Source organism: Ursus maritimus, unplaced genomic scaffold, assembly GCF_017311325.1.
Source record: "Ursus maritimus isolate PB19 unplaced genomic scaffold, ASM1731132v1 scaffold_21, whole genome shotgun sequence".
Classification (NCBI taxonomy): domain Eukaryota; kingdom Metazoa; phylum Chordata; class Mammalia; order Carnivora; family Ursidae; genus Ursus; species Ursus maritimus.
Window position 1 is genome coordinate 49,686,044 of NW_024424564.1, and position 120,837 is coordinate 49,806,880.

Below are 120,837 nucleotides of genomic sequence, written 5' to 3' on the forward strand. Positions count from 1 at the left end.
GGGGGGGGGGCAGGGAAAAATCTGGCGAGTCTCTACGATACGAAGAACTGAGGGGGGCGGAGAGGGGAGGAAATGCACCCCACCCAGGAGGGGGCCACACTCAGAACACGGAGCGGAGAGGAGCACCGGGGAAAGGGGGGGGTGGTTCTATAGGGTAGGTGGAAGGGGAAAGGAAGATGTTGGCCAGTCCTCGGGGTGGGGGCACGACAGCAACGTGCAGCGTCCAGCAAAGCGAAGAGCAGGAGTGGGACGGGGGTGGGAGAAGGCTTCTTAGGGGTCCCCGCCGCCCGCACGCCCCCCGCTCACTCACTCGGGTCTCTGCGGTGGCGGGGCGGTCTGCCGGCCGCAGGGCGGCTTCTCCCTCCAGGGTGGTCGTGGGCGCGGGGCGGAGGTTGCTCTTCCTTCCTTTCTGAGCGCCGCCGGGGCCGGAGGCTGATGGGTCCTTTTCTTCGTTGAGGGTTGGGGGGCAAGTGAGGGAGTTTTGGGCTAGGACTCTCAATAATAATTCTTTGAGCTTTTTGGAGGTCAGTCTCGGCGGAGAGGGGACGGAAGGCGGGCGGGCCAGCCGGCGGCGACGCCGCGGGGATGTCGGACCGGAGGGCGGCTCGTGTAGCGGGGCGGAGGACGGTCCGGGCTCTGGCCAGCGGGCGGTCCTGCCCTTTTGGCCCCGCGTCGCCCGAGCCAGTCGCTTCTCTCCGGCGGCGACCCGCACCTTCCCGCGCCCCGGCCCGAAGTGAGCAAAGTCAATGAAAAGTTTCACCCTTAGCAACCCTGCGCACGGATCCGGCTTCCCCACCCCTGCGTGATGCGTCCCTCCGCCCTGCAGGGGCGGGGCCGGGTGCCGGGCCGGGACTACTTCCCAGCCCGCCCGGCGGCTTAACCCCTCGTGCCGCGCGGTCCCCGGCTTCGCGTGCCCCCCGGGGGTTCCCCGGTACCCCCTTCCGCCAGCCCTCCCGTGGACGGCCTCTTCTCACTCAGATCCCGGCGTAACGCCAGCAAGGCCGCCTTTAGCCGGTTTAAAGATGCCCGCCTCCCCTCTGCATCACAGCGCCGTGCCATTTATTTTTTTCACGCCCCAAACCACTCTGGAAGCGTGCTCATCGGGTACCATGTTTCCCCAGGTAGACAGCGAGCTCTGGGAGGGCAGGGTCCTGGGGTCCTGGGCCGGAACCGGGTGCTTCACTTTAGATGTGTGGGATGAATGGATGTCGCGGGGAGGGGAGCTCCCTCCCCCAGCTCCCGTGGCTTGGGCCCTGCACCTGCCCCACCGCAGGACTGTTCTTACGACCCGTTCCCCAGGCCACCTCCGCGAGTCCCTCCGGGTCGGGGCGTATGACTCGCCGACCACCTCCACGGCTCTCGCTCCGCCCCAGTTCCCGTCTTTTGGCGGGAGGGGGAGCTAAGGGGATGGCGCGAGCTTGGGAGACGTTTCGCTCCTTTATTAACTCGGGTTGGCTCGAGTCTTCCGAGCGCCCCGTGCCTTGGCGGGGGATGCTAACGTCGACAGAAGGGCGAAGGGGAAACCGGGGTCTGGACACGCTGTGCGGGAGGAAGGGGAGGCGAGGAGAGGCCGGCCGTCAAAAGGTGCCTAGCGCCACATAAACCTTCCACTCGCCGCCTCCGGCCCCCCAATTACCTCGAGGCCGGAGAAGGCCAGCGCCCGCTCCGCGCAGGCGCGAAAGCGCGCCCCCGGCCCGCCCGGGGCGGGGCTCAGGCCTGCTGCAGATCCTCCAGTTTGCTCTCCCAGCTGGCGATCCCCGTACGGGGGCCTAGAGAGCGCAACATTTTTTCTATACAAGAGCCCGTGCCAGCGGCCCCGGGCTCAGCACCCGACGGTCCATGGGGTTGCAGACCAAGGCTCACTGGCCCTGGACCGGCGCGCCATGTCCGCGCGCTCGGCCACTTTGCGACTGCGGGGCGCAGAGTTGAGGGTAGGGAGGCCTGTACCCAGGTGAGGTCACAGGCGGACCGGACTGCCAGATAGCGAGGAGCGGAGCCCCCGGGAGCTTACGCGTTAAGGCTTCTGCCCAGTCGCCCCTTCCCCAATTCTCTCCCCAATCCCCGACCTTTATTCTCATTCCAGACGGTTCCAGCCCATCGGCAGTCGCCGAACCCACGTGGGGTGGCAAAATCCGAAAGTTTCCAGCTACGAACAGTTTGCATTTGTTTTTTCCTTGATCACTTTTTTTGGCAAGGGCAGAGAGCAACGGTAGTGTGAGGGTTTAAAAGCGCCTTGACTGCAGCAGAAAAACGCCGGACTGGAGGGCAAACTCCAAGGGGATAGGGAGGCGGGAGGGAGCCTGAGCCCGAAATTCCCCCATCCCCCACACACTGAGCGCTTCAGCCCCTGGGACACCTCCAGGGACTACTTGCCTTCTGCGTCAGCGAGTGGCAAAGCGTCACATATACGCCCCCCTCCGCTTTGCCCCACTCCACTCCTCCCCTTCTTTTCCTCCCTCCCCTCCCCATCTCTCCCCACTCCTCCCTTGCACTCCCCCAGCGCGTTCCACGCGAGCAGTGAGACCCGGCCGACCCACAGGGTGCCAGAGCGCAGAAGAGCTAAAAATATAACCGGTGTGTTAGCAACAGCCTTCCCATTGGTCGAGGAGCAGGGAGAGGCGGCTTCTGATTGGGCTTCCCATCCAACCGCTAGGATTAAGAATGGGGGCCAGAAACCCAGGCGCCGGGCTTTTGTGAAGAGTGTGCGTTTGCGCAATGGGGCATTGCAAAGGATGCTGGTATTTGAAGTTATATATTAGAGGCAGCAATGGGTTTGAATCCCAATTGCGTCCACCATCTGTGTTGTCTTGATTTAAGGGTAACAAATCTCTTTACATCGTCAAACCTGCTTTCTTGTTCTTAAAATGGAGATCGTGTGAGGGTTAAATATGATACAGTATGTAAAGCCTCGCTCATAGTTGGTATCCTTAATTTAAAGGTAACCATTCAGGCCAGATTGCATCCTACATAGCCTGTGCACGGTTCGGTGTGAATTCCCCAACAAGAAACCTTACTATACAGAATGATGAGAAAGAAAGGTTAGGGTGAGCTGCAACAAATTCTCCTAGGGCATCTCAAGAAGGAGTGGATAAAGGGTAGACACCTACTATTTAGTGCAGGCGGAGGGAGGGCGCGCACAGGATCCCTGGACAGAAGGCATAGGATTTTTGCGTGTTCGTGCTTTTGTTCTAATCTTCCCTGCAGTGCTGGAAACACACCAGGCCTGAGCAACTTAACTAAAACAAAGCTGAGAAATCCAGCCTCCTTGGCAGTTGGGAGCTCTGGGTAAAGGGCTGGCAGAGAAATAGGAAGGGATAACAGAGGGGCAAGAGGTAATCGCCATTCTTAACTGCTGATGTCTCCATTTGTCATGTGGCGAGGAGGAGAGGACGTTTTCTCTCCTTGGTGTGTCACTTCATCTTGCCAGGGCTTAATTGTGAGCTTAATTCCACTTGAACATTCCACAGTCCCCTCCCGTTTTAAATAACCATACGTTGAAAGGTACACACCATGTTTTCAAAACGGTAAGCTTCACTCAGAAGAAACTCCCCCGTCTGAGTGTAAGCAAGTTATGCCAGACGTTTTGTTGCCTTGACAAGTCAGGCTGGTAATAATTAACCCCAATTAACTCTCCGGGATGAGTCACTCTCTCATACACACATGCTAGGGGAAAACATTTTGTAGTTACTTTTATGTTATCTAAGAAAATAGCTCCTCGTATTTGATTTTTCAGATCCACTGCTCCAGCTGGGCAGGAGCAAAGACAACCCGAACAAAACTGGCTTCAGGGAAGTAATTGGATGCAGGGCAAATGATTTGCTATTTATTCACCAACAATGTAAGAGAACAGACCTCACTAAAGGTTTGCTAAGACACTGAAACTGCGGTGTTCAAAGACAGTAACATTTTAGCCTTGGTGTAGCAGGCCACTTGGGGATGGAGTTGATAAGCAACCAAGTAACTGGGAAAAGATGGGAATTGGAGTCTTTTTTTTTTTAAGGCAAGAAAATGTCAATCAAGGCGAATAATCTTTCACCTTTATGCCTAGCTTCAAACTAGTACTGAAGAGCTGCAGGTCAGGATAGAGTGACCTCCTTTTTCTGAAATGTAGTCAGTTGAGCTTGATTTCCCTATGGAGTTAATTTTCTTTTTTTCTTTTCTTTTTACTTCCAGTATAGTTAACATACTGGTTAATCTTCTTAATTTAAAGATTTTATTTATTTATTTATTTATTTATTTATTTATTTATTTATTTATTTGAGAGAGTGAGAGGGTGGGGGTGGGGGAGAGGGGCCGGAGGGAGAGGGGGAGAGAGAATCCCAAGCACACTCTGCTTCGCACAGAACCTGATGGGGGGCTCGATCTCACAACCCTGAGATCATGACCCTAGCTGAAATCAAGAGTGGGCTGCTCAACCACCGGCACACCCAGGCACCCCTAATCTTAATTTAGAAGCTGCTAATTGGCAGGCCAAGGTCCACACCTGGTGGATGTATTGACACATTAAAAATTTTAAAATCAGGGATGCCTGGGTGGCCTCAGTTGGTTAAGCAACTGCCTTCTGCTCAGGTCATGATCGGGGGAGGGCTCTGATCAGCGGGGAGCCTGCTTCTCCCTCTGTCTGCCACTTCCCCTGCTTGTGCTCGCTCCTGCTCTCTCTCTGACAGATAAATAATTTTTTAAAATCTTTAAAATCAGTTGACATTTAAAAATTGGGAGATTGCACAAAGATAGCTTAATTTGTCACTTCTCCTAATTTCAAAGGATCTGGGCATCCAAGCTGGCGATTGTCTGGAGTTGAATGGCAGCTGCCTCCTTTAGGCCAAGCCTGTACTCTGGGGTACCCCAAGTCCTCACCACTCTCTATTGTGTCCCAGACACGGAGGCCAAGGGTCACATACCATTTATCATCAGGTTTGGGCTATTCTTCTTACACCTCTCTTTTTTCAATCAATTATATTGCTCACTCAGACTCTTGAATTTGTGACCCATTTTTCAGTTTAATGTAATAAATAATTGAGTGATTGCCCTGCAGCAGAGTGGGGGGGGGGGAGGAGTTCAAGGATCTTACCTAGTTCATTGTTGTTAAACTCTGGGTTGTGATTCAAGATCTGTCAGTGGGGTCATTTGGCTTAGTGGATTGCAGACAAATTTTAGAATAGGATGGAATAAAGTGAAAATATTGGAATGTGTTTACGTAGTAAACATTGTTTCATGAAACTTATTTCTGTTCAATAGGTACTAGGCCTGAATAGTCCACGTGTGAGATTGTTGTGGAGTATGGTGCCTCTGGAAGCATTCATGAGATGTCAGGAGCTTACAAGGAAGAGGTACCCAGCTGGCTGGCTCACGTGAACGTGGGAGGCTGTTTCGAACAAAGCAAATAGAGAGCCAAGAAGACAGGGTATGCTCAAGGAATGTCCCTTTAAGTGCCTGATGAAGAGCACAGAGAGAAGTGCATAAAGGAAAATCCTGGGGGTAGGGAAGAGCAAACCATTTTGAGGACCTTCCATGCCAGGACTTCAATGTTTATCTGTGAAAAAGTAGGAACACACTATAAAAGAGCTACCATTTGTGTAAACACTTCCCTGTAAGGGTAAGGAACTTAACAACTTCAAATTTAATCCTTACAACCTGAAGAGGTAAGTCTTGTTATCTTTATTTTTTTTTTTAAGAGTGTATTTATTTGAGAGAGAGAGAGAAAAAAACGAGCATAGAGGGAGAGGGAGAAGCAGACTCCCGGCCAAGCAGAGAGCTGGACTCGGGGCTCAATCCCAGGACCCTGAGATCATGACGGGAGCCGAAGGCAGACACTTGACTGAGCCATCCAGGCTCCCCTATCCTTATGTAATAGATAAGAAAAAAGAAGCAGAGAGGCTAAATGACTCAATAAAGGTCAACAGCAGGCAGAATTCAAATAAAGGTCTGATTATAGAGCCCATACATTTAAAAAAAAAAGATTTTATTTGTTTGACAGAGAGTGAGAGAGCATAAGCAGGGAGAGTGGCAGAGGGAGAGGGAGAAGGAGGCTCCTTGCTGAGCAGGGAGCCTGATGTGGGGCTCGATCCCAGGACCCTGGCATCATGACCTGAGCTGAAGGCAGGCACTTAACCGACTGAGCCACCCAGGCACCCCAAGCCCACACATTTCCTTTTTTTTTTAAGATTTCATTTATTTATTTGACAAAGAGAGAGACAGCCAGTGAGAGAGGGGAAACAAGCAGGGGAGTGGGAGAGGAAGAAGCAGGCTCCCAGGAGGAGCCCGACGAGGGGCTCGATCCCAGAACACCGGGATCACGCCCTGAGCCAAAGGCAGACGCTTAATGACTGAGCCACCCAGGCGCCCCCATTTCCTTCCTTCTTTCCCTTTCTTTTTTTCCTTTCTTTTTCTTTCTTTCTTCCTTTTTTTTTTTTTTTAAGATTTTATTCATTTGACAGAGAGAGAGAGCACAAGCAAGGGGAGCAGCAGGCAGAGGGAGAGGGAGAAGCCGGCTGCCTGCTGAGTAGAGAGCCTGATGTGGGGCTCGATCCCAGGACACTGGGGTCATGACCTGAGCTGAAGGCACATGTTAACTGACTGAGTCACCCAGGCGCCCCAGCCCACACATTTCTACTGTTTTGTTTTGTTTTTTTTTAAAGCAAGAACCCATGGACTAAGTGCAATGTTTAAAGGAAATTAAATTACTATGTGTGTATATTTCTCAAGTATACTATACTTGAGAAACTAGAAGACACCCACCCTTTTTAAAACCTAGAAATGAGTATCAAATACTGAGTACTTAATAAACAATAATAATGCTATAAATCCAGGAAAGGGCACCACTTTCTCAGGCTGACCAGGATGAATACAGTGATTTCAACCGGACCTATGTAGGTAGTGCCTGTTTGTTTGCTTTCAGATAGTGGGTTTTTGTTTGTTTGTTTGGTTTTTTTTAGAGGCGGGGAGGAGCAGAGGGAGAGAATTTTAAGCAGGCTCCATGCCCAGCGTGGAGCCTAACATGGGGCTTGATCCCACACCCCTGAGATCATGACCTGAGCTGAAATCAAGTCTGATGCTTAACCACGTGCGCCACCCAGGCACCCCGGGTAGTGCTTATTTAACAATGGAGAAAAACACTTAATAATTTTTTTTTTTTTTTTAAAGATTTATTTATTTATTTATTTGACAGAGACAGAGACAGCCAGCGAGAGAGGGAACACAAGCAGGGGGAGTGGGAGAGAAAGAAGCAGGCTCATAGCAGAGGAGCCTGATGTGGGGCTCGACCCCGGAACGCCGGGATCACGCCCTGAGCCGAAGGCAGACGCTTAACCGCTGTGCCACCCAGGCGCCCCCAACACTTAATAATTTTTAAGACCATTCTGATTTTTTCTAGAAGACCACTCTGATTTTGTCTAGACATACACAGTTGGCTGAAATCATTTTCTAATTCTCCCCACAGAACAGTATATTGTAAGAGGTTAAAATTCAGTTGTAAGTTATGTTTTCTCAACAACAGAGAATTTGGTACTATCATCATCCTAATTTTTAAAATTGAAGATGACTGAACTTGAAATTCCAAAATCGACAATAATTAAGGATTTGAACTTCAAGGCCATTCACTTGATCTCAGGTGTTCCTAACTCATTAACTGCATTGTTCTCTTGGCCTTGGAAAGGACAAACCAAGAATGGGATTATGAAAGTAGGTGACAGAGGAGCAGAGTGTAGCAGGATTCACTGGGTTGAGGTTCAACTTGCTCCATTCAGCAATGGAACATGAAGGGGGCATGCTCTTCAAGTCGCCTGGGCATTCATCTTGAATTCGCTTGCAATACCTTTCAGAGGTATGCTCGCTGAGGCTGATGGAGCAGAGTTTTGCTGAAACTAAGGAGCAGCTTTTGATGTATTTGTAAATGCAAGATGTTACGTGGACCAGGGTGGTTAATAAGCAAATTTTAAAAGTTGATTTGTCTTCATCTGGACAAAACATTCTGACTTACAGTACACATTAAAACTAAAACTACTACAGGGTCAGTGAGAAATTCTAATTACAATCCGAAAATTATCTGGTCTCTACAATTTTGACACACCATAATCCTCCTGAGCCATGCTTTAGAATTGCTCAGAGAGCTCCCTGAACACATTGCCCGTTCAGATTGCTTCCCCCACACAAATGTCCTTATCTGCCCACCCCACCCCCTTTGCCTGTAGATTCCAATATATCCTTCAAAGCCCAGTTTATTATCCAGTTTGACTTGAATTATTCCTTTAATACTGAGGAGCTGCTGCCTGCTGGGCCCAAGAGACTTGGCTCCTGCCACCACGGAGCCAGCCTAATGGAGGACTGTCAGTAACCACCAAACCCTACGAACAAAGTGCTGTAGTCCATGTGGGATCACAACACGAGGAATGAACTTAGACTGGGGGTCAGGAAATATTAAGGTCTGAAGGATGTGTAAAAAGCACCGAGCAGGAAGGAAACCAGCAGCTGAGGAACTGAAATGAGCCCCAGTGGCTAGAGTGTGAGGAGTGGTAGGAGATGAGATGGGACAGCTTTGAGGAGGATCGTGACCCTGTGACTATGACCTTCCACTGGCCTTCCCGAGGTGCCCCCAACCTAGGCCACCAACCTTCCTTTGTGCATCCTCCCTGGGTTATTCAACCTGTTTCTGGCAGCCTTCATTATTAAATTTCTTGAAGGCAGAGATTATTTTATATTTTAATTCAATTTTTGACCCTCGATATATCCTAATTAATCAAGCATTCTGTTGATCAGAAGACTATCATTTTTTTCCTTGGCTTTGCTGCTAAATTTCAGTGTTAAGTTGGGCCAAGCCCCTGTATTCCTGAGGACTCAAAACCTGTTTCAAATCCATGGCGTCAAAGACATCTTGACTTCGGGGGCGCCCGGGTGGCGCAGTCGTTAAGCATCTGCCTTCGGCTCAGGGCCTGATCCCGGCGTTCTGGGATCGAGCCCCACATCAGGCTTCTCCGCTAGGAGCCTGCTTCTTCCTCTCCCACTCCCCCTGCTAAAAAAAAAAAAAGACATCTTGACTTCGGTCTCAAATTATGGTCTGCCTCTTTAGGATAACCTGCTGATCACCTCTAGCAGGCAAAAAGTAGATAGCCGTGTTAGGGTGAAGTCTGAATTTACTCTTACTCTGTGTATCTACTTAAAAAAAAGGGGGGGGAAACATATACTTAATGTAAATATTTATGTCCACTTTGTGAAACAAATCAAGTTCCGTTCTCTGAACTCATCAGTTTGAACACATTTTGTCTCATTCCTGTGACCATTATTGGAAGTCCTTTCTTCAGTTCAAATTAAAGTTGAACAGGAAGAAAAGAACAGTAAGTTTCTAAAAACCACCTTGATTTATCTATAATGAAAGGCATCAATGGTTTAGAATTCCTTCCAGCAATAAGAAGAGAAAAAGCTGCTTGATGAATCCCAATACGTCTATCCTGAATCACAAATTCCTGGGTGACTAAAATAAATTCCTAGAGTCAAACTTAAATTGAGACTGTGACCGAGAACCAGAAAAGAAACACCTGCTTTATTAATACGACAGCAACAGAAAGGGTTTCCAAGTTCTTAGAAGAAAAATAACATGAACAGGCACCACCTGCTAAGTGATACAAGATTCAGTGCCCACACTGATGGTTCCGAGCGCCCCACCACACTGCAGATGTCTCATCCAGGACAGCTGCCGTCGGAGCTGCTGCCAGGAACAGGTTTCTCACTGTGGCAGCTTCACAGTCAATTCCTCTAACAGAAGACTGAGATGATGTTATTCCTGTGTCAGAAGCTCTCGGTGTACAGAGAACACAGCAATTTGGAAAACAGGCTTGTTTCTTGAATTCGAGAAAAATCATGAACCAATCTATCAATTTTTCTGCTATGGTTGGCCAGAGCGTTCTGTGAAGGTTCCTTTTCCATTGCTATCATGTGTCCGGGTAAGAGCAGAGGTGGAGAGGGGCCCGTGTACCAACAGGCACTCAGGCGGTGCTCGGCGCTCGACTCCCTCTGTGCTGACGGTGTAGGCATCTTTTCTGGCAGCTGCCGCAGCTTGGTGGGAGGAAGAGGCCACCCACCAATCACCTCTTCTTGAAGCCGTATTTTTTGCGTTCATAGAAGAGATCTGTCTTAGAGCTCCCCAAATTGACAATCTTTGGGCAACCATCTCTCTGGAAAACAGGATAGAGAAGTTGTTACAAGTCTCTGAGCCTGAATTGAGAGGGATTGAAGATAAAAATAACCTTTGGATCAGTGGGTTTAGCCATTTACCTTATCCATTCAGTTATCCCATTCAGTCGTTCACCAAGAATTTACTGAGCACCTAGAATGTGCCCAGGGCCTGTACACTCTTTAGCCAGGGTGGCCTGAGCTTAGAATGTTGGATTCTCAGCCCACTTCTGTTGCTGATATGACACAGCTGAGGCAGAATTTAATTCGTAAGATATCCAAACGGTTTTCTCCAAGTGAGAGGTAAACCCATAACGATCACCTACAGATCAAGCCCTCTAGCTCTCCTCCACTGTCTCAGGAAAAGGAAGAGTCCCACCAAGGCAAAAACCTACAGGCTTCAGGAAATAGTACTTTACATGCTAAATACCACCAGAGAAACTGGGCTTGATGTGTGCTTATCAACTCACTTAATCTGACCCATGGTCTTGGGGGAAGGGTGCTCCTGTGCTGGTCACGGACGCTGAAGGTCTGTACTCTGATTTGTACTGACATGTTCCCCTGGCCACTGTGCGAGCTTGAGTGGTTTCACTGAAGCCCCTGGGAAGCTGTGTTCTGCAGAAATGATGACTCCATCAGTTGATCTGGGATGATGGAGGAAAACTGGGGAAGATGCTACCAGAGAAAACCTTCACAGGTCTGATTTTACTAGATGCCGGAATCAACGGAGGCTGCTCCCTGAGACACTGGGCTTTAGAATGAACGAACTGATCAAGTCCTTAGACATCTCATTTCTAATTTAAGCTGATTTCTCTTTTGGGGGATCAATATCAACACTGCACAAAAGTCTCTAAAAACACACAAAGCCAACACTAACATCTCATTACTTTCTAAAAAACACGTAGTATATGTTACCTCGAGAACCGTCATCTGAGGGCTCAGTGTGTTGAGGGAGTCAGGGAGTGGGCCCAGCCCCACCAGCAGCTCCCGATGTGAACTCAGGCTGTGTAATCTGTATCGAAAGTCCTGGGACAAATGAGGGAGCTCCTGCCTCTTACGGTGAAGGTGCCTGATGCTAAACACGACTGTGCTCTAAGCTCTTTATCTTCAGAGATGCTATGAAGTTTTGGGCTATGAGAGCCTGTTTAGGCTTACTGTGCCTTACTGACTTACAAGACTGTGGGCAAATCACTTCTCTTTGGACTCCTAGTCCCTAACTGTAAAGTAAGTGGACCAGATCAGGTCCATGTGTACAAACTGTAGAGAGCCCTGGAGAGTCCTGCGAGGTGCCAGGTGATACAAGCACCCATCCTCCAAACTGGGCAGCTCCGTTCTCGCTCACAGCTTCGGTTAAGATGGTAGGCTGTGGAGTCAGGCCACCCGACTTTGGGTGTTATTAAACTCTTTGTGTCTCTTTTTAGTCACATATAAAATTACGATGGTAGAACCTATCTACATAATTACAAATCCATATTTAAATATTTAAATAAATATTTAAATAAATGGATTTCCCTATTTAAGAAAATGTAAGAACCAATACTTACTTAAAACAGTGCATGGTATATAATCAGCCTTAATAAATTAGTTCACACACACACACACACACACACACACAGGGCTTCTGTGTAAGAAACCTGAAAATTAAAAAAAAAATTTTTTAGGTAATTTCTACACCCAACGTGGAGCTCAAATTTACAAGTAACCCCGAGATTGAGAGCTGCATGCCCTACACACGGAGCCAGCCAGGTGCCCCTGTGTAAGACACTTTTTTTTTTTTTTTAAAGATTTTATTTACTTGACAGAAAGAGAGAGAGAGCACAAGCAGGGAGGAGGGGCAGAGGAGAGGGAGAAAAGCAAGCTCCCCACTGAGCAAGGAGCCCAACGTGGGATTCGATCCCAGGACTCTGGGATCATGACCTGAGGCCAAGGCAGACGCTTAACCAACTGAGCCACTCAGGCGCCCTGTGAGATACTTCCTGAAGATAGGACTCTACATATTTAAAAACAGTTGGAAAACCAATGTATTGGATTATGAGACTTTTGGTTTTTATGCCATTTTCTCTCACAGACTCGCAGGTTTCCTATTTTCTTGCCTAAACACTCCTGCTTTTTATTTTTTACACATTTCCCAAGGGTCTAATTGTTGTTCCCAAATTCTGCCAATGCTGTATGAGGTGAGAATGTGCTCTCTGGAACTGGCTGGCTTTTGCTGAATATGCCTACGAATGGACAGCACGAAAAAGAAGATGCAAGGACTGTTAAGAAACCCTGGAGAATGGGGCACCTGGGTGGGTCAGTCCGTTAAGCGTCTGCCTTTGGCTCAGGTCATGATCCCGGGGTCCTGGATTAAAGCCTGGTATTGGCATCGGGTTTAGCATCAGGCTCCCTGCTCAGTGGGGAGTCCGCTTCTCCCTCTGACCCTCCCCCCTCTTGTGCTCTCACTCTCAAATAAATAAAATCTTAAAAAAAAAAGAAAAAAAAGAAAAGAATCCTTGGAGGACGGGGGTGCCTGGCTGGCTCAGTCGATAGAGCATGAGATTTTTGATCTCAGGGTTTTAAGTTCGAGCCCCACGTAGGGTACAAAGATTACTTACAAATAAAAAATCTTAAAAAAAAAAAAAAGGGATGGCTGGGTGACTCAGTTGGTTGAGTGTCTGCCTTTGGCTCAGGTCATGATCCCAGGGTCCTGGGATCCAGCCCCATGTGGGGCTCCCTGCTCAGCGGGGAGCTTGCTTCTCCTACCTTTCCCGCTCTCCCTGCTTACGCTCTCTCTCAAATAAATACTAAAATATTAAGAAAAAAAAAAAAGAAACCTTGGAGTATGTTACGAGTATTTGTGAGCTGAACTAGAGGGTATTTTAAAAACTACCTGCAAAAGTCCACCTCATGATAGTAGCTCTTTTAGCAACTGTACGTCTGAACACCAGACATTTCATCCTTTCTCAGTCCTCCCAGAGGATGGGTAGGTCTCTCCATTTCTAGCACAGGGGCTTTTGTTTTATTTTAGGCAGCTGTAGTCTGAATTAAAGGCGCCCAGTAAACACATCTTACAGCCACTTACTTTCTAAAACTTCACTTTAGTAGACACCAGGGGCACCTGGCTGGCTGTCAGCAGAGCGCGGACTCTTGATTTCAGGGTCGTGAGCTTGAGCCTCACGGTGAGTATAGGGCTTACTTAAAAAAGGACAGCAGAATGCCAAGTGCTTGTTTCAATTATACTGAACAAGTGCACTAAAACAACCCCGGAGAGCCCTGGGCTGGGCCCCTGCAGCCCTTCCTCAGGAGGACTGTATTTCCAGTCTATTTCTCTGGCAGGAAAGCAAGCTACAAAAACCACCCTGAGCCAGTGACAAAAACCCAGGACTTTCAAGTAATACCTTATTTATTATTATTTAAAATATTTTATTTTTAAGTAATCTCTACACCCAGCATGGGGCTTGAACTCACAAGCCCGATATTAAGGGTTACACGCTTCACCGAAGGAGCCAGCCAGGTGCCCCTCAAGTAATATTTTATTTTATTTTTTAAAGATTTATTTATTTACATGAGAGAGAGAGAGTGTGTGTGCGTGCGCGTGCGTGAGGGGGGAGAGGAAGAGGAGAGTCTCAAGCAGACTCCCGGCTGAGCACAGAGCCTGACGGGGGCCTTGGTCTCACTTCAGATCATGACCTGAGCCAAAAGCAAGAGCTGGACACTTAAGGACTTGTCACCCGGCTGCCCCCTCACAAGTAATATTTTGTTTTTTTTTAAAGATTTATTTATTTAAGAGAGAGAGCATGCTCGCGTGCGTGCTCTAGAGCAAGCAGGGGGAGGGGCAGGGGCAGAGGGAGAGGAGCAGACTCCCCAGTGAGCAGGGAGCCCGATGCGGGGCTCAATACCAAGACTCAGATCATGACCTGAGCCAAAATCTAGAGCTGAAGCTTAACCGACTGAGCCACCCAGGCACCCAAAGTAATATTTTAAATCCAACACTAATCATTACCAAACATAACATACCAAATGGAAAGCCATACAAAACTGAAATGCAGGAGAAGGCAATTAAAACATTTTTGAGATCAGAAAAACAATTACTGGGGTGCCTGGGTGGCTCAGTCGGTTAGGTTCTGCCTTTAGCCCAGGTCATGATCCTGGGGTCCTCAGATAGAGCCCCATGTTGGCTTCCTGTTCAGTAGGGAGTCTGCTTCTCCCCCTCCCTCAAATAAATAAATAAAATCTTAAAAAAAAAAAAAAAGACAAGAAAAACATAATTACTGAAAATGGACCCACATTTCTTTTTTTCCCTTAATATTTATATATTTATTTATTTGAGAGAGAGAGAGAGAGAGAGCGAGCAAAAGAGAGAGCACAAGCAGGGGGAGCAGTAGGCAGAGGGAGAAGCTGGCTCCCTGCAGAGCAAGGAGCCTGATGCGGGGCTTGATCACAGGACCCTGGGATCATGACCTGAGCTGAAGGCAGACGCTTAACCTACTGAGCCACCCAGGTGCCCCCACATCTTTATTTCTTACAAATGATAGTAAAGAATTATGAAATGGGTACTAGTGGAAGACCTGCTTTATTAACAGAAATTAATTATTAGTATTTTTTAAGATTTTATTGTTTTAAGTAATCTCTATGCCCAAGTTGGGGCTCAAACTTACAACCCAGAGATCAAGTCACATGCTCTACTGACTGAGCCCAGCCAGGTGCTCGTTTTTTTGTTTTTTTTTTTTTTAAATTAAAGAAAAATTATCTTTATTTTGGGGGGGGGAAGTGAGCAGGAGTGGGGTGGAGGGGGAGAGGGAGCGAGAATCCTCAGACTCCTCACTGAGGGTGGAGTCTGCTGACGTGGGGCTCAGTCCCAGGACCCTGAGATCATGACCTGAGCTGAAATCAAGAGTCAGCCACTTAAACTGACTGAGCCACCCAGGTGCCCATGTTTTGTTTTTTTAAAGTGAACTCTACTGCCCAATATGGAGCTCAAATTTAAGACCCCGAGATCAAGAGTCATATACTTTACTGAGACAGCCAGGCACCCCAAATATTGTTCATTCTTTTGACAAATGTTTAGTGAATAACAGTAATGTGAAAACAGGAGTGTACACTGGTTTGGGACCTTAACAATAGTATCCTGTTTTCCACCTGAAAGGCCTTCAAGCTCTCGATAAATGTATCCACGAAATAACAGGGGTTATTACTTCCTTTCTGGAGAGAACGCCCTAAAGCTACCCACATGTTCACAGCAAAGCAAAGACTTGAACATGGGCTTTCTGCCTCCTAGTCTGGTGTTTTTACTACTTGGGCTTCCCAGAGGTAAAAACCAAAATTTTCCCCTGGTTTAAGAAGTTGTAAAGGAGGGGCGCCTGGGTGGCTCAGATGGTTGAGCATCTGCCTTCAGCTAAGGTCATGATCTCCAGGTCCTGGGATCGAGTCCCAAGTCAGGCTCCCCACTTGGTGGGGAGTCTGCTTCTCCCTCTCCGTCTGTCTTCCCCCTACTTCTGCTCTGTCTCTCTCTCTCTCAAATGAATAAAATCTTAAAAAAAGTTGTAACGGAGGTAAATTTAAGGAATTAATTTTGAAAAGTACCAAATATATTTCTTTTCAGTCTAATGGCTCCGCTGTTCACTAAACAGGGAGAAGAGAATGGTAGAAATAGCGGAGGGAGCCCTTAACCACCCTGAGAAGAGCATGTGAAGTGGTTTGAGGAAGTGCCTGACTTTGACCACCCATTCTTAAAGGTGATGAAACCATCTTCAATATTACCATGGTTTGTGTTTATCCTCACTCAATAAAATCTTATTCCTTAGTACTTAATTTCTCTCATTAGAAAATATAATTTAATTTTCTCTTTAGGGGGGCAATAATGAAATGAAAAACATGCGAAACAGAGAGTCAGACAACTTGGGTTCTAGTCCTGGATCTGCTCCTGATTAGCCACGTGACCTCGGGCCAAGTCGCTTAACATCTGGAAGCCTTAGTTTTCTCATTTGTATCACAAAGAACTTTCGGAAAAGAATGTTCAGCAGTTTGGGGCACACAGCAAGAGCTCTATAAATGTTAGTGGCTATTCTTGTCTTCTGGTTGGGAGAGCTGAAGAAAATGTAAGTAAAAGGAATAAATCGAGGGGTAAGGGGACATCAGATCAGTATGATGCGCGCTGTAGGAAGCTACAAATGAGACCTCCAGCAGCAGCACCCACAGATAGGACGCCTGAGCATTCTTGATGGTGAAAAACGAAGTGAGAACACCTGTTTAGTTCACTGGTCTAATTCCCTTATAAATTATGAAAATGGCAGGAAGAAGAGTATGAGAACTGGGCTTGCTTTGTTTGCAGGAGGATTTCTGCCTAGGAAAAAGTCTGAGGGACTTAATCTGCATGACGATCTGTAAGGGTGAGAGGCTGGATCATGTCACTGGACTGCTTTTTGTCCCCTGGAAACTATTGCTGAGTAAATGTAAGCTAGATGCCAGCTCAAGGATCCTCAGAACATTCCTGTACAGTGTGAACTAGGCGGAGTGATGTCTGGAATAGTTCTCGGGAATGGAACGAAGCACAAAGATCCAAAGGTATCAGTTCACGCATCACATGCAGACAAGCCCGACGGTAATTAACATTTACTAAGCACTCTGGTTACAAGCTTATTCCAGACAAGAACTCTAGCTACAACCACACAGAAGTTCAAAAAAATGTTGTCTTTATGGACTCTGTAGCTAGTTTAAGACCTGTTCATATTTTCTCATCATTGGTGTTGCCTTCCCATAGTTTCAATGCTTATAGATCATAATTAATTACCAAATACTTACCAAATACTAGACACTTTATATGAGGCACTACTATGGACGGCTTACAGGGGAAGTACCAATATATGGACCATGCTTATAATACATACCAGGCACTATACCAAGAGTTCAGGAAAAAGAGAGAGAAATAGCGAACCAAGGGTCTTTCTCCAAAGGGATGCAACCTAGCTGGGGCATCGGATAGATAAGGATATGCTCTGACACACAAAGATAAATGCAAATCAGAGTTCAGGACAGGATAATGTTCAAATCACCAACTGAAATTACGTTTCTGGCATTTTATCTATGACCTTTCTCACCTCCCTAAAAAATTAGAAGACATAATGGTGTAAGAAACAGTCTCATCTGGCCAGATATGTCCCACTTCCTGGGGCTAGACAGGCTCCAAATACAGAGACTGAGGAGGCTGGGTATTTCTACTCACCATGGGCACATCCTACCAGAAGGACTTACGAAAGAATGACAAGGTGTAATGGGGACATCACTAGCTTTAGTCAGACCTTCTGCGCTTGCCACCTATTAGCTGGGTGACAAGACTATAAAACGGGGATAACATGGGACGCCTGGGTGGCTCAGTCGGTTAAGCGTCTGCTTTTGGCTCAGGTCATGATCCCACAGTTCTGGGATGGAGTCCTACATTGGGCTCCTTGCTCAGCAGGGACCCTGCTTCTCCCTCTGCCTGCCGCTCCCCCTGCTTGTGCTTGCTCTCTCTGACAAATGAATAAAATCTTAAAACAGGGGCGCCTGGGTAGCTCAGTCGTTGGGCATCTGCCTTCAGCTCAGGGCGTGATCCCAGAGTCCTGGGATCGAGCCCCACATCAGGCTCCTCCACTGGAAGCCTGCTTCTTCCTCTCCCACGCCCCCTGCCTGCATTCCCTCTCTCGCTGGCTGTCTGTCTCTCTGTCAATTAAATAAATAAAATCTTAAAAAAAAAAAATCTTAAAATAAAATAAAATAAAATGGGGATAACAATAATCCCTATTTAACAAAAGTTATTCTGGAGAATGAGGGATTACCTCTATAAATCACCTACTCTGCATACGGGAACATTAAGAATCATGTATCTTTTTTTCTTTTAAGATTTATTTGAGAGGTACCTGGGTGGCTCAGTCAGCTGAGCGTCCGCCTTCAGCTCAGGTCATGATCCTGGGATCCTGGGATCCTGGGATCCAGCCCCGCATCAGGCTCCTTCTCATCTGGGAGCCTGCTTCTCCCTCTCCCTCTGCAGCTCCCCGTGCTGGTGCTGCTGTGCATGCGTGCACATGCTGTCTCTGTGTCAAAGACAAAATCTTAAAACGAAAAGATCTAAAAACAAAAGATTTATTTACTTGACAGAGAGCATGCACCTGTGAGAGGGGGGAGGAGCAGGGGGAGAGAATCCTCAAGTCGACTCCCTGCTGAGCTCAGAGCCTAACCCTGGGCTTGATCCCAGACCCTGAGATCATGACCAGAGCTGAAACCAAGAGTTGGCTGCTCAACCTACTGAGCCACCCAGGCGTCCCTCATGTATCTTTCGTCTTACTCTAGATTAGGTAACCATGTACCTTCTATTAGCTTAGTAGTACTATTATGACACTTCTTTTGAAATTTTTAAAAATATTTTATTTATTTGTCAGAGAGAGAGAGCACAAGCAGGGGGAGTGGCACAGCAGGCAGAGAGAGAAGCAGGCTCCTTGCTGAGCAAGGAGCCCAATGCGGGACCTGAGCCAAAAGCAGTCACTTAACCGACTGAGCCACCCAGGCATCCTGACACTTCTTTTTACTGTGTCATACATAAGGAGAAGAAAACAAGCAGATTCACAGTCCCCACCCCCTAAGAAGGCTCCTGCTTCCAACCTAAACAAAAACAGTAAAACCTGCTTTTGCTAGAGATCTACAAGCCCTCCATCCTGGCATTTGACTACAGGAACTGAATAACTAGCCACTGCCACCACACGATGTCAGGGGCAAAAATGTCACGAGACAGAATCGCAATCCTGCAATATCAGACCAAAGGCATTCTTTAGCCAGTTAAAGTGGGAATCAACTTGAGTTGTCCCAGATTCAACTGTCACCACATCCACTCAAACAATCTTTAATGATAGTAGAGAAATGACTGAGTAGCTATTACATACTACGCACTGAGCCAGGACTCACAAAGTGCAGGATGTTGTTTCTGAGTAAGAATAATCAGAGAGAAACATCAAAGGAGTAGAGAGAGGGCTCTCCAAATTGCTGACGTTGACAAAGATTTGCTTCTTTTGCATTTTAGTCCTTGATGCAAAATAACTGCCTTTTATTGGACTACACCCAGCTCACCTCACAGAACTTGAGGAAATTATAACCTATGTGACTAGCTGAACATAGTAATCTCCACAGGCCACTCTTTGCCGTGGTTGGCGAAGAGTTACTCAATAAAAGCAGCAAAGATCAGATGGAAAGCTTAGTACACACTCACATCCTTCTCCTGGATGGTGCACTCCTTACAATAATAGGCATCAGAGACTCCAGGGCCTCCACAGATCACACAGCGCCCCTGGTAAGAGCCATAATTACACTCATCACATATGCGCACCAGAGTGCAGGGACGCACGTAGGAGTCACAGATCACACATTTGCCATCACCTGTGAAGAGAGACTGGCATTATTCCCACGTGCAAGTACCTCCTTAAGTCTACTGCCCTCTTTCTGCTATGGGGAAATACAGTGGTCTCCACCTGATAGTGACTTTAGGACCCTCTATTTTGGTATCACAAAACTCAGCTAACCCAGTGTCCATCTCAATCCCCTCAACACGCAAGTTAACCAACGAATATATAAAGAGCTTAGAACATTGCCTTATAGACGAGAAGTCTATATCATTACTGGTAAAGAACTGTGTATGTGTGTTTTGGGGACAGGGGCAGGCTATCTCCTGTCCAAAGCTAGAGATTTTCTCGAAACCTAAACATAATGTTTAAAATGTGCAAGTTGGAGCGGGGAGATGCAGAGGGCTTTGGTTGCAGCCTGGTACTCAACTCACATACTTCCAGGCACACCTATTCAAAGCCCTCTTTGTGGCACTGCTGGATGCCCGATTGCTGGCTTTACACAAAAAGTGAAGGGAAGGTGTGGGGTGTTTGGAGGGCATGTTCCACTCACATTTTTCACACAGTCTTCCGATGGCTGCAAGATCAAAGATAGTAAAGAGTACAATTAGAATTGGTTCTGACGATGAGCAGTTTGGGGTGGCGACACAGCAGGGACTGCAGTGAGCTCTAAAGGTTCTTATCCATTTTACCCTCAACATAAGCTTCCATCCAAAGCAAACCCACACCCTTCTGAGGCCACTCCCAGGTCCTGGGCAATCTGAGTTTCTCCGGACATCACTTTGGCCGCCCGTCTCTGGCTCCCAGGACGCGCGCCCCCGCCCTCTTTGCATCAGAGCCCACAAACCCGCGCGCTCCCGTGCTACCAACCGTAAGGCGGGAAACGTGGCGCCTCCCAGGCAAAACCCTAAGAATGAGATGGGAACCTCTGACCACCCCCCAGCTCCTAATACCATCCCCACCCAGACAGCTGGGAGCAGGAAGCTGCCTCACCAACACCAGCCTGCTTGCGGCAAAAGATTAAATCCGGATGATGTTTAGCCATAGTTCCAACGCAGACCGGCCACCGGAAGCTTAAAGAACTTCCGTCCGACCTTTAACCTCCATTTCCCAGCCTCCCGGTCGTCGTGATTGGTCCTCCAGGCTTCAACAAGACCCGCTCGCTCTCGCTCGCTCTCGCGTGAAAAAATAGGAGTTTCCGTCGTGGCTTGGGAGCCAGGTCCTGGCAGATGCATGGAAGTCATTAAAAAGAAATGCCTTTGCCAGATTTGGATGGAAGAGACAACTGAAATTTGCCCTTCGATAACACACCTGTGTGTCCCGTATTTACTTCCGCAAGTGTTTTTATGGAGCTCTTTTCCTTTCAGGTTTCCGTTTCTAACACGGGAGCTCCGCCCACTGCGCTCGCCGGGCTCCGGCCCCTCTACCAAGGCCCCGCCTTCACCGTTATGCGTTTCTCTTCAGGCCACGCCTCTGCCCCAAAGCTTTAATTGCGCAGTGGTTCACGTCATTTTCACGCGACCTCATCTTTGTCAGTGCACAAAATGGCGCCTTACAGCCTACTGGTGACCCGGCTGCAGGTGAGCGAGCTCAGGGCCCTCTGGGTTCACGAGGGCGGGGTGCCTCCTGCTGTGCCTGCGGCTGTGGGCGAGGCAAGGCGAGGCGGGCCCGACCTCCCGCCGACTTTTCGTGTACCTGTCCCGGCCGCGGGCCCAGCGCCGGTGCCCGCTCCTCCCGCGCCCGAGGTCAAGGCGTCCCCGGCTCGGCTCTCCTAGTCCTGTCCCCTCCCCGTGGGAGGCGTAGGTCCAAGCAGCGGTTGTCAGGTGAAGCGTGAAGGCACCCCGTTCTGAGGACTGCCCTCCCCTTTCTTGTAGGGTGTCTTTCCGTTCCTCAAGGTGAGGACAAGGTGACTGGGGGGCGCGGTCGTTGTGGAGCCCGCTAGGCCCAGAATCTGAAGGCCTCACTTCTCATCTCTCGGCAGCAGAGTCCTGCTAGCCAGGTGCATCTACGATTGACAGGCCTGGAGACTGTAGAAGAGATTAGTACCCTGTTCCATTTTAAAAGTATCCTGCGGAACATAGAGCCAAGAAAGCAAGGAGACTTTCCTGGCCCAGACATAGTAAATAGTAATCATAACAGTAGTCTCTCATCTTTGCAAGATTGCAAGACTCCTAATTTCTCATCATGTCATTTGATTCATGTAATCATTTGGTGAGATGATAATTCTCATTCTATAGGTGACAAAACTGCTAGAAAGTAGATGAAAGTTTGTGCTCTCTTGAGTGTCACCGAGGTCCTGTGGCCAGAGCATCTGCCCTACTTACCCTTTTGTTCTTGTTCATGTCATCCTGTCTTCTGCGAGCCAGCGTGTGATCCTTGAGCTGACATTTGTATTTGTGAGGGTACCAGTATAGAGTATTTTGAGCTCAGTTAGTTGCTTTTCAATTACTAGGTGGGAGGTTAAAGAGACTCAACAGTTTGACCTTGACTCTCCTGTTATGAACCATCTAGAAAATTGACTGTGACTGCCAGATGGTTTTCTTCACTTTTAACTTGACAACACTAGGAAGGTGTTATATGGAAGGTTTCAATGTCAAGCATGTATTTTGTTAATAAAAATAAAGCAAGCAATAAAGTAGACATCTCTGACAACCTTTTATATTTCACTTTGTGAATCTGCTTTGAATCAAGTGGCACAGCTTTGATTATAAAATTAAAGAAGTTATGTGCTATACTCTCAGGAAGCATTGTGTTACTAGGGTTTTGTTTTTTTTTTTAATCACGTTGCTTAAATTTAGACCATATGGTTTAAAATGAAATCATCATTTGTCTTAAATACTTCTGATCCTTCAATTCTGTGCAAAGATAAGGGGTTTGCCCTAATTATCTCTTTAAAATTTTGATTTTCTAGGTTAATGTAGAAAGAAAGGTAGTTGTTTTTTCCTAATTCTGCTGTCCCATGATCTAGTGAAGTCAGGCAATATTATTTGATGGTTAAATGATTACAGATTTAGTGATCTTGGAAGAGAGGACTAATATCACAGTATTTTTGAACTGAAAAAGGATTTTGGAAAGCAGTAGTGTTAGACTAGTATAGAAAGAGATCTGGGCCATAGTTCATGATCTTCCCTGACCCTGTGACCTTGAGCAAATTATTTTGAATTCTAGTTTCCTCATCTGTCAGTTAGGTATACCAATAAATGCTTACTGAGTACTTGGTAGTAGGCTTCCATTCAGATTGTTATGAAGTGATAAGAAAATGGAATATATTTGTTTCGATCATCGTGTGGTCCAACCTCCTCTTTTACAGATGGATAGTCTAAGACCTTGGGAGCCTGGGTGACTTCCAGTAGCAGAGTCATGGTTAAAATCCAGGTGTCCTCGTTTGTTCATGCAGCTAAGATGAATGAATAGCAGTATACCACACTGCCTCCACAACAGCCAGGCTGTCTTAAGTAATGGCCAGCTAATACTGTCCTCTGAGAACCTTGTAAATTTACCTCTTTTGTGTTTAGCTACATTTGAGAAGTGATGGTACTGCCTTAGTTGTCATCTCTGCAGAACCCTGTCCATGCGTTCAGTTTATTCCTACCTCATTCACTGCATGTTTATTGAGTAACCACCACTTGCTTCGAATTCAATGGTAAGCAAAGCAGACAGTTCCCATCCTCGTGGAACTTCTACTATATTCTAATGTGTTTTACTGCAGAGCCTTGGAGTCTTTCTCAGCCAAAATATTTTTCTTCTACCCTTGGCTGGACCAAAGGTGAAGGTAAGTAATAAAATGATGACAATTACTACTGCCATCAAGAGTAGCTGACATTTACCTTACTGTGTGCCAATAATCCCACATGATCCTGTGAGATAAGGCAGACCTATTGGCTCTGTCTAATAGATAAACAGGATTAGAGAAGAAACACAGTATGATGGTTAAGAACCTGGATTCTGGCATCACACTATCTGGACTTGAAAGCTGACTCTAATATTCCCGAGCTGTGACTGGGCAGATTACTTGACCTCTCTGTACCTGTTCCCTCATCTGTAAGATACAGATAATGACAGTACATCTGGCTTATCTAATTATTGTATTACAGCTGCAAACTATTTAGAGCCCTGCCTATACCTAATAAGTGCTGTATAATTAAGTATAATTAAGTTAAGTAACGTGAAATAAACTTGCCTAGGGCCTTATCACTAGTCATAAGCGGGTGTGATTTGAATCTGTACCTTTTTGATTCCAGAGTCTGAGATCCTAGCACCTGCACTATACTGCTTCCCTTTGGCATCAAGACTCAGCCTATCAACCAGGGCACCATTAATGCTTCATAACCTGAGAACAGATCTCCTTAAGTTGAAAGTGTTCCACTGTTTAACAGTGCCTGCCACCAGCTAGTAAGATTAGAAACAGTGAAAAAAAATGGAGATGAACATTTTGAAAAGCCCCATTTACTCTCTGGTGTTTATTTTTTATTTGTGTGCACATGACTCTGGATGGTAGATAAAAGGGGTTGGGCACTTGCGGATATGTTTCTTAGGTCTTTGGTTTTGCCTTGAGGTACTGGGTTGCTGAGTTCTCATGTGACCTTGGGGAAGTCCTGTAACCTCACATGTAAATCTGAGATGGCCTTAACTACAAAGGAGTCTGACAAATTTGGCAGAAGTTAAGTTCTCTATAAAGTGCCATGTTAAAACAACAGCAACCACCTTGGGAATTAGGAAACGGGTCATTCTGGTTGCATGTCACTGTAGTACCATCTCCGGGATCCTGTAGTCAGCTGTTGAATGGAATTGAGTAAATGAATGGATGATTGAATGGATGAGTAAACAAACTTCAATCTAAAATTTGGCAGAGGGAGTAGAGTCACCATCTTGAGAACTAGGGGAGTACATTGTTGCCTTTTGAACTAGCTGTTTCCAGAATGTTCATTGAATGCTTTACTATATGCCTAACACTGTTCTAGACCCTACCAGTGCAACAGTGAACAAAAGTAGTGGATCTTATATTGTAGTTCTGGGCAAACAGAAAATAAACAAGTAGACAACATTGTAGCTTCTAAGTGCTAGGAGAAGGGTAAAATAGGATCCTGTGGTAGAGAGAGGAAGGGTGTGTGTGTGACATCTGGGGTGGTAGGGGAAGGCCCTTCAGAAAAGGTGACATTTGAGCTGATACTTAAATGATAAGAAGGGAGCCCTTCAATATATTTTTTTAAAGATTTGATTTATTTCAAAGAGAGAGCATGAGCTGGTGGGGGAGGGGCAGAGGGAGAGGGGGAAGCCAACTCCCTCCTGAGCAGAGAGACCTGATGTGGGACTCCATCCCAGGACCCTGAGAACATGACCTGAGCCATAGGCAGACGCTCAACCGACTGAGCCACCCAGGCGCCCCAGCCCTTCAGTGTTTGGGAGGAGAGATTTCAAGTAGGAGCAGCATGTGCAAAGCACCGGATGTAGGTAGGTATGAGCTCAGTGTGTCGAAGATAAGAAATAAGGCCCACATTGGGGCACCTGGCTGGCTCAGTTGATGGAATGTGTGACTCTTGATCTCAGGGTTGTGGGTTCAAGCTTCATGTTGGGTGGAGAGAGAGATTACTTTAAAATCTTTTTTTTTTTTTTTTTTTAAAGATGTTATTGACAGAGGATAAGCAGGGGAAGTGGCAGGCAGAGGGAGAGGGAGAAGCAAGGGCTCAGTCCCAGGACCCTGGGAACATGACCTGATGAGCCAAAGGCAGTTGCTTAACCTACTGAGCCACCCAGGCACCCCTTAAAAGTAAAATCTTTAAAAAAAGAAAAAATAAGGCTAGTGTGGCTGAGGTATTGAGAGGAAGTTCTGAGCAAGAGGTGGGGGCCAAGGTCGTGTAGGCTTGGGTTTTACCCCTAGTGGAATGAAAATCCCTTGGAAGGTTTTGTCCCTCTAGCCCCCAAAGGGAAGGTTTTAAGCCAGGGAGTGACAGGATCTAATTTATGGTTGAAGAAAATCATTCTGGTTGCCGCATGGATGATGAACCACAGTGGGACAAATGAGGAGGTAGGGAGGCCAGTGGGGGCTGTTGGAATCATCCAGGGAGTGGTGGTGATGTCCGGAACTAGGGTTCTGGTAGTGGAGATAGTTTGGAGGCAGATCAGTTGGACATGGAGTGTGAGGGTTAGGGAATAATTAAGGATGAAACCTAAGCAACTGAGGGATGGGTGAACTTGAATTTGGTAGTTACATGTTTGGATAGTACTTGTAACATGGCCAAAGTTTGTTCATAAATTTTTTTTTTTTTAAGATTTTATTTATTTATTTGACAGAGAGAGAGAGACAGCCAGCGAGAGAGGGAACACAAGCAGGGGGAGTGGGAGAGGAAGAAGCAGGCTCATAGCAGAGGAGCCTGATGTGGGGCTCGATCCCGTAACGCCGGGATCATGCCCTGAGCCGAAGGCAGGTGCTTAACCGCTGTGCCACCCAGGCGCCCCTGTTCATAAATTCTTGATCCTTCCAACAACTCTCAACAACTACCTGTATTTCACAGGTGAGGAAGCTGGATGGGGTCAGGTGTGTTGCCCAGGGATCCCTCAACTGAGTATGAACGTCGTTTCCGAATTGAGCCCTTTTCTGTTTGTGGCCTTTTTCTGTTACTTGGTAACTCCCAGAGGGCCATCTGGTTAGTACTTCAAGTGAGTGTTGATGCTTGAGCCGTCTGTCTTCATTGGCTCCAGCTTTCTTTGACACACTTGTTTTTTCCTATACCTGGTTTGAAAGGCAGTGGTAGGCCCTGGGCCTCTTAGTACGCAAGATGGGAGGAACTACAGGGAGACTGCTTGCATCCTTTAAAAAGCAGAAAGAATATCAGGACCCTGAGAGAGACTTCCTCTGCTACGGACTTAGCTATCCTTATCCTAGTTTATGGCTTCAGGCAAGGTTTCAGCCCTCTGTGGCCCTCAGGTTACACATTTGAAAAACAGGACTATTGCTACCCTCCCATTAAGGGTTCTGAAGGCCTAATAATATTTGAAAAGTTCTTTAAGCTCTAAAATTTGTAATTAGTTTTTGATGTTATTGTAGGAATAGGCCCTTTAAAAGAATTATTTATTTATTTATTTATTTATTTTAAGGAATAGGCCCTTTCTGACATTGAGAATAGGGGCAAATTTTTTTTTTTTTTTTAAGATTTTATTTATTTATTTGACAGAGAGAGAGACAGCCAGCGAGAGAGGGAACACAAGCAGGGGGAATGGGAGAGGAAGAAGTAGGCTCCCAGCAGAGCAGGGAGCCCGATGTGGGGCTCGATCCCAGGACCCTGGGATCACGCCCTGAGCCAAAGGCAGAGCTTAACGACTGAGCCACCCAGGCGCCCCAGGGGCAAATTTTTTTCCTCAGATTGTTTCTGAATGGACCTGTAGACACTGTTCTTTATTTTGGGGGGTCCCAAAAGGCATCGATAATGGTTTTCTTGGGTTCATTCTGCAAAACTTGGATCAAAGGAAAGGGCACCAGTTTTGGAGCCAGGTCTGGAATTCCACCTTAGCTGTGAGGCCATGGACAACATAGTTAACATTCTAGAGCCTCAGTGTCCTCATCTGTAAGATGAGCTTAGTATCTTTTGCCTCCCAGGATAGTTGTATTAAGTAGGACTGTGTATGTAAAATGCCCAGGGCAAATCTGGTGCGCGCGCGGTACAAGGGTACAGGCGCTTGGTGAATATTAGTCTCGGTCTCCCTTCTTGGAGATGGCTTCCAGCCTCCATTGCCTTGGCATTTATCCTGAGCTCTTTTTTTTTTTTTTAAAGATTTTATTTATTTATTCGACAGAGAGAGAGACAGCCAGCGAGAGAGGGAACACAAGCAGAGGAAGTGGGAGAGGAAGAAGCAGGCTCATAGCAGAGGAGCCTGATGTGGGGCTCGATCCCGGAACCCCGGGATCACGCCCTGAGCCGAAGGGAGACGCTTAACCGCTGTGCCACCCAGGCGCCCCTATCCTGAGCTCTTATGTTTAAAAAAGACTGGCTTATAAAGCATCTGCTCAGGTCGTGATCCTAGGGTACTGGGATCAAGTCCCTTATGGGGCTCCTTGCTCAGCGGGAAGCCTGCTTCTCCCCCTGCCTACTTTTCCTTCTGCCTGCTTCTCCTGCCTGCTGTTCCCTCTGTCTGCTGCTCCCCCTGCTTGTGCTTGCTCTCTCTCTGTCTCTGACAAGTAAATAAATAAAATCTTTATTTAAAAAAAAAAAAGAAAAAGGCTCTAGGGAAACTGCTTGTTCCTCCCCTAATCTCCATGGACTTCGGGTGTGTAGTAGTTCAGGAAAACCTTTCGTGTGCTGCTGTAAGAGTTGGGAGAAGAGGCAGAAATGAATCTGTTGGCATCCTGATTTTATTCTGTAAGTTGAAGGGCAACATTGGGAAAATGAGCTTTAGAATTACATTTGTAGTATTTTTTTTTTTTTAAGATTTATTTGAGAGCAAGAGCAAGCATGGGAGCACGAGGGGGCAAAGGCAGGGCAGAGGGAGAGCGACAAGCAGACTCCCCATTGAGCAGGGAGCCCCATGCGGAGCTTGATCCCAGGACCCCACAGATCATGACCCGAGCTGAAGTCAGATGCTTAAATGACTGAGCCACCCAGGCGCCCCACATTTGTATTTTCATCATCAAAGTCTGGGTCCTGGGGGGAGGGTGGGCCCAGTGGGAGTATTTCTGCTTCCATCCTGCAGAGACTGGGAGCTTGAATTCTGAGGCCAGTTGCAGGAGGAACCAAAGAGGTCTCAGAAGCCCCTCTTATTCCCAACACTTCGCTGCTGCATAGCTGGGTTCCTTCACCTCTGCTGGACATTTATGTTGTTGTTCTTATTGTTCATTGAGAGAGCTGTAGAGCTGGTTTAAGACGGGCCCTGCCTGTGGATGAGCTTATAGCATAACTACACAATACGCTCGGCTGAGCAAGGAGGGAAGGGGCGTGCTGGGGACGTGTTTGGTCTGTGCCACACCATCGCTGGTGTTAGAGATACCAGTCACTGAACTAGGTCTTATTTTACAAAGACTGCCTCATTTGCCCTTCACAACACCCCTAAGATATCATTAGCCTGAGAACCAGAGAGGCCACATGGCTTGTCTGAGGTCACAGCTAGCACGCAGCAGGGCCAGATTTTGAATGCAGATTTGTTTGATTGCAGAACCCAGGGTTTTTACCACTCAGCTGAGCTGTTTCTCCAGAGTACTTCCCCGGGGGGTAGAGAGGAGAAAGTAGACCTCTGTGGAGTAGGCTGGATATAGGGGACACAGTTCAGTTGCCTCCCTGCCCTGTTTGGTTGTATGTTTATTTGGGACCTTGATTGCCTCCTGCCCCAAATACCAGCCAGATTTGAGAGGGAGAGGCTAGAGGGCTGAGTCCCACAGAGGCAGCTTTATCCCTTGTCCGAGCTGTGGGTCAGCCTCACAGCTTGCAGAAGCGGTCTTTCCTGAGTGTGTTAGTGCCGAGCTCTGCCCCCGGGGGCGGGAGTAGGGCTCAGGACTTCTGTGCGGTTCACAGCACGCCTGGGGTCTCTGCGCTGACATCAGCAGCAGAGGACGAGTAGGCAGATGAGTGAATCTGTTAACCAATTCCTTAAAGAACCGCTCCCCCTCCCTCCCCACTGCCTTGGAGCCCATTTAGAGGCTGACTTGGAGAGACACAGCTCCCTCCCCCTTTCCCAATTCTCTGAAAAGGACTGCATCACCTTTTGTGCCTTCCAGTTGCGTAGCAACGAGCTAGCTGATTGCCTCCTGGTGGGAGAGAATTGTTTAGTTTTGGATTCTCGGGAGAGGTGCCAGGCATTGCCTCCCAGGGGTGGGAGAGAATTGTTCCAAGCAGCCGAGGTGTGGGAAGATACTGCTTCTTAGGAGGGTGCTGACTGACAGGCATTCCTTGTGGCCCACCTAGCCAGAGCCTGCCTGAGGCTTCCCTGCCGGGAATAGCTGGGCAGCTGCAAGCTAACAGCTGTGAGCCTGAAGGCTGCTGAGGGTCATGGTCAGAGGAACCAGGGGTCTTACCCTGCTGAGACCTTGAAGTCATCCTGCTGGTGAAATGGGCTGCCTCGGAAGGTAGCGTGTCCCCCATCCCGGGGGCACAGGTTGGATGGCTTCGTTATTAGGCATGCTCGGGTAGCGTGAGAGGGTAGATGGGACCTTTTCAGTCCCATTTCAGTTCTGCAGTGTGCTGCCCTGGTGCTTCGGACCTGCTGCTCTGGGGCCCCTGGTCTTTGTGACCTAGGAAGGGGGTAGAAGACATGGTGGGAAACAGCACCCCTTAGTCCTTCCTGTTACACACAGGCAGGCAGGGTGTTAGTAGCAACATATCCTCCCAGGAGAACTGAGTAATAGCTTACATTTATTGAATGCCTCTCAGGAATCCAGACTGAACTCTGCTTTTCTTATATTTTTTTCCCTAAAGAATGTAGTGTATTCATGAAAACTCTCTTTCTCTCCATTCCAGTCCCCAAAGGCAAACACTGATAGGAATTTTGTGTTTTTTCATTCTAGGTGCTTTTTTTCTCTACATTTACAAGCAATAAATTCTTTGTAATCCTCACAAAAATCTCTACTCTTTTACCCTCATTTTACAGAACAGGAAACTGAGGCTCAGAGAGGTGAAAAATCTTGTTTGAGGTCCTGTGGCTAGGGGAGCTGAGATTGTAAGCCAGATCCATCCAGCTCTAGAGCGGATGTCCTTTCTTTGACTTGGCACGGGTTGGAGTGGCACTGGACAGGTTTCCACAGTGGCACTGGACAGGTCCAAATGGGCTGGTGGCTTCTTTGTCTCTTGCTGAAGCAGCTGCCTCAAGAGACCAGGCCTTTTCCAGGAGCCCCGCCTGTTGGGACAGCTCAGCCACTTCTGCTGCTTGGCACGCTCCAAGTTCTGGTGCTCTGCGACACGTGGTTCCCTAAGGCAGTGCTGGCATGTGCCATGCCTCACAGGGTGGACAGAAGGTCAGGCTGGCCTCCTGCCCGCGAGTATGTCAGTCTCTTTGGTTTGGGCTGTTCTCTCGATACAAGTGGTCCCAAGGGAAGACTTGTGTCCTTTTGGGAAGACAGAGTGGCATGTCTGACCTTGGCCAGTTGGGGAGGCCAGAGTTTCGAGTGGGTGCGCACCCATGCTACACGGTGGTTCCCCTTTCCATGTGCTTTGCCTCTGTGAAGGGGTGCGGCTAGCTCTGCACCCCCGCTAGAGGCTCTCACAATGTGACTTTGAAAGCACGATGAAGAGGCATGTGTTCACATTTCAGCTCTGCCTTCATCTCTTTCATCACCAAATATTTCTTGCACTTGTGTGTGTCAGACATTGTTCTAGGCTCTGAGTATGCCTGGTAACTGACTGGACGGGTTTTCGGCCTTCAGGGAGCTTATACCGTGGTGGAATTTACTTTCTCATCTGCCTGAGTCTCGATTGGCTCTCTGTACAAGGGACAAGCTGACCTGTAACAATACCACTTGGCACACTTGTTGGGAACGTGACATAATCTTTGTGATCTTGCCTGGCACAGTTTTGTTTCTTTTCATTTCTCGCCAGGCTCCCCAGTGGGGTCCACTTTGGGTATGTTTCCTCCTTCAGAATTTGTTCTGTGTCAGTAAACACAGGGTCAGCAGAGCCTCCCTTACTCCCTTGGAGCCCTGGAGATTTGGATCTCATCCAGTCAGGGAGGGGGCACTACCAGGACCCGGGAGCCAGACTCCAACAAAGACACTTTGGCATTGAGGGCTGAGCCCGCCTGGCTGTTGGGCCAGAGCCGAGGCTGGGAGACACCTTCTGTAGCACAGTGAGAAGACCGTGGGCTCTGTGGGTTCCCAGCTGTGTGACCTTGGGCAGGCGACTTCCTGTCTCTGGGCCTGCGCATCTTCAGGCCGGTTAGGGAGGCTGAGCTTTGTACAGCAAGGTTTAGCAGAGTAGCTGGCACGGAGCAGGGTGACAGCTAACAGCTGTTTACTCCAAAACAGATCTGTGGGCGTCTGGCTACTATGGGAGACTCCCACCCAAGTGTAAAATTAGGGAGCTGTTTTGTGGCAGAGGAAATGCCGTGTGGATGCTTAGACTGTTGAAGACAAGATTCGGGTTTTCAAGGATTTGAAAGGCTGAAGTGTGGAAGAGTGACTAGGCTCGTTTGATCTGGTTCCCAAAGGACAGGGCTAGCAAGTGAGGCCTGTCGTGTGTCAGGCACTGGACTGGGTACTTCCCATAGGTGCTCTCTTTGAGCCCTTCCTACGGCCTGGGAAGGTTATCCCCCTTAGAGAAGAGAAGGCGATGTGTAGGCTAAATGCGGCCGCACAAGGTTCCATGGCTTGTTGGGGGCAGAGTCTCCGGTGCTGCGGGAATTCGTGTTCTGGTGTGATGGGCGCATGTTTCAGTTCAGTATAAGAAGCGTTTGTTGCGGTTGGAAAGTATCAGAACTGTCCAGGAGCGGAATAGGCTTTCTGGAAGAAACTGAGCTTCCTGGCCCCATCCTGTTGAATCAAGGGCTTAGGGAGGTTGCCCAAGAGAGGTTTCTGCTCAGCCCTGCTCTAGGCTCCTTTGTTCCAGAGGAAGTGGAGGGTGAGGGCTTAGTGAAAGTACCCCTTCTAGATAAGGTCCTGGTATGGACCCATGAGAATTTCACAAGACCTGAGACTTGGGCTCCAGGTATGGGAAAATATTGTCCTATTTCCTAGTTGTTGCGACATCTGGGTTGGTAGGCTTTACGAGTGATCTCAGGAATGTTTCTGGGTCCCAGGGCCAGGTAGAACTGAGCACTGAGTATGTTTTACTTTCGGATTTAAGAGATAAAAACAAAATCTTAGAAGGTTATTTTTTTTTAGTATGCCCACAAATCATCATCCTTCTTTAAATAACACTGATCCAGACTGAACCCCCAACCACAGTGGTCGGCATATTATACGACTCAGTAATACCTGTTTTTAAGGTAAAATTAATTTCTTAACTTTTTTCTTGTTTATGAAGGTAATTATCCATTGTAGGAAACTTGGAAAATACAGAGGTATAGAGAATATCATAAAAGTTACCTATAATTATATATAATACTCCACCTTTACCCAGAGATAACTACCATTAACATTTTGGTGTATCTGCTTCCAATATTTTTAAATTTTTACGATCCAGATTAAAAACATGTATAATAATAAGTGTATTTATAATCATAAAAGCAACAATGAGGACATTCTTTTTTTCCCTAGAGATTTTATTTATTTGAGAGAGAGAGCATGAGTGCAGGAGCTGGGGGGGGGGGAGGGAAAAGGACAAGCAGACTCCCCGCTGAGTAGGGACCCTGATGTAGGGCTCTATCCCAGGACCCTGAGATCATGACCTGAGCCACCCAGGCGCCCCAATAATGAGGACATTCTTATAAGCATTTGAACGCTTTTTTTTTTTTCAAGTAATCTCTACAGCCAGCGTGGGACTCAGTCTCAGAACGCAGAGATCAAGAGTTGCGTGCTCCACCGAGGGAGCCAGCCAGGCATCCCTGAACACTCTTGATAAAGCTAAAATCTTTCTTTTCTACCAGCCCTTTCCTAAACTTATCTCCTTTCCTGGGAGTAACAGCAAATCAGGGTATGTGGTCTAAGGTGTGTATCTGTGAACATCCAGTACATACAGAAAGAGTGTTAAAGCAGTATGTTGTGTGTTTTATCTGTAATTTACCAGCGAAGCTTAGAGATTTTTCGTAAAGCGTTACAGTATTCCACAAAATGGATAAAATGTAACTTTAAAAAAAGAACATTTAAACTGTTTCTAATTTTTAAAAGATTTTATTTTGAAGTAATCTCTTCACCCTGTGTGGGGCTCGAACTCACAACCGGGAGATCCAGAGTCTCATGCTGCACCACCTGAGCCAGCCAGGCGCCCTTAGGTTGTTTCTAATTTTTTTTTTTTTAAAGATTTTATTTATTTATTTATTTGACAGAGATAGAGACAGCCAGCGAGAGAGGGAACACAAGCAGGGGGAGTGGGAGAGGAAGAAGCAGGCTCATAGAGGGAGAGCCTGATGTGGGGCTCGATCCCATAACACCAGGATCACGCCCTGAGCCGAAGGCAGATGCTTAACCGCTGTGCCACCCAGGCGCCCCTGTTTCTAATTTTTTAAATATTTTGCTTCATGGTGCAGTGGCCGTTCATGTAGCTGCCTTCGCACGTGTGCGTGTGTGGTACAGGGGTGTCTGGGGAAGCGGACTTGCTCAGTCACAAGCGAACTGAGTCTTAGTAGCTATTGCCAGTTCCCATTGAGAAGACTTCACTGGTGTTCTCTAGTAGCAAAATTCAAGGTTATTCTTTCCCCCAAACCCCTTGCCAACACTTTATGTTGTAAGCCTTTGAGAGTTTTGCCAATTACTTTTGTATAATGGGGGTGGAGGGAAGCGGTCATGTTCTTTAAAATCATTTGCCTCCTTCTGCTTTTTAACAATCCAAAGTAGACTGCCAGTTGTAGGAAACAGCATGGTGCTTATACACAAATGATTTGTTTCTTTAAAAATATTTTTCTGATCCTAAAACTAAAGTCCATACAGTATTAAAGGTTCAGACTTACATAAATTAAAAAACTTAAAATGTCTCCATAATTTCGCCCTCCAGGGAGAGCTGCGGGTAACAGTTTGGCCTGTATTCCATTTTGTTTGGTGTCTTTAATTCATTTGTGTCCAGCTCTGTACTTAGAATCGCCAGGAGGCCCTGGAGGGTGGAGGGTTCAGTGCTTGGGCTTCAGAGCCAGGCTGTGTTTGAATGCTGGTGATATCATTTGTTATCCGTGAGAACTTGGGCGAGTTGTCACCCTTCTCCAGCTCTCAGTTTCCTCATCTGTTATGTGGGGCTGGTGTTACTGCAAGAGGGCTCTTTATCCACGTAAAGCACTTGCAACTTGGTACAGATATTACTAATAATGGTCTCTGCTTAGAAACCTCAGCCATGACACCTGTTCAGTGTGGGTATAGTGGGTACTGTGGTATCAGGGACTGTGAGGAGGAGTAGATTTGGCATGGAATGGGTGTTTGCTGCCTCTCTTGGAGTCACTGTGTATTAAATACCACTGGGTACCTGCTGTCAGGCCAGGGAGTCTGGGGGGAGCAGTGGTGGTAGTGGTGGATATCCCTGGGTGAGCTTCAGGGAGTCTGTAAAATTGTGTTTTATGTGTTTCGTAAATTTTCTCTCTGAAATGTGTTCTGCTCTTTAAAATTGCTGGAAAAACCCTAGTAAATGCTATTTTTTACAAAACCTGTTTGTAGCATTTCACATAATAATTGCTATTTGAGAGGAGCCCATTCATGTCCCTTCTTAGCTCACATAATACTGCAGCTACATTCCCTTTTTCCAAATGAGGAAACTGGGTTCAAAGGTGAAGCCTGCTTGAGGTCACGCAGCTAGTAAATGGTGGAGCTGGGCTTTGGAGCGAGATCTAAGTTCTTTTCACTGTGCTGTTTGTAAACCACAGGTTATGATTCCAGGTTTAGGGTAGTGAGCTACACCCAGCCTGACCATCCCATTTCCTGCTTTGTCTGTTACGTCCCACCATCCTGAGAGCTCAGTAGCTCTTGCACACTTGACTTGATGATTCTGTATCTTTACATACTCTGTGGCCTCTTCGAGTGCCTTGCAACCTCCTGTTCATCCTCCACAGCCCTGCTCAGTGAAACCCTGCCCTGGCCTCCCAAACCGAGGTCCCTGTTCCCTCTGCAGCTCTCCCGCCTCTGGCCTGTGCTTCCTTTTTGCACAGGCGACAGTTGGTTGCATTTACGTGCTGATCTTGGTCAGACTAAGGTACATTAGCTTAGGGACTGTCTTCCTCTTCTTGGTGTCTGTGTGCTATTGCTTGGCACCTAGTAGGTGCTCACGTGTTACAGTGCACACAGACCGCTTTCCTAAAGGAAAGGGGTTACACCTAAGCCACCATCAGCCTGTTGTCCCTTGGCCGCTCTGGAGTGCATTATCTACTTAGCAGCCACAGTGATTGTTTTTTTAAATGCAAATCTGATCCAGTCACATCCTGCTTAAATTTTCTGTGGCTTCCCACTGCTTTTAGGATCAAGTTAAACATTTAATATGTCCTGCTGTAAAGCTCACACACACTTAGAAGACAAGGTCAAGGCCTGAATGATTGGATCGGTAAAGGTACAGTGAGGCGCTTTCATATGTAGACCGTTCATTACTGACACAGACAACGAGAAGAACAAGCCAAAGGTGCCAGCTCCCCGGTCCTAGTCCCACACACCAAATGGACTACTCCAGAGCTAAAGAAGCTGATGACTGCATACACGTTGTGGGTACCCTGTTGCCGCTCAGTGGGTTTGCATTCTGCAGCTCTAGTCTGAAGGGTCGGGGGCAGAAAGCTTCACACCACATCAGATTCTGGGAGACAGGAGAAACTGTCTCATGGCAGCCTCCCAGGGGAAATGAGGAGGCAACCCTCACAGCAGCTCCTTTAGAGGCCTCCCATCTAGTGTTCCAGGGGGATCGCAAGGTGTTCCAGCAAGACTCAGATGAGCTGTGGTTCAAGGCTGCTAGGGTACTTTTCTCCTACCCCTACAAGGTCCCTCATGATACCTGGCTCCCTCTTACCTCTTAGCCTTATTTTCTGCCATTTCTGTTGCACTTTGCTCACTTTGCTCCAGCCAAGCTGGCTTCTTCTCTGTCTTCATTCATGCTGCTCTGTGCCTGCAAGTTTCCTTAGACTCCCTCCCCTAAACCCCATTTTATTTGCCTGGCTAACCCTATAATGTTTCAGTTCTCATATTAAATACCACTTTCTTGGAGAAGCCCTTCTCCCAGTCTAGCTTAGGTTCTCCTGCTTTCCACTGTTGTAACTGATTTAACTTTTCTTTCATAGCCCTTTCTTCATAGTCCTTCTGATGTAGCTGCATATATGGTCCCTCGATTGATTACTTTTTATCGGTCTTCTCTACCCAACTGTAAACTCCACATGGGCAGGGAGGTGCCTATCTTTCTTATCTCATTAATTCAAGCAGCACAAATTCCGGGGCTTGATAAATATTCATTGAATGAATCAGTATCACAGTTTAAATTAGGGAAGTAGTATGGTGGAAAAAGCACTGACTTGAGAACTTGAGTTCTGCTCCTAACTGCTCTTAACTAGGTATGTGACTTCGAGCTTTCATTTCTTCCTCCACCAAATGAAGTAAAATACTTGGTGATCTGGGCTTACCTGGGCTTCTGATAATCTGTGATTCTAGATGAATTATTTAATTAGGGTTCTAGAGGGGTGGGGCCTAAGATAAGAATCCCAGTGCCTAGTTGACATCTCCACCCAAGTGTCCCCTCTGTAAGCAAACTCCTGATCTCACCCTCAAGCCTGCTCTTCTTTTAAATCTTTTTTTTTTTAAGGTTTTATTTATTTAACAGAGTGAGAGAGCACAAGCAAGGGGAGCAGTAGAGGGAGAGGGAGAAGCAGACTCCCTGATGTGGGGCTCGATCCCAGGACCCTGGGATCATGACCCTAGTCGAAGGCAGATGCTTGACCATTTGAGCCCTCCAGGCACCCCTCAAACCTGCTCTTCTGTTGCCTTCCCCATTTCAGTGTGTAGCAACTCCATTCTTCCAGTTACCCAGGCCCAAACCCAGTGACCTTCTTGACTTTCCTCTGACACCCCTTGGCCAATCTGTCTACAAGTCTTAACTGTTACTACCTTCTGAATATGTGCAGACTCCAGCCCCTTCTCACTAACTCCACCACACTGACTCCGGTCCACATTACCGCCATCTTTCACGGGCTGTTGCGCTAACCTACGCCCTGGTCTCCCTGCTGCCTTCTGTTCTACGTGGAGCAGCCAGAGGATCCTTGTGAAGAAGTCGGAGCATTGATTCCTGTTTTTTCCTGTGTTTGTACCTGGCACCTATAGTCACTCAATAACTATTTGATGGACAGACGGATGAATGAATAGATGAGTGGGTAAGGTGATAGGAGGGAAAAGGGACAGAAATCAATCCTGTTTTTATTTAGAGTAAAGTCAGAATCTGTACTAAATTCTGCAAGGTCCTGTACAGTTTGAATCCTTGCTACCTCTTGATCTTATCTCTTACCACACTCCCCTTTGTTTATTCTGCTTTGACCACACTGGCTTCTTTGCTCTTTGTTTTTTTAATTTTAAAATTATCATTTTAACCATTTTCAGTACATAGTTCAGTGGCATCAAGTACATTCACATGGTCGTGCAACCATCACATCCATGTCCAGAGCATTTTCCTCATCCCATACTGCAGCTGTCGTCAGTGAGACACTAACTCCCTGTTTCCCTCTCCCCCCAGCCCCTGGCAGCTACCATCTACTTTCCTTTTTTTTTTTTTTTTTTTTAGATTTTATTTATTTATTGGATAGAGACACAGCGAGAGAGGGAACACCAGCAGGGGGAGTGAGAGAGGGAGAAGCAGGCTTCCCTCCAAGCAGGGAGCCTGATGTGGGGCTCGATCCCAGGACCCTGGGATCATGACCTGAGCTGAAGGCAGACGCTTAACGACTGCGCCACCCAGGCGCCCCCACCATCTACTTTCCACTCTGTCAACTTGATTATTCCCGGTACCACATATCACTGGAATTCATACGGTATGTGGCATTTTGTGACTGATTTATCCCACGTAGCATCATGCCTTCAAGGTTCATCTATGTTGTAGCAGGTGTCAGAATTTTTCAGGCTTTTAAAATTCTTTTTCAGGGACGCCTGGCTGGCTCAGTCGGTGGAGCGTGCGACTCTCAATCTCAGGGTTGTGAGTTCGAGCACCACGTTGAGTGGAGCGATTACTTAAAAAATAAAATCTTTTATTTATTCCACTGAGCTAGCCAGGCACCCCAAAATTCCTTTTCAAGGAATAGTCCGTTGTATGTACATCACACTTTGCTTACCCGTTCAGCCGTCAGTAGACACTTGGATTGCTCGCACGTCTGGCTGTTGTGAACAGTGCTGTTATCAGTGTGGGTGTACAGATCTCTCTCTCTGCTGTTCTTTGAACACAGCAGTTACCACCTCACTTTAGAGGCCCCTTAGATTTTCTGTAGGGGATGCTTTTTCTTCATTTTGTAGGTTGGCCTGTACCTTTTGTCAGGTCATTGTTCAATGTCTCATTCTCATAGAAGCCTTTCCCAGCTATCCTATATATTTTTTTAAGATTTTATTTATGTATTTGAGAGAGAATGAGAGAGAAACCGTGAGAGAGAGGGAGGGTCAGAGGGAGAAGTAGGCTCCCCGCTGAGCAGGGAACCCCATGCGGGGACTTGATCCCGGGACTCCAGGACCCTGACCTGAGCCGAAGGCAGACACTTAACCGACTGAGCCACCCAGACGCCCCCCCCCCCAACTATCCTATTTTAAATGGCACCTCCTCCCACTGCCCAGGCTCTTTTCCCCATTGCTCCTCCTTCGTTATCTCACATGACACTTACCAACATCTGGCTGAGGTTTTACTCTTTTCTCTGTCTCTGTTTGTCTGTCTCTCTGTCCAACTTCCTCTCAGGCCCGGGAATGTCAGTCCCAAGAGGATCATTTTGTTATTGCTCTATCCCCATTGCCTAGAACAGTGCCTGGGACGTATAGTCACTCGATAACTATTTGATGGACAGACGGATGAATGAATAGATGAGTGAGTAAGGTGGTAGGAGGGAAAAGGGACAGAAAACGGCAGTGGAGACAGATGCTTTTCCCCAGTCAGCTGTGCTCATCACTTCTCATATTTCTGGCTGCTACTGAGATTCTAAAGGTAAAACTAAAATCTTAGCTTTTTCTTCCACGTATCTTCTCCAGTGACTGTACCTTCCCGCGCACAGATAGTTGTGTTCTCGAGGAGTCGCATGGTAGAGAGCACCAGGATGTGCACACAGAGTTGACGGATCGCCGTGGGGTTGCAGGTGTTAAATCTCTCCAAGTAAGGGTACCGGAGCAACACCTCCCCAACCCGCTTGTCCCACAAACCATTATCCACTATCAGCATCATTGCTTAAAAGAAAGGAGGGCCTTTTTAACATGAAAGGTATAGGAAGGCAAGATTCAGAACAAAGGACATGTTTTAAATTTAATAAATTTGACTTTTTTAAAGAACTTGCTATGTTGTCTTTATTTTTCCAGTTTTCTTGGTGGACAGCTGTGTGCAGAGAGGCACCAAAGCTTGGCTGAGGTTTGGGTGCCTCTGGCGCCTTGGACTGAACTGAACCTGCAGAGACCTGATACTGCTCAGCAAAGGCCCAGGGCGATTGTGAGCGGGAATCATTCCTTACGGCTGTTTGGCTCTGACATTTGTAACTCTTTTTTTAAATTGTAAATTCTGTAAGGTGTTGTTCAGATGGCCTGTCCTAACCCATCATCGGATCATGAAATTAACGGGGTGCAACGTGCCTTCAAGAAAGATAATCTAGAATGTTAAAGGAAAAAAGCCAGACATAAAGAGCCACCTATTGTATGACTTTTATGAGCTAGCTAAAATAGGCAGATCTGTAGAAACAGCAGATTAAGGATGCCGGGGTGGCTCAGTTGGTTAAGCATCTGCCTTCGGCTCGGGTCATGCCCGCCTTGGGCTTCTTGCTTAGTGGGGAGTCTGCTTCTCCCTCTGCCTGCCACTCCCCCTGCTTGTGCTCGCTCGCTTGCGCGCGCTCTCCCTGACAAATAAATAAAATCTTAAAAAAAAAAAAAGAGAGAAAGATAGCAGGTTAGTGGTTGCCAGAAGCTGGGACAAGGAGAGTGAAGGGAATAAGGAGCAACTGCTGGGTGCGTATGGGCTTTGCTTTGGGGTGATGAGACATTCTGGGGCTAGAGATAGTGGTGATTCCACTGTGATGTGTCCAGCTGGCCACTTTGATAGTTATGGTGGTAAATTTTACGTGTATCTTACCACAGTGTAGACAATAATAGAATACAAAGTATTAGGGCGCCTGGCTGGCTCAATCAGTAGAGCATGTGACTTTTGATCACAGGGTTGTGAGTTTGAACCCCACGTTGAGCATGGAGCCTGCTTAAAAAAAAAAAAAAGCGTGCATTGCACATGGCGAGTGTTGTTTAGTGAAGCTTGTTTTAGTTACACTACCCTGGCAGTATCTTTGGGCTGGATCACAACATAAAACGTGTTGCGTGTGTGTTGGGGTGGGGGTGCGTGCACTCAGTCAAAATGTGAAAGCCCCCTCTAAGGCTCCTGTTAGCTCAGACCATCCTACGGCCAGTATTTGGAAGTTGCTAGGACTGTCCCTCTGAGGGGCTACACCAGGGTACAGTGGGCTTTGAATGACTTCCTCCTTCCATGATGATTCCACAAATGCCACGCAATTTTAAGGGAGTTGTTCTATTTGGCTTTTGCATCTATAGCCAATGTTTTTGAACTTGAACTCAAACATGATCTTGAAGGTCTTGGCTTCTTTTTCACTTGACCACTCCTATTTCCATGCCTTCGCTGAACCTTGGACCTAATGTCTACAGGAGCAGCTTTGACACTACCACACTTTTTGTTTCCATGTCTGCCTTATCCCACCAGACTGTGATCCTGCCTGTAGGGACAGCGCGGTGGTGTTCTGGAGTTCAGTGGGTACAGCTAAGCTGTCCTCCGGCGCGCTGTAGCAGATGGGACACGGGTGTGCCGAGATCCTGACCGGCAGCAGCCAGGTCTCTCTGCCTAGCTGTGATGTCCAAAATGAGTTCTTTTGTTCAGGGGCCTTAACTTGAAAAGGTTTGGGAACCATGCGGTAACGTGTTTGGCACCTAGGAAGGTGTTCGTTTGTTAAATGAGGCACTCTTTGTTCTTAATAATAAATGAGGTTATTCTCCTTTATTTTATTAATATATTGGAATAGAGTAAGCAGTTGGGCCGCTCAGGGGGCCTATAATAAGCTGCTAGTGTTCTGAGTCTGTTGCGCTTTCTGCGTCTCCACACGGGGCTGCGTTTAACGTGCGCGTGCCTACGGGGCGTTGCGTCCTCAGCCGTGCGTAAACGAAGGCGAAGGCTATGGCCAGCTCAGAAAAGCCTCAGCTCTGGGGGTTTTCTTCCTTGGTACAGATAAGTCTGTTCTGACATTGCTACATTTTCCTCTGGCCTTTGGGGAGTACACGGGTTTATCTGAGAGCCTGCTTGCTGGGGAGGAGTATTTATAGAATCTCCGAGAAAGAATTTTGGAGAACATCTAGTCCAGCGGTTCCTAGGCATGGCCGTATCATCAGAGTGACACGGTAGTCTTTACCGACGCTTAGGCTCCCCCCGGGGTGGTTCTGGTGGAGGGTCCGGGAGGGGGAGGGCCTAGAAGCCGGAACCTCTCAGGTGACTTCGATGCAGCTGGAATGATCCACTTGTCCCATTTCATGAAAGTGGAGAGGGAGGCACAGAAAGGTGAGATTACTGTAAGGGTACCTAGTGACCGAGCTAGCAGGTCAGATCTCTGGACTCCCATGCCCGCAGTGTTCCCTTTTGTCACATGGGGGCATTCACTGTTCGATCTGCACAAGGGAAGTGGCCCATAGGGCAGGCTCACCCTGGCTCTTTAGCCATCTGAGCGTGGTGCCCTCACCGGAATGTTGGATTGCAAAATTGGAGTTCAAGGACAAAAATACAGCGACACTAGGGGACTTCAGCTCTCTCTACACCCTCTGAAAACAGCTTGCTATCCGTCTCTTTTCAGCCATACACCACCTTAATACAGATTTGGGGGATTACAGGGGAAAATAATTTTCCGTCTTAACCCATTTTTTTATGTTGTTAGTCCATTTCCTTTTGGTCTTTTTCCCCCTGTGAACATGAGTTTTATAGCATTGTAGTCAGTGTGTAGGTAACTTCTAACCTGCTTTTTCATATATTATTGTATCATAGACCGTTTCCTGCGTTGCTACATAGTACTTAAAACTGTGATTCCTACGGAGTGGAAATTATACATGTTGCTTTTAGTTTTGGGGGCTCTAAGTAGTAATGCAGTGAATTGTTCAGTACATACAGTATCATTTTCATGTTTAGAATTATTTCTTAAGGATAGATGTGGGTTTCGTATTGATAAGCTGCTTTACAAAAAGATCAGCTTGCTTTTACTCCACAGCAAGCAGTCTGCAAGAGTGTTTATCTTTAGTTTTGAGCATTTAATTTTCAATCAAAAATTAATGTTGGTTATATTTTTTCTAATTAGAAGAAGTATTGGGGTGCCTGGCTCAGTAGGTAGAGCATGACTCTTGATCTCGGGGTCGTGAGTTCGAGCCCCAAGTTGGGGGGTAGAGATTACTTATAAAAAAAAATTTAAACCATAATTGGTGTCTTTCTCAAAATATTTTTTTTTGTTATAAATTTTTACACCTAAGGAAAAGTTGGGGGTGCCTAAACACCTGCCTTTGTCTCAGGTCATGATCCTGGGGTCTTGGGATCGAGCCCTGTGTCAGGCTTACTGCTCAGTGGGGGGTCTGCTTCTCTCTCTCCGTCTGTCCCTCCCCTGCTTGTGTGCTCTCTCGCTCACTCTCGCTCTATCTCAAATAAATAAATCTTAAAAAAAATAAAAAGTTGAAAATAGTAGCAAGAACATCCATAAATATACCTACCATCTAGACTGAATGTTTTGTCTTACTTGCTTTACTATGTATTATTTATTTTTGTCTTGCTTTATTATGTATTATTTTTTTGTATTTATTGTTATTTTTTTCTGGACTATTTGAAAAGAAATTGAAGGCATTGTGACACCTCATTCCTAAAAACTTGGTTTCTTAAGAATAAGTCAGTTAGCTGTGTAACTGCAGTGTCATTACCTGTTTTCCCAAAAGTGTCTTTGGTAGTGGTCTTTTTCCAAATCAGGGTGTAATAAAAAATTTACACATTGCATTGATTTTACTTTTTTAGTCTTTCTTACTCTGGAACACTCTCCATTCCCCACCCCCCATACGCCTTGTTTTCCCCTCATGTTGACTTTTCAAAGAGACCAGGCCAGTTTTCTTGTAGAATATCCACATCCTAGATTGATTGATTGTTCTTTTATTCCATGATTTTCCCTTAAGCTGGGGCTAAGGTCCCAAAGCTGGCTTAGACGCTGGTTAAACATTTTTTGACAAGAATTCTTTTTTTTTTTTTCCTTCTTAATTTTTAAAGTAAATTCTACCCAATGTGGGACTTGAACTCACGACCCCAGGTTCAAGTTCACATGCTTCACTGACTGAGCCCACCAGGGGCCCCAACAAGAATTCTTCCTAGGTGATGCTGTCCCATCAGGGGCACGAGTGTCAGGTAGTCTTGCTCTTGGTGATGCTAGTTTGATCTCTGGGTTAAGATAATGGTGGTCCTTCTAGTATAAAGTTATTTTTTTAAGAAAGATTTTATTATTTGAGAGAGAGAGAGAGCATGGGGAGGAGGGGAAGAGGGAGGGGGAGAAGCAGACTCCCCGCTGAGCATTGAACCTGATGTGGGGCTCAATCCCAGGACCCTGGGATCATGACCTGAGCGGAAGGCAGATGCTTAACCAACTGAGCCACCCAGGTGGCCCTCCCTCTTCCTTGTTAATGACAGATTCCTGTAAATTGCTGAAACAAAGAGTTTGCACATTTAAAATCAGAACATTGTTGATCGTCAAATTGCCAGTAAATAATTGTGCTACACCACTGCACAGTCAGCATGCTTTCTGCACCTGTTTGCCTTGCGCATTCTTTTTTCCTGGTTACAAAAGGAACGCCTGTATATCATGTCACATTTAAAAGTAACAAATACTTGGCCTAGAAAGTAAAAGTGCCCATAATTCTAATCCCAAGAGATAATTGCTATGCACAGTTCAGACATATTTCATTTTTTAACATATCTACATGTGTGAATTATTATTTATTATTATATAGAAATGAGCTCTTATAGGGGCGCCTGGGTGGCACAGCGGTTAAGCGTCTGCCTTCGGCTCAGGGCGTGATCCCGGCGTTCTGGGATCGAGCCCCACATCAGGCTCCACTGCTGGAAGCCTGCTTCTTCCTCTCCCACTCCCCCTGCTTGTGTTCCCTCTCTCGCTGGCTGTCTCTATCTCTGTCAAATAAATAAATAAAATCTTAAAAAAAAAAAAAAAAAGAAAGAAAGAAATGAGCTCTTATACTACTGTCTTGCTACTTACTTTTTTCCCTGAATGTGTATGGAAGTTTTTCTCTGCCATTAAAGGTAAGATCTACCTTCTTTTTTTTTTTTTTAATTATGGTAAAATACATATAACATAAATGTTGACATTTTAACCATGTTTTTCAGTTCAGTGGCATTAATTACATTCACAATGTTATGGGACCACCACCTCTAATTTTTTTTTTTTTTTGAGTTTTTAATTATCTAAGTAAGCTCTACACCCAGGATGGAGCTTGAACTCACAACCTGGAGATCAAGAGTTGCAAGCCCGCCAGGCGCCCTTTGAGTTAATTCTTTTTAAACAGCTATACGATGGCATTCCTTGGTAGATGAACCAGAATTTATCCAGTCAGTGCCCTATTTTTGGACAGCTGGGTTGTTCTCTTAAGAATGGTGCTGCGGAGAGTGTCCTTGCGTGTCTCGGTGCTCATTTGTGTGGGCCTTTTTGTGAGCTAGCTTTCTGGAATTGAGGAAAGCTGGTTAAAGGGCACAAATATCTTACATTTCAATAGGTATTACCTAATTGTCTTTCAAAAATGTTGAACCTGGGGGCACCTGGGTGGCTCCCTTGGTTAAGCAGCTAAGCACCTGACTCTTGATCTTGGCTCAGGTCTTGATCTCAGGGTCCTGAGTTTAAGCCCTGTGTTGGGCTCCACGCTGGGCATAGAGCCTACTTAAGACAAAGAAATGTTGAACCTGTTTATACTCTAACCAAGAGCGTCCAAGACTGGTAAATTATTGATTTGTCTTGTTAACTGTTTGCTCTCACAAGATTAACCAAACCTGCTCTGTATTTAACCCTGTTCAGTATGGAAGAGCTAGTTGGTCAAGCAGAAGCAGGAGTCATTAGTTCAGTTGGTACTTACGTAGCACCTCCACGTCCCTCCCGGGTGGAACTTAGAGACTAGTGGAGACTGATGCCATCTGACAAATCAATGTCAAGAAGTAGTAAGTAGGCATAGATAATAGGCTTTGGTTGGGCTGGGAGGATTTGAAGGATCAATAGGAGTGACGTAGACAAAGAGCAGATTGGGAATGAAGGTAGGCAGAGAACATTCTGAGCAGCACAAACAGCATGTACAAAGGCCCTGTGACAGATCACTTTAGAATTTTTACTGGCCAATGATGTTCAGCATGTTTGGCGCCTTTGAGAAAGGCAAATTCTGAATGACTGAGAGACCAAATAGATGAGATCCCACCACCAGGACCCCAATGTAAGGGTTAAGCAGGAAGGAGTTCAGAGGGATGAGGGGCTTTCTGAGGCAAATTCTGAAAAATTGAAAGTCATCTGCAGGAGAGAAGGAAGAGATGCACCGAAAGACATCAGCTTAGATTTTTAGAATAAGTTGGCGAAGGCTGGAGGGCGAGTAACCAGGAGAAATTATACAGCCACTGAAATACATTAGAAGAGGGTCAAGAATGCCAAAGGCCCAGATAAGCTAAGTCTCCAGCTGTGTTTGCAATAAGCAAAAGATGAGAACTGCTGCTTCTGCCAGCATCCAGAGAAGGACCATGGCTTCACATCTCATTCTGCATCTGTCTCCTCTGTGAAGGAAGATAACAGAAAACAACATGTAATGAACCGGCTCTGTGCCAAAACCCAGCGTAGGTTATTTTATTGAATAGTAACTGTGATGTTTATCTCCATTTTCTCTCTGGAGAAACTAAGGCTCGGGGAGGCTAAATAACTTGTCCAGGGCCATAGCAGCTTAGTGGTGTTGCAGGGTGGGGCACTCTGAGTACAGATCTTCAGTCCGGACCAACCATCACGCCGTGCCACCTTCAGTGAGAAAGGGTGGGCTGTGAGAGGGAGAGAGCAGCAGAAGCCAGGGGAACTGACCCATCTCAGAAGGAGACGGACCTGAACTTGCATCCTGGATTCCCTGCTCACCACTTACCAGTATGTGACTTCTGACTTAACCTCCCTGCTCTGCAGTTCCCGCATCTGTGAGACCGGAACAGTGACCTGGCCCTGTTGTCATCAGAATTCAAAATTAGGCACAGAAAGTGCTTGGCACAGAGCAGGTGTTTAATAAGTAACCGCTGTTTTATTCTTATTGGGGGGGTGTGTATGGAGATCACCCATAATGTCTTCATTTTACATGTGAGATTTGTGGGGTCGTGAATGAGTGATACATGATGTCCTTGCCTTTGAAGTCTATCTCTGGGGTAAGCATATTATAATGTGGTGGAACTCTCCAGAGTTTACACAGGACATTTCATGCATGTCAGCCTCTCACAGCACTGAAGGGGGAGGAAGGCTGAGATTTCACCTGTTCTAGGTGTGAAAAACTAAAGCCTTGAGGGATGAAGTGAATTGCCTGAGGTCTCACGGCAAAACTAACATCTTCTACCTTTTTTTTTTTTAAGATTTTATCTATTTGTCAGAGAAAGAGAGAGGGCACAAGTAGAGGAAGTGGCAAGCAGAGGGAGAAGCAGTTTCCACGCTGAGCAGGCTGCCAGATGTGGGACTCGATCCCAGGACCCTGGGATCACAACCTGAGCCAAAGGCAGATGCTTAACCCACTGAGCCACCCAGGTGCCCCACATCTTTTACTTTTTGTTGGGATTAGTAGTTAGATTAGTGAGAGTGAGTACTGATTTCTGCAGGGCATTCGACCGGTCAGTCAGGCTGTCCCTAACAACAAGACAGACAAGCCCTTAATGACGATGCACTGAGATGGCTGTTGGGGTGCCTCGCTGGCTCAGTCCATAGAACATGGACTTGATCTCAAGTCGTGAATTCAAGCCCGACATTGGGCATGGAGCCTAATTGAAAGAAAATACAGTTAGGTGGCTGTTGCAGTAGATGAAAGACCTGGGCCTCAGGAGTGTTGCTGAATAGACCACTGCTGACCTGACCAAACGTCAGCCCTGGGGAGCCCGGCCTGGAATGGGTCACATCGGTGTTGAGGTGTGAACAACCTGGGAATTGTGCTGTGTTTGTGGCTGACACACGCTGGGAGGGCCAGCCTGTCAGGACGGGGGGTGACTGACCAGGGCTCCTGTAGACTCCAGGGGCAGGAGGCAGACAGAAACCAATGATGAGATTAAATCAAGATTAATGTAGAGCTTAGCACAGAAAACCAAGCCTACAAGTACAGTGTGGCTCCAGAACAGTCGATGAGGAAGATGGCTGGGCAGGTGTTAGGGTATCTGGAAGTGACGTGTATGTCCGCGGTGAGGTGGGCTGTCATAGGCTGATAACAGCCTTAAACAAAGGAGGTGATGATCCCTTTGCCCTCAGCCCAGGGCATCGTCGGCCTGTTGTGGAATTGGGGAGCCTGCCATGTAAAGGGATGGTTGAAAATAACTCTGAGACGCCCTTGGCCGAGAGGGGATTTGAGAGAAGGTGACAGAGCATGGCTGACTTGAAGTAGGTGAGGGACCCCACCCTGGAGACAGAGTCACTGACGTGGGTAGCGTGTAGGATTATGTATTTTTAACAGACTCAGGGGATGGTGATGTATCTGAGGTCTGGGAGCCGTTGTCCTGAGGAAGAGAGCTGTGTCCCCGAGGGGGGACCCCAGCTGGAAAGCAGACTGTGCAGGGAAGCAGAGCGTGGCTGAGCGTGCAGGAGAAGATCTGAAATCGTGCCCAAGTGGGTTGGGTGGTGGTGCGGGATGACGAGCTCCTGGCGTGGGGAGGTGTGTGGGTGGTGCTCCGAACTTGAAAGCACAAAGGCACCTTTATAGAAAAAGGGCTCCCATGAACATGCGAGTTGTTCGGGCTTCCGAAAAACACTTGTCCTCCTTATTAGTATATAAACCTGAGCCGTCTCCTGTGGCAGCTTCATTTTTTGGTCATTAAAATTGAACAACATTGAACACTCCTTAGCCGCACTCAGCACACTCCAGGGTGCCCTGCTGCTACACGTGGCTGGCGGCCAGGGTGGTGGTTGTGCAGCTCTAGAACGCGTCCGTCGTGGCTGGAGGTCCTCCTGGCCAGTGCTGGCTGTTGTGCACAGATGTTTGGAAAGCAGAGCGGGTGGTGATCAAGGGTTGAGCACGCAGTGATTTCATCTGTTACTAACAACGGAGTTTGTTTCCGTTTCGGAGGGAAAGCTTAGGGAGTTACGTAACATGCCCAGAGCAATGGCAGGTAAGTGGGTCAGTCAGGCTGGATTCCAGTGCTGCGTGCTACGCTGGCCTTAGTCACTCACTGCAAGCCTCGGTTTTCTCACCTGGAAAATGGGCTAATCATGGGAGACCCCTCCCTGGGTGGCTGTGAGGATGAGACGATGTAACGCTTGCAAAATACTTAGCAGAGTGTTGGCATCACTGGGTGTTAATAAATAATTTTCTCTTATCTATAAGTTGTAGTCTAGATGAGAACATCTTATTTTGTCCCTTTCCCCCTAACTGGCGTTCTTTCTTAAACCTATTATTTATTGGAGCACCTGGGTGGCTCATTTGATTAAGCGTCTGTTTTCGGCTCAGGTCATGATCCTGGGCTCCTGGAATCGAGCCCCACAACGGTCTCCCTGCTCAGTGAGAAGCTTGCTTCTCTCTCTCCCGCTCCCCCTGCTTGTGCACGTGCTTGCTTGCTATCTCTCTCTCTCAAATAAAATCTTTAAAAAACCCTATTATTTATTATTATTATTTTTGTAGTTAAAGCTTTTTATTTTTATTTATTTTTTTATTTTAAGTAGGTTCCCTGCCCAACGTCGAGCTTGAACTCACGACCTGGACATCAAGAGTTACCTGCTCTACTGACTGAGCCAGTCAGGCGTCCTGAATCTATTTTTTAGACATTGATGTGTGTCCATGGATTAAGTGTTTCCTTGCTGTAGGGAATTTGGGACTTTACCTTTTTTCTACACTATAATTATAATTACAGTTAATTGTTTAGCTTCCTAGACCAGACACTAGGTATTGCTATTTATTTATTTATTTATTTAGAGAGCAAGCAGGGGGAGGGGCAAAGGGAGAGGGACAAACAGACTTCGCACTGAGCCTAGAACCCGGTGCAGGGCTCATAGGGCTTGTCGATCCCATCACCCTGTGATCATAACCTGAGCTGAAATCGAGTTGTATGCTTAACCGATTGAGCCACCCAGGCGCCCCTTTATTTTTATTTCTAAGGAACCTGAAGCTTAGGGACAGTTAATTTATAGAAAGAAAGATAGCTCTGCGTATGGACATTGGAAAGGCGTCTAAGGTGTGTCGATAAATGAGAAGAGCAAGTTGCAGAACAGCTTGTGTGGTTTCTCTTACGGGGGTAATAATAGAAACTGTGCCAGTACTTTATGTAACTGCTAATCCCCACAACAGCTCTGTGGGGAGACAAGTGCTTAGGATAAATGGACCGAGAGAACTCGATAGTCACTGGCCGCCAGGCTTCAGCCCCGTTCCTTTGCTGTCATGGGCCCCCGGCTGCAGGGGCGTGGGCAGAGCTGTGGCTGCTGTCCGCCGTGTGCTGCCTGTGCACAGCGGCTGGAAGTCCTGATGCGCCATTGGTGGATTCTTCACACCTACCCCCCGAGGCAGATAGTGAGGATCCCCTGGGAGAGGGCAAGGGGTCTGCAGTCTGCGCTGGGGAGGACCCGCCTGCTGGGATGGACAGGTGGATGGTGGTTGGGGCGCCGTTTCCTAATAGGGTGGGCTCTCACTAATGAGTGCATGGTTCAGATGCTGGGGTTAGCAGGGTTTGGATTTAAATGTTCCGGGGATGTAAAGGAGGGGGCCTGGGGTAGTGGCTTGAGCTCTGCCTCTTCCCTTCCCCATCAGTATGACCCTCTAGACGGGGAGCATCACCTAGAACGGAAGCAGCCATCCCTTTCCCTCTCATTTCTGGGGTTATTTATTCTTCCCCGATCACAGTGCACTCTGTGAAGGTTGTCGCAGTTTAAAATGAACTAATACAGACCCCATCATAACAATCACTTACCTATTACTGCAAAACAAATTGCCCCCTCATTTAAAGACTTAAAACAATAAAGATTTCTCACTCACAGTTTCTGTGGACCGGGAACTTGGGAGCAGCTTAGCTGGCTGCTTCTCGCTGGGGATCACTCAAGAAATCGCATTCAGGTGTTGGTCAGGGTTGCGGTTACCTGAGGGCTTGCTCTTGGGCTCGAGCACCACGTGCAAGGTGGTGCTGGTTATTGGCCAGAAGCCTCAGATCCTCTCTGAGTGGAACTCTCCTCGCACCGCGTAAATGCCTTAACAACACCGTGACTGCCTTCTCCCAGAGCAGTCAGAGAGGGCTGGGCAGAAGCTACCCTTTATTTTTTTTTAAAGATTTTATTTATTTATTTGACAGCAAGAGAGCACAAGCAGGGGGAGCAGCAGAGCGGGGGGAGAAGCAGGCTCTCCACGGAGCAGGGAGCCGATATGGGGCTCGATCCCAGGACCTGATCATGACTTGAGCCGAAGGCAGACACTTCACCGACTGAGCCAAGAAGCTCAGGTGCCCCCAGAAGCTATCCTTTATGATGGCTTTATCCTTTATCCTTTATGATCAGTCTTGGAGGTCACATAGCCTCACGCCCCATTCTAGTCATTAGAAATAAGTCCGTGTGCTGCCGCCTTTGAAGGGATGAGGAAACTTCAGAGCTCGTGCACAGGGTTTTCCTCCTTTTTTCATCCATTCAGTAATTATTTATCAAGTCTGATAAGTCCCAGGAGTCCAGATACAGAAATGTAAGACAAATAAGGCCTGATCTCAGCCCTCGAGGAACGTGTTGTGCAGGTAGAATGAGAGCTTGACCGCCTCATGAGCACTTCCACATATGTTCGTATTTAACCCTCCCGGTAAGCTGGGGTGACCACTGTGGCCAGTGGCAGCCCCACCGCCCGTCTCCTCCGGGGCACATGTGGGGGATTTTCTTAAGTTATAGAACTTGACTTTGATCCCGGCAGTTCTGACTGCAAATCCCTTGCACTTTCTCCTGCCACAGGCTGTATTCTGTGGCTGCTGGATCATCCCCTGCCTCAGGGGAGGACACTGAGGCTGCAGTCACTGGGGAGCTCTCGATACTTCCTCGCTTTTTTCACCACACTGAGCTGTCCTCCAGGGAGGACCACCCTAAATACTCCATTGACAGTCGCTGTTGTCTTTCTTCTTGCAGAAAGCCCTGGGTGTGCGGCAGTACCATGTGGCCTCAGTCCTGTGCCAACGGGCCAAGGTGGCCATGAGCCACTTTGAGCCCCATGAGTACATCCGCTATGACCTGCTAGAGAAGAACATTGACATTGTCCGCAAACGGTAAGGCTGTGGGGGGAGCTGTAGAGACTGCCCCAGGGTCCTGCTTCTGCTTCCTGCCCCGTTTCAGCCAACGCAGGAGGTGCTTGGCAAAGGATGGCTAGTGATGGTGGTAGGATCAAGGCCTTTGGGCTACGAAGTTCCCTGCCGAGGAAAGGCACTGCAGATTGGTGATGGGCCGTGGCCTTCTCTGCCAAGGAAGAATCTACCATCAAGAAGCCTGGTGATTTGGGCCATAGGGAAGGTCTCAGATGCTCTTTAGTGCTGTGGCCTGAACTTCCCAACAGCCCTGTCCAGGACAGACCACTGACCCTGAGGCAGCCCCCTGGGATCCACCAGGCCCAAAGGCTAGAGAAATAGCTGTATTTGCTCTTCAGTGTGTAGGCCTAGAGGAGAGCTCAGTTGAGACCCAGAAGAAAGCTCAGGTGGGATCTCAAGCATATCTTTTTTTCTGGGCCTCTCTTTCCTCATTTGATAAAATGGTGACCATTTTTGCATTGCTCTCCTGTGTGCCAGGTCCTGGGCTAGATGCTAGCATTGGAGGGATGCCTGGGATGCCACAGGAGGATGAAGGGGGCGCTAGTGGTACATAGCAACCAGCACTGCCCCCAGAGCTCGAATGGCTATAGACTGGACAGGGTACTTGCCCTCCTGGTGACCATGACCCTGGGAATAAGAATAAATATCAGTATACCATTTTTGCCAAAGAGCAGGCTCAGGTGGAGAAGCAACTTGTCCAAGGTTACACACTGAGCAAGTAGTAGGACCTTGTCTCCCTGCGCTCATCCAGGGCTCTAGCCCTCGTCCCACACTCCCTCTGTGCTGCCAGTTGGCTTCCTCTTTACTGGTATCCTTGCTTTAGTTTTGAGGGGGGAGGGACTATCGTAGGCTTATCTCCAGCAGCCTCCGGCCTGGCATCACCTCATTACAGTAAGAACTGACGTCCGTTCGTTGAGGGTGGCTCTAATGATAGGAGCTGCCTGAGTGTCCAGTTTGTGCTAGACACTTCACACACGTTTCTTTTCTTCTCAGCAACTCCTGTAGGTTGTTATTATATCTGCCTCCCCATTTTGCAGACAAGGAAATCGAGTGTCAGATTGGGAAAGTACCCAGTCTGAGGTCACACATCTGTTGAGTGGTTGGACACAAACTCCAGCCAGGTCTGTCTGGCTGCATTGCCTCCCACTGTTTGTTCTGGCGTTCTTGGGGGTTTTGTCTAGGCTGCACATTAGAATCACCTTGGAAGCTTTTTTTTTTTTTTTTTAAGATTTTTTTAATTTATTTGAGTGAGAGAGAGCATTAGCTGGGGCAGAGGGAGAGGAAGAAGCAGGCTCCCTGCTGAGCAGGGAGCCCAATGCGGGGCTTGATCCCAGGACCCTGAGCCGAAGGCAGATGCATAACCGACTGAACCACCCAGGCGCCCCACCTTGGAAGCTCTTATTCATCTATTTTTAAAAGATTTTATTATTTTTTTAAAGGTTTTATTTATGTATTTTATTTTTAGAGAGAGAGAGAGCAAGAGAGCGCATGCACGAGCAGGGGGAGGAGCAGAGGGGGAAGAATTTCAAGCAGATTCCACCCTGAGCTGGGAACCCGATGTGTGGCTGGATCTTAAGACCCTGAGATAGGGACCTGAGCCAAAACCAGGAGTCGGACGCTTAACCGACTGAGCCATCCAGGCGCCCCTAAAAGATTTTATTTTTAAGTAATTTCTTCAACCAACATGGGGCTTGAGCTCACAGCTCTGAGATCAAGAGTCACATGCCCCCCCCCCGACTGAGCCAGCCAGGCGCCCCACCTCGGAAACTTTTAGAACTACCAATACTTGGGCCCCGATTCCATTTCGGTTGGTGTAGGCCTTACTCCTCAAAATGTGGTCCATGAGTCAGCAGCACCCTGGGAGCTGGTTACAGGGGAGGCTCTTCAAAACAGAGATGAGTGGATGAAAATGTAAGAATGTTGTGGAAGGCCAGGGGACTTGCAGAGGGACTCTTCCTCTGCCTCGTGTTCGTGACAGAAGGGGCCCGATTCTGTTCTTGGGAAATTAGGTCTCTGTCATCCAGTAAAGCAGAGGGACAGTTGGACACAGAGGACCCATTTTGCCACCCCCAGTTTATCCTGAAGGAAATGTGGTGCTGAACTCGTCCTGAGGCTTTTGTCATTGTCAGGCTTTTTGGTCCAACTTCAGGCATTTGCTGTCAAGGTCTTTGTGCTATTTTTCGTCTCCCCTGGGGCCGGGAAAGGGGCTGGCTCTGCAGTGAGTCACTGCCCCTACACCGCCTAGCAGGCCCCGAAAGGGGGCAGGCTGTCCCTCAGGCCGGGGCTATTTTTATGCGAGGTTCTCACGACAGCAGAACTGTAGAGCTTTTCGGAACTGCCCGTTGCTCCGCTCTTGTCCGCAGAGCCAGCAGCCCAGGCAGCTCTTGCTCCCGGGATTGGATCCGTGGGGGAGTGAGGGGCTGGAACGCAGGCTGGCTCTGCCCCTCGCTGGCTGGTGACCCGGCCGGGTCCCTTCACCTCGCTTCGGTCTCCTCGTCCGTGTCCTGAGGAGCCGGGGCCCCGCGTACATTAAAGCGCTTGGAGCCCCGCTGAGCTAAAAGCACGAGCTGTGAGGAAATGAATCTGTGGTGACAGAAGGCCGGTCACCGGTTGCTCCGGGGATGGGGACAGGCGGGGGGATGACCGAGGGGCACAGGAAAACTCTCGGGGCTGACGGACGTGTTCACTGTCCTGCGCGCGGCGCTGAGTCACAGGTGTATACACAATGTCAGGACTCAGTGTGTACGTTAGATATGCGCGGTTGATGGCCTGCCACTGACACCTCAGTAAAGCTGTTTAAAAACAAGTGCCATGGAAGTGCCAGCTGTCCCCTCGTTCCCGTGCGAGCGCCGGGCTTGAGAGGTGGGGGGCCGCGCTCCCCGAGGAGAGCGAGCAGCGGCTGGGACGGCTGCACCCGGGGGCTAGCGATAGGGGCAGGGCCTCCGGCTCCTTAGTTTCGTACTTCTTTTCTTTCCTGGCTGGTTGGGTGTGAGAGCGCTGCACCCCTTCCCAGGAGGCCTCGGGTTTGGGAGGCGCGGGTGGGGCCCAGCCCGGGCTGTCTCGGCCGACAGAGGGGAGCCTGCTGGGGGTGGGGGGGCGCCAGGGTGAGTGGGCGGCAGCAGGGGGCCTCCGGGTGGGTGGTTGGGGGGTGAGCTGTGCCAAGCGCAGTCTGGCGGGGGAGGGGCAGCTGGTGAGGAGGAGGCCCCCAAAGGCCCGGCAGGGGTGCACCTCCCCAGGAGCTGGGGTTGGACTGCCCCTTTGGCCGTGAGGAGGAAAGGGGGTGGGACCTGCAGGGAGAGGGGGTCTGGGGAAGAGGGTCTCGTTGAGGGGCTGGAGGCGGTGACTGGGTTTCTGTTCTCAGAGCTGACAGCCAGGCCTGTCTGAAGGGGGCGAGAGCAAGTAGGGCTGATGGAAAAGGCTGTAGCACCACAGTGGGAGCAGCAGAGGGTTGTGGGTGGTGGCGGGGCAGGCTGGGTGAGGGGCATGCTGGTGGGGTCCTCTGTGTCTTCCTGGGGCTGAGGGCACAGGGGAGGTGGCCGAGGACAGAGAGAATTAGAGGATCCAAAGCAAGGCTCTGGCTGCGAGCTGTCACCACCACTCTGCTGTCTCCCTTCCCTCTTGCTTGTTTGATGAAATGACAAGGGTGCGACGAGGGTTAAATCGTGAGGTGTGCGCGCGATAGCTGCCCCTCAGGCAGTGGGCAGTATGCTGGAGAAGCAGCTTTCCTTTAGGAAAAAACAACCCCGCCCACCTCTTGGGATGTTGTCACTTACTCATCGGGTAATTTTGGAGCACCTGGTGAGTGCCGCGTGCCGGAAGGACCACAGCGAGCAGGACTGATGCGTGCCCACCCTCGTGGAGCGCAGGCGCCCCCATCCCTGCCCACTGTCGGGGTTGCCGTGGGACGGAGAGGGCGTGGCTGTGGGTGGGCAGGGGATCCTGCAGCCGGCACCCCTCCCTCTCCCCCCAGATTGAACCGGCCGCTGACCCTCTCAGAGAAGATCGTATACGGACACCTGGATGACCCAGCCAAACAGGAAATCGAGCGGGGCAAGACGTACCTGCGGCTGCGGCCCGACCGCGTGGCCATGCAGGACGCCACGGCCCAGATGGCCATGCTGCAGTTCATCAGCAGCGGACTGCCCAAGGTGGCCGTGCCGTCCACCATCCACTGCGACCACCTGATCGAGGCCCAGCTCGGGGGTGAGAAGGACCTGCGCCGGGCCAAGGTGAGCTGAAGGGGGCATCGGGCTATAGTGTGTGTGACGTGGGACGAGAGGCAGAGGCCTTAAGCTAGGCTTCTTGGTGTAGTCTTGTTTTAAACATTTTTGCTCTTTCCTAACTTTGAAAATACCATTTGCCTATTGTGAGGATGTTAGAAAATACAGAGAAAGGCTAAAAACAAAACAAAACCCCCCAAATCATCCTTAATCTTCTCACATTGAAGGCATTTTTTGGTGGTCATTTTTCTGTTCTGTTAGAAAAATGATGCAGACACCAGGTTCCGGTACAAGAGGGTAGCTTAAATTTCCCCTCCTGCCTGCCTCACCCGTGCGCTCACCCGCGCTGTTGGCCGACCCCTGTCTTAAGTGCTCTCTCTTACTGACTGGCCTCCGTGGGGGGCTTTCTTCTGGGAGTTTGCTTCATGAGGTAGAAGTGGCCGTGTGCCACGTGGAATAGTTTTCTTCCTTGAATTCCGCCCAGCCTTCCTTATGAAATAAGATTCCTGCTCCTTCCCCCAGCCTCTGCCTGTGGTACCTTTGTGCATGCCTGCTCTCGACCACAGCGGATCTCTGCCAGCTCGGGACCTCCGCCCTTTCCACCCCCTGCCGTGGAAGTGGGCACCCCTCTTGGGGGGGCCGTTGGCAGGAGCTGAATGCTGGCTGGGCTGCCACTGAACGTGCTCCAGCTCCCAGGGTCAGCAGAGCTCCCAGAGCCTCTCAGACCCATGGGAAACACTCCGTTTTCCCACTCGAGCCCTCACTTCCCACCCTGGCCTGTCAGTCTGGGTCCTGGCTGCCAGTAGCTTTTGTCTACTCTGCTGAAAGAGCCCGGCCTGCTGGCCAGAGGTTTCCCTGTTAGCAGCGGCAGTGTTACAGGGGCCCCTGCGCTGCCGGGGCAGGCCAGGAACAGGGTCCTCTCCAGCCCTGCGGGTGACTTGACTGCCCACTGCTGGGCCACCGTTTTCAGGGTCTCGCCCTCCCTTGACTTTATGGATTCAGAATCTACCTTCTGGAGATGAGATTCACAGGATCGTAAGATTTCAGTGTTTACTGAACACTGATCATGTGCTAGGCACTGTGCTGGACGCTGGGGACGCAGTGTGAACAAGACGGGTCTGTAGGAGACAGACGCTAAACCATCGCACAAGCAGGTAGTTGCCGATTCGGATAGATCTTATGAAGGGGAGACGTAGGACTCTGTGAGAGTATAAGAAAGACGTCTAATTTAGACCGGGGCGGGGAGGGACAGCCATTTGAGGATGTGACATGTAAGCTGAAACAGGCGCAGATAAGCTGATAGTAACTGGAGGAAGAACATTCTAGGCAGAACAGTGTATATAAAAACCCCAAGGCAGGAAGCAACTTGATGCATTTGTGGAGTTGAAAGGGGGCCTGTGGAAGAGGGTGGTATGAGGTGGACGGGGGGCAGGCCCAGGCAGGGCCTTAAGGGCCACGGGCACCATCCTGGGAGTCCCCAAAGGGCTTAAGCAGAGGAAGGTTATGGTCGGATTTACGTATATTTGTAGAGTCCCTCTGGTTGGGGACCATAGAGGCAGAGTGACCTGTCCAGGGTCACATAGCCAGAGAAGGCTCTAGGCTGACTTCAGGCCGAGACTCTGCTGCACCATTCTGTCACCCTCTGCCACTGCCACCGCTTGCCCAGACACGGGAACACGCACCCAGACACACAACCACTGCCCCCTGCCCTTGGTGCCAAGTTGTAAGCGACTGACTGAATGAAGGAGCGGTCTCAGTAATTATTAGTCAGAGAGACCGCTCCGGGGGCCCGAGTGTTTTGTGTGCTCTTCTTTTGCCGGGGGTACCCAGTGGGCCTCAGAAGGACGCACGGTTGATCTGGAGTTTAAATGAAGGAGTCTGCGTGGTCTTGAGGGTGATTTATTGAGGGCAGGGAGCTGGCAGTGAGCCCCCTCTGCCTTGGAGCATGGGTCTCCCATGCCCAGAGGCCAGCACGTCTCACTGCCTGGTTCGTCCTTTGGGAGTCTGTGTAGTCTTCCCTGGCCCCATCCCTTTTGTCACTGGAGTCTCCCCTGTCCAGGAAGATCCCATGTCTTCCAGATAAACTTTGACCTCACATCAGCTGTGCTAGGAAGCCTTCCCTGCCCACTGAGGAAGCCACCTTCCAATTCCAGTTAGAGTGGGCACAGCCCGTCCTGTTGTGTTGTTGAAGTCTGCATTTTAGAACATGGTCTTTCATTTGGGGCCCATGAAACATATTACAAATATTGAGCACCTAGAACGTGCCAGACGCTGGTGTTCCCAGATGTCCTCTTCCTTATAAGGGAGGTAGCTCTGTTTTGTTCTAGAATGTAACTCTTGGGTTATGTGGCTGCACATGGGATTCAATTCTGGATCTCCAGCAAGTTATTTCACCTTTGAGCCTCTGTTTTTGCCTCTGTAAGGTGACCTTGATGTCAGTACCTTCCCTCTTTCGTGGGACGGATTGTGCGGGTGTGCAGTGCAGTGGGCGTTCCGTAAACAGCAGCCTGGGTTACTGACATCCTTAGATGAGCGTCGAGGCTTAGGTGGAGAATCAGAACTTGCGTGAGCTGCAGGGGGACTGGAGCGCCCGCCTGGTCCCACTGCTTCCCCTTGACAGCGCCCTTCCCCCGACACCATATCCCAGTTAGACGGTCCTGTGGTGGTGTGCCCCTCACCGCTGGCCTTGGCTGAGGACTTGAGTGCCAGAGAGACCCTTGGAGATGATGTAGCCAAGCTCCTTCTACAAATAAGGAAACTGAGGTCAGGGTAGAGAAGGGACTTGTGCCAGACCCACTCCCTGGCCCGGTGTCACGGAACTGAGGCTCTGTCTCTGCTCCCTTGCCTTTCTCTCTAGGTTAGCCGGCTGAGACTGGGCCAACACCCAGGTCCTTTTGGAATTATTTGTAGAAGGCCTCCGGGAGAGCGCCAGCATTTCAGAGTCGGGGGGGCGGGGGGGTGAGCAAGGGTCGTTCCAGACACACACTGTGTTACTAATGCTCTGGTTATTGATTTGTCTTAATAGGACATAAACCAGGAAGTGTATAATTTCCTGGCAACCGCGGGTGCCAAGTATGGCGTGGGCTTCTGGAGGCCTGGCTCTGGAATCATTCACCAGGTAAAGCAGGGCTTGGCCTGCCTTTCTGGGGCAGGGCCCTTAGGGAACCAGAGAGCAGCTCCTGGCCTACAGGAGGGGAAAGCCAGAGGCTCAGAAGGGTGGAGGGCTTGTGTTGTTTTGTATAGTGTTACCCCTTGTCGCATGGATAGCTGACATTGGACGGGCGCGTTCTGTGTGCAGGCACTAGACCGAGCACTTGACAGATAACAACTACTCGTTGTTCACCGCAACTCTGCGGGGCAGCTGGTTTCATTATCTGTCCTTACAGATGAAGAAACTGAGGCACAGAGAAGTTAATCCACTTGCTCAACGACAACAGGCATGGTTTGCATCCAGGAGTCTGGCCCCAGAGCCAGTCCTCTGCACCGTGTGCTGCTGGCGCGCCTCCCGTCCCACCAGGGGTTCTCCCCCGCTCAGTGCACGTAGCACTCCTCAGGGTCTTTCTGGCCCCTTTTGGCACCTTATTCTGTAGGATGGAGGTACCCTGGGTCACATGGCTGTGTCAGCCAGGAGTTCTTCTGGGGTCTCCTGAAGGATGGATGATCTTTTGATGGGCGATGTTTGTCTCTGCAAGTGCGTGCGTGCGTGTTTCTAGGGAGATGGGTGCTTCACTTTCATCCAAGGTGACTCGTTTGTGGGGTGTGCACTGGTTCATGTGTCCATTTGCCGTCCATCCTGTATGTGCGAGACCTGCCTCTTTGCACCTCTCCAAGGTGACCCTTCCCCCACCTCCATCCCAGGCCTCCTTCACGATGAGCTGAGTCAGGCTGTAATCTGACCCTGCATGGGCTCCCGCACTGCCCCGCTCCGAAACCAGAGCCCACGGATCACTGCTCTGCCCTTTCGAGCCTTTGCCCTTGCCAGGAAGGGACTGCTTGGGAATGGCAGGTCGCATCTGTCTGCAGGGTGTAGAAAGCCTCTCTCAGCGGCAGGGTAGGGAGGCAGGTAGACCCAACTTTGGACTTCCATTGCAAAGGGCACCCCAATCTAAGTGTCTCCCTTTCTACCCCATTACAAATACCCAGGCCTTTTGGGCAGCTCTTGGGCCAAAGTTTGGGGCTATGAGTGATGGCAGCTCACAGCTGCCCCTGGCCGCCAGCCAAGTGTATAGGGTGATATCTTTTTTCCTTTATTTTAAATTATTATTTTATTATTTTTATTATTTTTAATTTTTATTTTTTTTAATTAAAAGATCTTATTTATTTTAGAGAGTGTGGGGGGAGGGGCAGAGGGAGAAGAGAATCTCAAGCAGGGGCCACACTGAGCGCGGATCCCAACGTGGGGCTTGATCCCAGGGCCCTGAGATCATGACCTGAGCCAAAACCAAGAGTCGGTCGCCTAACTGTGCCACCCAGGTGCCCCTATTTTTATTTTTTAAATGATTTTATTTATTTATTTGAGAGAGAGCAAGCGCACACGTGGGGGGAGGGGCGGGGGAGAGGGAGAGGTAGGCTCCCCACTGAGCAGGGAGCCCGACACGGGGCTCCATCCCAGGACCCCAGGATCATGACCTAAGCCGAAGTCAGATGCTTAACTGATTGAGCCACCCAGGTGCTCCTATTTTTTCCTTTAAAAAGAAAACTCCCATGAAGCCTCTCATCTCTGCAGCTTTGATTTTCTCTCCCCCTTGCTGTCAGGCCATCAGCAGCTTTCATCCACCATGTCCAAACCAAACCTTAACCCCTTTCCCTCTGCCTTGAGTGTCCTGTGCCCAGGCCTGGCATATCCTTCCTCCTCCACATCTCTGCCTTTTGGTTACCCCTGTGAAGCCCCCCTGCCCTCCCTTGTGCCGGGCATTAGAGCCCCCTTGTGTGATCGTCTGTGGGGCCCCTTCACATTGTGACCGCCGTATGTGCCAGGTGCTTCTGCACCAGACCGTGTGCTCTGGGGACAGAGACCGTACTTTACTGATTCCTCTGTAGTTCTGGGCTAGGGGCAGGTGGGTACAGACTAGGTCCTCAGTGTGCACGTGTCAGGTGGGTGGGTGGCTAACATACACTTCTCCTCCCCTCCGCTATCCACATCCAGCTGACTGTGGAGGTCACTGTCACCCAGCTTCTTTGTGACACTTTCTGCAGTCCTCGGGTCTGCACTAACCCCTTCCTTTTGGACATGGGCCATATTGGTGGTCTACACTGTGTGGACTACACTGAATTCTGTGTGTCTAGTCCTCATGGATCAGACTTTCAGAACTTTGAGGAGCCTTCTGTTAACTAGTTTTAAACTTCTGTTTGTGGCTGGGGCAAGGAGGCCAGAGAACTGAGACAGTTGAGCAATATCCTGTCCAACAGTTGTTTGTCCAGGATTTCCTCTCTGTTGGCCTTTTCTCCCCGCCAGCTGCCGCCTTCCTGGCGAAGGAACCAGCCTTCTAGCTGAGGGCAATCCTGAGAGGCAAGACCCCTCACACCTTGCTGAGTCTGCTGAGAGGCGTGTGTCCCAGGGCAGGGGCCCTGGGGTTTCTGTAATATTCCGTGGTGCCTGTCCACCAGGGGCAGGCCCGACCATCCGTGGAGCCTTTCACCTCCCTGACCTCCTTTGCCCTTCCCAACATCCGAGTGTGTGCTACAAAATAATAAACAGAAATACTGCCTCCCCCGGGCACGATTACAGCTTAATACACATGATCTCGTTGAGTTATCACTGTGAGCGCTGTTGGCTACTTCTGTCGATGAGGAAACAGGCCTGGAAGGTGAAGTGACTTGCCTGAGGTCTCACACCTACTAGCAGGCGGTCGGGCTGCGGCTCAGACTGAGGGCCTCTTGGCCGGAGCTTTTCCAGTAACATCCTGCAGCCTCTGGCACCTGGATGGGGGGCAGGGCTGCACTGGGATAGCGGTACCTCCGGAATCAGATGTTTTGGGGAAATGCTCACTGCCAGCACCTTCCCAAGCTGGGAGGAGGCCCTCGATGAAGGAGCCACTGTGAAACAGGAAAGGGGAGGAGGAGGCAGGGCCGCATCTACACGAGCAAGTCACTTCAGTTCTCAGAGCCATTGCAGGCCTCTGGGGTGGGGGAGCGTCGTCCATACTTCTCTCAGTGCAGCAGCAGAAGAGCTCAGCCTGTGCTCCTGTCGGGTCTCCAGTGCTTCCTTGTGGACACTGGAGCCGGGTCCTCTTATCCCCCAAGAAGCCCAGTAGGCACGTGCCATGCAGTTGGCCACGTGAGATGGGGAGTGGTGTGAGCACTGTAGACAGTCACACATGTCACAGGACACATCGCTGTATGCCTGCTCATCCAGTTCTCACCGTGATCCTGGGGTCAAGGCAGTGCCGGTGTTCTCAGTACTGTGCCGCAGACACGGACACTGGGGCACGAGGAAGCACTTGCAAGCCCAAGTCAGACAGTCGAGGACTGTCGGAGCTCGTCCGGAGCCCGGGCTCCCTGTCTGTCTTCCAGCCACACTTGAGAGGCCCTGTCCTGGAGGGGTGCCTGGGAATGGCCCAGGGAGCAACTTTGCCGACCCCTTTTGGTCCCTACCTCCGTTCTCTGATGAGGGCTTTCAGGCTGAAGATCTTGGGTTCCTTTTCAGATCATTCTGGAAAACTATGCATACCCTGGGGTTCTTCTGATTGGCACTGATTCCCACACCCCCAATGGCGGTGGCCTGGGGGGCATCTGCATTGGAGTCGGGGGTGCTGATGCAGTGGACGTCATGGCCGGGATCCCCTGGGAGCTGAAGTGCCCCAAGGTGAGGAGTAGGGAAGGGCTCTTTCAGGGGTGGCTGCAGAGGGGTGGTTGGTGGGGAGACATAGGAGCCTGTGAGACCCAGAAGGGATGATGGAATAGTTCAGGCTCCGATCTCTTTGAGAGAGAGGCAGGGGTGAGTAAGCAGGCATGGGAATCCCAGCGGGCAGACCCTTCGGCTGCCTGGTTGGAGCGGGACACACGGCGCCTGTAATTGCTCTCGCTCCACCTCTGCAGGTGATTGGCGTGAAGCTGACGGGCTCGCTGTCCGGTTGGACCTCCCCCAAAGACGTGATCCTAAAGGTGGCGGGTATCCTCACGGTGAAAGGTGGCACGGGCGCCATCGTGGAGTACCACGGGCCTGGTGTCGACTCCATCTCCTGCACCGGTGAGGAGGGCGGGCATGTGATGTGGCGCTCGGCCTGTGCTGGGCCTGTAGTTGAGCCATGGAAGCAGTGAATGGCCTTCCCCTGAGAATCCATGCAGTTTGGGGCTTGGATGGACACCTAGAGGTGGGGGGCGGGTATTAATCTAGTCAAGGCCCTCAGTAAACAGAGGAAGAGATGGTGGCTTCCTCTGGGAGGCGTGTGCCTTCTCTGTGGCCATGCAGAGTTAGGGGCTGCACCAGCTTCGGCTGTCATGGCACTGGGCTACCTTGGGTGATCCAGAAAGGGAATACGCCAGAGAGGACAGAGGCAGTGGTGGGAATCGGGCTTCCTTCACAAAGCAGCCCCATTCCCACATCTTCCCTAGAACCTCACTCATTTCACTTGAATTAGTCTTATCACCACCTGCTAGGCTCCAAGACCAAGTAAGTAGGAGCCGGCCCCTTCTACTCATCACTCCAGGTGACCTGGCTTCAATGCCTGGGCCCACAGGAGTGCATACTTGGAACAAACCTTCCGGGTGGTCCAGTCCAGGCTTCCCCAGGTGCCTGCCTCAGTTCCACAGCAGCCCCACAGGGCCCCTGTCCAGCTGGCCCTTGTACCCCTCCAGAGGTGGGGGCTCAGTCTCTTACCTACTACCTTTGGACAGCTCAGTTTGGAAGTTGATAACAGTCCTAGTCCCATGCCCCAGCAACCCCATGAGCTAGTGTCCCGATACAGTCAGGACAGCTGTAAGCCTTACCAGTTCTGTGTGAGGCTCTGTGGTCCAGACAGTGGATGTCCTTCCAGTCTTATTGCTGGAAAACCTGAGACCCAGAAACATTTCCACATAGCACCGTGGTGTGGCTGAAAGGAGGGCAGACCTGGACACCAGGCAGGTGGACCTAGACCTGAATGCCAGCACCTGCATTTGCTTTATGGCATGACCTTGGACCTGAGCCGGTTCGCTCACCTGCAAAATGGCCATAGTAATGGCTGAGCAGTCTGGCCGGGTCAGCCTTCAGTACACGGTGGCCGTCTGGTCTGCTGAGCGGGACCGCAGGCCCAGAACTGGAACCGGGCTGGGAGGGGCTGAATCTTGCGTTCTCTCTGCCCGCCTTGGTTTTAACCCTGGGCCATGAGGGACGAGCCTGCCTGCTGCCACTAGAGGACTGCGTGAGCCGGGTGAAGGTGTGTGCGCACACACATTGGGGGTGTGTGTGGGACCCATGCCCAGCCGCTCTGGCCACCTCACAGGCTCTGTTTCTCTACAGGTATGGCGACAATCTGCAACATGGGGGCAGAAATCGGCGCCACGACGTCAGTGTTCCCTTACAACCACAGGATGAAGAAGTACCTGAGCAAGACAGGCCGGGAGGGTGAGCCGGCAGGACAGTCGTGTTGCGTGGAGACCCTTGAGCTAGACCTTTCCCTTCGGGGCAGGGGTCTTTAATCTCGTGTTTCCAGACTGACTTCAAAGGCCCTGAGAAGCCCCCAAAGGGGTGTGAAAAGTTATGTGTGTGTGTGTGTGTGTGTGTGTGGTACTGTTTCTGAGTAGGGTGTCTGCGGCTCCAACAGCTTCTCGAAGGGCCTGGCATCTAAGTTTGAGATACTTCTGCCTTGGGATTGGAATTTAGTTCCACCTGAAAGGGTTTTTGTGGTCTGGTCCCTGGTGCCCCCTACAGGAAACTCCAGAAAGGACACGGTTCTTTTGTTTATTCCTGCCCAGTAGGAGGAAAACATTTGGAACCAGAACCACTTTCTCCCCCACAATTTCCCTGAGGTTCCAGCTTGGCTTCTTTGAAGCTCAGAGGAAGAAACAGGGCCTCTGAAGGGAGGTGAACAGGGGTGGGTGGTGGAACCAGAGGTCAGGGGTCATAGGGAGAGTTTATCCAGTAGCTTCCAAGCGCTGAGCACATGGAGTCCTACCTGGCAGTCCCGTCCCTCTCTCTGTCAGGTACCTTCTCCTTGAAAATGCAGTGCTTCTTACCTTCAGGAAGCCCTCCCTGGCTCTGAACGTCCGTTGTTCCTGTAGCACATTGTCACTTCCAGCTCCTTGATAGCTCCTTCGTTAGATTGCGTGCTCCCGGAGGGCAGCTGTTTCCATTGTTCCTTTGTTTGCTCGGTCAGTGCCCATGGCCCAGCTTATCAGGTGCCAGGGAACTGACTCGGATGGATGGCTGTGTGGATGGATGGATGGATGGATGGATGGATGGTCAGATGGTCGGTATCATGACCAATTTCTGTCCCACATGCTTTAATCTCCCTCCCTTATTGGTTTCAGACATTGCCAAACTAGCTGATGAATATAAGGATCACTTGGTACCTGACCCTGGCTGCCATTATGACCAGCTGATTGAAATTAACCTCAACGAGGTGAGGAAGGCAGTTGGGTCCAAGGAATTTCTGAGGGTGGGGTGTCCAGTTCGCATTTGGGGACTTCTAGGGGGCTCTGCCTGCACACCCAGCAGGGTAGTTGGGCCTTTGGTTCCCCAGTGCCCCTGCAAACTGCTGCCCAAATCAGGTTGCAGTTGGGTGGGAGACGCGGCTGGGGCTGGTCATTCAGAAACTGGCGCAGTTTGCCTCCACCTCGGCGTTAGCCGAAGCCAAGATTTTGCCCTGGAGTTTGCTTTGTTGTCTGAGTTCAGAGGTCATGGCCCAAGATTCCCAGGCCTGGGCAGGGTTTGGCACCCTGAGACCTGCAGACCAGAGTGAGTGTCTGGAAGGCCGGAGGAAAGGCAGGCTGGAGGAAAGGAAGCAGCCGAGTAGACTGGTTGAGGGTTTAGTCCCTGAAGCCAGTCTTCATGAGTTCAAATCCTAATTCCTGACCCTGCCAACTTAAGCCTGTGACCTTGAGCAAGTTCCTCAGCCTCTTTTAGCCTCACTTCATCAAGTGGAAAATCTCAGGTGGCCGTGGGACTTGAATGCGCTAATTCACGTGGTAACAATTGGGCACATGTGTTGAGAGCTGTGTGCAGGCGCTTTGCTAAGTGCTTTGCATTTATTGGTAAGTATGACCACAGACGAAGCACCTGGCTTTAAGTTTATTTTTGTCCTAAGATTGATTACAGAGCATCACAGCGTCGGAGACTGTGGACTCTTGACGCCGACGTGCTTCATGCATTCCATGCTCTTGCCATCTCCTACTCTGTGACCTCGAGCGAGGCACGCCATCTCCTCCATCTGCACAGTGGAGACAGCAGGAGCCTCACGGGGTCGGGGGGATCCTGGGGCTGGTGCCCACCGCTCAGGTCTTTCATGGGCTTGAGCTAGAAGTTGGCTTCCCGGGTCCTCTGTGAGGACCTGGGGGAGTGGGAGCCACGGAGCCTCTGGAGAACAGTCTAAGATTTCCACGCTCTACAATTTGTTCTCTCCCCTTTCTGTTTCTTCAGCTGAAGCCGCACATCAATGGGCCCTTCACCCCTGACCTGGCTCACCCTGTGGCAGAAGTCGGCGCCGTGGCCGAGAAGGAAGGATGGCCTCTGGACATCCGAGTGGGTGAGTACCTTCCACCCCGTCGGCTTCACAGGCTGCGGGACCGGGGGGCCTGCCCAGGGCTGTACACGCCTGCCCGCGCTCACAGTGGGCCACTTCCTAAAGGGACCAGGCGCTTTCTGAAATAGTTTGTTTCTTCTTTGTGGCTTTTTAAGAAAGTCACTTTTTCTTGGTAAAAATAAATATGTGCTCATTGTAGCAAATATTCACAAATGAATTTTTAAAGCTCTTCTTAACCCCCAGCCAGAAACCAGCTCGAGGAGCGCCTGGAGGGGTTCTTTCTGCGGATGTGTACATGTTGACGTGGGTACTTTTGTTTTACAAACATTTCCTCAGCCCAGCCCCGTCGCCTGATTTCCGTTCACATGCTTTACGTATACGGGCACGCTGACATGTCATTATGACTGGCACCCGCTCTTGTCACCGGATAGTGTGACTGGACGTGGACCATGCAGCCAGGTGGCCTCGGCTTGAATCTGGCTCGGGTACCACAGAGCTGGGGGACCCTGAGCAAGTTACGTTACCCACCTGTGCGTCAGTTCCTGTCTGGAAAATGAGGGCGATACTGTGTTTACCTGTAAATGTTGGGGGTGGGGGCGAGTTAACGCACGCAAAGAGCTTTCCGCAGTGTCTGGCATAAACAGTGCTGCGTAGTGTATCACCCTCCACAGTTGAAGCAAATGTGAAAAAACGGTGGTGGTTTCATCAGAAGCAAATTGCTCTACTGATGAGTGAGACTGTCTTGAGGTCTATCAATAATATGTCATCCAGTCTTTATTGATGTTTTGCATAAGTGTCAGAGACTTTAAAAAAACAATTCTTTTTCTCCCTGATGATAAAGCAGTTAAAAAAAGAGAGAATACTCAAAAGTATAAAAGAAGAAACTTACTGTCTCGTAATAGGCCTGAGCCAGCCGTGGTCACTGTCGGTGTTCTGGAGTGAGCCCTCCGACTCACTCCACTGGCCACATCGTCTTCCCCTGAACGGCTGGGCCATGGAGCAGCCCATCTTGTGTTGTGAGGAGGTTGGACTGCTTCCAACTGGTGTCCGTTAAGAACAGCCCCAGGCCCAGCACGGTTGGCAAACTCTTGACCAGGTCTGGGTAGTTGAGGTCAGGTGGAGACCTCTGGTCCTGACCCCTGGCCCCACCGCCCACAATGCACCAGGTCTGATCGGCAGCTGCACCAACTCCAGCTATGAGGACATGGGGCGCTCGGCAGCCGTGGCCAAGCAGGCGCTGGCCCATGGACTTAAGTGCAAGTCTCAGTTCACCATCACACCAGGCTCTGAGCAGATCCGTGCCACCATTGAGCGGGACGGCTATGTGAGTGCCCACACGCCCTGCCCCTGGCTCCCCCTCCCCACCGCTGAGCAACGTGGCTTCGGGCAGGACAAGCCATAGCCTTGTCAGCTGGGGCGGGTACAAGATCCCCCGCAGCTGCCCCAGGGTTCCAGAACGGCTCTTCATCACTCAAGCTGCTGACCCACCCTGCCAGTCAGCCACCAGCCTACCCCTGACCTTTCCCTGTCCTCCTCTCTGCAGGCACAAGTCCTAAGGGAAGTGGGCGGCATCGTCCTGGCCAATGCCTGTGGCCCCTGCATTGGCCAGTGGGACAGGTAAGAGGTGCACCTTTGATAGGACAGCCCGTTGTGGCCTGGGGTCCAGAGCCCCAGATATTGAGGGGAACTGTTACTGGGTGGAGAGAAGAGATTCAGCCCCAGGCCTCCAGCTTCAGGGGCTGCTGCACACTAGAAGACTTTTCTAGGACGGACTGGAAAGTGGGGCTGGAAGTAAAGAGGAAGGAGCAGCCAACTGGCTGAAGCCAGATGCAGCCAGGGGCTCTGATGGAGCCATTTGAACGGAGGCAGTGGCCCCAGGTCAGGAAACTCAGGCCTTGGGCTGGGCTCTACCTGCCTTATGTGCGGTCCAAGCAAACCTCCATGATCTCCCAGGCTCCCTCCTGCTCTGTATGCGTGAGTCCCAGGGAGGAGGTGGCTGTTCCAGGGTCTTTCCATTTCCCCCTCCTCTGTCATAAGCCAGGCAGGACGGGCTTGGTGACAAGGGCAGACACGCTTAACCTTGTCTCCTCTGACCTGGCAGAAAGGACATCAAGAAGGGGGAGAAGAACACAATCGTCACCTCCTACAACAGGAACTTCACAGGCCGCAATGACGCAAACCCTGAGACCCACGCCTTTGTTACGTCCCCAGAGGTGAGCCTGCGTGGCCAGGCCGTGGCCCAGGACTGCCTCTGGGGTCCTGCCCCTGGCTGGTCGGTGGGGAAAATGGAGCCTGGGGCAGGCGTCTGACTCTATGGGGCTCCTGAGGGAGGGTTGGTGTCGCAGAGCAAGGGGTTGTCTGGGTGGAAACCAAGAGCCACAGGCCTCAAGCGTCACGCCCCCTCGGTGCTCCCTGTCTAGCCCCCTCACAGCCCAGGAGTCTGAGGTGTTTGTTGGCCACAGTTAGGTCACGAGCCGGAGCTTGGAATCTCCGCCCGAGACAAAGGGCAGCTCTGCCTCTAGCCAGTCGTATGGGCTTGGCCAAGTCCCTCTCCTCCTCTGTGCCCCAGGATCCTGTCAGGATTGCATGAGCGAGGACGGAAAGCACTTACGCCGTCTCAGCCCGGAAGGCGACCTCCGTTAGGAACACCCCCCGTGCCAAGTGCTCTGGGGCTCAGTGGGGATTCCGCCTCAGCCATTGTCAGCACACGGCCAGTCTTTCTTGACCTTTTATTTTTAAGTAATCTCTACATGCAGCGCAGGGCTCGAACTCACAACCCCGAGACAGAGTTACATGCTCTTCTGCTGAGCCGGCCAGGCGCCGTTTTTTGACTTTAAATGAGTGTTCCAGAAATACTTTTGTTTGCTAAAAATGACTGAAGAGGTGGCGCTTCCTCCCATGTCTTCAGCTGCCCATTTAGGAACATTTTTGTCACAGCAGCGTTTCTGTGCCGGGCCGCAGCGCATGCCTGTGAAGGGAGGAGACTACCCTGAGGAAGGCACGGGGGTCCAGGCCAGTGGCCTGCACCCCCAGAGACGTTCTTACAGCTTTGGCCTCTGTGGGGGGGACTTGCGTGTGGAGAACTTAGCTGTACCTGTGCTCCATTGTCCGTTTCCATCTAGGCTTCTGCTGGGGGGTGGGGGGCAGGGATGGGAGTGGTGTTTGCTCCTAACCAGCAGTGGCCACCTCCATTCCAGATTGTCACAGCCCTGGCCATTGCGGGCACCCTCAAGTTCAACCCAGAGACTGACTTCCTGACAGGCAAGGATGGCAAGAAATTCAAGCTGGAGGCTCCGGACGCAGACGAGCTTCCCCGAGCGGTGAGCAGGCGCTGCCACCCCGTGCTCTGAGCCGCTGTGGCGCTACGACACTCCTGCCCGGCATGCCCACGGCCGGCCCCTGCCCCTCCTGGGCAGGTGGGATGGCACCGGGAGCGGGAATGAGGCAGCTCTGTGCACTGGAGGAAGGCGGGGGTGGGGGGAAGGGGGGCTACCTTCTACAAGAGCCTGTCCTCGTGGGGACTGAGGACTGGGCACCCAGCATGTCCCGATCTCCTCCTGCAGGAGTTCGACCCTGGGCAGGACACCTACCAGCACCCTCCCAAGGACAGCAGCGGGCAGCGAGTAGATGTGAGCCCCACCAGCCAACGCCTGCAGCTCCTGGAGCCTTTTGACAAGTGGGATGGCAAAGACCTGGAGGACCTGCAAATCCTCATCAAGGTCAGCAGCCGGGGGGCGGGGGGGCGGAACTGCCCGGCCTGCCAGGGCCCCGCCCTCAGCAGCAGGAAGGGCTGGGGTGCCAGTGGGGAAGGTCAGGCCTGCGGCGGGGGCAGGGAGGGAGGTCTGGCTGTAGAGGAGCCGGGGCAGGCACAGCCCAGTGTCCCTTTCGCCTCCGCCCCGTGCCAGGCCGAGCTGGATCTGGCCAGCTGTGTTTGGGGCTCTCGGCCATCGGCAGCTGCTGGTGAGGGCCACCTGCAGTGGCCACGGGCGGTGCATGCAGCACAGGGAGGGCAAGAAGGGCACCAGGTCTCCACGCCTCTGGCTTGACCACACAGGCTCCAGAAGCCATGGGTTCCCCTGCTCCCACGGTTGGGCATTGGTTGGTCTGGCCCGTGTTTGGGAGCTGACTAGAACAACCAGCCTTTGTGGTGTGGCCAGAGGCCTCAGACCCATGTCAGGCATGAATTGCTGTTTTCTAAGGGTTTTCAGGCAGTGGCAGCCAGTATTAAGCCCACGTGATAGATAAAACTGGTCACCAGCCAGGATCAGGACCCATCCTCGGGCTCCTCTGGGTTCCGCATGAGGCCTGTAGCTGGTCTTCCTGCCCGGGCGTCACTAGCCTGGGGGCCTAGTTCTGAAGGGTGAGTGAGCAGACCTGCCTGTCCAGCCTCTGCCCCATGAGTGTCCTGTCCCGGACAACTTACTGAGCAGCCCAGGGCCCTTGAGGGGCGCGGGACGGTCTTGCCTGAGCCCTTGTGGTCAAAGTGTGGCAGGGCTGGGGCAGCGGACTATGTGTCCAAAGCCAGACCTGCTGCCCTTGTCACCCTTCCTGGGTCGCAGTTGCTGGGCCTGCTGCCAGCCTCTAGAGGACTTCTCCCTTCGTCTGCCTTTCCTGCACTGTGCCCTGACCTCCGTCCTCTCTCACCTACCCAAGGTCAAAGGGAAGTGTACCACCGACCACATCTCAGCCGCCGGCCCCTGGCTCAAGTTCCGTGGGCACCTGGACAACATCTCCAATAACCTGCTCATTGGCGCCATCAACATTGAAAATGGCAAGGCCAACTCCGTGCGCAATGCCGTCACTCAGGAGTTTGGTCCTGTGCCCGACACTGCCCGCTACTACAAGGTGGGTTCCAGTTGGTGGGGACGCAGGGAAGGGGTGCTCTCCCCCCAGGAGCCCACACCAGTAGCTCTGCAGTTGAAGGGTGCCATGGGGGCAGTCCTGTATCACCCTCCTCATACCCTGTTCTGATCCCACTCTGGCCTTCCCCCAATGCCTGCCTCTGTCCTGAGCACTGGTAGGTAGGTGGCAGCTCCCCATGCCCCTTGCAGAGAGTCAGGGCCCTCGTCTGATCCCCTCCATCCCCTCAGGGCCTGATTTGGGCCTGATTCACCTCTGATTTCACCAGCCCTTGGGGAACAGGTAAGGAGGGGCCTCTCTAGCCCCTTGACCTGTGAACCTCAGGAAGCCCAGGGACAGCAGGCAGGGGGCCACTGTCCTCTCCCTCATAGCCTCCTCACTTGCCTGACAGAAACACGGCATCCGGTGGGTGGTGATCGGAGACGAGAACTACGGGGAGGGCTCGAGCCGGGAGCACGCAGCACTGGAGCCTCGCCACCTCGGGGGCCGGGCCATCATCACCAAGAGCTTTGCCAGGATCCATGGTAAGGTGGAGCCGGGTCCAGCCACATCCACTTCCCCTCACTGGCAGTCCATGGTCACCCAACCTGCTGGTGGCCGAGTCAGGCCTGGAGCCACGCGCCTGGCTCCCAGGCCGTGTCCACAGCTCCCGTTTTCCACCACAGTCTCTGCCCCTTCTGAGTTGCTTTGAGTCCGAGGCCCACAGCTTCCCAAGATGGGAACTTGCTTCCAAACTTGCAGACCTAAGCAGCCGAAATCCAGGGCACATGCTCAGAGGATTTTCTCACTGTGAATGTCTGTCGGGAAGGCCAGCGGAGACCCAAACCAGCACGCTTGCATAGGCTCAGGCAGAAGGTAGCCCGTTACTGGGAGTGTAGCCACCCTGGTCCTTGTAGTTCTGCTCAGAGTTGTCTCCAGAAGGCAGGACCAGGGTGCCTCTCCCAGAGCCCTCGCTGGGCTTAGAAAAGGAAGCTCTTAGGCTGATGAGGCTCCCTGTGCAGAGAAAGGGGTACTGGCCCTGCCCTCTAGGGACTCAGTGTGCCCTCTGCCTTCTAGAAACCAACTTGAAGAAGCAGGGCTTGCTGCCCCTCACCTTCGCTGACCCAGCCGACTACAATAAGATTCACCCCGTGGACAAACTGACCATCCAGGGCCTGCAAGACTTCACTCCTGGCAAGGTCGGGGGGGCCAGGGAAGGAGGGCGGGTCAGGGACAGCCACCTTGCTTCCCCTCCTTCTACACCCACTTCTGGTCCCACTTGCTCCTCCTCCCATGAGCCTTTGTTTCAGCTGGAAGGGCCCTTAAATTCTCTAGGCAGCCCCCTTGGAGGGAAGGAAGTGCCTTCCCAGAGACAAGGGTGGAGCCAGCTCAGGCCCCACTCATTAGCTCAGGCTTAGCACTCAGGCCAACAGCCCATGCAGAGCAGGACCCTCTTGGCCCTGGAGTTAGGCCATCCGGGTCTTATTGCGACCGCCCATGCCCAGACCTGGGCTAGAGCTTGGTTTGCCTGATGGCCTGACCTTCACCCTGAGCGGGCCCCACCTTCGTGACCATGTTCCTAAGAGCCTCTCCCCTCCCCCCACCCCCTGCAGCCCCTGAAATGCATCATCAAGCACCCCAACGGGACCCAGGAGACCATCCTCCTGAACCACACCTTCAATGAGACCCAGATCGAGTGGTTCCGTGCCGGCAGCGCTCTGAACAGAATGAAGGAGCTGCAGCAGCACTAGGGTCCAGCTCCGCACCCTGCGGCCTGCTCCTCTGACCGCCCCGTCCCCGTGCAGTCCGCGCGTCGTCAGACCTGGATCCGCCCCATCCAGCCATGGCTTCCTGCTCCGAGACGGTGCCGTCGGGCCTCCTGGCCGCCCTGCCCCCAGCCCGCCGAGTGACCCACGGTGGGGTGGGGGGGTTCTGAAAAGAATGTTCCAGCCCCCTGCCTTCCCACTTTTAGTCTGATTCAGATCTTGAGCAGCTCCATTCAACTGTATTTATTTTTGATGACAAGACTCCCATCTAAAGTTTTTCTCCCACCTCATTTCACTGGTGGTTCAAGGATTTTAAAGAAACTTTTGCTCTTGTGAGGAAAATAAGAACCCAAACTCCGTCACTGTCCCTGTGTGAGTGGTGGTGTCTGTACCGTTACCGACTCCAGGGCTCAGGGTGGGTCTCTGTAGCCAGTGGGCAGAGGCTCCCGCTAGCCACGCCGGGAAGGACACGTGAGATGGTGGCCTTCCCACATCTTATCAGCCCCACCTTCCTGCCCCCAGGGCAGCCCCCCCCCCACTGCTCCCCAGCAGCTGCACAGCTCCCCTCGTGTGGCACCTCCTTCCTCTGGGCATGGAGTTAGCCCTCCAGGCACCCTGGGAGGGGGGCAGACGGCTTCTTAGAGGCCACCTCGCTCAAGGCCATGGCTTGTCCCGGACGAGCACCGTCCCCTGCCCCACAGCCCACATCGTCCTGCAGCTGCCCCCTCCCCTGGAGCACCCTCCATGGGCAGGACCTACCCCCGCCACCCCCTGTGCCCCGGGGCCTGTGCGAGCAGAAAAGGCCAGAGCAGGAGGCGGGCTCTGAGGAGGGCCCTTCCTCAGCACAAGACTTGCCTGACAGAAACACGGTGTCCAGTGGGCGCCCTAAAACAAGCCCGCGGGTTCTGTGGAAGTGAGTGAAGAAGAGGCAGGAGGAATCTGGCAAAGCCCTTCTGCTGAATCAGCAAGGTGGTGTTTGCCCTCGTCCAGGATCTGGCGTCACCAGCAGGCCCACAGAGTGTTCCTGGAGTGGCCGGGGTCTGAAAGGGACCGCTGTCCTGCTGGGGGCCGGGAACGGGAGGAGAACAACACAGCTGGTCACCAGCCCAGACCTTGGGCCACCTAAGCCCACCGTCTCCACTTTCCTGACGGTGCTGGCCTGGCTGAGTCCAGGCCCCACCTTCCAAATGCTGGTGGGGAAAAAGGCAGTTGTCCCTAAAAGGTCAAGTCAAGACTTGACAACAACTAGCAGCTACCCCAGGCCAGCCTCTCACTCTCAGTTACTTTAGGGAGCCACCAAGCTTAGCCCAGAGCCCAGCCTGAGGCCAACACTCTCTCAGCCTCCAAGTCCTGCCACGGGGGGAGGTCACCTGCAGGAGCGAACTGGGGAGAGAAAGGACATGCAGTCCCAGCTGTGGCAGGTCGGTGACCTTAGATCACGGAGACAAGGGTGGCTCCTCCCTGACTGATGCTGCCTTTATTCAATGTCTGTGCTGTTGCTGAAACGCAGAAGTCTGGAGGGACACTGGGACTCGGGGGTGGCTCCAGCAGGAGCAAGCCCAGGATGGCAAGGAGGGGACAGTCTGGTGGGGCACACGCTCTGCTCCTCGGCATCTGTGGAAGCGGCTGTGGTCCTCGTGGACAGCTGCACCACCTTCCCCAGGGCTGGGGTGGGGTCTGCTGGACTGGCCCAGGTCCGCCGTCGAGGCCCAGGGCTAGCTGCTGGTCCACCAGGAGAGAAGGCCCAGGCCTGGCTCACTGATGGATCCCTGCGGGGGGGAGAGAACAAGCACATTCCATCTGCCTTCAGGGCTTGAGCCATCTTGGGGAGGCAGAGGGGCCCACCCCTCCGGGCCCCCCGCAAAGGGAATAGTGGAGCAAGAACACGCCAGCCAAGAGGATGTGGGGAAATCCAGGGGTCACCCCAGCAGTGTCCCAGCTGGCACTTGGAACACACGGCCCAGCTCCCCTCTCCCGAGGCCTCTGAGGAAAGCGCTGGTTCTCTAAGGGCATGGCCCCTTGCCTCAAGGCCTCAGCCAGGTCAGGTTCCCTTCCTCACCCCCAGGCCTGCCCAAACACGGGCACCGGCAGGCCAGGGCTGGTAACGCTCTCTGTCCTGCCAGGAAGGCCTAGTGCCTGCACCGCAGCCTCCAAATACATGCAGGGGGGATGCCCTTGGCCGCAGGTTTTTGACAAAGCACAGCGGCCCCACGCACACCACCTGCAGCACACATTATACCAGGAGACCCTACTAGCAGCCCCGGAAACGTGTCCTACTTTGCCCTGCATCGCAGTCCCTTCATGAGGGTAGAAGACAGAGGCAACCCCAGTCAGATCTGGTCGCAGCTCCCCTGCCACCCCACACGCCGCCCGATCAGGTATGGGAGCAGCCCTGATGAAGGGTCGCCCCTCCCCGAAGCCCCATCCTTGTGCTCGGGGCTTCGACCCGCTCCCAAGCCCCTTCCTTGCTTTCTCTCTCAGCCCCTTATTGGCAGCCGGGTCCCCCCACGTGGGCTCCAGGCCTCTTGCCGCCAGCAGGCTGACTCCCTCCCTCCCCAGCGCCCGCTGTCATGCCCCGGCCTCCGAAACAGGTCCCCCAGGGAGAAGTGATGGCCTAAGAACACATCAGGGACATGCGCCCTGACCTGCGGGATGAGGGGCTCCAGGCAGGGAAGCCCAAGTCAACACCCTAGGAAGCTGCCCCCCCCCCCGCTCCCCTGCCTGGGTTCTCCCACCACATCGCTGCCCCTGGTTTCGGCCGCGGCGTCAGCGCAACGCACCACGAGCGTGTATGGAGCCTCCTTCTTCGGCAGCTCCTCGCTGGAAGACGTGGCCTCGGCCGAGCTGGGCCCCGTGGGGGACGTGTCCACAAAGCTCTCATCCACCACCCGGAAGCGGATCTCCTCGCCGGTGTCCATGTACAGGTCGTGCGCTCCTTCCTCTGTCTCGTACTCCCACACCCACACCTGCTCTGCCTCGTCACTGGGCGGGGCGCGGGGTCAAGGCAACAACCGAGCGGGTTGGCGGGGGTTCCTCCCCCGGCACCTGCCCCCAGGAAAATCCGATCCTAGGATGAGATCACCTTGGCTGGGGTGTCAAGAAGCAGCCCACCATGTGCAAGAGGCAAGGCCGGGCAAGATCTGGGCCCCACCGGGAAAAGCGGGAACGCTGGGGACCACAGGCCCCCCCCAGCCTGGCACGGCAGCCAGGCGGGCACACACATCCTCAGGGCACCAGAACAGGAAGAAGGCTCACGAGCAGAGCGAGTCCCACCTCCTGAGGCAGGAATGATGAAGGCCTCTTGCTGCCCAGGGTCCCCTCCCTGCCAGCTCTGACTGGGCCTGTGTGTCCTCTCAGGCCAACTGCCACGGTCAGACTTCCGCTCCACCGGTCGTGACCCAGGCCAGGCCCGACCTCTGCGTCTCGGGTCCCCTTGCCCTTGCAGGGCTGTGGTGAGGAGGTACTAAAGCAGCACCCCCGGAAAGTGCTTTCCACGGGACTGCATGGGGCCGCACCGTTGGTCCTGGAGGGCTAGCTAACACTATGCTCTGTTCTCCGCACAGCGCGACTCCACACCCCCTTCCACCTGTGCCCCATGAAAATGGCCAGCACGCAGCGCAAGGACTTGCCCGGTGTTCAGGAGGACAGGCCCGGCAGATGCAAGGTCACCTGCCTGAGGGCCCATGGCCAGCGAGAGGCCAGCGGGGCAGGACCAGGCTTTCTGACAAGCCCTGGCGCCAGGGACAGGCCCCGCCAGCGCGCTCTGGTGAACCAGTGAGGGCAGCACTCTGGAAGTCTCCAGCAGCCCACACTGAGGAGCACAGCGCCCTCTAGTGGCGCTCCCGCGCAGGGTCTGGCCTCAACCCAGTGAGCCACGTCCCCCACTGGTCCCCGTGGACACGGTCCTGACAAGACAGGGTCCCTTCCAGGGAGCAGTCTCAGCGAGGACCCCCAGAAACAGACAACCCCAATGCAACCAGGCAAGGGCTGGGGCAGGGCAATGGGGATAGCCAGCAGAGGGAAACAACCCAGCCCAGGACCAGGCACAGTCAAGCCCTCAGATGTCAGCCAATGGTATTGTCTGCATAGCAGGGAAGCAGGGAGGCGAGCCAATCAGGGCAAACCTCTCCAAGGAGGGGATCTCTGAGATGACCCCTGAGAGGACAACCGAAGCAAAGTGAACAGCACACCACCTACAGAGCACGAGAACCCAGACAGAGGCACAGGCGTGGGGACGCCCCGGTCAGCATGGGAGCATGGGCAGCTCAGCACTTCTGAAGCACAAGTGCAGGCGGGAGGGGGGGGGGAACGGATCCAGAGGTCAGTTTCAGATCACAGGCCCCAGGGTCACCCCAAGGAGCAGGGACTGCCCTTTGGAAAGACCTAGCTCCCCTGTGACCCACTTTAACCCTGGGAGGATACAACTTGGCCGGCTGCTGCAGCGACTCTGGGGGGATGAGAATGTCATCGAAGAACCCTAGAGAGACTGGAACACATGAAGAAAGTGAGAGCATGGGACAAGGGCAGTTGTCGCCGTGGAAATCTGAGTCCCCCCACCCCCACCTCGGAGCCCCACGCCTCTGCCTATGCCACTCAGCCACCAAAACCTGCGGTGGACACCACACAAAACAGGGACCAGAGGGTGCCTGGGACCCCGAGCCCCCTCACCAGCTGCTGTGCCCGCCCCGAGGTCCCGAGTTAAGGCCTCCCGGGTAACCCCACAGCTGGCCACGGCCTTCACTGTTCCGTGAGCACGAGGGGGCTGTGTGTTGCCCTCACTCACCATCCCTGACAGCTCAGGGCCTTCTGCTTCTGTATCTGACCCCTCCCCTGACCATGTGGCCGAGCACAGAAGCTGAAGGGAGGCCTGCTGGCCTGGCCACTTGCCCCAACGTGCTCCCAGGCTTCGTGTGAGGAGCTGGGGCCACCATTACCGTGTACTCCCTCCGGGCTGCAGCCTTTGATCTTGCCAATCAGAATCTCATCCAGGAAGGGATGGAACACCACATAGCGAAAATGGACTGGAAGCGAAGGAAGAAAGTCAGCGACGAGCAGGCACGTGAGGGACGGCTGCTCTGGGGCAGCCCCAGCTTCCCAGTGTTGACCGCACTCGCCAGCCCGCTGACCCGGAGGCCCTGCAGCTATCCCCCCGAGTCTGCTGGGCACTCCATACGCAGTCCCCCGTGGGTCCAGACCCACCAGCGGAGCTGGAGGGACCCACACCCCGTCCCCTGCAAGGCCACAGCACAGCCCCCATAACAGGCCAACAGCAGTGGCCCTGGAACGGAGGGCTCGCCCCCAAGCCCACCCGACAAGTCACTCCTGAACCCAGATTCTGGGCCACGGATGACTCCAAAGTCAATTCCACCCTTCCTCTAGACTCACTCCCTTAAGTTCTAGAAAGGGCAGAAGTAACACAAAAGGGAGCCAGTTCGGAAACAAGTTGCCCGTCTCCCCCTGATGGGAAAGTTTGCCCCAGGCAGAGCTCTGACCTGGAACAGGATGTTAAAAACGTCCTGAAATGGAGGGGGGCCATGGAGAGGCAGAGGCAAGAAGCCAATAAAAATGCCTCTGTGATTCTCAGGCCCTGCCCTAGGTGGTCCCCACTCAGCAGACCCCCAGGAAAATATCAGGTAAGGTTTGTGCCCCCATCACACATGGACCCCCAGACCTGGCAGAAGCCATTACCTCATCACTCCTGCCCCTGACAGCCCCAAAGGGGTGACCAGCACTGGCCTGAACACCGCCAGAGCTAGAAAATAACCGTGAGGCTACGTCCTGCCAGTCACACAGTGCCCATGGCGACCCACTCGTGTCACTCGTCACGCCTCCCAGCTGTGAGGATGGGGAAGCGGCTCAGAGGGGCTGCGTAACCTGCTCACAGCCACACAGCTCTTCGGCCCTGTTTTCCCACGGGAAGACTCCAGGTCTTTCTGGACACCCAAGCAGGGCCACAGGGTGGACTCTGCCTTCCTCGGACAGGTGTCGTCCCTAGACACAGGCTTCCGTCACCAGCACCCTCAGCTGCTTGCTCTGCCAACACTGCCCTACGGCCAGGAGGGCCGACGGGGCCCCCAGCGCCCTGCCAGGCTGCCTCTCCGTGGCCCCACCGGGCAGGAAGCGTGAGGCAGGAAGAGGGGGCAGCTGGTATCCCCTCCCTCCCTGTGGCCAGAGCCTCATGCTGACCTTGCGGAGAGCAGATGAGGGCAGCCAAGGGTCACTCATCCACAGGATGGAAAAACCCTGTCCCCCATATGACCCAACGCTCAGTTCAACTTAACAAATCCCCGCAGAGCCTCTACCGAGTCTGCGCCAGGGCCGGTGTGGGCAGCGGGCTTCCGGGGCAGATAGCACGCGGGCTCGTTCCCAGGGAGCTCCGGTCTGGAACAACCACACATGGCGGCCAACGCAGGCGCTATCGGCAGATGATGCGTCAGCACGACGTAGTCTGCCCGCGGAACGGAATATTATGCAGGCTTAAAAAGGAAGGGAGTACAGACACCGCCACAATATGGACGAAGCTCGGGGACGGGACGCTACGTAAAATAAGCCAGTTACACAGGACCACACACCGTGTGATTCCACTTACACAAGATGTCTAGAATAGGCAAATCCAGAGCCAGAAAGTAGATCGGTAGCTGCCAGGGGCTGGGGGCGGGGGGAGCATGAGGAGCGACTGCTGACAGGTACAGGGTTGCTTTTCTGAGGTGGGGAAAATGTTCTGGAATTAGATCGTGGTGACAGTTGCAGAGCTGTGAATATCCTAAAAGCTACTGAATGGTAAGCTTTAAAAGGGTGAATTTTATGGCATGTAAATGAGATCTCCATTAAAAACGAAAAGGAGGCCACAGACCAGCGGGAGGGCCAGCCAGGCCAGGGCCGTATTTGCAGCCACCTTCCAAGAGCCCCACCTCAAGTTCCGGGGTGTGGTGGGCAGACGGGAGCCGGGAAAGCCAACGAGGATGCGTCTGCAGGACCGGTAAGAGGAAGACCTGCTCTCAGGGGCAGGCTCGGGCCAAACCTGTCCCAGGAGAAGCAGCGCTGCCTCGGGATGTAGTGAGTTTCCACAAAGGGTGGACGCTAGATGGTCCCACCTATATGAAGTACCCAGAGTCGTCACACTCAGAGACAGAAAGTACAACGGTGGTCTCCAGGGCCCTGGAGCAGCGGAGATGGGGCGTGAGTGCTTAAGAGGGGCAGAGTTTCAGTTTGGGAAGATGAAAAGGTTGGTGGCGTTACACAGCAATGACCGTACTCGATGCCACTGAACTGGGCACTAAAGACGGTTAACATGGTAAGTCTCATGTTACATGTATTTTATTGCAACCAAAAAAATGAAAACAGAGCAAAGCAAACGGTGGGCATGAAGAGTCCGCTCTGGAGCTCCGAGCAGGGCAGGGGTGGTGGCACAGATCAAGAGGGGCTTCCCCAGAGAGGCCAGGTCCAGCCGGCTTGCGGGGCAAGGGGATCATGGGACTGGTGTCACGTCCAAGTACCCTAAGGGACAAGAGCTGAGGCTGGACACCTGGGCGCAGTGTCACAAGTCACAGAGCTGACATCTTGAGAGCACTTATGCCTGAGAGAGGTGAAGGGATCCGGCCTGGGGAGAAGGAAGTACAGCAAGCGAAGAGCCCTCATCGCAAAGGGGGAGGCCTGGTGCTGAGGCCTCCTTTCGCACGCCCTGGCCGCAGCCCTGGGTGAGGCAGTGGGGTGAGGGGGGAGGCAGGAGAGGGGCCCAGGGTGGAGGATCAGCCTTGAAGCGTGGCGATGGAACCCCACGACAGAACACCGCGCCTGCACGGCGCTCTGCAGACCACAACGAGCTTCACAGCTCCAAGTGCTGACCCCATTTTACAGAAGAGGAACCTGAGGCCAAGACAGGCGGAGTTACCTGCTCAAGGTCCAAACCCTGGCAGGGGGGTGGGGGGTGGGCAGAGCCAGAATTCAAATCCGGGTCCATGTGACATGCCTCACCCAGGGCTCTAATCCTCACACCTCATTCCCAAGGAAACAGGGGCCCAGGATGGACTGGGGATGTGGGGACAATGAAAACCAACAGTGGAAATCTTACACCAACCGGCAGAAACAACCAAATGAAAGAACGGAATTTCCTTAATTTTAACTTTTTCCTCCCAGCTTTCCTTGAAGCTCTGCTGCCTCTTACCAGTCGTCCTCTGGACAACCGTCTGAAGGCAGGGACTGGGCTCAGCTCAAGGGCAACCTTCTCCGTAAACAGAGGCCCTGTGGTCTTGTTTTCATGTCACCGTTTTATTTTTCTGCTAAATGCTCCTAGTGCGTACAGATTCAGCCTGTTTCCTAGGGCTGTCCACAGAGCGTGGTAACATCTCCGTGAACTAATTAAGTCTCTGGATTCCTGGACACAGACACCAGTCAGCCTCGTGGCACCTTCTGGAATGCTCGACATCTCTGTATCCAGAGGCTGACCAGGACGGGCTAGCACAGGGCTCCTCACACTTGGCCTTGTGCGAGAAGCACCTGGCTCCTTGTTAAAGTGCAGTCTGCGGGCTCACCTCCAGAGACTGTGATTCAGCAGCTCTGAGTGCCTAGCCGATGGCAAGCTGCAGGCCTACACTCTGATTAGCCCTGAACCACCTCAGTGCCCCCTCACCCCACCCTCTGCTTCTTCTTCTTCTTTTTTTTTTAAGATTTTATTTATTTATGTGACAGAGAGACAGCCAGCGAGAGAGGGAACACAACAGGGGAGAGGGAGAGGAAGAAGCAGGCTCCCAGCGGAGGAGCCCGATGTGGGACTCGATCCCGGAATGCCGGGATCACGCCCTGAGCCAAAGGCAGACACTTAACAACTGCCCTACCCAGGCGCCCCCCACCCTCTGCTTCTGATTTGGCTGGGTCCAGGGAGGAGAGAGAATGCCCCACTCCCTCCCGGAGAATCCTAGCCAAGGTGACCGGCCCTCTAAACAACCAGGTCTGGTAACCAACCTTCCCTTCCCTTCCCAGGGTGCACACCCCTTTGCTATGAAGACTGCAGCTCCTCCCATGGAAAGGGGGAGTCTATTTTCCCATCTCTTGAGGCCAGCCTCAGCCATGTGACCTGCTCTGGCCAATGGGATATAAGCAGAGGCTTGTAAAGTTGCGTGTACGCTGTCGGCACTGTGGTGCCCACTCTCCCCCGCGGAGAGATGAGACCACGTGCAGCAGAGATGAGCCGTCCCGTGAGGACCCCTCCTCCCCACTAACCAGTCTCCCAACCACCCGACACATGAGGCCATCCAACCCCACCCAGCCCTGGATAGGCCAGCCCCAAAGAACCCGTTCAGTGGATGCACAGAATCAGGAGAAACAGTTCCAATCAACGAGCCACTGAGCCCTCGCTATGTGCCAAGGACCCATCCTAAGACCTTCACAGGTATGAGTTTAGTATTCTCGCAACAGTCCTATAATATAAAATCTACTGTTAACTACATTTTATAGGCAAGGAAACAGGCACGGGGAGATTACATATTCTGCACAGGGCACAGCAAGTAAGTGGCCAAGCTGGGATTTGAATCCAGAGGCTATACTTAATCATTATGTCCTAGTGCCCCTCCAAGTCCCCCATCTTCAACCAGCCTCCTCCCCAAGCGACAGATGCACTTCCCTTCTGCTCTCCACACTTAAAAATATTTTATTTTTATTTAAAAAATTTTTTTAAAGATTTTATTTATTTATTTATTTGACAGTGAGAGAGACAGCCAGAGAGAGAGGGAACACAAGCAGGGGGAGTGGGAGAGGAAGAAGCAGGCTCACAGCGGAGGAGCCTGATACGGGGCTCGATCCCAGAACACCGGGATCACGCCCTGAGCCGAAGGCAGATGCTTAACCACTGTGCCACCCAGACGACCCCCCAAAATATTTTATTTTTAAGTAATTCCTACACCCAACAGGGGTCTTGAGCTCACAACCCTGAGATCAAGAGTCACACACTCTACCGACTGAGCCAGCCAGGCACCCCTGCTCTCCACTTTTAACCCAGCAATGACCACTCCAAGTGCCCTTACCTGTCTGGCCACCCCCCAACCAGACTGAGCAATCTGAGGGCCAGGCAGAGCAGAGCTCAGCAATAAACGAGACTGCCACAATCTCAGAGCCGGAGAGGCCTCCAGATTCACCTTGTCCAGGGCACCTGGCCCTGTCATGTAGTGACAGACTCTGAGCTCAGCTCTTCATCTCAGGGTCGTGAGAGCGAGCCCTGCGTCGGGCTCCACACTTGGCAAGGAGTTGGCCTGAGATTTTCTCCCTTTCCCTCTCCCTTTGCCCCTCCCCGCATTCGCACATGCACACTCTCCCGAGCTCTTTCTCAAATAGATGAACAAATATAATCATTAAAAAAAAAAAGAATCACCTCATCCACGTTTCTTATAGATGAGGAAACCAAGGCCCAGACGGGGGAAGATTCTGCTCACTGCCACCCAGTCAATTCCTGGCAGAGTCAGGACTAGGCCTCTGGTCTCCCAATCCCTAGACCAAGATTCCCACAACCAAAAACCAAACCCCAAGAAACCCAATGCCAAAGAGGAAAGGGCAGGCCGCCTGGGTGGCTTAGTCAGTTAAGCATCTGCCTTTGGCTCAGGTCATGGTCTTGGGGTCCTGGGATGGAGCCCCGCATCAGGCTGCTTCTCCCTCTCCCTCTGACCCCCACCCCCCACTGTGCTTTTGCTCACACATGTGCTCTCTCTCAAATGAATAAATTCTCTCTCCAATGAATAAATTATTCGAATGAATAAATAAAAATATGTTAAAATAAAAAAAGAGGAAAGGGCACCCACCTTTCGTGTGCGATGCGCCGTCCCCTGGGAACACGTAGGCATCCTCCAGCTTGGTGATGTCAAACAGACAGATGCAAAGCCCAACGTTGTACACGACCTGTGTGCACCCACCCACACACACACACACACACACCATGACACTGAGGCCCGGCTTCCCCGCATGCTCTCCTGAGACCCTCACCACCCAGGGCAGGTGTAATTATCCCCATCTGACAGCCAGAAATGAGTTGGGGCACTGTCTGAGGTAACCACCGTACAGGGCCCCTGAAGGATCTGGAGCTCTGGAAAGAGCAGGGCCTTTGTGACAAGGCAGACCCAGGTTACAGTGCCAGTTTCAACACCCACTGTGTGACCTCCAAGGTCACGTCTCCGAGCCTCAGTTTCCCTCTTATGCAAAAATGGACCTAACAGGCTGCAGGTTTGTTAAATAAAGACAGAAAATGGATGTGAAGTCCCTTGCCAGTGTCTGGCTCAAATGCTAGAAGTAATAACAGTCAACCATGGATCACTATTAGTCAGGATCATTGACAACCAGGGAACCCTGGTTTAAACCTCCACTTCGCAGAGTCTCCAGGTCCACGCTAGAGATCACAGCTCAGTGAGTGTCAGAGTCCCAGCTAATCCCCATTCTGCTCACAAAGTTTGAGACACACAGCCGTGGCCACAGGGACTGAGGCTGGCAGAGTGACACATGGCCAAGGCCCTCAGACTAGGCAGACAGCATCCCATGCCCCCATCCCCACCCCACAGTGCTCCAAACACTGGCCTGCATGGTGTCACCTTATCTGCCACCCGTGTCATCACCAACCAATTACAGACCCTGCAGGACTGTTCAAGGATTAGCAAGAAGCTCAGAGAACTCAGGGTCCAGGCCAGACCTCACCACAATGAGGCACAGAGTCTGGTGGCTTTGGCAGCACAAGATCTGTGCCCTTGGCCGGACCATGGACCTCTTCTGTGCAGCCTCCTCTCAAATGACTCAAATACAGAAAACTCGTCTCAACAGGTCACTGAAGGACCCAAAGGGACTACATTCCCTTCTTGGACTTTTCACACCTTCTCTCTCCACGATGCTCACACTTCGTTCCTCCACAGACCCCCTGACCTTCTACCTCACAAAGTAACCAGAAGCCATCCACTAAGGACTTTATGAGTTCTCTCCACCAACAACCCAACAACTCCCCAGATCCATACACCTCCCTTCTATGACCTCAGCCTCTATGGAAGGGACTGGCCTCCTGTCTAAAGCCAACCAACCTTCCTCTTGTTGGCTCCTTCTCAGCCTATCACCTCCTGCTATTCTACAGATGAAGACCAATACAGCCATGACATCCTGCAGGCCCCGTGCAGCTTGGCTCCTGCCACCTTTCCAGTCTGCCCTCCCCTCTCTTCCTCTGCCAGCTTCTTCCATGTTATGATGGGTGAAATATTCCCTCCTGCCACAGGGCCTTTGCACATGCTGTTTCCTTTGCCTACCCACTTTTCTCCCTGCACAGCCCTCTCTCACCCTCAAAAATGAATCCCCTAGTTTCTCTTCAGCATCATCTCTCAGCTCAAGCTCAAATGCCACATCCCTAACAAAACTGCTTTCTCCCTCACTGTAGACAGAGATCTCCTTCATTCCACAGACTTGTGAATGCCTGTCCTTCACAGCACCTACCTAACTTGTCATCACATACTCAACTACGGCTCCCTCTCATTCATATTTGCTTTCCCCTGCACTACAGGGCAGAACCTGGTCTGCTTCATTCATTCAACAATTATGGAACATCTGCTGTGTGCCAGGCTCTGGCTAAATATGAGGGTACCATGTGGGGAAGAAGACAAAGGTCCCTGCCATGACGGAGCTGGAAAGAAAAACCATAACCATCTAAGAAGGAAAGACTGATATGACATAGAGTAACTGAGGGAGGATTACTACAGAAAAGGCAGTGGGAAGTCCACAGACTAGCTGTCACTAAGGCATGCAGGGCTAGCATATAAAAAGCGCACAAATACTTTTCTGCTGGAATGAATGAATCAAACTTCTGAAGGTTAATCTAAACCACTGTCCATCTTCACAAGAACAGTGTGCGGTTGGACAGCCATTATTACTTCATTTTACAAATGGAAACTGAGGCCCAGAGGGGGTAAGTGACCCGTCCCAGATTGCAAAGTAATCCGGCAGTGTGGGATCTAGCATTTCCCAGTTACCATGGCCTTTTTCAAACCCAGTTTCTTTTTTAACTCCCTCTAACATCCCATGGCCAGGGGGATTACCCTCATCCCATGTACAGGTGAAGAAACTGAGTTCCGAGACGTTAAGCTACTTGCCCAAGGCCAAGGTTTGGCACGACCAAGGCCAGGCCTGCAGCGGGCAGATGGGCTGTGCTGGGCCCTCCAGTGCCAACGCCTGTCAGCGACCCCGTCGGCCCAGTACCTTGTTGGCCAACTTTTTGTTCAGCTCCTCGGCAATGGAGTCGTTGAGCTTCCTCTCAAACTGCCATGGGGGGATCCGCACAGTGTCCACCATCTCCACCAGGACGAACATCCCGGCCGGCGTTGGGGCCCTGGGAATGTGAGGGTCAGTCACGCACCGTCTGGGGCCGAACCCCCTCCGCCCCGTCCCAATCGCTGAAACACCTCCACCACCACCAAGGCCGGGAACAGGGCTGCGCGGTAGGGCGCCGGGTACCCCGTGCGGGGTGTGCTCAGACCCTGCAAAGTGAGGAAACTGAGGCTCAGCGGGAGAGGCCCTCGCTCTAGTGGGAAGGGTGAAAGCACCCGCCACACGACCGCGCGCTGCCCTGCCACGCGCCGCGCTCCACGCGCCGGGGCCACGCACCACGCTCCCACGCGCAGCTGACTTAGGGAGAGATTCCGAATCCCGTCGCTTCCGGAGAACAGACCAATAAGAAGCCTTTGCCCGCCCCCTGACGTGGCGCGGGGCGGGGCCTCCCCTTCTGCCGGGGCGGAGCCGTCAATCCTTCAACCGGGCTTCCTGGTTGCTAGGCGACCTGGGTGCATTCCAGACTTCACCCGCCTGGCGGGTGCTATACTCTCTTCTTGCCGGTCTCAGGTGTGCCCTGCGCCCCGCAGCCAGAGGGATCCTCTCAAAAGCCGGCGCAAGATGCTTAGACCCCTCAGTACCCTGGAGGCGGGAGAATTAACTGGAAAGGGGCAGGCGGGACCTTTATGGGGTGATAGAAATATTTCGTATGGGGGCACCTGGGTGGCTCAGTGGGTTAAGCGGCTGCCCTCAGCTGAGGTCATGATCCTGGGGTCCTGGGATCAAGTCCCGCATCAGGCTCCCTGCTCAATGGGCAGCCTGCCTCTCCCTCTCCACCGCCTGTGCTCTCTTGTGCTCTCTCTCTCTCTCTCTCTCAAATAAATAAAATCTTAAAAAAAAAAAAAATGATGGGGCGCCTGGGTGGCTCGGTCATTAAGCGTCTGCCTTCGGCTCAGGGCGTGATCCTGCCGTTCTGGGATCCAGCCCCACATCAGGCTCCTCTGCTGGGAGACTGCTTCTTCCTCTCCCACTCCCCCTGCTTGTGTTCCCTTTCTCGCTGGCTGTCTCTCTGTCTGTCAAATAAATAAAATCTTTAAAAAAAATTGAAAAAGAACCTATTAAAAAAAAAGAGTTTCCTATCTTCTTCTAGGGGTGGGTTACACAGATGTATGCAATGGTCAGGGGTGCCTGGCTGATTCAGTCGGTAGGGCATGCAACGCCTGATAACAGGGTTGTGAGCTCAAACCCCACGCTGGGTATAGAGATTACTTAAAATTAAAATCTTTAAGAAAAACCTCATCATACTCAACAGTTAAGATCTTTGCATTTAATTGTAGGCAGATTACATCTCAATTGAAAAGTGGTAATAAATTGGGACCAAAAACAACCTCAGTAGCTTCCCACTAAACTAATAATAAAGTCCGAAGCTTTGAAGCACCTGGCTCTGGCTTGGTTGTGGAGCCTGTGACTCTTGATCTCCAGATTGTGAGTTCAAGCCTACACCTTGTAGAGATTACTTAAAATAAATAAATAAATTGGGGCGCCTGGGTGGCTAAGTCAGTTAAGCATCTGACTTTGGCTCAGGTCATGATCTCAAGGTCCTGGGATAGAGCCCTGTGTCGGGGATTCTGCTTGTCCCTCTCCTTCTCCCCCGCCCTCCCCCTGCTGACTCACACTCTCTCTCTCTCCAAAATAAATAATAAGTATCTTAAAAATAAATAAGTCCAAACCCTTATGATAGTTCACAAGGCCCGGCAGGGTCTTGCCTCTACCCACACCTCCAGCCCCATTTTGTTCTCTCCCCTGCCACCCTTGTCATCCCCACTCATCTTCATACAATAGGTAACATGGGCTTGGGCTAAGACAATTCAGTAGCTTGTCGGAGATCACGGGCTGCTAAGTGGTAGAAGGGGGCCCATCTAAACCTCTACACCACCTTTAAAAGTTGGTGGGCTGTGGAAATATACTGTCGTATGTTTAAACCAAATAAAAATTTGAGAACTTAAAAAAAGCCTTGGGGTAGATGAGGGAGGCACTCAGAAATGCACGGTGCTTCACTTTGCAGATTTGACACGTGTAGAGATATCTGCTTGAGGCTGGCTGCAGTGATCCTTAATTTGGTCTTCTCTGCATCCATATTTTTATTTTTAGGTCTCTCTGCCTCTCCTAGGATTTGAGCTACTTGGAGAACTACTTCAGCTCTTTAGTCCCATGATCCCCTAAGATCATTTCTAGGAGGCATTCAGGAAAAGTATGGAGGAGATGATACTAAGTCTTTCCTCAATCTCTCAAACCTCCCTCTTCATTGCATTCCTACTGCTACTGCCCTGGTTCAGGCCCTTCCGCTGCTCCACTGGCGCTGAGCCACACACCCCAGCTCCTGGCCTCAGTCTCTCCTGTAAGTGAGTTTCACACTGTCATGAAAATCTTCCCTTCATGCATATCCTCTGCCCACATGGAAAGGTCTGGACCAAATGCAGCCTTTCTCTCCAGTCCTACCTCCCTTCTGTTCTCCAAGCACTGGGATAGAGCGAGTTCTTTTAGTCCTGCCTCCAACACTTCTTCACCTGGAAAACTCCTACTCACCCATCAGAACCCAAACACAATGCCTATCTCATTCATTCATTCACTCAACATACTGTGTGTCCAGCTTTGGGAGATCCAGTGGGGCAGAAGAACTGGGTCCCGGGCCCAGCTTCAGCTCAGAGCGGTTGCAGGGAAGAGGGGGAGAGGGATAGAATTTGATGCTCTCAGGGAATTGAAAGTATTTCAGCTGATTTATAGGGAGATAAGAACTGGTGAGACTGGAGACCTGAGCAGTGTCCGGAATATTATCATTATAATATTCATTAAATGTAATCCTCACAACAGCTATATAGTAGTGCCTGTAATTATCATTATCTGATTAATTATCTCATTCTGCCTCATCTAAGGCAGAAAGAGGTTAAGTAGGTCGTTCAAGGTCACACAGCTACTGAGTGGCAGAGCTGGGATTCAGGCTGCAGAGCCCATGATCCTAACCCCTGGGCTGTGCCAGGACATTATTAGCTCAAGGACAGCAAAGGGAAGCCTTAGATGGTAAGAGCAGGGGAATGACACAGTGACGCATCAGTGGGGTGGACAGTGGGTGGGAAGGGGTTGGGGTGGAAACGTGAAGACCAGGGAGGACGTTATTGGGTGTCTCCTGTAAAAGAAGGCCCGAGAAAGGCTGGTAGCCATGGAGAGTGAAGTTGGGCGGAGTCCAGAGGTTTCCAGGGGGTGGTCTCAGCGATAGGGTGGGTGACCTAGGGACGGAAGTAGGAGGAGCCAAGGCAGGAGGGCTCTGGGCCCTGGCTGGGTGGTGGGCCTTTCACTGAGATGGGAAACTGGAGGAGGGCCAGGCCGAGGGGATGGGGCCAGCACGGCAGGGTTAGTGTTTTGGGTTCCCAGGCTTCTTTTATGGTATTCAGCTCACACGACTGCAACAGTGATTTGTTGGCACGTTTGGTTTCCTCATTAGGAAAAACAGGGACCGGGGCTTCTTTATTAATTCTCTGCGTTGTTGCATGGAAGATTTGAGGTGGCTTACAAAAACACACAAAGGCAGTGTGTAAGCCCCTCGACGGCCGTGGACTTCTCCGCCACGTCCCTCCCCATCCTCTGGGCCTAGCCCCGCGTCTGGCACATGGTCAGGACTCGTAAATATGTGTTATTTGAATGAACAAAAGGATAGCAAAATAATTGCTAAGTGTAGGAGTGAGGGAAAAACAGGGTTGGAAGCTAACCCAGGAGGAGGAAGGGAGCCCAGCGAGTGGTTAAGGGCATGGAGTTCCCACGCCACAGCACGCTCGCTGAGCAACGGCAGCAAAGCCCGCGAACCTCTCAGCGCCTCGGCCGTAATGCAGACACAATAATAGAACTGGTCGCAAATGCCTGTCCATCGTGGAGGACTGGATAGAAACGATATGTGGTGCCTCATACAATGGGATAATAGGAAGCCATAGAAAAAAGGACGAGAACGCTGTGTATTGCTATGGAACGATATTCAGGATACCGTAAGTATAAAAACACAAGGCACAGTGCAGTGTGTATGGGACGTTACCATTTGTGGGAAAAATACTACTCTGTGTGTGTGCACGCGTGTGCACGTGTGCCTACTGTGGGCGAGGGACGAGCAGCTCATTACATGGATGGACCGCAGGGCGAGGGGCGGAGCGGCTGAGGGTGTGGGAGAGGGGAAGGGGCGGAGATTACCAAGCGCCCTCTGGAATCTTTGATAATTAGGATCGTGCGAATATATTACCTATTCAGAATTTGAATTTAAATTAAAAAAGCAATTAAGATTTTTTACGTCTTAAAAACACCCCTCTCTCGGCCCTCCAGCTAGTGGCCCATTTTCTGCTCCCGTTACTGGCAAAACCGCTCGAAGGTGCCGTCCGAGCTTGTAGTCTCCAAATCCCCTCTTCTTGTCCTCTCTTGAACCTGTCGCGGTCCGGTTCTGGCCCTGCCACCCAGCCCACACCGCTTTCTCTGGGTCACCAGTGGCCTCCACGTTGCCAAACGCATTGCTAATTGTCAGGGCCGCTGGCCCTCCTTCGTCCTGCACGCACTCCTTCTACTTGGCCTCCAGGGGCCCGTGCTCACCCGGGTCTTCCTCCCACCTCTAAATGCTGACGGGTCCCGGGCCCACTTCATGCCATCTCCGTGCATGCCTGGTGATCTTATGTGGCCCCTGGACTGTGGCCAGCACCCTTCCCCCCCAGGCTCTCCCGTGGCTCCCTCGTGGACCCTCCCCAAGCACCAGATTCACGCATCCCCCTCCCTGCTCCAGATCCCTGTTCAGCAACTCAAGTGTCCTCTGCGCTAGAGTGGAACTCCTGTCATGCCTCTCCCGCCAACCTGCCCCCTCCACAGTCTTCCCATCTTAGAAAATGACTCCTCCATTCTTCGGTCACTCGGGCCCAACCTGGGGATTATGCTTCGTCGTCTCTCACCCCCTCCCCTACGCACCCGTGAACAAATCCTGTTGTTCCTACCAGCGATGTACCGAGTCCAACCGTCCCGCTCACCCCACTGCAACTCTTGGGGCCCAGCCACCCTCACCGTGCACCCCTCACCCCTCACCTGGGCCTTTGCTTCAGCCTCCAACCTGGTTTCCTTGTCCTGGCCTCATCCCCCGCCGTCTCTGATCAACACAGAAGTCAGAGAGACTTAAAATGCCGGTCAGAAATTCTCAGTCCTCCTCTCCAGACCCTGCAATGCTCCATCTCATAAAAGCCAGGCCTTAGGACACCATGTCCTTCACAGCCCTTGGGGTCCTCTGCCCCTCACCCCTGTGACCGCATGTCCCATTGCTGTGCCCAGTGGCTGTTTCTGACACCCCAGGCATGCTCCCGACTTGGGCCTCTGCCTCTCCCCAGAACAGTCTCCCTTCCCACCCTCACGTCTTCGTTCCTCACCTCCTCCAGACCCTTGCTTTAATGACACTTCCATGAGGCTTCTCCTGACCCCCCTCCCAAGCCCCCCATTTTAACTCTCAAACCACCCAGCCGCCAGCCCCCACTCCCTACGCCACTTACCAGGTTCTCGCTGCACACAACTTGCTTTATGAGTTTCTTTAATCGCCCCTCTCCCTCTTCTTGACTGTAAGCTCCATGAAGACGGGCATTTCGTCTGTTTTGTTCACTGTCAACTCCCCACTACCTAGAAAGGAGCACAATCATTCCAGGACAAATATTTGTTGGATGATTGAATGAAAGAAGGAAGGAAAGAAAAGATTAGCCCTGGGACCCACCCCCCTACATGCACACCCCTGTGGTCTGGAAGCTTGCTGATGGTGGAGGGATTGGGCTCTGAGCTTGCCAGCAACCACAGCCAAGACGAAAACATTTTCCATTACAATATGGAAACCAACCAGGTGTCAGTAAGTCCAGATTGTCTCGGTTCTGAGCCCCAGAAGCCTCCCTCTGGGTTCTTAGGAACGGAAGCTCTGAGAAGCAGAACAAGGCCCTTGACGGTCTGAACAGGCCCAGGAATGATTCTCGTCTGGGCCCTTTTAAAATGTCCTTCCGTGGGGGCGCCCGGCTGGCTCAGGAGAGCATGCAACTCTTGATCTTGGGGTTGTGAGTTCGAGCCCCATGTTGGGTGTAGAGATTAAAAATAAACATTAAAAAAAAATGGCCAAAAGCACAGCTGAAGTGCCACTGGGAATAGTGATTCTAGAAGGGACCTAAAAACAGAGACTTCCGGTGTGTTGCTGTCTGTTCTGAGCCAAAAAGCAAAGTGCAAAAAGTCAGCAGGTACTTGTTGGGGGTCCCTGTGCATGAGGCCCTGCTCTGGGGGGTTGTGTTCCAGAGAGGGGAGCTCATTCCAGGCATTGCTGTGGAGAAAGGTCATGTGAATACTGTGACAGTGAGCGACTAGCCCTCTAGCCAGGGCAGTCAGGCACGGCCTCACTCAGAATGGATGCAGGTGAGCCTAAATGTTAAGAAGGCTCAGGCCGTTCAGGAATGGGTGTGTGAGGGAGGCCTGGCTCACAGCCCACCCCAGCTCTGGGTTCGTTGGGGGTCAGCCTGCCTGCTCCAGCCCCAGAGCCTCAGGGCAGGGTGCAGAGGGGGCCGGCTATGTGCAGGAACCCCTTACGCCATGACAGAGAGCACGTCCCAATGACCTGGGGGGATTTAAGCACCAGGACACCCTTACCCACAGGCCAAAGGGTAATTTCCAGCCCTGGGGCCAGGGCCAGGGGACCCCTCCATCTTCCTCAGTCTCCTGCTTACATTGATCATTACCCTAGATGAGGCTGAGGCCATCGGGGATACTGTTTGGAGGCGGGAGCATGTCATGCCTTCCTATCTCATTTCAGATGAGGAGCAGACCTCTTTCCAGGTCCCCCAAACCCTACATAATGTGACCCTGCCCTCCTCTCACTTCCTCATCCAGCCACATCAGTGACTTTTGGAATGTGCGGCGTCCTTTCCTGCCTCTGGGAGTTCACCCATGCTGTTCCCTCTTTGGGAAACACTCTTCCCCTGCTTTTTACAAGGCTGGCTCCTTCTCACCCTTGGGGATCAGCTTACAAGGGCCTGTTCTCAAAGTGGCCTCTCTCAGCTCTCAGCAGGTGGACTCAGCCCTGCCCATCTCCTTCTTCCCACCCTGCTTGTGTGCTGTCGTCATAATTCGTGGTTATACATTTATTCGTTTGCATACTTGGCACTACGTCTCTTCCTAGATAGGACATGAGCTTTATGAACTCCAGGTGTGTCTCTGTCTCGTTCACTGCTGTGTTCCAGCCTAGACCATCTGGCACATGGTGAGGAGTCAATAAATATTTGTCAGATCTTTGAATGAATGAACAAATGACATGGTCAAAGCTGCAGAAGATCTTCTCTGGCAGAAGGGCAGTAGTCGGACTGGAGAAGATGACTGGGGGACAGGAAAAGAGGACAGAAGAGCCACTCTGATCGACAGGGCACAATCACTAGAACAGGCTGGAGAAGAGTCCCATGGCCAAAGAGACGGGAATCCAGGGAACTGAAAAGACATCTCAAGGGCAGTGTGGCATAGCAGAAAGAATTAGACGGCAATGAAGGCCAGAACTCCTGAGTTTTAATCCCAGCTCCATCACCAGCTGTGTGATGTCGGGCAAGTTTCTTAACCTCTCTGTGCCTGAGTTTCCACATCCGTCCAGTGGCACCGACGTCTTAAGGATGTATGTATCTTAATGCGTTACATGGACTCAAGGCCAGGTAGGCCCGGGCCTGGCCCCCATGGGTGGGCTGACAGTAGGTAACAGGGTGGGAATTAGGATTCAGATGGGATCAGCAGGACTCAGGGGCTACTCTGCTCCTACCCACCTCTTCAGATTCTCTGAGGTGAGGAAGGCTTTCGAGGAGATGAGTTTCTGAATTCTCCGCTTTTCACAAAAATAGCCTCGGCGGCAGAACCCCTGGTTTCAAGCAGACAATCTCTTTGTTACTCAGCTGCTGGTGGGTGGGTGGGTGGTGCCACGGGCTGCTCGTTTCCTGAATGAACAGCTGTGCCCTCTCCTCGTTGTCGAGAATAATCATAACACTACTTCAAACCTCGGCCCAGCCTCCTTCATTCACGGCTCTCTGGCTGCCTGGCAGCCCCCACGCTGGGCCGCCGGTTACAAGTGAGGGTCAGCCCGTGGCCCTTGCCTTGGCCTTGTCCACGGCAGACCAGACCTTGGCCTCTCACACGTGGCCTTCCAGGCCCTGCCTCCCGGCCTCCAGTCTCATATCCTCCCCCTGGCTTCCCTCACCCACTCCAGCCATACCAGCCTCCTTCTAATGCCTCAGGCACTCCAAAGCTCACACCCACCCAGGGACCTCCCGACCAACCATTCCCTGTTGCCCCAGTGTCTTGGCAAGTCTGGCTCCTTCTTGTCGCTTGGGGCTCAGCTCAAGCATCATCCCCCCAGAAAAGTCCTCCCTGGCTACTCCCCTCTGTTGGCCCATTGCCTTGTAATCCATAGCTTGGCCACCAATAGCCCAAGGCCAAAACTCTGCCAACTCAGGAGGCATGGGGAGAAGAGCTGGCCTTGGCATTGACGTTCCAACCCAATTCCTGACCCTGGTTCTGATGGGCCTCCAGGGCCAGGGGTCCTGTGGCTCAGGAGAGAGGAAAGGGCATTCCCCAGATGAAAGCATGGGGGCCATTCCCCCCAGAAGGGACAGTGGGTGGTGGGCAGGGGAGATCGCAGATATCCACCCCGGCCCCAGCCCTTCTCCTGGAGCATGAGAACCGGGGGTCCAGAGCCCGGGGCTCGGGCCCCTGTTCCGTCACTCTGTCACTTCCGAGCTGGGTGACTCAGTGAGACTCCCATCTCTCCCAGCCCATTTCCTCATCCAGGTTGTTATGAGCAGCAGGTGAGCTGATGCCCATGCGGACACTTTGAAAACTATGATTATCTTTGGAAGAGGGGAAGACAAAGAAAGAAGAGAAGGGTTTAAGTGAAGTGAGGTTCCTCTGGGCGGGGTCCTCAGTCTAGTGGGTGGAATAGAATCCAAACCCCAGGCCTCGGGTGACAGTGGGCAACAAGGATCCCCATCTCTCGTGTAGAATCAGACACCTAGACTGTCTGAGCCTGACTGTTCTGGAAGGTTCTGGAAGGGCAGGGATATGTGGTGGTGTTGGACGCCCTGGGTTCAACTATCCTTCTAACCAGGTAACGAACACAGGCAAGTCCCTCCTCCTACCTGAGCCTTACTTCCTCGCCAGCAGAATAGGGGAGATGATAATAACTCGCTGGATCGTTGTGGGCCTTGAATGGCGACAAAGCATGCTGACGGGTAGCTGGGAAGCCCTCAGTGCACCTTACTGGCTGTTGTTACTATTCGTACTTTTCTCAATCACTTCCCTTTTGACTCCATCCTCCTTTCAATTTTAATAAGACTTCTTTTGAAAATGCCAGCCTGCCTCAGGAGTACTAACGATATAGACAGGAACACCTTCCTTCTTTCCAAGCTGAGGCCGAGGAGAAAGGTTGGGAAGAAAGAGAAACCCCTCTGTGGAGGCCCCTCTAGCAGGGCCTGAGGCTTATCTATGGACTGCCCCGACTGCTCTGGAAATGCTGCCACCGACAGCGGCTCAGGAATGGCCTTTCTCCCTCCTTTACAGAGAGGCTTCGGAGGGTAAGAGTCAGTATAACAGTTACCCAAGCGTGCACAGCCTGGGGTGCTGGAGCAGAGGTTCACACCCAGGGCCTCTCTGATGTGGACACCAGGGCACTGGGAAGGGGGGGTGCTGTCCGGCCTGGAGAGAGAGAGAGAGAGAGAGAGAGAGAGAGAGTGTGTGTGTGTAGCAAGTTTATCCCTCCCTAAAGGGCTTCTCAATTCAATTCAATTCAATTCAATTCAATTCAATTCAATTCAATTCAATTCAATTCAATAGGCATATCTTCTGTGGGCCAGAGAAGGAGATGAGTTCCTGTGGTTGCCCACGCTCCCTTACTCCGAGGATCTCCGCCAAGCAAGGGATAGACCTGAGCATGGTGTCGGTGATCGTGGAGGCCAGGGGACACTCTGAGGATCCAGAGGGTAGAGGAAGGTCTGAGAGTCCCTGGAAGCCGGGTTCACCCCACCCTTGTCTGGAGCCCCCTCAGAGAGGGCTCCACTCTGCTGAGACCTCTGTTCTCCCAGACTCACCCCCCTACCGCGCCCCCCCCCCCGCACCCGCGCCTGTACACACACACCCTCACACGCACATGCCCTCCCACCCACGAGCTCTCTAATTGCCAGGAATGCAGGCTGCCCCAGCTGCTCTCCCCCTGCGTTCCTCAGCAGCTACTCCCACCTGGCAGGGCAAATTATACCCTGGCCTGGCAATAAAAGCCACTTTCCAAAAAAAGAAGCTTTAGGGCCCCGAGAGACGCAGGCAGCTAGCTCTCTCACCCGGTCTGTGCCTGACTTGGAGGCGGGGTCTGGCCCAGAGGCAACAGGCCCCGTGTCCCTTTAAGCAGGGAGTACAAATTCCCACCCCAGCCCCTCCCTCCTGCTCCTCCTGACGTCAGGAGGAGGGCGTGTGTGAGTGAGTGAGTGAGGGGCTCGAGGTGCCGCATGCTCACACACACACACACACACACACACACACACACACACACACAGAGTCGTACACACAACACATCCTTCAGACCCATCCCCTGCTGGCCGGCGCCGAGCGCGGAGGGAGGCAGAGCGCGGACGGCGGCGGGAGCCAGCGCCGGGACCTCGCTGCCAGGGAGAGGTAAGGGACAGGACGGGGCGGCCAGGGCACACCAGCTCTAGAAACTGGCTTTGGCAGGGGCGAAGCAGGGGGATAGTGGACGCAAAGTGGCCGAAGGCGGGGTGAGCCTCCCTGGGGGCCGGCCCAGCCCCAGTTTCACAGAGGTGGAGGGTGGTGTCGATGAGCCCACCCTGTCCTCCCTCCTCCCCTCCCTCCCTCCCTCCTCCTGGCCCCCAAGGGAAGCTGAGGCCGGGTGGCTCCCAGGGAGAGCGTGAGGTGTGTGTGTGTGTGTGTGTGTGTGTGTGTGTGTGTGTCTGTCTGTCTGTCTCTGGGACTTATGTCTGGCTCGGGAGGCAGAGAACAGCAGACACCTGCCAAGCCGCAGCCTCCTGTCTGGGAACCAGGGGAAGAGAAATGACTGGGGAATGATCGGGCTCCTACCAGATGCCAAAAGGGGAATGCAGCAGGGCGCCTGTGGGCCTCCCCCCCCACCCCGGAATCTGGGGCCAGGGCTGGGGAGGGACCATCTAGACCAGGCAGACAGTTGGACCTCAAGCAGCTGCCTGGTCCTGACTCTATTTCGTCCCCAACGCGATGGGGATAATTGTGTTAATTGGCTTGGAGAGGTGGCTCCATATAATTATCTTCGCCTCAGAGCCACCCCCACCCAAAGCTCTCGCCCCTCCTGAGGCCACTCCTCTCCCCTGCCTGCTGGTCTTGCTCTGACCTCCACCCTTGCCAGGGTGCAGCCAGGGGCGGGTGCTGGGGTGCTGAGCCAGGGGCTGCTGGCCCCCAGCTGCGGGATGGACGCAGGGACTCGGGGCAGCCTGGGCTAGCCCAGGTCCTTGAGTGGCCTGCCCGGGCACAAGGAGTCCAGGCAGAGATAAGGGGTGATGCTGGCACCCGCAAGGGAGACAGCAGGTTCCTGCCAAGCTGCCAGCCTGCAGGCTCTTCCCAGGGAGAGGGGAGGGACACCGAGCGAGAACAATAATAAATACAGAGTGTGAACTGCATGGCGCCGTGCCCACCTGGATGTGCTCCAGAAGAGGCCTCTCGATGGGGAGGGGCAGTCTCCAGCCCCTGGAGGATGGGGAGCCAGTTCCCCAAAACGGACTCCATCCCAGAGGCCTCTGGGCCCTCCAAATTCTGGATGTTTCGTTCACCCAGATTCCCTCCGCCTACCCCCACCATTTCCTTGAAGTCCTTTCCAACATCTATTTCCCATATCTGTCTCACCCCTCTGGAGCTGTCTGCCCTCCACTCCAAAAAAGGTCTAAGCAGGAACTGGTTGCACAGGGGCCTGGGAAAGACCGAGGGACTGTTTGGGCCACAGAGTCCCCTCCCAGGCCTGGCAATGTTCATGGATGTCCACTGGCCATGGAGGGGCTCTGGAGAGAGGATAGGGGGTCCTACACAGCTAGCCTGTGGGGCGGGGACACCCAAGCCTGTGGGGAGGCAGGTCCCCCAGATTGGCACCAGCAGAGGGCGCTCTGGGCTTGGCTGAGCTGGTCACGTCTACTGGTCACAACCTGCACAGCCAAGTCCCAGAGCCTGGTGGGAAGGGGGCTTGGGGCAGTTGGGACCTGTGTCCAAGCAGAGCAGCAAGGTAGGGAGCAGGAAGTAGTGGGGGGCTTCTCCCCTGCTCCAAAGCCCGGGGGATGATGGTCACGGCGTGGCAGCTGGCACGCTGGAAACCTGGGCTTCAGGGTCACACTGATTTGAGTTCAGCTACTCTAAGTGTGACTTTGACCAATCCTTTCCTCTCTCTAGGGGGGCTCAGAGTGGGAAAGTGACTTGCTCAGGGTCACACAGCCTGGCAGAGATGGAATGTGAGCATGGCTCTTGAGGTGCCCATCCTGGCATCTTCACCCTCACTGATGCCAAGGAAGCCCAAAGGTCTTCCTCACGGCACCCCCCCCAGGGCAGTAGGGACATGTGACAAGGAGAGTGCAAAGGTCACCACGAAGCTCAAATATTGGCTGGAGCAACCCCTCACCCCCATACACACATGTGCACACGAACACACACGTGCACACACACACACGCACACATACGCGCACACACACGCTGCAGGAGGGGGAAGAACCAGGTTTAATTAGGTCACCTCCAGCTGCTGGAGCAGCGTTGGCACTGAAGTATTTTAAGGACTGTCTGGGTGGCTGGGGGAGGGGAGGGGCTGGGGAAGTGCCAGCTTCTGGCTGGTGGTCCTGAGGCTGTTTCCTCATGCTCCGGGGGCCCACCCACCATAGATAAGACCCCAAAGTTCAGAAAGGCCTCCCACTGTCACCCCGGGCTCTGCGTCCTTCCCCTTTGTAAGCCACTGTCCCCTCTCCTCGCCCTGGCTGCTCTTCCACACGGGGGCTCTGGGCTGGGACACCTTTATTGGGGAAGTTGTTTGTAGGCTCACCAGCGTTGGCAAGTGATTCACCAAGGTCACAGTCTGAGTCAGCAGAAAGCCAGAAATAGAACCCCAAGCCCTGACTCCCCAGTTCTTCCTTCTCCAGGGGAGGGCAGGAGATGTCAGGGAGCTTTCGTCCCGCCCCCCCACTACCACCGTCTCAGGTGCAGAAAGCACCGCCCCTGACCAGCTGTGTGACCCCAGGAGGCCTCTTTCCTCTCTCTGGGCCTCAGTTTACTCTCCTGAAGAATGGGGATAATAATGGTCATTGTCACATAGGGGTATTGTGGGGACCGCCTGAGGAAACGGGAGACCACTGGCACGTGGCTAACAAGCAATACCTGGTAGCCATGCCTCTTGTCATGTTCCGACTTCCCACGCTGTGCTCTGGTCAGTCTGGGCCTCCCACTGCAGGGCGGGGCTGTGTCCTCTCTTGCCTGTCGTCCCAATATTTGGCATTCGGTTTCCTGTCAGTTACGTGTGTGTTTTTGACAACCTCAAAGGACAGTTGGACTGACCTTCAGGAGGCATCTAGACCAATGATGATTTGAGCAGTTGAGGAGAAAAATGAGGCCCAGAGAGGGTCAAGGGCTTGCCCCAGATCACACAGCACTGGGGGGTTGAGCCAGTTTGCTTTCCCTAATCTGCCCCGAACAAGAGGGATTTGCATGGTCAAGAGAGAACTCTGACAGTCATTTCCTGCCCCGTTCTTTTTAGGGTACCTGAGAACCTGGTACCCCAGCACCAGGACGATGGTCATCTGCCGACAGGGCTGAGTCACACTGTATCATGGCCTCACCTCAGGTTACCTCTGAGCAGCCCTGATGTTCTGGTTTTATCTCCCCTGGCCCTTCTGTCTGTAGAATTGCCAGAGTTTGGCCTTCATGCAGGGAAATGAAGACAAGCTTGGCCAGGAGGGTCAGAGCCAGGACGGGGGACAGGGAGATGAGCCCTCACAGGTGGACCGTTCATATGGTGGCTCCTCAGCCCTTCCCCCTACGGAGGCTGTTCAGTCCCTCCCCCACACGGGACAGGTGCTACTATTAGCCCTATCTGACAGATAAAGAAACTGAGGCTCAGAAAGGGAGGGTGACTGTCGAGCCAGGGTTCTAGCCCAGGCCAGAAATGGCCCGGGCCTGTCCTCAAGCCTCCAGCAGCCAGTTCTGAAGGCCATCGCTCTGGGCAACAGGTGCTCCCAGACAGTGGGACCGAGTCCCTTGGGGGCTGGGCTTTACCTCTGAATTAAAACAAACGTTCTGCAAACTCCTCTGTTCCTCTGCTTTTGAAGGAGTTTATTTTCCCCTTTAGTTTCTCAGGGAAAGTTCTTTTGGTAAAAACTCCAGCCGTGTTTGAGCTGAGCCAGGAGCAGAACTTATCCTCATGAGAAGAGCACCATTTGCCGTTAGAGGGACCTGGGCTCTTGTCACTCACCTGCTATGTGACCTTGGGTGAGTCACTTCACCTCCCTAAACCTCAGTTTTCTTATCTTATTCCTTATCAAGGGGAATTCCAACCTTTCAGGGCAACTGGGAGATTTCAAAATGGAGAGTAGCCTCCGTAAAGACTTTCGCACTGGGGAAGACTTTTGCAGCACTCTGGGGAAAGGCTCTGAACCGGAGGCTTGCTCTGTGTCCCCGTGTTCTCTTCTCCCACGGCTCTGGCAGGGCTCAGAGAAGGGAAGACTGTCCAAGGTTGCACAGCAAGTCGGGGGCAATGCAGGGCCTGAACTCAGGGCTCCAGAGTTAGATTACCTTGGTTCGAGTCCTGGCTCAGACATTAATTGCCGTGTGGCCTTGAGTGAATGACTTCAGTCTCTCTGATCCTCAGTGTCCTCATTTGCAAAATGACAGGGCTGCTGCGGGGAATCAAAAGGGAGAAGCTCTGAGGGGGCAGAGCAGGGACCTAGTGGGTGGGCAAGTCCTTGGGAAACAGGAAAGAGGAAAGAGGAGAATGGGGGTGGGCTTGGCTGGCTCAGCTGGGGCTCTTCTTCCACCCACTCCCTCTTCCCCCTAAGCCCAATTTAGCAGCCCTGTCTGGGAGGGGCAACCTCTCACCCAGCACCTGCTGTTCTTCCAGCATTCTGTCCCATTTCAGCCGGACAGGAGCTCTGGAGGGCGGGTTCTTGCACTCCTCATTTCCCAGAAGAGGAGGGAGATGGGGGGAGATCCCAGAGCGTGCCCCCAGCCCTAACTCCTGCTCTAAGGCCAACTGTGGGCTTCCTAAGGGAGCTGGGGGGGGGGTGAAGGGGCTGGAAGCAGCCAGTCCGGTGGGGCTGGAGGGCATGAAGGCCTATCCCTGCCCTTATTCTACACTCCTCCCTAATGCTGCCTGGTCCGTTATGGGGGAACCCATTTTGGAGAGGGAAAAGAAGGGGGGCTGCCCACAACCCTAACCCTGGGTAATCAATCAATGCATCTCTCCCTCTTCCCCCACAAGAGGCCTTGGGTCGGAGGCCGGGAGGCCAGAGCAGGGCCGGCTCAGCTGCGTCTCCCTAGTAACCGCTGTGGGCTGCCTCGGCCCCTCCTCCCCACGACCTCCCAGCACCGGCTGTCACCGCCAAGCACAATACCAGCTCTGGGAAAACTGTGCAGTGGGCAGGCCGGGACCGCCCTGCTTCCTGGACAGAAGGAAGCAGAGCCTCTGTCCACCTGCCACCCCTGCCCAGGTGGAGAGGGGACGCACACAGCGGGGACAGACCTCCCTTGCTTTCCTGGCCCTGACATCTTGGGTAGCTTTGCCTCCTTTTTTCCTTGTTGATAAGAGCTTTATGGTGGTCTAAGTCACATACCATATGATTCAACTATTTAAGGTGGCCGAGTCAGTGGTTTTTAGTACACTCACAGAACTGGGCAATAAGGCCATGGTCAGCTTCGGGACATTTTCATCACCCCGGAAAGAAACTCTGCACCCAGTAGAATTTACTCCCCACTATCCCTTCCCCCCAACTCCTGGCAACCACTGATGTCCTTTCTGTCTCTGTGGACTTGTCCGTTCCGGGCATTTCGCATGAATGGCATCACGCAATGTGCTCTTTGTGACTGGCTGGCTTCTTGCGCTCAGCGTAATGGTCTCCCGGCTGGTCTGTATTGTAGCAGGGGTCGGGACTCCATTCCTCTTTACAGCTGAGTCCTGTCGCCCTCTGCGGCTAGACCGCGGTTTGTTTACCCACTCCTCTGTTGATGAACTTCTGGGGTGTCTCCACTTTGGGCGTATTGTGAATAAGGCTGCTGTAAACATTCAGGTCCAAGTTCTTGTGTGATTGCGTTTTCTTCTCTCTAAAAATGGGAATAAAAATGCCCACCCTGGCCCTGCCTCCTGGATCAGGCTAGGAAAGAAAAAGCTCACATCAGCTCAAGGGGAATCTGAGGAGCTGTGAAGGGCTGTGAGAGGCCATTCTCACTCCCCGGGCAGGTCTCCTGACTGGAGGGGGATGTTGGGGGGCGGGCGGCGGGGGAGGAGGAAGGCTGCATTCCCCACCCCACCCCCAAGGATGGCAGGGCCAGCTCGTCATCCTGACCCAGAGAAATCCCACTTGCTGTGTGACCTTGAGTGGCGGCCAGGAGCCCTGCCCCACTGTGGGATGGTGTGACTCCCTGGCTCTCCCAGTCCTTGCCACACCGTGTTTTGGGGCAACTCTGTCCTGGAAATTCTAGGCTGGGGGTGGGGCACAAGATGGAGGCCAGAAATAGGGTCGAGGCTCAGGGATTTACCTCTGGCACTAGGGCATTTGGATGAAGGGGTGAAGTAGTGAAGAACGGGGGCGAGGAGGTGGAGAACCCCATCGTCCTCACTCCTACATGACTGTGGATTATGAGAGCTTCTTTACAGCCCCAGCTTAGCCAGGCCTCACCATAGCCTGTGAGGGAGTGAGGCGGGGTTTAGCAGCTCCGTTAGACAGATGAGGAGACTGAGGCCAGTAGAAGCACTCCCCAAGGTCGACAGCTGGTACACGGTGGAGCTGGAGTGTTCCTGGTCCAGGTGTCCTGCCTGGCCCCACTGTGGCCCCAGGTTCCATCCACAGCCTGGCTCAGTACACTGAGCTGTCCTCCTCAGGGTTCCACGGCAGCGTCTCTTAGGGCCTGAGACTACCCGAAAACTATGTTCTCTTCCTCAGTAGAGGAAAATATAGGATGAATTTTTTCAAGGTCATCCAGGCACTGAGCGGGTGATGAGGGAATTTCTGTCGATGAGCATTGATGATGACAATTCACTGGGTGTCTCTGAGATGCGGGATGCGGGATGCTGTCACACACACTCCATCAGTGACTCCCCAGCAACCTTCATGGTGAGTATCCTCAACCTCATTTCAGAGCAGAGGAAAGTAGGGCTAAGGCAAACTCACCAGCGTCCCCAAGGGCTTACCACGCCCTGGCATGGAGAGAGTCACTGAATCCTGAAGCAACCCCTCCGGGAAGTGAGAACCACACTATCCCCATTTTACAGAGCAGGACACTGAGTCAAAGGTTGAGAGTGTTGACCAAGGCTGCACAGCCAGTTAGGTATAGGAGGCAGGATTCAAACCCAGGTCGCCTGGGTCCAGAGGCCGGACTCCCACCCGCCATATTGGAACTGTTGGAGTCACCAAGTTACAGTGACAAAGCTGAGATTCGACCCCAGGTGTGTGGATGTGAAGCTGCTGACACTTGTGCCAAACTGTGTTCCAGACCGTCACCGGCCTCTTTCCCCATCCCATTCGCAGGCCCCTGAAGTTAGAGAATTGAGCTGTTTTTAGCTTGGACGGTCCCTTGTAACCCAATACCACAGATGGGGGACTTAAACCACAGACATTTACTTCTCACAGTTCTGGAGGCTGGCAGCCCAAGATCAGGGTGCCGGCATGGTCTGGTTCTAGTGAGAGCCCTCTTCCTATTTTGTGGACAGCTCCCATCTCGCTGTGTCCTCGCATGGCAGAGAGGAAGCCAGCTCTCTGGGTCTCTCGTTCCAAGGGCACTAATCCCATCATCCCCCCTCCCCCCCACCTCACCTACACCTAATGGACTCCCAAAGGCCCATCTCCAAATACCACCACGTTGGGGGTTAGGACTTCGAGATAAGAGTTTTAGGGAAACAGTTCGGCCCAGAGCAAGGTTATATGACTGTTTTGTCTTTCCGGGGAGGTCCACAAGTCAGGGTGGGGCCGTGAACGGCCTGAGGTCACTCTGTGAGGATTGGACAGCAGGCCCAGCCCTCCAGACTTGTGCCTGGTGTCCAGAAGCAGCTCATCCTGGCCCACTCACCTCTACCTCTTTTCTCCCCATTGCAGACGGAGCCTGTGGCTGGTGCGGCTGCCGAGCAGGGCCAGGCCGGGCCCTGCCCGCAAGGACGCCCAAGCTCTTCGCCGGCCCCTGAGCCCGGGAGCCCACCAGGCTCTCTCGCTGGACCCGCCATGACTTCAGAGCCCACGTCACCCCCAGTAGTGCCCCCACTCCACTCCCCCAAGTCTCCTGTCTGGCCCACCTTCCCCTTCCACCGGGAGGGCAGCAGGGTCTGGGAGCGGGGCGGCATCTCATCCCGGGACCTGCCCAGTCCTCTGCCCACCAAACGGACCAGGACGTATTCAGCGTGAGTACCCGCCCCTCGCCCAGGCTCCAGTGATCTTTCCCCAGGGCAGGACTCCAGCCCTGTCCTTGTCCAATCCCTGGTGTCCTCACTCAAGGACAGGGGAGCTGTGTATGGACCTTCCAGTAACTACTGTGTTCATTCATTCATTCTTCACTCCACTAAGGTTTATTGAGCACCTGACCAGGGGATCCAGTGATGAATAAGACAGTCTCCACCCATAGACTGCCTACAGTCCAGGAGGAATTTGTCTACCATTCACCTCTACCCAGCAGGGTTGGGCGAGAGGACACAGCGTCAGGCATCTGGGAGGAGGAGGTCTTAGTGGGTTTGGAAGACGCGTTAGGTGAGGAAGGAAGTTGGGTGTTCCAGGTACATGGGTCATCCTGGACCAAAATGGAAGCAAAAGACTGACCTCTGGTGAGGGGTGGGCAGGCTAGACAGAGACCAGCCTTGGGTCTCTGGGGCAGGTCACTGACTGGGGTCACATGGGGGAGGCTGTTTAGAGAAATCACAAGGGAGACTGACTTGTCTTGGTCAAAGGAGAGGTTTTTGTTTTTGTTTTAAGTAAGCCATACACCCAACATGGGTTTTTTTTTTTTTTTTTAAGATTTTATTTATTTATTTGACAGAGAGAGACAGCCAGCGAGAGAGGGAACACAAGCAGGGGAAGTGGGAGAGGAGGAAGCAGGCTCATAGCGGAGAAGCCTGATGTGGGGCTTGATCCCAGAATGCTGGGATCACGTCCTGAGCCGAAGGCAGACGCTTAATGACTGCGCCCCCCAGGCGCCCCCCGACATGGGGTTTGAACTCTCAACCCCGAGATCAAGAGTGGCATGCTCCGCCAATTGAGCCAGCCCTAAAGGAGAGGTTTTGGATGGCAAGCACTAATTGTCCCCTGTGTCCAACCCAAGGCCAGGCACAGAGCAGTTGCTTAATAAATGATGAATGAGTGGATAAGAGACAAGTAAGTGAATAAGATACTGTGACCTCAAGAGATAGTGAGCTCCCCATTTTGAGAGGTATTCAAGTTTAGGCTGGGCAGTCTTCACTCAGAAATCTTGCAACAGGAGCCCATGTAAACCTGAATCGTCTCAGGAGGGAAGGGTGCTGTGCACAGAGAGGGGCACTGGCTGGGAGTCCGGAGACTCACTTGCTATTCACCCTGGGAGAGCCAGTTCCCCTCTCTGGGCCTCAGTCTCCTCGATGTCCAATGGAACCATGGGAGAGCATTACTGTGTGCAGTTTCTGGCCTGGGGAGGGTTTTCCACAGCCCTGGGACAGACTCTGCAGGCAGGCAGGGCCCAGGGGGGCTGCGGGAGTCCAGGGAGGGGAATCCCCAGGCCACAGCTCTAATCCGCCTGCTCTAACCTCAGGACAGCCCGTGCCTCGGCTGGCCCCGTGTTCAAGGGCGTCTGTAAGCAGTTCTCACGCTCACAGGGCCACGGCTTCATCACCCCCGAGAATGGATCCGAGGACATCTTTGTGCATGTATCTGAGTGAGTCCCTCCCACCTCCCTATTCGTGGCTGGGCCCCTGCCTTAGGGTTCCGGCTGTGCCTCAAGAAACACCTCTTCAGGCCTCTCCCCTGGCTGGCTGAAGTCTGTGTCCCTGGCATCTTTCTCCTCCTGTCGCAGGGGCTGTGGGTGCATGGGAGGAAGAGGAGGAGGAGGGCTGGAGCCAGGTGGGGAGGGGACACCCAGGCCACAGAAGCCCCAGGAACCACAGGCTGAGCCCCAGGATCCAGCATCACGGGAACTGAGAGGGCTGGGTCAGCCCCTGGCTCTTTCAGCCTGGAGGGTAGACGGACATGGGAGAGATGGTCTAGGCCTGGCCCCCAGCCCTGATGCCACGCAAGACCTGGGGAGGGCACCAAGCTTCCCTAGGCCTCTGGGCCCCCCTGGCCTTTTGTGTCTCAGCCTCCAAACAGCAAAGACGGGAGGGACCATTTTGGGTTCCCATTTTACAGATTAGAGAGCTGGAGCTCTGAGAAGGGAGGGGAGGCAGCCCTCAGGCCGGCCCGCACTGGGTGTCTGGGAGTGGGGCCTGCTGCCCGGCTGACGCCCCTCTCCCACCCACCAGCATCGAGGGGGAGTACGTGCCCGTGGAAGGCGACGAGGTGACCTACAAGATGTGCCCCATCCCACCCAAGAACCAGAAATTCCAGGCCGTGGAGGTGGTGCTCACCCAGTTGGCCCCACATACTCCCCACGAGACGTGGTCCGGCCAGGTCGTGGGCTCCTAGGCTGGGGGGCTCACGTGTCAGCCGCCGGGCAGGTGGGGAGCTACGCAGGGTAGATGGGCAGCCGCGGGCTCCAGGCCCCACTGCACTGGCTGGCCCGGTCCCCTGGGCAGCCTCGGTGTACACGTCTGTCTGTCTGTGCTTGTGGCCGTGAGCACGTGCCTCCACCCCCCCGTGACCCGTGACTGTTGTGTGAGCTGGACCAAAGGGGAGGCCCCCAGACCTGCCTTCTGTTTGTCCGCTCTCTCCTTCCCCTCCCTGCCACATCCGCACAGGACCCTCTGGCCCTCCTGTCCACTGAGCCCCTGAGGACCTGTGTCAGGCCTGGGCCTGGGAGGCAGGGGGCACCGGGAGCCCCTGTCCGAGCAAGCGTGTTCCCCTTGCCTCTGCCCCAGGCCTGGCCCAGGGACCAAGCTCTGCTTCTGCTACTTACACCTCCCACCCTGGGCTGGGGTCTCCTACGGTGGCCTGTATCCCTTCCCTCAGAAACCAGGACAGTAAGAGCTCTGGGGGAGCCTCCCAGCCTCTGGCAGGGGAAGAGGGCAACCCTTGGAGTCAGACAGACCCCTCCTCACTGCCACGGGCCCGGCCTCCCTTCCTTCCATCTGCTCTCTCCTCTCAGCATCCCAGAGAGGCAGGCAAGAAGGAGCTGAGGGCAGAAGGTGGTTTTGGGGTCTCGGTTTTGCTGGCCATGGTCCCTCCTCCTCCTCGGCCTGGCAATGGCTCTGCGAACTCAAGGCTGTGTCCCCTCCCCTGGGCTGCGCTGAGCCGCGCTGCCACCACTCTCCGAGACACAGATCTGTGGAGGGGTGGGGGCACATCTCCCCCACCTTGGATGGAGCCATCCCTTTCGCCCTGACCCACGAACTCCGCTGACGCTCTGCCCATGGCCAGATATGGCTGCTGAGGACCTGGCGATGCAGACGCACGTCCCCTCAGGCAGAGCTAGGCATGGGCACCCACACGATGGCCCTCAGCCCACGACCACCAGCCCTGCAGGCCCTTGCTGGACCCTCTCCCCACAGCTGCAGCACTACTGCTGGCCCCCACTAGGACAGAGGCTGAGGTGTGTGGTCCCGATCTCATGTGTTGAGTCCCTTAAGGGGTGTGTGTGTGTGTGTGTGTGTGTGTGTGTGTTTGTGTGTATTCACTCTTGGGTGGAGGGTTGGTCAGGCCTGGGAGGCCAGAAAGGAGAGGCTTCACCTCCATCCCCCCATCGCCACCACACTCCTTCCCAGAGAACAAATCATTTGATGGGTCAAGAAATGGGGGTCGAGGGAAGGCCTGCCAGGGACAGTGACCCTTGTGAGACCGGGTCTGTGAGTAAAACAGGGGCTCAAATGCCCAGGATGAGGGGTCTGTTTAGAAGGATCCCCGGTGCTGCAGGTGCCCCAAGGCCCAAGGGGTAGAGATCAGCTGGAGTACGTGCCCCCCACCCAGTCCCTACCAGGCTGGGGGCGGTCAGAGCTGCTGAGAAACTGAGAACGGCCCAGCCTGACACCCTCCTCTGAGCTGGAGCTGTGCCGACAAGGCCTGAGGACTTGCCCCAGAGGAACGAGGACTCCCTGGCTTCCTTGGTGGAAGGTTTATAGGTGCAGGTTAACTCCTGGGAACCCCCAAGACTCCCTCCTATGAGCAGACCCCCCATTTTTAGGCACTAGCCAGGAGACAGGATGTGGCAATATCAGCCCCAGGGCTGCCTGGGAGGCAGAGGGGCGGCAATGCCCCTCCAAACCCATAGCCCCGCAGTGTTGAGTCAGAAATCCTCCCAAGACCCCCAGCCGCCTGGACTCCCCCCCTCCCCGGCCCCCCATCCTTCCTAACACTGGCAATAAACCCTCAACTGTGACTCAGCCTGGCCCAGAGCTGCCTCTGTCTGTCTGGGTCCCAGGGGAGGAGCTTGGGGAGGGTACCCCAAACTTAACCCTTGTTTAGGGCTTCAGTGGTCCGCTCTTCTCAAGTGGATCAAAGACTTCCTGTGTGACCTGGCAGGGGTGAGGGGAGTCCCTGCCAGCTCTGCCTCGGTTCCCTCATCTGCAAAGTGGTGGCTGTAACATCATCTGTGACTGGGGCCAATTATCCATTCAGACAGAACTGACACCATACCTTGTTCCAGGAACTTTAATGTTTGTGAGAGAAAGTTCTGGCAAATACGCACCTTCCTTGGTGCTCTAGCCCTGCCTGGGACAGGCAAGCAGGGCAGGCTCTATCTCGTACCAACACTAGTGCAGGCCTACTCCCGGTGTAGACAGAAATCTCTTCCGTCTACAAGTACAAGCAGCAGCTGCACCCCGGGCTGTCGGGGTGGAGGATGGAGCCGGTTCCCCTAGGAGCTGACCGGCTGGGGACGGCTGTCCACATGGACCGTGGCCCCATCAAGGTGGGCCTTGCAGCAGGTAATAGGAGGCAGTCATCCTGAGCCGGAGGAGGAGGGGCCCTGGTACCCCACCCAACACCAGGGCCAGGGGCTCCTTTAGGCCAGGGTGGAACTCTCTGGAAGTCCCAAGGAGCAGGCTGGGCCCTGGTCACGCCTCATGGGCTGTCTCTGGGAAAAAGATCTCACGGCATCGCTGTACTGTATCCTGCGGAGAGACCACACTGTGGCCGACGGTCCGGGGGTCAGCGTAGATCTCGAAGTCATTCCCACCCTGCACACAAGGAAGGGCAGGAAGACGCACACATATGTGTGCCTGGAGGAGGTTCCTGGCCTAAGGCCCAGCACGCGCCCTGCCACGGGGTCCCCTCCCCACGCTGGCCCCTGCAGAGCTGCCTCTCCTCCTGCCCCCCGCCGAACCACCCGGAACTCCACCTTCTCAGCCTTTACCAGATCTGCCCTGACTTGCTGTGTGACATGGGACAAGTGTGCAGAGAGCTCTAGGCCCCAGCCTTCCAATCTGTGTAATGGGGCTGAGGAACACCGGCTGTTCTCTGGGAGTCTCCCGGGGGATGGTTCTGTCACCCTGTGTCCTGGCCTTGACCTGGGGGTGATTCGGGGTGGGAAACACCGGGGCTGAGCCACACTCACGGGGCTGGTCTCGTTCCCAAAGAAGTGAATGGTGTCGAAGCTGTCCTGGTCCAGGCTGTCCAGGCAGTAGCGCTTGTCCCAGCCCTCAGGGAAGACGTCAAAGCTGATCATGCCGCCTGTGGGGGGTGGCAGACAAGGCTGACAGAGGGGTGGCCCATGGGGTGAACTTGGGCAAGAGCCTTCATTTATTCCTTCAGTCAACAGTGCAGACCCAGGCACAGGGCATGGGAGCCTCAGGCTCCTCACTGAGACGTGTGATCCCAGTGGGGAGAACAGGCAGTGAACAGGCCAGGCCACCTCAGAGCCGTGGGGCGGAGGGAGGGAGGGAATCGCCCCCAGCCAGCACCGTCGGGGGGACCTCTCTGGGAGGGGATACTGAGCTAAGGCCTGAGCCAGAATGGTAACTGCAGGGAAGCAAGCACAGTCCCCAAGGCGGAGAAGGTCACGGAGTGTCCCAGCACCAGAGAAGGCTGGCACAGGGCAGGGGCGAGGCCATGCAGGCCTTGGGGTCCAGCATGGTCTGCTTTTCCAGGAGCATCCCTCTGGACACTAGGCAGTGGGAGGATGGCTGCGTTGGAGTTAGCCAGAGCCCGAGAAGAGGCTGCTGGTGGCAGAGGTGTGAGCCGTGGTCAGATTCCAGAAGCATTCTGGACGCAGGGCCCTGGGACTTGCTAGGAGACTGCCCTTGGGAAGGGGGGGAGGGAAAAACATTGAGGGAGATGCTTTGGTTTTTTTGACTTGAGCAACTAGGTGGGTAGCAGGGCATGGACTGGGTTTGGGTGGGGAGGACTGGGGGCAGGTAACAGGTGGAGTCCCTGCCAGTTTGGGGTCAGCCTGCCCCTGCTGTTCCCCGGGGAACAGGGCAGGCCCAGGGCTGGCTTCTGGGCCAGGCTCTCAGATGCTCCACGGGATGGATGGACGCACGTACCTCGAGAAAACCTCAGCCCTTTGCCGGCAAACTCTGTTTTCAGGGCTTCCACAAACTTCTCCCGGATCTTCTCCTTCTGCAGGAGGGGAGGGAGCAGACTGAGGCTCAGAGGGCTGCCGTGTGCCAGGCCCTGTGCTGGGCACACAACTGGAGGGAGTTCAGAGCCTCCACGTGGATATTGTGACCTCCACTTGACAGATGAGGAAACTGAGGCTCAGGGAACAGCTGTGCCCTGTTCAAGGTCATCCAGCCCCAGTGGCAGAGCCAGGGCCTGAATCCAGAAGGTCGATGACTGAACTCAGGGCCAGATCCTGCCAATGCGGGTGTGGGTGGGGTATCTGAAGGAGGCCTTGGAGCGGAGGGATGAGGAGAAGTTTGAGGGGATGGGGCAGTTCAAGTCCCAAGTCCCAAGGTCCACCTCAGGGCAGGGCTCAGCCCTGTCTGCTCTGCCCAGCTCAACAAAGCAAACCAGACACCAGAAATGAGTATGAGGAGCCAAGGGCACGTGGAGCCCTATTACTACGTGGCAGCGGGTGCTCAGAGAGAGGCCAGCAGGATGCCAGGCACAGCCATAGCACCAACCACATGGCGACGTGCGCTGGCTGGCACCTCCCAGCGCAGGGGGCTGGGGGCCTCAGCAGTGCCCGGGAGTCCCCTGCCGCACCCCACTCCTTGGGCAGGATCTTGCAAGTCTGCAGCATATCTAGACTCGGACTAAGGAAATGTTCACTCGTTAGGCCAAGGACCCCCGGCCTGGCCCTGCTGGGGACACAGATGGACAGCCATGTAGAATCTTGGCTGCTGTGCTGAGGGCCGGTGCCACAGGGTGGAAGGTTTGCGCAGTGCAGGCTCGCTGTGCCCGAGGCGCAGAGGCGGGCCGTCCCCACCTTGCCGAAGCAGCAGCGAGAGCCTGGCAGGACAGTCAGCTCACAGACGGCCTGGAAGGGAGTTTGGACACATCCTGGGGGACCAAGATTGGTCCCACTGAGGGTTTTTGAAGCATGGGAGGAGAGTGCCTAGGACTGCATTTTAGTCAGTCCACGTTGGGTAGGACTGGAACGGAGAAAGGCAGGCAGTGGCCAATGGTTTGGGGCATGAAGTGGGCCAGAGAGGACATGAGCTATGAGGCCAGATCTGACCCAATCTGAGAGATAAAGGCAGGCCTCCTGGGTTTCAGGCCTGGCTGTGTGACCATGGGCAAGTCGCCTGACTTCTCTGAGCCTGGGCTAAAGGATGGAGAGGTAATGAATGAACCCCACCTCCCTCCCTCTCCTACAAAAGGAGAGAGGTGGAATGTGAGCCCCCTGCCCACCTTGGCCTTGCCTTCCCAGCAGGAGGTGGACCCCCTGGAGGCCAGAGTCCCCACCAGAGGCCACTCTGTGGGCCCAGGGTTAGAGTGAAGGGTGCCCCAGGCTCAGAATAAATGTTCCCTTCCCACATGGCTCAGGATAGCTGTATTTCCTGTCTCTGGAGAACCGGTTGACCACTGGACAGTCCCATGTGTCAAGTTCAGCCTTAGCAAGGACCAGCACTGTGACCTTCAGCTAGTCAGCCTCTGGCCTCAGTGTCCTCATCTAAGGAAGGGGGCTACCTGCCCGTGGGATCTGAAGGACTGAAGAAGAATAAAACATTTATATGGGATCCTGGCTGGTGTAGGTCACACATATCAGGAAGTCTGTGCCCTCCCCTCATATCGGAAGGGGGAGAACAAGAGCCAGAAAGACAAGAGAAGACCCTGGAAGCCACGGGAATGGTCAGCATGTGCCAGACTTCCATCTCGCCAAGTCAGTACAGCCCACGAGATGGGAACTATGTTCACCCCCACTTTACAGTCGTGCAAACGGGGGCACACGGTAGTAAAGCCACTTTTCCAGGCTGCTCGGCAAGCGGGAGGTGGAGCTGGGATTGGAAACTCTCAGTATGTGTGTGGGAGGGGTTCTCTGCCAATGGTCAGTCTTTACCCAGGGGCAGTCTCTGTGCCCGGGGGCAGTGCCTACCCTTGGGACATGGAGTGGGAATGGGGGTGGGGGTTGGTGAGCATCCCCGAGAGTCCCACCCATCGTCAGGGAAACATCACCAATTCCCTCTGTGACCGTGGCAAGTCATTTCCCCTCTCTGAGCCTCAGTTTCCTCATTCATAAAATGGGGACAACACCACCTATTTCATTCATTCAGAAAGTATTTCTCGAGCACTTGCCATGTGCTGGGCACATGCCAGGCACAGGGGATCCAGCAGTGAACAGCCACAGAAATCCTGGGCCTTAAGGAGCTTACAGCTTCAGTGGGGAGACAGACAGTAACCAAGATTTGAAAAGTAGGTGACAGAGTATATTAGAGGGTGGTGATGGCTGCCTGGGGAGAAATAGGGCAAGAGAGGAGCAGGAAGGGCAGGGGTGCCATGATAAATGGAATGAGAGAGTGACACCTGAGCAGAGGTGGAGGGGAAGGGGGAGAGGATGAGCAGAGTCTGAGGGAAGCGTGTTCGGGGTGGAAGGCACAGTCCTGAAGTGGCTATCTCCATCTCCATCTGCTATCTCTAGAATCAGCAAGGAGGACGTGGTTGGAACAGAGACAGCAAGGGGGAGAGAAGGCCAGAGACGGGCCAGTGGCAAGAGGCTTAAACGGATGGACTTACTCTACCCCTGAAAAGGTGGGGTGGGCGGTGGGGATGACCAACAAAATGCAAGTCGAGGTTTGGCAGGGGCAGCATACCCAAAGGCAAGAGAAATGCTCATATGCTCTAAGAACAGAAGCACAGAGAGAAGGCTGAATGGGTGAGCCAGAGTTGGGCAGACCCCTCAGGGCTCAGGGCACCAGGGGAGGGACTGGGGCATTGCCCTGCTGGCAAGGGGAGCGACTGTAAGCAGGGAGTGGAGGGGGCCGACATGCTTTAAAAGGTTCTCAGTGGCACCGTTGGAGAACAGACTGGCAGGGGTTTACGGGCGGAGCGGCCTGGGGGGTGAGACATACAGGTGAACAGATGTGAGGCCACTCCAGAGGCTGAATCAAGGGGAACTACTGCTGGACCCCACATGGGCGGGAAGGTAGAAATGATGCCCTTGGCTTAGGTAAGTGGTGGCTGCTGGTGCTGGTCACCAAGGCAAGGAAACCAGCCATGTAGGAAAGATATGGGAGTGCCTAGACCATGGCACATGGTGGGTGTCCCAGAGGGTATGGGCTGAATCAGAACCACCCTCCCCCCCAACTGATCCATCTCACTGATGAGAAAGCAAAGGCCCAGAGAGGCTGAGTGACCGAGGTCCTAGAGCCTAAGGTTGCACAGTTGGCAGCACCTTGTCCAGTTCGGAGAACTCGATTCGCTCCTCCAGGGTACAGCTCCGGCCGATGGGCGAGATGTTCAGCATGCCATTCCGGAACTCGATGAAGGTTCCACTGGTGGTAACATGGGTAGGAGGGAGGGCAGGGAGTCAGAGAGAAGAATGGCCCTGAATTCAAATCCAGCCCCATCTGGGACCACTGCCTCCTTGGACTTCACACGGGACAAGAACCCACACACTGATAAGTTGGGGCCCCAGTAGTTGCAGGTCACATCCGAGAGACCCGCCCCGTCCTCCCTCCGGCCTGGGATGGTGGGGTGGGGAGGCTGGATGCAAGCTGGGAGGGGTCTCACCGTTTCTTGGGCAGTCTGAGCAGGGCCATGTAGCGGAGGCAGAAGTTGATCAAGTCCTGCAGCAGCTCCTCCCCCAGGTGGTTCTGGATGGTCTGGGCAAGGAACACAGGGCTCTGAGGGCGGCGGGCACAGTGCCCTCCCCCGGCCCGGACAGAGGCACCACACAGGCTGTGCCACTATGGAAAAGTGTCGCAGGCTGAGGCCCTGGGGGGCACTGACCTGCTTGGAGAGCAGTCGTCCATGCTTATACTGCACGGTCCCATTCTCAGCAAACACATAATCAAACTTCTCGATGACTTCAGGGGTGCATAGAAGCCGGGAAGAAAGAAGGAGTGTGAGACCAAGCACCCAGAGCCAAGTAGAGGGATAAAGCCCACACTCCTTGATTTGGCATTCAAAGCCCATTTGTTCCATCCCAAACCTGCTTTTCTAGGCTCTTCACCTTCAGCTTTTTTTCCAAACAAGCCAACAAGCCAGTCACACCTCTGGCCTTTGCTCACACAGGTCCTTCTGCCTGGACCGCCCTCCCATCACTTCTCCCCCTCCAAAATTCAGCTCCCTCCTCTGGAAGCCTCCCAAGACTCCCCAGCAGGGGGCGCCATTTCTGCGGTGCTCCACAGCCCCATGGTCCAGGGGCTTCCGCTTTGTTTCATAGCTTCCATCACTGTTCTCCAAGGCTGGTTGCATGGGGGAGTTTTCAGCTCTGGCTACCACAGTAAGTGGCCAGAGGGGGCAGGAACAGGAGGCTCAGGGAGTCCAGCCAGGAGGGAGCCTGGACAATGGAGGGGCAGCAGAGAGGCAGACGTGGACACACAGGGAGATATTTCTAGACTTGCTGATGGAATGCACAAGGGGGTGTGGAAAAGGGAAAAGTCAGGTCAAGTTTCTGGCTTTCGAACTGGTGGGATCTGCCTCAACTGTGCTGAGCCGGGAACTCAGCTGAGAGCAGATGCTTTGGGTCCAAACAACTTCCCGGATGACTTCAGAATCCTTCTCTGTTCCATGGATAGCTGTGCCCACCCTAAAGTGTGGTTGTGAGGATGCAATGAAAAGAAGTCAACATATGCTCATTTTCAATAGCGGTAGCCATTATTGACTAGGCGCATTTTAAAGAGGAAACCTGAGACTCAGCAGAGAGAGCTGAGAATGTCAACTACTCCAGGGCAAGATTCTGCCTGCTTTGCCCCCTGCCCTCTCTCCAAAGCCTGACACAGTGCCTGGCACACGGCCGGTGCTCACTGCGAATCAGTGAGGGAGGTATCCAGCTGTTCCCTCTACTTCCTCTGCCCCACAGAAGCGGGGCTGGGTCTTTGAAGGCACACGGGTGGGTCCAGGGACCTCCAGAATTCCCCCCACCCCCATCAAGACTGTGGAACTGGCTCTGGGTGCCCCTCCTACCTTCATCCCCCTCTCCCAGCTGCTCAGCAATCTTGGAGTAGTCGGAGCCGCCCACCACACCGATCTGCACCCTACTTCGCAGCTTCTGCAGGAAGGCAGCCACCTCGGGGTCAATTTTCTGCAGGGGGTTGGGGGTGGGGAAAGCACAAGATTTCTGGCTGTCAGCGCATCTGGAACCTCACGCAACCCGCACTCAGTGTTCAGAATCCAGGGAGCCCATGTTCCATCTGAATCTGAGGTAGTTCAAGGTTTAGAACCCAGACCTCAAAATGAGATGTAATGGATTCAGACTCTGGCTTGAGTTCCTCAATTGCAGGCTGATCTTGGGCAAGTGGCCTTAGTGACTGTCCCATCTGTAAACTGGGGATCGTGGTAGCAACCAGCTGGAGGTGGTCAGTGCTAAGATTAAATGAGATAGTGCCTCCAGAGTGCTTGGAAATGAACAAGCAAGCAACTGGTGACTAATCACATGAAGACTCCCCAAGGAAGTGAAAACTAATGAGTTATACTCCATGTTTTTGGACTTTCGGCTATTTAAAGCCGACAATACCTATAGGGAATGACCATGTCAAATTCTGCCAGTGAGAATGTATATTGGTGCAGCCACTTTGTAGGGTAATTTGGCAAGAAACCTTAAAATGCATGCACCCCGTCACCCAGAATTTCCACTTCTCTTGCCTGGGTGTATATGGAAGTTCACTGAGGTATAGTTGATCATAGAGAACACCTGGAAACAGCTCCTAGGCTTGTCAGCTGGAGAATGGTAAATACCTGCTCTGAGATACTACGCTGTGGTTACACAGAGTGAGGCAGGCCTGTGCTTCCAACAGGGGAGAGCCCCTAACACGCTGTTAACTGGCAAAAGCAAGTTGCTCAGCACAGAGTCTGCTTGACACTCTCTCTCCCTCTCTCTGCTCCTCCACCCCCCAAATAAATAAATCTTAAAAAAAAAAAAAAAAAAAAGCAAGTTGCAGGAAGGCACACACAGTATACTACTCATTAAAAAAAGGGGGGGGCACCTGGGTGGCTCAGTCGGTTAAAGCGTCTGCCTTCGGCTCAGGTCATGATCTCTGGGTCCTGGGATCCAGTCTTGCATCAGGCTCCCTGCTCAGCAGGGAGCCTGCTTCTCCCTCTTTCTCTCCTTCTGCCCCTGCTTGTGCTCTCTCTCTCAAATAAATAAATAAAACCTTAAAAAAAATAAAAGCCTTACAAAAACTGCTTAATATTTGTTCTGAGCAAACAGAGATCTCGACAGAGGTCTGGAAGGAAATTACATGACAGGCAACCACCTTTCTTTGGGATCCTGACATAGTCAGAAGGGACTTTAGCATCTCTGTTATGTTTTCATTCTTCACAAGAGAATGTTCATGAATATGCATACAATTAAAAATTAACTTTTATTTATTTTAGTAATCTCTATACCACGTGGGGCTAGAACTTAGGAAGGATCAAGTCACATGCTCTTCCGACTGAGTCACCCAGGGGCCCCCAAAATTAACTTTTTTTTTTTTAAGATTTTTTATTTATTTATTTGACAGAGATAGAGACAGCCAGCGAGAGAGGGAACACAAGCAGGGGAAGTGGGAGAGGAAGAAGCAGGCTCATAGCAGAGGAGCCTGAAGTGGGGCTCGATCCCATAACGCTGGGATCACACCCTGAGCCAAAGGCAGATGCTTAACCACTGTGCCACCCAGGCGCCCCCGAAATTAACTTTTAAAAGCACTAAGGATAGGGCTTGGCGTAACTGGTGGACAGCAATAACACACTTGTACAGGCTGCTGGGTCAGTGGAGCAAAGGGTCAGAGGGAGGGGTTGGGGCTGTGCCTTAGACCTTGCCACCCTCCCTCCACTGTCATCTTTCTCTCACCCCTGAAGATCCTGGGAGCTACTGGAGGCAGAGCAGCCTGATTTCTCCTTGTGCTCCCAGAGCCTAATCCAACGCCCTCCAGGAGGCAAGGAGGGGCATTCAGGACCTAAGAGGGGAGGCTAAGACCTGGCTTCCCATCAGCCGCTGCTCTGCAACCCAGCCCTATGGCTCCCTGCTCTAGGGGATCCCAGTTCCTTATGGCCGGACTGGAGGGTGGAATACTCTCGGGGCTGGCAAGAAAGAGGCCTGCTTATTTATGTACCCAGCTGGTGAGGATCGGTCTAGGGGCTCATCTAGGGTGAGATCCAAAGCGAGAAAAACTGAGCGTGGAGCAGAATATGGAGGATTAACATGGTGACAAGTCTTTAGAAGAGTTGTACTCCCACCCTCCCTGGGCCACAATACCTTCACAGTGACCAAACTAGGCCTGGGGACTCTCACCTCCAAGTGGGCGGAGTCCAAAACTCATCCGAAAAGATACGGAAGCCCTACCTCCCTCCATAACTGAGGGTGGGAGGTAAAGTGGGTGAGGAGCTTTTGAAATGAGACCTAGGCCCAGGCCTGTAAAGATCAGGTGGTATGACTTCAAGACTCCCGGACTCTCTCACTAGATGGCGACTCTGATGCTAGGGCGCGCGCCGAGCCCTGTCTAGAACCCTGGGCTCAGATGCCAGCTTCGGGATACAGGTGCGTCCTAGGGGAGGGAGCCCGGGCTGGGGAGGCGGGGGCGTCCGGGGACCAGGCCTCGGAGAGAAGAAGCCTGAGCGGTGGTAGGGAAGCGAGGTCCTCGTTCGCAGCCTCCTCCCTCCAGAATCCCACCCGCCCCGACGTTCCCGGGCAGAAGGTGGGCGCAGACGCTCGGGGTCTGAGACATGGGGCATCACTCCCCGCGGACGGCCCTCGGCGTCAGGAGCCAGGTACCGCTGCATCCCACACTCGGTCCTGGGCTGTCCACGGCTGGTCACCACTCTTCGGCCTTCGACGTCCGCGTGACACTCCGGATGGGAGCTGTTGAACGTCGGGGCCTTACCTGGCGAGCCGGCGAGGGTCCCGTCCACGTCAAACAGGCAGAGGACGCGCTCCTCCTGCGGGCGCCCTCAGCGGAGACCGCCATGGCTGCAGCTCCGCGCGCGGCAGAGGCCAGGGATGCGGCCTGGAGAGCTGCTTCGGGAAGAGGCTAGATCAGGCGGGGCCTGGGAGGGGCGGGAGCCAGGGCCGGCCCGCCGGCGGGTGCCAAACCTAGAAGGGGCGTGGTCAGGGCGTGATCTTGGTGGGAGAGGGACTGCCCGGACGGGGGGCAGGCGGGGCCTGGAGTTGACTCAGGAAGGCTGATTCTGATTGCACCAGGAGGGGAGGGGCGTGGCATAGGCGGAGCAGGGCGCGGTGGGCTGGCCTGGACTGTTCCAACCAGACGGGGGCGGGGCCTGTGCCTGGGCCCCGCGGGAAGTAAGGGATAGAACCCGGAAGAGAGGAGCGGGGCCAGAGTTACTCCTCCGCGGGAAGATTCTGATTGCATCTGGCCCAGAAGGGGCTGGGCGGGGGCGGAGCCTCAATCCCCGCAGTGCGGAGCAGGGCGGGGGGGCGGGGGCGGGACTCAAAGAACCGGAGCGGTCCCCTCCTCGTCCCGCCTGCCATCTATGACTCACCCCCTCGTTGCTAATGCCTCTGCCCTACAAATCTTAAGCTTTAAGTAATCACCTGATGTCCTTTGCTCAGGCTCTGGACTTTGCCAGATGACCTTTGCCGACCCTTACTCCTGCTGTCGTTCTGCCCACCCCATGAGGCCCAGCTCACGGTCCACCTCCTTCAAGAAACCTTCCTGGATCCCTCTGTTCACAACTATTCAACCATCACACTGACTTTACGGTCAGTTCCAGGTTTTCTTCCCAGCTCCACCACTGTGTGACTTTGGACAAGTCACTTCACCTCTCTGAGGCTTTGTGTCTCCATCAGTAAAATGGGAAGAATACCACCTACTTCGTACGGTTGCTGTGCACCTGCAAAGAAATTATAAATGTAGAAAAACCCACATAGTACCTGGCACACAGCAGACCTTCTCCGAAGGAGAGTTTATACAGATGTGCTTGATATTGTTGCTGATTAAACAGCTATTGGCACATCAAAGTCTTAAAAATGGGCACAACTTTGTGCCAGTAATTTAACTTGTAGAAAATAAGGGGAAAAGTTGGGAATTGGTTAAATTAATTCCGATCCATTCATGAGATGAAGTGCCACGAAGCCGTAGAATCTGTGTTGTAGAATATTTAACATGAAAGAGCATTGTAACGGAAAGTAGCAGGCTGGCTCCGGGTGGTGTTATTATGGTGAACCTTAACGTTTTTCTCCCCTCGGAAATGCATCGACTGCAACTTCCTCTTCTCCAGGACTCTCTTTTGGCTTCCTTCCATACGGCCAGAGCCAAGCCCACCCCTGCTCCCCTCTGTGCTCCTAGGGGGTGCCATTCAGCTTGAGAGCACGCCTGGGTGGGCATTTTTGCTGCACGCACCCCCTTCTGGCGGGTTTGGTCATGCAAAGACACACATCCATACACC

General features: G+C 52.6%; 6 protein-coding genes across 12 annotated transcripts in view; 2 read left to right on the forward strand and 4 right to left on the reverse strand.

The window, feature by feature from the left end:
- The window catches only part of TOB2 (transducer of ERBB2, 2), a 10,022-nt gene extending 9,571 nt beyond the window's left edge, over positions 1-451 (reverse strand). Inside the window, exon 1 of the mRNA XM_040637598.1 lies at positions 311-451. The gene's annotated coding sequence lies outside the window, so the exon portion shown is untranslated. The remainder of the gene's footprint in view (positions 1-310) is intronic.
- Positions 452-9,514: 9,063 nt separating this feature from the next.
- Positions 9,515-20,638, reverse strand: PHF5A (PHD finger protein 5A). Its single transcript, XM_008702952.2, has 4 exons — positions 20,502-20,638; positions 20,062-20,085; positions 19,379-19,545; positions 9,515-10,166 (listed from the first exon to the last, which is right to left on the reverse strand). Exons 1-4 carry the CDS (start codon positions 20,551-20,553, stop codon positions 10,077-10,079), a joined length of 333 nt encoding a protein of 110 aa, XP_008701174.1. The 5' UTR covers positions 20,554-20,638; the 3' UTR covers positions 9,515-10,076.
- Positions 20,639-21,001: 363 nt separating this feature from the next.
- On the forward strand, positions 21,002-73,623 carry ACO2 (aconitase 2). The gene is made up of 18 exons (XM_008702951.2): positions 21,002-21,088; positions 51,600-51,736; positions 55,743-56,001; positions 59,018-59,110; positions 62,639-62,797; positions 63,031-63,181; positions 64,433-64,537; positions 65,443-65,534; positions 66,551-66,656; positions 67,820-67,977; positions 68,197-68,270; positions 68,755-68,866; positions 69,851-69,973; positions 70,217-70,372; positions 71,307-71,498; positions 71,905-72,037; positions 72,570-72,691; positions 73,106-73,623. Exons 1-18 carry the CDS (start codon positions 21,053-21,055, stop codon positions 73,241-73,243), a joined length of 2,346 nt encoding a protein of 781 aa, XP_008701173.1. The 5' UTR covers positions 21,002-21,052; the 3' UTR covers positions 73,244-73,623.
- A 1,097-nt stretch (positions 73,624-74,720) lies between these two features.
- On the reverse strand, positions 74,721-86,931 carry POLR3H (RNA polymerase III subunit H). 4 transcript variants are annotated; one of them, XM_008702946.2, is made up of 7 exons: positions 86,870-86,931; positions 86,465-86,594; positions 84,046-84,142; positions 78,193-78,279; positions 77,681-77,744; positions 76,039-76,240; positions 74,721-75,027 (listed from the first exon to the last, which is right to left on the reverse strand). In XM_008702946.2, the coding sequence occupies exons 2-7, from the start codon at positions 86,573-86,575 to the stop codon at positions 74,974-74,976; spliced, it is 615 nt and encodes a 204-aa protein (XP_008701168.1). In that variant the 5' UTR covers positions 86,576-86,594; positions 86,870-86,931; the 3' UTR covers positions 74,721-74,973. The 4 variants fall into 4 exon arrangements, with proteins under 4 accessions (XP_008701168.1, XP_008701170.1, XP_008701169.1 ...); XM_008702948.2 differs by lacking the exon at positions 86,870-86,931 and adding an exon at positions 86,742-86,864; XM_008702947.2 differs by lacking the exon at positions 86,870-86,931 and adding an exon at positions 86,668-86,835.
- Positions 86,932-97,103: 10,172 nt separating this feature from the next.
- CSDC2 (cold shock domain containing C2) lies at positions 97,104-109,289 on the forward strand. 2 transcript variants are annotated; one of them, XM_040637600.1, is made up of 5 exons: positions 97,184-97,258; positions 103,781-103,920; positions 104,899-105,197; positions 106,571-106,693; positions 107,277-109,289. In XM_040637600.1, the coding sequence occupies exons 2-5, from the start codon at positions 103,804-103,806 to the stop codon at positions 107,437-107,439; spliced, it is 702 nt and encodes a 233-aa protein (XP_040493534.1). In that variant the 5' UTR covers positions 97,184-97,258; positions 103,781-103,803; the 3' UTR covers positions 107,440-109,289. The 2 variants fall into 2 exon arrangements, with proteins under 2 accessions (XP_040493535.1, XP_040493534.1); XM_040637601.1 differs by lacking the exon at positions 103,781-103,920 and having other exon boundaries at positions 97,104-97,258.
- Positions 109,290-109,541: 252 nt separating this feature from the next.
- PMM1 (phosphomannomutase 1) overlaps positions 109,542-120,837 on the reverse strand; it is a 12,129-nt gene continuing 833 nt past the window's right edge. The window contains exons 2-8 of one of the 3 annotated variants that reach the window (XM_040637603.1): positions 116,419-116,536; positions 115,240-115,316; positions 115,021-115,112; positions 114,683-114,782; positions 111,390-111,465; positions 110,462-110,577; positions 109,542-110,084 (exon numbers count right to left, since the gene is read on the reverse strand). In XM_040637603.1, the coding sequence (XP_040493537.1) occupies positions 109,962-110,084; positions 110,462-110,577; positions 111,390-111,465; positions 114,683-114,782; positions 115,021-115,112; positions 115,240-115,316; positions 116,419-116,536 (702 nt within the window). In that variant the 3' untranslated portion in view covers positions 109,542-109,961. Of the gene's footprint in view, positions 110,085-110,461; positions 110,578-110,628; positions 111,146-111,389; positions 111,466-114,682; positions 114,783-115,020; positions 115,113-115,239; positions 115,317-116,418; positions 116,537-119,315; positions 119,444-120,837 lie in introns of those variants that run through there. The other 2 variants (XM_040637604.1, XM_040637602.1) reach the window with 2 other exon arrangements.

Excerpts from the sequence above, each read along its gene's own strand:
- PHF5A (XM_008702952.2), bottom strand. The coding sequence starts at position 20,553 with ATGGCTAAACATCATCCGGATTTAATCTTTTGCCGCAAGCAGGCTGGT. Across the intron at positions 20,086-20,501 it reads CCGCAAGCAGGCTGGTGTTG|CCATCGGAAGACTGTGTGAA; the intron begins GTGAGGCAGCTT and ends TTGATCTTGCAG. Across the intron at positions 10,167-19,378 it reads GCACCATCCAGGAGAAGGAT|AGAGATGGTTGCCCAAAGAT; the intron begins GTGAGTGTGTAC and ends CCTGTTTTCCAG.
- ACO2 (XM_008702951.2), top strand. The coding sequence starts at position 21,053 with ATGGCGCCTTACAGCCTACTGGTGACCCGGCTGCAG. Across the intron at positions 68,867-69,850 it reads CCTTTGTTACGTCCCCAGAG|ATTGTCACAGCCCTGGCCAT; the intron begins GTGAGCCTGCGT and ends CCTCCATTCCAG. Across the intron at positions 72,038-72,569 it reads GAGCTTTGCCAGGATCCATG|AAACCAACTTGAAGAAGCAG; the intron begins GTAAGGTGGAGC and ends TCTGCCTTCTAG.
- POLR3H (XM_008702946.2), bottom strand. The coding sequence starts at position 86,575 with ATGTTCGTCCTGGTGGAGATGGTGGACACTGTGCGGATCCCCCCATGG. Across the intron at positions 78,280-84,045 it reads CGGCGCATCGCACACGAAAG|TCCATTTTCGCTATGTGGTG; the intron begins GTGGGTGCCCTT and ends CTTCGCTTCCAG. Across the intron at positions 76,241-77,680 it reads CTGCAGCAGCCGGCCAAGTT|TGACGAGGCAGAGCAGGTGT; the intron begins GTATCCTCCCAG and ends CGCCCCGCCCAG.
- CSDC2 (XM_040637600.1), top strand. The coding sequence starts at position 103,804 with ATGAGGGAATTTCTGTCGATGAGCATTGATGATGACAATTCACTGGGT. Across the intron at positions 103,921-104,898 it reads ACTCCCCAGCAACCTTCATG|ACGGAGCCTGTGGCTGGTGC; the intron begins GTGAGTATCCTC and ends TCCCCATTGCAG. Across the intron at positions 105,198-106,570 it reads CGGACCAGGACGTATTCAGC|GACAGCCCGTGCCTCGGCTG; the intron begins GTGAGTACCCGC and ends CTCTAACCTCAG.